The following is a 132,626-nucleotide window of genomic DNA, read 5'->3' on the forward strand; positions in this document are numbered from 1 at the left end:
TTATCCGAAAAACTTTTTGTGCAGCACATTTGATTCTTAACAGCATCACTACTGGCTGAGCAATGTCACTAAGAAGAGCATTAATGCCTGCTAATAACAGCTACTGTCGGTTATGGTGTAGTATACAGTGTACTCATCTTTTTGTTATAATCATGTGATTTGACTGTTTTGTATCTTTCTCCACAGAAGTTACACTTCACTCACTGTATTGTTAAACTAACACTATGAATATCCTTTTGTTTATTACCTCTCCAGTTAACGCTACCTTAATCTCCCTACAAGCCTAGCTTTTTGTAATTAATGCTGACAGCATGTATGTGCAACATATACTGAAAACTAAGATTAGAATCGCAACATTTATATTTTTTGCCTATTTACAAAATGTATTTGAACTACTAGATCAGGGGTTAAGTACATGTTGCTCATCTGTATTGTATTCACACATCAAGCTGTGCTTTAATTCAAGCCAATGTTGTGACTCTTTAGTTTTATGGATAAAAGCTATTGTCACTTTTTGAAAAAGCCAATAAATTCAAGTAAAACCGACTCTATTCTGCCTTTTTAATGGACAGTGCAAGCAGATTTCCTTTGATGCGACAGAGAAAGTGTACAAAAAGTGAGACCATTGACATTTTGTTGGAGCATGAAGTAGAGCTGATGCCTTAGACCTTTGGTTCCCATCTGTTTTGCTCTGAGGTGCCTCCACATCCCTGTCAGATGAACTTTTATAATACTATTCATTATCTAAAAGTGGATTTTTTTTTTTTTTCTTCATACAATTAAAGTGTTAATATTATGGTTGGATTGGTCAGCAGTCATACTACTAAATCTACTGCTACTTGGACTGAAGCTGAACATTTCAACCATTTATCCTGGACTTTTTGCTATTTCAAAACTGTTAAATAGATTAACTATTAAAACCAGCTATTCAGCTAATTATTTGAACGGTCCAACCGATTTTTTCTCCTACAATTTATTCATTAGTTTTAACTACTTGTATAAATATCACTGCTCACTTGCAACATTTATCACACTCTTGCATAACTAACAGTGTTCAGGTGATACAGTTGACTTTTCTAATATGGGGATATATTATTTTATTGTGTATGTATATATTTTTTCAAATTAGTTTCCTAAATGTTAAATTAGTGGCAGATCTGCTGTACTGGATTGTTAATGAAGTGGCCAGGGATATAGAATGTATATATATTAGATTAACACAATCTGAATTTTATTTTAATTGGGATATTTCTATGACAGTTGGACAGGTTTCAGGCTCTGATTGGACACTTCTCAGTCACCTCTGGCCATATTTGGTGACAGATCTCAATGGTAAACCAAAGTTCAAGCACAAAAGGGCATGTGAGTAATAACTTGCATATGAGGGAAAGAATACACTTATTACAAGATCAAGACCAAGATTTTATTACAAGTCAAAACCTGACATGGTTATGTCAACATAATTGACAATTCATAAACCTACAAGGTTTTTATAATGTTTATGGCACAGAATCCAACTCTGAAATCTTAAATTAATTTACTAACAGTCCCCATACAAACACTTCACTATCTGTGTGAATCTTCTCATCGTAGTCACTCGTCTTCCACTGAGCGCCGATTTCTGTCTTGTTGCTGCTCAGGACTCAACAAATCGCAACAATGTCCCTGAAGTTGTAGGTATGCTGGGGAGGAAACAGACTTTATTCAGTACATTAAGTAGCAAACAGTGTGGGATCCCTCAATAGCCTAAGATGAATAATGAGTTGAGATGTGAGCAATCATAGCTGTGTTTTACTGTATCATTTTCTGATTTAAAAAAGGGATCAAGGTGGATGATTCTTAAATGTTTTGACAGGCGTAAGCACATATTTTAACACCTGAGAGCCAGCGCAAAGCCTGAGGGTTAATCAAGCAAGTAAGAAGAAATATCCTGTATTACTGAGAGAATCATAAATGAGCAGAGCAGCAGGAGGAAGTAGCCATCCTTTTCATTTAACAGATGCATAAACCATAAAATGGACCTACTGCAAAACCTCAAATTAAAAATCAACACTTTTCATTAGCATGTCACCTGTTTATAAAAAACAAATATTACCTCTCTACCAGCTCTGCACCAACAATGTCATGGATGTGGTATTTCATGTGGAATTTCACATGTGAGGTTGTCCGCCGCTCCTCTAGCTCTGCCTTTAAGACTTCACTATATTTGGACTTCTTCACCATGCCGAGCACTGCTTTACGACCTAACAGGAAGAGCGGTAAGACGGTTAGAAAACAAATAGTCCTCCAATTAGCAAGGCACTGTCAAAACATCATGCAAAATGAGAAATCTACATGGGACACCGTTAAAGCAGAGTATTGTCGAGAGGCCATGACACCCACCTTGTATTAAGTACTTGGTAAATTTGCCAGAGTTGGGAATGGAGAGCCACCAGCTGCCTGCGTCCCTCACAGTCAGGACCCCTGACTTAACCAGCTGCCTAAAGGGTGAGAAAAGAACTGGCGATATTTGAAAAATGTAATTCACACACAAACAATGATTCATTTGGAAAGTAAACATAACAGGAGTGTTTTTCATACGTTATCTCGGAGTCTGTGAAGAGGAACTCCCTGAGCATCTTATCTTTGCTGAAGCTCAGTTCTGTGCAAGGAGACAACAATTTTTCCAAAAACTTCTCCACTGTTGCTCGTGTCGCTCTGCCCTCCTCTCCCGCCAGCACTTTGGTCTTGTAATCTGAAGCAAAAACTATCCCGAAAGCCTCTGCATCAAACCCGAGCTGAAACATCAGCAGATCTCCTCGTTCCCGCAGTTTATTCTGTGGACCACAAAATTGGCGTTGGGTTGCGTTTTCACATTCAGATAAATACACCTATGACTTTTCTGAATCTGACACTAAAGAGCCTTCTTACCAGTTCCTTGTCCACCAAAGTCTTGTCACTGTGTATGCTGTAGAGTTGGTGCTTAAGAACAATTTGAGGCAAGTCGTCATTGAAGAGCTTCCTGGGGAACAGCGTCATGAGGTACTCAAGGGTGGATCTGATGTCAGTCGGTCCTTTAACATGAAGAAATAAATGGAAAGTAAATTTGAAATGCTTTTGAATGAGATGACAACAATATTGCAAGTAGCTCTTTAGCAGTCCCACTTACCATCTTCATCACTGACAGCACCAAACTTTTGTGTGCCATTTCTTCTTTTCTTCACTTTGAAAGTGTCTGAAATCAGAGCTCGTTTCCTGTTCATACCTGAAAGAAGAAAAATGTAGGTAAAGAAATCATGACTTGCAGAATTAACCCCAGACAGTTGCTTTCTCATGCTGACACAACAGAGATCCACAGACGACACGTGAGATTTTTTATCTGAGCTATCAGGGGGAAAAAATGCTGTACTACACATTACACCCCCTCACTTGCAAACATTTGCTGAATGAAACTGTTATCTTAAAGTTGCCTATAAAAGTAAGTTAGCTAGTTCTCCTTTTGTGAGAAGCGCTTTCATATCAAGGCAAACAAGTGTGAGTCAAATTGTAATCACTGGCATAATCTAATTTTTTTTATTTTGAACATGCAAAAACAAACAAAAACAGAAACTTTCACAGGAAACAATGATGTTTCACAAAATATAAATCATAATTATAGATACACGAATGACAAACATTTGCTAAACAGAAAAAAGCATGTTCGAAAAGGAGTGGGAAGAAGTTTGCTCTTATCTAATCCCACCCCTTCTCCATCATTCATTTTAGTTAAGCTTTCTTATTTATAATAATTACTATTATTTCCATTTATTATAACTTATATATTTGTTTATTTTTACGTATCCAAATATCAAATTTTCTATAAATAAAATGTATTACTTATATGTTCATATCAAATATATACTCTAATAACTCCCTAAAAAAATAAATACAAAAAATAAAGTCCACAATATCATGATCTAATTAAACTAAAGTAATAATCAAGTTAGCAATATAATCTTTTTTATGTAGACTGAAAAGGTGTGTGTAGGGTGAAGCTACAGCTTATTATGCCTACCCTTCTTACATTTAGATTATCGGCATCATTTGAATTTTACTCAGAGCAGAAAAACAATCGTAAACAAACAAAAACATCAACATAAAAAGATATATTTCATTACACTGAAAACACATAAACAACTATTACATGTCACAGATTTGCTTCTTTGTTGTTCATCACCTTATATTTCCATATTTTAGTTTGAACTTGAGAATCGAGTTACACATTTTTAGATCCTCGTCAAGATTATTCCATAAATCCACGTCTTTTACAGACACACATCTATTGTTTCACTAGTTTAACACTAGTTTTCACAACTCCTCTGAGTTGATAAGGACTCTCTCTTGAGTCAAATCGCCGCTGGAGCCATTTTGGGAGTAAATGCTTATAGCTTTAATAATGACTTGTTCTGTATACAACTAAAAAACAGACTGTCACGCTGATTTATGAAACATTTTGAGGGGACACGTGTCTTGGTTTTGTCTCTTGTTACCGAAGCTAATGTAGCTATAGTCAAATGTATCACCAGTCGGACGCCGTTCGCTGCTGTTTGCCCTATCCGGACGGATATGGTCTGCCGCAGTTTCCGGTCTTTTCGTATTGCTTTTACTGGGTGATAGCCACCGAAGTACAAGTAGAATTAATTTACACACTTCTAAGAATCTACAAGTGAAATTCCATACGTGTACATGAGCATTTACATGTCAAATGAGTAAATGAAATGATGTTGATTAGAGAGAGCAGTCAGAACGTATGGGCGTCTGTGGCTCAGGCGGTGGTTTACATTAAAAGGGGAAATTAAGAAGACTTTACGGTATATTTTTGATCTGTCAAAGCATGTCATTTTATAGTGTAGGACTGAAGTATGGTCCCAGGGGTTTTGGCAACGTTGATGTTAATGTGGACGACCAGCAGCTCCCAGTGTTAACCGGGGAGATCTGTGCGTCCGACTAGGGCCGAGAGCAGCACACGGTTAATTCACCGGTGTTAGCGTCTTGTAAACACAAAGCTAAATTAGGGCGTTAAAACGTTAAATGGTTACAGAGATAAGAAGTTAGACTTAATATTAACACCATTGAATTAACTTAAAGCATTAAACCATAATTTATATTTGTAGGTGAAACAATAAGTTTGATAGAATTTAGCCCCAAACTGTCCGACTGGTGACACAGTTCCGCTAGCTAACGCTACTTTGCGTCTCCACTGAACATAATCATATATTAGACCAGATAAACGTGTTTAAACGCTTACCTGAGGGTTACTAATAGCAGTAATACTGCTATTCACATCACTTTGGCTCCATTCAACACCACACAGTTTTTACAGCTCCCAACGGATCATTTCTTCTTTAATTTAAAAAAAAACTTTACCGGAAGTGACGCTACTCCCACCAGCGTTGTGTTTGGTGTTAGCCTCTTGGTGCTAGTTAGCTAGCAAGCTAGCGAGACAAATGCACTTATTGTATTCTTTCTTGTCTTTTTTATTGATTAGAAAATATGATGCAGCATATGATAGTTGTTTTTACACAGAGCCCTGTTTATTATTATGACTGACGGGGGCATGGACAGTAAGGTGACATTAGCTCAACGTTAGCCTAACATTAGCCTAGCTGTTTTTGTTTTTGTGTATGCTGATTGAAGGTACGTTAGGTTTTCCTTTATTTTACAGTCATTAAGTTTTGGTGGCAGTTAAGTAGCAAAGTAAAGCTACAGGCATGCACAAAAACAAATGTATGTATATCAAATGCAGACATACTTCTACAGTAGCACAGCATTTAATACAAACAGCTTTACATTATGGAAATGATGAAGTTATGTCGACATTCACACAAACACACACACAATAGACAGTTATTTACAAAGATTACAATGTGATGTGCTCAACTGTGGTGCATTTAAAGTTCAACAACTTCCACTTTGTTGATCCCATGAAAAAAAGATTCATAATAGAAGACACAAGTAACCTTAAAAAATACTATACTATTATGTTCAGTATTATGAAGTATAAAAAGTACAGTATACATGATACATAACTAGTAGGTAAGGTCACGTAGCAGCATAAAACCATATTGCACTTGTAGCTGCATAAAGATAGGTTTGCACTGTCTTTTTAAGTGATAATACAAGATAATAAGGCAGAACATTTTGGGGAGAGAAAGACAATAAAGAAGACATAAATAATCATCAGTATCATCAGTTTGTTTCATTGCCCTTCCCGCCCCCCACTAGGTAGCAATGGACCAACACAGATCCCACAATCCCAGCTCCCAAAACCGCCAGTTGGCATACAACAGAGAGAGAGATGACAGTGGAAGAAATCATTGTGAGAACAAACGCTTCAGACCAAATCACCACCAGCATCGGTCTGGGCCAGCTCATGAGCAAAATCCAGTCAGCTCTCAGGGTTTGAGCACCAGAAGGGAGCTTTATGAAAGAGACTTTCCAGTGTACAAACAGCCTGTTGAAGTAGGGTGTTTCTCTCTGGACTCTGAGCGTAGATTCTTCAACGACGGCAGGCAGTTGAGATACTATGTGGAACCTGACAGAAAACCTAATTTTGACCTGAGGGATGGATACAAGGACCGCTTTAGAAAGAGAGACGACAGTGTGAAGGAAAAGCTGGACCACATCCTACGCTGGATCTTGGCCAATAGATCAAAGCTCAGCTCAAGGGCGACCACAGCCTCATCATGGTAAGTGTTCTTACCCTTTTTAAAACCTTTTTCAGGGTAGAAGTTCCAGGTCTGATAGATACTCACCTGTCATCTATCGGCTCTGATGCTGCATTCCTAAGCATTGGAACGTGGGATTTATCCTACCTGGAGTTTACTAGCTACTACTTCAAAGCGTTCAAAGTTTCTAACCTCCAACTAGGAAAAGTGCACGGGAATGCCTGTCGAAGTTGAACCTCCTACTAGTTCACAAGATAAGTTCCACGTCCCAGTGCTTAGAAAAGCAGCATAATTCAACCACCTCTTACTGCAGCTTTCCTGTTGGACACGTTGTCTTTGATCAACCTCTGCTCTTCCCAGTGCTTTAGATGTCGACTTTGTGACATGGCGTGGTCATCTGACGAAGCTGCTGACCACTCCCTATGAGACACGGGAGGGCTGGTTGCTGGCGGTCACCAGGTTCAGGGGCACGCTTTACATCAGTGAAGTGGAAACAGAAGCTGCTCGTAGGGATCGAGAGAACCGCACAGAGCGACATGAAGAGATGATGTACTGGGGATACAAATTTGAGCAATACACATGTGCAGGTAGGTAGGTTTATACAATAGAGTATTATATTTACTGCAGAAATGAGCTTCCACACATACCAGTGACAAACAACCCAAATCATGTAAAAGCACGTAGGGTGGTAAGCACAGGTTTAAATGATGATGCATCACCTTTGTCCTTCTCTGTAGATGACGTCCAGAGCTTACCTGACCCAGGCGGCGTCGTTAACACTAATGAGGCCTTCTGCACTGTGGTGCAAACTCGACTCACAGACCACAGACTCTTGTTCTCCGGTGAGGTGGACTGCCGGGATAAAGATCCCAACGCTCCAGCTCCTCCTGCATGCTACGTCGAGCTGAAGACCTCTGCAGAGATCTGCACCCCCAAACAGCGCAGCAACTTCCACAGGTAGACGATTACATATCACCTTATTTACCTTTTCATGTCATATTAGTTGTTTGATTTGACCAACTCTAACCTGTTTAAATCCTCATTTTGGTGGTTCTCAGGTTCAAACTGCTGAAATGGTGGGCGCAGTCTTTTCTCCCCGGAGTCCCCCGTGTTGTGGCCGGTTTTCGGGATCATGAGGGAGTGGTTGTCACTGTGGACACTTTTCCCATCTCTAAGATTTCACATCTCATCAAGGTACAGTGAAGTTGTTCAGTGAACAACATGGTCATCAAAAGCTTATCTAAATATAGAGAAATCGGTTTTGATCTTTTTTTTCAGATAAGAAGTAATTGGGCATGAGTAAATAAAAGATTTTGGGCCTGTCCACACCAGGAAAAATAACAATAACTATAAATATAAAGTTTTTTAATCACTTTAACCCAAGTTAATGGCAGAATACAGCAAACGACAACAGTGAAGAATTGAATGTGACGGATTTGCAGACGTCACATTCAAACTCTATAAAATAATAAAGTGCACCACGGCTGTGTGGCACTGTAGCGACTGCTTTTCAAGTGTTTTCTAATTATCATTATAATTATTGTTAATAAGAATGATGACAATTAAAAGCAAAAATTAAGTGCAACCTTTTTTTTTAAGCTTATTGATGACATTTAGCAAACACAATAATTCAGAAGACGAGGGACATGTGGGGACACAGCTGGAGCGTGCAGCGCGGGCTTGGCGCAGCTGTTTACAGAGCGTTATCGTTCATCAGTGTGGATGTTCACATCGTTGTAGTTATCATAAAATTTGAATTCTTGGTTAGGACAACCCTTAACTCAAAATATTCACACTTTTTCTGACGTCTGTATTTCTTCTCTACAGAATGAACACAACTGCTGGAGGCCAACAGTCTGTATGAACTTTTGCTGTGACTTCCTGTCTTTTGTGAAGCGTACCGTTACTGAAGACAATCCAAGGTAAGTTTCAACGACAGACTACGTTGTTGACATTTAAAAAACAACAAAAAAAAAAACATTTTAAGCCAATATATTTCATCAATCATTGTCGTTTCTCTTCCAGTGTGGTACACCTGTTCTCCTGGGAACCCCACAGAGATGTGACCTACTCCGTCCACAGGGACTCCCACTATTCTTTCCTGCCACACTGGTATGTGGAGGAGATGACCAGTAGTCAAGGATCACTCCATCAGTCCTGATTTACAACCAAGACAGGGTCAACTGGGACTTTTTATCCAGACAGGATTATTTACCATAATAATTGTAATTTCATGTTTATACAGTTTTACAGTCTGAGTGGCTGTGTGAACCCATTGTGTCACTGATCGCCACCACATGATTATTTTTTTATCTTTTATTTGTTCAACAGTAAGAACCAGAGCATGTTTTTTTCATCATGCACACGGTGACTTTCAATAAAACAATGCACGATCTCAATATTGTTTCTCAGACTTTATTAAAACAATAATTTATGTTAATTGAAAAAAATTTAGAAAATGTTAAAAAATCTTGTACATAAATGAAGATAACTTCAAGTAAGTATTGCATCCGTAGTGACAGAGCTTTTTCATGTGAACTGTTAAAAACAAAACCTTTCAAAGACAGTAATGCATACCCATGGTGCAGTCTAGTAACTATTGAGTCACTGCCTTTGCTGTTTTATAACGACACATTCACAAGCTGCGGCCTCCTTAATTATAAAATAAAGCTTATTTTGTCCGTCTGCCTCACCTGCCCTAGTGACATTTTCTTTGCTTAAGAGCTTTCTGCTTGTTCACACACTTTCTAATTTCACATTTTGATTTTTTTTGTCCCGACAGTTGTAATTTTCTGCCTACTGGACATTTATTGCCTCAGTCGTTGTTTTTTTTGTTTTTCACAAACAACTTTGTGTGAAAGCTACATTTTAATTCCCCTATTTGATATTTAAAAAGGAACATTACCATCATAATTCATTTTGTAGCATCAGTTGGCTGATATGTACAGTACATGTTGTACCTGAGAATAGCAGGTGTGAGTTGCATATATCTGATAAATGTCATTTCTATTTTTGGTAAACTGACAGTATCTTTACTACTTGCAACTAGGCACTACCCCACTAGTGCTAATACAACCAGTGCAAAGCCAGTACAAAGTTACTCTTGTCATGATTAAAACTCATGTTAACAGACTGAATAGCCAGCTCAACAGTGGCAAAAGGAGTGAATCCACTTTCAAAATAATTTTAAGGTGAAGGCAACAGAAACTTCCATTCACCAAATCTGAGAATGAGCACTGTGATAAACAAATACTGTAAATTACTGCAAACCTTAAATACCCAACACTACTAACACGGCACTTAGAAAAACAACAGAAGACATTTTGTGACAAAATGTCCATACTGATCATTAGGATAATGAAAACAAGATCAGTGCATTATGAGTTTGTGAAAGTCATCAACAGTCATCACAGCATTTACGTCAGTTCATAGTAGTTTTTCTTTAGATGCACTACTGCAGTATTTATACACATGTAAGTACTCATTCCCATTAATTTTTACTTAATATATTCGTTAAAATCAAAACCTTTCTGAGCTGGAAAAGTCAGTGCAGATTACACACACCTCTATAAATATGATAGGGAGCTCTTCTCCCTTTCATTCTTATTACCGAAAATGTGTGTGTAATGATGACATCTGAGTTAGCATATTAAAAAAAACATTCATCAAACAGGAAATTCATGGAGTTTCTATCAAACTCAGTTAAGACATAAGACAGAGTGTGAAGAATGGTCCAGTAGCTTAGATCAAGGCATTACCTAAGCAGGTAGCTTATGTTATTGCAGCAAAATCCAAAAGTTTGATATTGACAACAGTATTTGCTTTCTAGAAGAAATTTCAAAGAGAAGATTGATACCATTCTTGTGTACTGCAGCCTGGGAACTAGACACAGCTTCCAGAGCAAATTAAACTTGTGCTCTGCAGATTCGTCCACTCTCCAGTTGAGACACATTTGAAAGAGAAATATTTCCTGGTCGGGACTGGTACTTTCCTGGAGTCTTATCTAATGAGTGGTATCAATCTTCTCAGCAATAAAGCAAATGGGTATGTTTTACCATGATGTCAACTTCTCCTATACTGTGATGTTTTCCCAAACTAAATCTCAGCTGGTAAGATCACTTAGAGCCATTTTATCTGTCGGTGGATAAAAACAAGGCCAGTCTGCAAAAATGGAACAAGTTAAAGGTTAAGAAAGAGAGGGTATTGGAGGTATCACACCCAGCTCTGGTTATGTATGTGTATGTTTTTAGTGTGGGAATCTGTGGCCCTAAAAAAGTACCAGTCCCATCTCTTATAACGTTTGTGACAGAAACAATTCCTGGCACCAACATATCATCAATAGGCAGGCATTAATAAAACCTACTGACAACGAGCGTAGCGCAGTTCTGTATTCAAGTAGGTGTGTGTTCACTTCAGTTTCCTGTTCAGGCCCATGATTTTGAAGGTAGCAGCAGTGATCTTCTCGTACACGACAAACATGAGGGCAGCCGTCAGTACCGTCTGGAGCAGCTTGGCCTCCAAGCCTTTGTACAAACCAAGAAAACCGTACCTCCTGTAATAAAGGGATAAGATGTGTGTTAATAAACAGCTCACGGTGTCGGCGAATGTGTTTGTGTGCGCAACTGCACTCACTTGATTCTGTCCATTAGCAGGGAGAAAATGCCCGAGAGGCTTCCGATCACGCCACCTTTACCATCACATTTGTACTGGCCGAACTGACGAGAAAGCATCGAGCAGGTTAGCATAATTCATTTGGATCCGAGATTAAAAACTGATTTTTGTCATGAGATCTTAGAGATATTCTACAACTTTAACATCTAAATGGTCTATAGTGATTATAAAGGGTTTCAATTGAGTTTTTTGTCCAGGTCCTCAAAATATATTGACATTTTATGTATGGATTTTCTATATATTTACATAGAAAAAATACCCTTTTTCAATGAAGTCTGAAAAAAAAAAAAAAAAAACACCAAAAGAGAATGCTTTATTCTTCCCACTCTTTACTGGAGACCTTTTTCTGGGACATTTTCAGTGATGATCTAGCTGGCATGACAGACAGGGATCATGGTATGTTCCTCTTGGTGGAATTTTGACTTAAAAGACTCTCCTCCATGCTTAAAAATTAAGACACATTTCACTCTTTTAGTATGACCAAGTTACAATGACGGTTCGGGCAAATCTTCCATCTCTTTGTTTAAAACATTTTAGAGACAGCAAATAATCTGGCACCTTTCTAAGGAGTCCTCTCCTAAAATAAATTAGTGAATAAAATTTGAAAATGCCTCCCATACGCCCACAAATGCTGGTTTAGGTATTGGTGTGAGTACACAAGTCTACTCACCGATCTGCTATCACGTAATTAAGCCCCAGAAACAATTAACTTTAAAGTACTATCTACCCACTTTCCCAGAAATCAACTCCTCTTTTGCTCCTCTAAAACAGCAGCCTACACAGCAAGTTTACACAACATAACAGCCAATATTCAAAGTACTCCTACTACTTGTCCATAAACTAATATCACCATTTGAACATTAAATGTGACCCTGAACATAACTTAGCCCTTTCAGATGACTATGTTTACCATTTTTGGAAGTTCTGATACATCGCCCAGTAGTTCAATCTCAGCTAGGAAAGGAAAATCAAGAGAAAACAAGATTTCCCAGGACATTTGACTTTTGCTTTCATTTTCCACGTGTTTTCCAGGAAGAGGAAATTAGTCATGTCTTGCCATCAACAAATGTTGTGACAAAATACCACCAGGCTTATCCTGTTAACAGTGGCTAATGTGCGAGACCTCTCAACAAAACGGTGACATGTTCTATCACACTGTATTTACCCTCAGGATGGCCTGCACTGTCTGAAGAGGATATGTCGCAGTTGTAGCAATGGCCTTGGCAACAGCTCCAATGAGAAAGATCTCTGCAGAGGATATCTGTGGTAGGAGACAAAGATTTCACTAGAAATTTTAGAAAACTATTTGAGATTAATTGAAGCTTTTCTACAACTATGATTTGGCTCTCAAAACAAAAAATGAACAGTGGGGTCATTCCTATCCAAAGTGCTAATGACATTCCCATCAGCCTCAGCTGTAGTGGTGTTTTGTGCTAATTAGCAAACGTTAGCATGGTCACACGCTAAACCAAGATAGTGAACACGGTAAACATTATGCCTTCTTAACATCGGCATGCTGGCATTGTCATTGTGAGCATGTTAGCATGCAAACATTAGCATTCAGCTCAAGTTCAGCCTCACAAAGCAGCTAGCATGGCTGTACACTCTTAGTCGTGTTTGATTTCCCACTTTGCTCTGTTCTTCCATGGGAGGATGTTTGTTTTCATGTGGTTGGCATTTAAAGTACACTGATCTGTTTTAGAGTTTGATGTTGAACATTACATTTCACTGCAGCTGTAACAAAAACATGATGATGAAGGAGTCAACGCTGTTACTGTAGATTAGCTTTGCTGACATAGTATTCTACACAGCAGTCGTTCTTGTGTCCTCTCACCTTCTTCCCTCCCTTGCCTGCCCTCCTCTTCATGGCCTCATAAATCATGAACTGCACAGCCGGGTTGAGGACGAGGATGAGAGAGGGCAAAATGCCGTTCCACAGAGTTCCAACACCCTCATTGCTTATGATCTGCGAGAAAGCATCTGAGAGGGATAGCCCCAAGACACACAGAAGGGTTTTTAAAATGGCACAGTAACAAAAAGAAAGCCTGTCTGAACTTTAACACACACACAAATATATATATATATATATATATATATATATATATATATATATACACATCACACACCAAAGATGCCCCTGTACTGGGTCTGATGAATGTCTTCATTCCTGAACTTTGCCCCCTGCAGCTTCAGTCGAGTGTTGACCACCCACATGGGAGTGGTCAGGATCACATTCACCACCCCTGCAGGAACAACAGATTGAACAGCCTTGTTTAAAAATTCTTAAAAAACGTACTACATAGAGTTTTTTTGTTTTGTTTTTAACAATAATGTATATCCCTGCCAATGGTTTCACATTATTCCAGTGATCTTCAAGTGGCATAAATGTACCAACAAAAACAGGAGACTAGCAAGTAAACATGGCTCTAAACTAGAGCTGAAACAAATGGTGAATTAATCAAAATGAATTCTAAGTGATCCATCATTTTAGTCATCTGTCAACTACGGTCACTTTGACAATATTACCTTTGGACTCTAGGAAACCGTGATGGACGTTTGCATTTCACCAACACTGACCAAACACTTCAATGATTACTCAATAAAATAACTGTCAGATAAATCAATAATAAAAATAAGTGTTAAAGTGCTAAAAAATACAGGGTTTTTTTTAATGTTGTGAGGAAGGAACGGCATTCAAAGTGTGAATGTAACTTGTTTTTCAGTCAACACATTAGGTTCTTCCATCAGGTCATGGATAATTATTAGTTTTACTCCACGTGTGTTTAAGGCTGGAGCAGTATATATTGATCTGTATATATTACTATTGTAAATTTTATATTTTATATACATATATATAGTTATATATACATATGGTTTTATATTCTGTTTTAACAAATATGTTATCTGCATTATATTGTTGTTGTTAAATATTTCTGATTCTGATTTACCTGATACGACCCCCATGAGCAGATCTTTTCCAGGTCTGGACTTCCCCGGACCAGACGCCGCCAGCTTCTTCAGCGTGTTGAAGGTGTAGAAGTAGACAAAGTTGGAGCAGCAGAGGCTGGAGATGACTGGTAACCAGCCTCTGTACAACGACAGACTGGGAGAAGTGAGGGAGAGTCAGACAACAGCCAATATCATGTTAAATAATTAATCAATTAACAAAACTGTTGCAGATTACTCTGTTGTTGATGCAGTTGTTCAAATCAAACAAAAAAAGCTTATATTTAAGAACAAAACCAGCCCTGACTTGGTGTCCTTTTAACCCAGCACAAAGCTTTACTTACAGGCCTTCTTCCTTTACTATCTCAGCCAGAATGACGGGGGTAGAGTTAGACTTTCTCTCCTCGTCCACTGAAAACAAACACAAAAAAGGAGGAATGGGAATCGGAATTGTATAACTGTTCATTGGAAAACAATGATGTCAAACTCATGTCATCTACGCTGCTGGAAGCTTGCAACAAGGAGGAGTCAGAGGAGGGAACGGTGCAAAGTGTGGCTTCATTCACAAAGAAAAACAACAACTTGTAACGTCTATAAAATGACAATTTTAAGTAAAGGTATGCTGAAACATCTTTCTACACAACACAGGCTTAAATTCCAGGAATGCCATGTATCTGACACTCACACACACTCGTGCAACTGCTTCCCAACCGAGCAGCACGTGCGTTACTGAGGGTAAATGTCCTCTTAAAAACAACTTTAGCACCATGCAGGCAGGGTTAGCAATATTTTCTTTAACTAAAGAACCTAAATGAAAACAAATGCTGTAAAATTATGACCTCATTTCATCTACACTGTGTGTGTACACCATGTCTGACAAACTCGGATAATAACCTCTTTCAGAAGCTGAAAACCTGTGTAGGCCCACGCAGAGAATTGATCAGGAATTGCTAAAAGAATCGGACCGATATGGAGAAGCAATACCCGCATTGGTATCAATAAAATCTTCTTCTTAACGTCCTATCCTGACACAAATGTGGGCCTAGTCAGTGCTGAACTCCCCTAAGATGAGCTCACCGGTGTTTTCTGTGGCTCTTTTTGAAGAAGCTGTGGTAAAGAACCAAAGTGTTGCCACAAGGGTTACTTCAAATTTACCACAGAAACTCTTGAGTAACTATTAACCACAGGTGCAAAAGGGTGTTTACAAGGTGTCCAGATCTCAAGAAAGTGTGAAGTTAACTAAGACAGACCTCCAACTCACCCTGCAGTCTGCTTTTGGCTGTGTCCAAAGGGAAGAAGACGCTCATAGCTGTCACACTCCCCTGAAAGACAACGCATTTGTAATAAAACAAGGAGAATAAAATGACAAAGAGGCTAAGTTATTCCTCCATTTTTCTGCTCTGCTAACGAACAACAGCCTCACCTACATACTTCACGTTATGACACCTGCTTTTATAGCTCTTTATCTTTGCTCACCATTGCACCTGCCACAGCATGAACCAGCGTCTCGTAAGACAGAAGGCCGACAGCCGAGCCACCGTTGTCAGACATCTCTGCAGCCTCTCCCCGGTCAGACCGAAGACCACACGGACCAAAACACCGGGAAGTAACCGCGGAGCGTTAGAGGTTTGGTCCGGTCTGTTGTTTCTAGCTTCGGAAGTGTTTTGTGGGGGTATTACTGAAAAACATTCACAGCTCCGACTCCATGGTGTTTGCAAGCCAAAGGCGGCCAGAAAAAGAAAGAAATGCAGCGAGAAAAGTGTCGCGCAATGTTTCCTCCCAGTCCCCATTCATTGGTTAAAACCGGGTTAACAACTTCTTCAGTGTCTTCCGCCTCTTCTTCTTCTTTTTCCTCCTCTTCTTCTTCTTCTTCTTCTTCGGTTGGCGTTAAACAAGTATGTGGGGACGCTTTACAGCCACCTAGTGAAAACAAAAAAAAAGATTTGTGGAGGACCAAACTTGACTTAAGTCCTAATTCATTAATAAATAAGTGCATACATAAATAAATACAGGAATAAATAATTACATAAATAAATGCAGATATAAACAACTATGTAAATAAATAAATAAATGCTGATATAAATGTATAAATAAATAAATACAGGAATAAATAAATACAGAAATGAATAAATAAATGCTGAAATAATAAATAAATGCACGAATAAATAGGACCTCCCACACCCTTAACGTATGGACACAGAAATACAGAAATAAATAAATGCAGGCGAACAAAAATGTAGAAATAAATGTAAAGCATTTATTTATTATTTTATTTATTTATTATAACCTACATGCATTTATTTGTTTATTTATTTATACATGCATGCAATTTTTTTTTATTTCTGCATTTATTTATTTATACACACCTGCATTTATTATTTTTTATTTTTTTATTTTAGCATTTAGTCATTTATTTATTTCAGCATTTGTTTCTGTATGCAGTATTTATTTATTTATTCCTGTACTTATTTATACATTTATTTATGCATTTATTTATTGAGACTTAAGTGATGTTTCGTCATCCAGAGAATGTGTTCATGAAAACGTTGATATCGGTTTCCAGTATTTAATTCTAGCGAGAAGCATTATATCAGTGATTTTTTCCAAGACCTTTACATTAAATTTAACGTTAAAATTCTGTTTACTGGATAAGAATGGATAAGAATAACCGGATTAGATCATATATGCTTAATAAGTACTTTTACTCTTGTAAAGTATTGTGTGGATGATACTGCTGTAGCCTACCTTTCCTTGAGTTTAATTCTGAATGCAGAAAAATATTTTATCTCTACACTGTGGTAAAAGCACTCATATGCAAATTAGTTATATTATATATTATACATGATGGTTTATTACTTTCATTTTGTAGCTGATCGTGGTGAGGGTATTTTTATCTTTTACCTGAGCAGTTTAATATGTGACAAAGTTCCATATTTTACAAGGTAATTGTCTTTTGTATGTAAAATCTTAATTTGTAAAATAAATAGTACCAATTTTCTCTCTAGAATTATAAAGTAAAATTAATATACAATAGCAGAAAAGGTTCCTCATAATCATACTTAAAACATAATATCTTGCTGTGATCACACTGAATAATTAAGCTTTAAATAACTCTCAACGATGATCCTGAGCAGTAATGGTGACATTGTGCAGCTGACAGCAATGAAGTGGACTTTGCTTTTGTTTTATGGCTCTGAGCTGCTGATACGTTGACGCCCAGTGATCACTTTGTTTGCTCTGGTCTGCTCGAGTCAGCCAGTGCATCTGACAGGAGTGTGAAGGGGGAAAAAGTGGAAGAAAGGGACAGATTCATTTGGAGCTTTTCTGTTCTTGTGTAGAGATGTCTAGGTACCACAAAGCAGCGATTGATGGGTACTTGGACCTCTTGAAGGAGGCCACAAGGAAGGATCTGAACACTGCGGATGAGGATGGCATGACTCCTACCTTACTGGCTGCTTTCCACGGACACATCGATGCTCTTCAGCTCATTTGCAGCAGAGAGTAAGCATGATACACGCCTCTCTATCACCTGGGCTAGACCTCACCTGTAGCCTGCTCGGACACCAAAGTAACCAGTGTGGCCATAGCCAACTTTACCTCTATCTTAGAGCTCTGACATTATTGAAATGTTTAGATTTTTTTCTGTAATGTTACACTTAGACATACACATTTACATTATTATGCAAATTCAACTAAATTATTTTAAGTATAATCCTCTAAAACTTATCCAAAAGATATAGCTACAATAGAATCACAAAAAGTGTTCATTGAGCAAAGTTTACCTTATTGTCCAATTTAATTTATGGCTGAAAAGAAATGTGTTTTATGCATTTTCGTGCAGTATATACGCTCTTTACTACTTTATCGGGGTTGGTGTTTACATGTTATTCACTGTAATATAATGAGATAAGACTTCGTTCCACTTTTTTGACTACTCTCTCCCATGAGCTGAGCCAAATGTTTAATCAGCCAAAGCCATCTTGTAACAAAAGAGCCCTTCATCTGTCCTCACCGCCCCCACCTCCATCATTCATCACAACAAAAGAAAGGCCTAAATCTAGAACAGCATTCCTACTGATAATGAGGTTCAGAAAATATGTTTGGTGGCTATTTAATAGGGTGAATGCATGCCTCACCTAGCCTACGTGGGCAGAATTGACTGAAGCTTTTCCGCTTTGGTCACTGGAATTTATGAGGAGTCATTGCAGAAATTCAGCAATCAAGGCTTTTATGGCTGTGACAATGAGGCACAGCACTGGAGGACTTTACATCTTAATAGTTTACCAATTAGCCTTACGTGTAGCCATGCTTAGTGTCATTTAGTTATACAGTATGTTGTATGTATTTTTGAAATAATTTATGTTAATTCTCACTTTACATTTAAATAATTACGACAATCAAACTTTCGCTTGGCCAGGAAGAGTTACCAGGCAGCCAGCAGAGGATAGGAAGTTAACCTAACTTACATGGGTCCGATTATTTTGGATTTCTGGATCCACATATATATATATATATATATATATATATATATATATCAAATCAAATCAAAAAATATTTTCTTTCACAAACCCTCATGAACTAGATAGATGAGGAATTATCATTATTATCATACTGTAGCAGCAAAATAATATAATAATACTTTAAATCAAATATTTTTTGTCATACAGAGGCGACCCCAACAGGAGTGACATCTGGGGGAATACACCATTGCACCATGCTGCTGCTAATGGCTACATGCACATCCTCAGCTTTCTGGTCAACTTTGGTGCTAACCTTTTTGCACTGGACAATGAATTCCACACAGCTATGGACGTTGCTGCTTCTCGTGACCGCATGGACTGTGTGCGCTTCCTGGATGCTGCTGCCTCACAGCAGACCAACCAAAATCCCAAGAAAGTCGCCAATGCAAAGAAGGAGGCCATCAAAGAAGCGGAGAAGCGTGTGAAACTCTGTGAGAAGGTGAAGAAGAAACACCAGAGCAAGATGGATAAAATGCAACGTGGAGTGGGCAATACTGGGTCTGTCTCAGAGTCCAGCATGGCATCAGCATTCTCAGACGGTGGTAACATGTCCAGTGTCAATGAGCAGTTCTCCAAGCTTATTGCTGCTGATAAATCTGGCTCCCTTACAGCCAGGGTTAAAGGCACGCTTCAGAAGAAGCTCGGGAAAAAAGATAAAGGCACACTGCAGAGATCAGGAGGGGACGGGAACGTTATTTTCCTCAAACAGGAGAGTGTAGTGTCTGAGCAGCCAGAGTTTCTGGGTGTCTTCACTGAGCAGGATGAGAGCATGTTAGACGAAGAAGGAATGACAGGATTCGAAGATGATGATGACAATGATGAACCGGGCCAAGTGAAACAGTCCATCTTCAACCGGCCAGGCCTTGGAGGGCTGATTTTCATGCATAAGATGGGGTTGGAGTCAGACGACATCCCCAGCGGAAACAATGAAAGTCTCGGCTACCTCGTTCAGAACGACTTGTTTGAGGCGGAGGAAGACGCTGCTGGCCTCGAGGGGAATGGTGAGGCCGATCTGCCCTGGGATCAGGAAGATCTGGGACTGGATGATGAAGAAGATGAGGAAACCTCTCCTTTGGATGCATTCTTGTCTGCCATCTCCTTGCCAGAGTTTGCCCCTGCATTCAGCAGAGAGCACCTAGATCTGGAGGCGCTGATGCTTTGCTCTGATGAAGACCTGAAAGGCATTCGCATCCAGCTTGGACCCAGGAAGAAGATCCTGGAAGCTGTTGCTCGCAGAAAGAACGCACTGGAGACTCCTGGCATCATGAAGGACAGCTGCTTGTGAGCTACAAAACATGAACAGTGATTTATAAGGAGTCTATTTTTGTAAATATAGCAAAGATGATTTTATGTGTAAAATGAAGAAGATTCAACATACTATTTCACTAAACAACAATTCTTACAACTTTATTAAATGTATTTTCCATGGAGATTAAATAACATTGTGCAATACTCTATTTATATAGTGTAATACATGTTAAAAACAATGTATACACAGCATGAGTGTCAGGACCTACAATGTCAACAATGGCCTCCATAAATCTGGTTTAGAAAGACAAGAAAGTTATAATATAATCGACTCTATATTAAATCCACACTATCACTGTATAGACAAAAACAAGATATGTTTTGGTACATAATTGTGTTTCTCTCCATAAATGAGATAAAAGGGTCAGGGGCTGATTTGGTTGTGCTGTTTTATTTTTTATAATAGTTTTGACTGTTGACATAATTGTCAAATCAATAAAACTTAATAGATTAATGTCTTCAATATAACATTCCCTGTAGGCATATGCATATGTTTGTTTATATGTGTAGATTTGTTTTCATCATGTTGCGGGGACTCACTTTCCATCTGACATAATGTTGGTCCCCACAAGGTACAGTCAGTGTGTTTACATGCAGTTAAAAAACCCGATTTTATTCGGGTTAAGGCCATACCCCGGTTTCTTGAACACCATGTAAACACCTACCCCGGGTATGGTACAAATGAAGAAAGATAGCAGATAAAAGAGCTGGTCATTTTTCTTCTGAGGTTCATCAGATGGCCAGAGACACTCAAACGCTCTGCGTCTGTAGAATGTCTAAATAGCCAACTTATATAACGTAAAGTAGGCCTGTGAATATTCTCATTTGTCCAGGTCATCGTTATCCTCCAAGCAATTTCAGTCAAAAACACTGGACTTGGTTGTTTGTCTAGGAAGACATTTCACCTCTCATCCAAGAGGCTTCATCAGTTCATGTACGCATCTGACCAGGCTGGGATTGGTCCAACTAACTGGTGTGGAGATCCAGGTATAATAATAATAATAGTGTAAAGGACTGTAGGATGCATGCCTCTGCTTCCCCTGTCAAGAGTTTTGGGCCACCAATCTTAAAGATGTGTTAACAAAAACTAGGCATAACCAATTAGATTGTATTAGTATAAAATGTAAACATAAGTTTCTGGTAAATTGAGTTTGTGAATAAAGTGCAGATGATGTTGGGGTGAATGGTTCAGTCAAGTCAGAAGTGAGGAACCCATGCTCCTAGAGGGCCACTGTCCAGCCTTGTTTTAGGTTTCTCCCTGCAACATGCAGGACAGCGGCCCTAGGAGCATGGGTTCCCCATCCCTGAGTTAAGTGATAAAAATGTAACATTTATGTCGGCCTTAGTCTGGTATTTAGAGTGGATCGCAGTGAGGAGATTAAATGTACTCAGATTTCATTCAAACATGTGAAGGATTTTCTTTTCTCAAGCACATTCAAGTTTATCGTCACTGAATTTAGATAAAACTATGTATAATCATTAAAACAACAACCACCGTAAAAACTACCGTAAAACAAACAAACAAAAAAACAGTGCATGTCGACTGTAATCACATATATAGATATAGGCCTTAAATAACTCCGACAGAGTAAGGAACATGACTGAGATGACTCTATTTGCACATTTTTGCAAACACTCTCTCCTCTTTTCAACACAAAGTATTTTATTTATTCATCAAACCTTGATTACATATGTTAACATGTATATGAACATTTTCTTTTTTTTATTTGTTTGTGATTCAACGTCATTTCGTTTCAACTATGTACCTGTCTGGTATGGAGTTTGAAATGACAATAAAAAAATCTTGAATCTAAAAAACGTTAAAGGAAGTGAAACGAAGCCGGAAGTACTCAGAGGCGATGTCTCTTGAGCTGTGGGATGGACTTCCGGCGAGACGCTTTAAATGCTGTTTTCTTAACGTTTGACGGTGGACACCCACTCTAGTGGTCACGACTATGTGAGCAGGTAAATATACGTCGCTTTTAACGCACAACTGCTGGCGGTTTATTCTCACCTTTCCGTAACGTTACCTGGTGTGTTTCCTTCTGAAACTACGGGATAGTTTGACCCGAGAGCGATGGGCTCGTGAGCGCCGTTAAGCCTCATTAGTGACACAATCCGAGTCTTTGGTTGCTTTTTTTTTATTTTTACAAATGTGACTCTTAAATTGGAGCTAACTTTCTGAGAACTACTTCACCATGTTCAAATAGTTGGTTTTGACTAAAGTGAGAATTTGTCATCAAAGTGTCAGAACTACCTTGTTTTGCTTTGCCTTCACTGACCTCCCAGGCTTGCCTAGCAACGACCGTGAGACATGGCTGAAATCATCGCCGTCAACGCCTGTTTGCCGTCGTCGTCCACTATTAACCCCACCTTCTCGCTCCATGAGGACGCCAGCGCCGCCGCTGCCGCCCCTGCCGCCCCTCCAGCCTCTCTGAGCAGCGAGGACTACCTGTTTGTGGAGGCCAGGCACCCCAACACTGTCCTGCAGGGTCTCAACAGCCTGCGACTCAACAACGCCTTCTGTGACGTGACCCTGTGCTGTGGAGGACAGGAGTTCCCTTGTCATCGCATTGTGCTGGCCTCCTTCAGCTCGTACTTCCAGGTAAACACAGCTCTCCTCATAGTTCTTGTATCAGGCAAAATTTATCCAGATGTACATGTAAGTGGTTATTAATTGTGTGTTTTCTTTCTTGCATCTCCTCAGGCAATGTTTTCCACTGACTTGATCGAGTCCAAACAGGAGCGGGTTGCCATCAATGGTGTGGAGCCTCAGATGATTGGCATGCTGGTGAGCTATGCCTACACATCAGAGGTCTACATTTCTAAAGCAAATGTGCAGGTACAGTATCACCTCATGTTTTCTTCTTCACGGTAACCCTTCCTAAAAGAACGTGCGTTCTGAAAACAAATTGCATTTGGTCCAGGCCCTGCTGGCAGCAGCCAATCTGCTGGATGTGATGGCAGTTCGAGAGGCCTGTTGTCGGTTTATGGAGCGTCAGATGGATGAGATGAACTGTGTGGGGATTCACTGCTTCGCTGAGGCCCATTCTTGTAAGGCGCTGGAGAAACGCAGCATGGACTACATCCATGAGCACTTCAGCATTGTTTCTCGACAGGTGAGAGGCTGATTGAGATGTTACAATACATTTCATTTAGCTGACGCTTTTGTCCAAAGTGACTTCAAATAAGTGAATTCAACAATTAGGGTACTTTTGCTCCCTCAATTTACATCTATTCTCTCACGGAAGGCTATATACAGATTGGCCTATCGTCCATCCGGACTCCATTTGTCCAGCCAGTTTCCTGTGGACAAATAGGCAACAAACTACAAATCTTTAACACTATCATCAAGTTTAATCAATGCTGCTTTGGCACATGCCACCAGTACCTCACTAGGATAACTGAACCTGGCAGTGTTGTGGGTTTCATCTGTGAAAGGGGCTTAACAAAGATAATCTGTCTCCCTGTCAGCAGGTAAATCAATGCCTAGATGAAATCCTATAAATACCTGCCTCTTACGAAGTATGTTTTCATTTATACTTTTTTCTTTCAATGTATTTTTTCCCACTAGGAGGAGTTCCTGTCTCTGTGTGTGGACAAACTCACAGAAATCATTGCCAGTGATTATCTCAATATACCCAAAGAGGAGAAGGTATTTGAGGCCGCCATGTCGTGGTTAAATAAATGTATGTCTCGCAAACAAAGCTTTGAAAAGGTCAGTTTACCCAAGCTCAGGAATTTTTTAATACACACTAATGAGAAGAAAATATAATAAGTCATAAGATTTCGGTCCTATTTGTTCCTCAAAGGTCCTTGAACATATCCGGCTGCCTCTCATTAGCCCCTACTACCTCCACGATGTGATCGAGTCTATGGATGTGGTGAAGGAGAACGAGGGCTGCCAGAAACTCATCTCTCAGGCCAAGGACTACCTGCTGCTTAAGGACCGCCGTGGAGAGCTCTACTGCTCCAGAACGAGGCCACGCAGGTCCACAGGTGAACACACTCGCATCAAATGCATTTTCATTCTGGGTCATGGCTGTATCTTTGTTCATCTGTCAATCCAGTGTTTTCTTTTACTACACTTGAAAACTGAGAACTTTCTAGTTTTAAATATTTATTATTTTTATTATTATGGGATATGTGACAGCTAATACACCTGCTTTCTGATCTAAACTCTGTTACACAACTACATGACTGTTTTCACACGCCACAAAATGTGACACGATGGATCAGTTAGTCATTTGATAACTAAGCTATAGTAAACAATATCCTGTGGGTTCTTTAATTGTAAAACGGCCAATGTGTTCGTCCTTTTTATTGCTCTCCACACGGACTGTTTACCTGTATACTCAAGACTTAAAACGAAAACCAGACCGCATCCCCGACCAAAATCTTGTGCCGTTGCCTACAGATTTTACCTTCCTGAGCATAAATCTGTTTTTATAGAGATTAATTGGCAACTATTTTAGTAATCAATTAATCATTAAAGGGATATTACCGGAGTTAATATGTCAGCTTGGGTTTTGAGAACTTGTGAGGGACATGTTTTCTTTTATTTTATTTTCTGAACCAAGCAATTAATCAAGAAACAGATTGAGCAATAATAAAAAATAAAAATAAATAAATAGTTGCAGTTCTACAACGAAGACGCTGTGTCCTACAGGGGCTAATTTGTTTTTTTTTAGATGAACATCTATCCAAATGCCAGTGTGCCTCAGCTCACTCCTCTATTCCTCTACTCTTGTTGCCATGGCAACAGGGACAGCTGAAGTAATAGTGACAGTTGGCGGGGAGGATGACAAGGTGGTGCTGCGCAGCGTTGAGAGCTTCGATCCTGTGACAAATCAGTGGAAAAATCTCGCCTGCCTTCCCTTCGCTGTGAGCAAACACGGGCTGGTTCTATCAGGTGAGATTAAAAACTCATTCACGACTGAGTGGATAATGATGCTCCATTTTGTGTCCCCACTCTGAAATGAGCAGCAGCGTAGCCTAGATGTGGCGCTCATTATGGCTGACATGTCTTTCCATCTTCCTCTCTCGTCCCGTAGACTCCACTCTGTATTTGGCAGGAGGAGAGTTTCCTGACGGCTCAGCCAGCAGGGAAATGTGGCGCTACGACCCCTGCTTTGACTCCTGGATGGAGATGGCTCCCATGAATGTAGCTCGCTCTGAGTTAGGTGAGGCAGTCTCAGTACGACGCCCCCTTCTCCTTCTGTCATGTACCTTTTTATATATATATATATGCGTTTTTTGTAATTTTTTATTTTTTTTTTTCAAGGTCCCATATGGTAAAAAGTGAGATTTGCATGTCTTTTTTTGGTCAAAAAGTAGGTTGAGGTGCTCTATAAATACTGTAAAGTATTCCCTAACTGCAATGACAGGGCAGAGACTGAGAGAGTACAGATGCGGAAGACCTGCAAACGCTGACCAAACGGTGCATGTTTTTCATGTTCTAGCTGCACTCAGAGCTTTTGAATTCCTCATCTTTGGTATTTTTATTTTTTTTCACCCTATAGGAGGGAAACCTACTCTACTCCCCTGGCTACGCATAACCGTGTGTTTTTGAAAGGTCTTACAGTTGACAGGGGCATTTAGAATTAAAAAGGTTTTTTTTAATAATCAGTGACATGATTCATCGTTGTTACTCTTCTAAGGCCTGGTGATGCTGGACGGTTTCGTGTATGCAGTGGGAGGGTGGGAGGGACGCTCTCGTCTGGACTCGGTTGAGTGCTACAACCCGCACACCAACTCCTGGCAGTTCACAGAGTCTGTCAAGATGGCTGTCACGAGTCCCGCTGTGGTGGCTCTGGATGGACTGCTCTACGTCACTGGTATGAAACACAAGCTATGCACATGCACATTCTTCTTGAGGTTGTGCTTTTCATTGAAAATATTTGGATTCACAGTTTTTCGTGTGTCACTCTCTCTTGGTAGGCGGTGCAGTCCTAGAGGATGGTGACGGCACAGACCTCGCTCAGGTGTACAACCCAAAAACCTCTGTATGGACAGAGGTTTCCCCTATGCAGATCGCTCGGTCTGGTTCAGCTGCTTGCACACTCAAAGGAAAGATTTATGTTATAGGTATGTAACTGTACAGCACTCAACAACAATGCAGCAACTACTTTAATGAAACCAAGCAAGATGATTACATTGACTTTTTCATCTTCCGTTCGTTCTCCCCAGGTGGATGGCATGCCTCGACGGAGAACACAGATAAAGTGGAGTGTTACAATCCCAAGACCAATCAGTGGACGATGTGCGCCCCCATGAAAGAACGACGCTACAGGCCCGGTGTTGCTGTCGTGGATGGAAAGATCTATGTCCTGGGAGGAGAAGAAGGCTGGGACAGGTGAGGGGCTAATCTGGGGAAAAGTTGCTTGTGAATCTAATGTTCATCTGATCCAAACAAGAACCTTTGCAGGAGCCCAAGAACCCTTTTAGGAATTAAGTGGCCATCCTCTTTTGCATCCATTCAAACATCAACAGACAACAAATTGCGGGGGGCTTTTGGTTCCCGATTTTTAAATCCTGTGGATTAACTTTATGACAGACACACTTAAAGAGTTTCTTCCTCTAACGCTGATCAACCTTTACATGCAGATATCATGACACTATCGAGAGGTACTGTGACGAGACGGACACGTGGGAGATCATCGGGGAGATGACCACCAGTCGCAGCTGGCTCAGCTGTGTGTCTCTCCAGCTGAGGAAGGACCTCCACATGAGCAGCTTTCCCGGGATGCCCAATGACAACGGCTGCGATGGTGTCTGAAGAAATCTTTCTTGGTTAATCTTTGCAACCACAGTATGGGAATGTGCGCTACAAAGCTCAGAGCTGCGGAGAACAGCCAACTGAGAAGGGATGCCTGGATTTGGCACCGCTGTTTGAGCTGTTACTGGCGGCAAGGAGTAGTCGGTTTTTAATTGGTGACTGCTTGTTGAATGAGTCTCACTTGGGTCCCGTCTTTTGGTGTAGTGACAAAGGAAACATTGTACATGAATCTAAAGTAACTGACCCCCTCAGTCAGCAGTCTAAGCTCTCTGTACGATGCCTGTTTAGGGTCCTGGTAATGTCTGAGCACCTTGGACCCATAAAGGTTTCTCAGCCACCATATTGTATTAATTGGGGTGTGACTAGCTGTGAGAGAATTAAAAAAGATGGTAAACATTTTGCCCTATAAAAAGATGCTCTATGGGCAAAAGAATACTTTCAATATTTTGAAGGTCACCTGTGAAATTCTTTTGAAACGTGAGCAGTGTTTTTGTAATTAAACGGTGTAAGTTCTGAATGATTGTCTTTGCTACCTGTGATATGTTCAAGTATATTTTTTTAATGTGTCATGCATTTTAGTGATTTAAAATGGAGTGGGTTCTAATAAAGACTTTAAATTATTTACTTTGAGTGCTAGTGTATTTATTTATTTATTTATTTTATTTCAAAATTAGCGTTAAAGCAACAAACACAGGAGTGAACAGAAAGGTAGATTGGGATGTAGCTCCTTTCAGATTATTACACTAATGTACAGGTGGCGGTAACAGCCAAGGTTGCAGCGAATGGCCAGTCAAGGCAAGTAAGAAGTATAAAATAGAATAAATATGGAAATGCATTCAACACTTCTAATAGAGCTCAAGGATACGCATGAGTTTTGTTGAGAAACAATGTATGTACACATGTGGCACCTTTGATCTCAAGGCATTTTCATACATACTCTCATATTGACTAAGTCAAAGAGTATTTCATAATTTTACCCACTACTTAATAGATTACCTCATAAGTTGGTTCAAAGTCAGAATTTTTACATTTAATATTAGCCTGATATCAGACATTGTCAACAACTCTGGAGTGGGTGGATCCAAAGGTCTGAACCCAGGCAAATTTCTTATCTCATCACTGTGACGGATAATGTCCTTTTTTTCTTCTTTGCTCTTATTTGGCTTCTGCTATAAACCAGTTATGGTGAGGAAAAAAGCTCATATATATACAGTATGTATGGATATATATACGTTGTCTTCTGTGAAATTGTTAATGGACGATACTAGACATAATAGTTTGACAAAGATGAATGAAAAAAATAATACAATAAAAGCTACAAGAAACAAAAACGTCCTAAAAAGAATAGTACGAAGCAAAAAGCTTATTTAATCCTACACCCTTTTCACTACTATATAATAATAATAATAATAATAATTTAGTTACAATCTGCTACATGTGTATAAACGCACACACCACAGAAAAAAAAACATATATATTTACATTTGTATATATTGACCGTATATAAAACACATAAGATAACTCTGAACCGGTTGTTTATTTTGAAATCCTGTATCATCTTTGATGGCTGCGCGGTGCAGTGGATTGTGGGTAATACGTCAGCCCGCCGCCATATCTGTCTTTCTGTACCCGCTGAAGGAGAGACGCCGGTGTCATGAGGGGTATCCGGGCTTTGAACAGTCTCCCCGTGAGTCCCGTCTTTTTCTCGGTGTGGTCTGAGTCGTGTAACCGAGCGGAGGAACCGACCTCTGCTTGTTGTGGCTCTCGGTCTGCTTTAAAAGTGAAACCGTATTCAGCTACAGTTAGCCTCCTGGCTTGTTAGCTAGCTCGGTGGTTAACTTAGCTACTGCATGTTTATCTAACGTTAAGGCTTGCGTGGTTTTAGTAGCACACCCCGGATCGTTCACATGTACTCTGTGACAGGTATAGTGTGAGGTACGTGAGCTGTAAAACAGTTTGTTGGCTCGGTTAAGCTCTGCCGCTTGGTGTAGCTTATTGTGGTTCAGCTGGATGCAACCTGAAGGTCATCCCCGAACTCAATCCCAACTATTTTGTAGCGCACAACACTCCTTATTTGGTTATAGTGTAGTGACAATGTGATATCTAGATATTCTACTGATACACTGTCCCCAAGCTTTGTTTACAGGACACATGTAGCTAACGTGTGGTCTTAATGTACTAAAGTTACACGGGTCGTTTTGGGACACCCTACTCTGACGCACCTGATTACTTTATGACAGGCTGTCAGTGTCTGACATGCCAAAGATGGAAATTATCATAAACTTTATTATTCGTGTGGTGGATTAACAAAAAAAACTCCATGTTGACAAGCAAAACTATTAGACATAATCAGCTTCAGAGACTCAGAAAGTTGTTGGCTTTTCCTTTTGTATCACAAGTCATCACATGTTTTTGTTTTTTGTACTCCACTACTCAATACTCAATTATGTAAGCAAAGTTGATACATTCATTGATAATCCAGATAATAGACTAGATCACAGGCTATTGGTTGAGACCCCATGTCTACAGTTGCATCATGTGTGTGGATGTCACCAGGCTAGAAACTGATTTCTTCGTCCCCCCCTCATCTGGTGACTCTGTTGTGACCCCTTGGAGGAGGGTATGTGACATAGGCGTCTCTAAGCACTGCGTTGAGTTGAGTTGCTGTAATGAAACAATTCAAGGTCATGTCACTTTTCAGATGGTTATGACAGGGTTTTGTCTAATGTCAGCCTGCTTTTGTGAAACACTTTCACCTGAGCCTGTTAGAGAAAGCAGCATATCCTTTAACTGGACCGTAATGTTTGCACTACATAAAACTACTGCACTACTTTCATCCAGAAACCCTGTTGGGTTAAGTCAAAGACAGTGGAAGTACTCTAGCCCGTTCATGGTGCCCGTTGCCACCAAAGACGATGCTCTCGGAGGAAAAATTTGCTAAATAAGTCACTTGTCTTAAATTTGGTGTAACCGCTTCCCACAGAAACGTTGCTATGCTGCTGCCAGGAGGAGTGAAGCTCTCACTGAACCCCTCGCAGCCCGCGCACCGTCCTCGGCTGCACCTGTCCCTCCCCAAAATGTCCAGGTAGGTGCTGCTCTTGTCTACGCATGAGTAACTGTTGCAGGCTATGACTGAACTGAACATATATATTTGTTTACAGTTTGATGACAGGTTTTCAATAGCAATTTATCAATGTTTTTATGCTTCAGGTGTCCAAGCTTCCAAACGGTCTGGTGATCGCATCTTTAGAGAACAACTCCCCCATGTCCAGTGTTGGCGTGTTTGTGAAATCTGGGAGTCGCTACGAGACTATGGAAAACCAGGGCGTCTCGCATGTGCTACGACTGGCAGCAAACCTGGTAATTTGTGAATGTGTCTTCTCGTAGCTGCTTAATGTGGGGGACTCTCATTCTCCTTTCACAATAGCCTTTTTAAAGCTGTATCCCAGCCCTCAATCTGTTGTTTCTAAAATGGTATATCTCCGACATGCCGTAGGATCTTATCAAAACACATTTTGTTGTTTGGTAGACTACTAAGGGTGCATCTGCCTTCAAGATCTGTCGCAGTGTGGAAGCAGTGGGGGGCAGCCTGAGGTCAGTGCGGGTACTCTCTGCACATGCACACACTTACTGTCCCTGCATTTCCTGCTATAAATAAACACCAGTGTAACCATAGCCCACCACATTGAACCAACTGTGTTGTCTGTTTACCTGCAGTGTGACATCATCAAGAGAAAGCACCTGCTACGCCTTAGCCTGCTTGAGAGACGACCTGTAAGCCTGGCCATCATTATGTCAAGTCTGTAATGTTGTTCAAACTTTTATGTTGATGGCTTCAGTGTGTGTGTTAACATTACTGTATCTTTATGTGTGCAGAGATTCATTATTTGAGTTTTTGGTCGATGTGACCGCAGCTCAGGTCTTCCGGCCATGGGAGGTGGACGCGCTGACGTCCAGGGTGAAGATCGACAAGACTATGGCTGAGCAGTGTCCTCAAATAGGTTAGTACCAGGATCAACAACTCACTAAGGACCGCTTTTTTATTGAGGAAATTATTTCAGGTTTGTTAAGTGATTTTGATCTCTTGGGTCAAAGCAAACGTCAACATAACCAGTAGAACAGAGCTTTGACTCACGGTTGTGATTGGCGGGCCAGCAAATGGCGATCAACTTGACGGACATACTTTTTTAGTGGCCCTTGGTCATCGGGCCATTGCTTATGATGTACCCTGTATTGAATTTAAATAATTTTCTGCTTATTTCTTATTCGGCCTCTTAATTTTGGAGGAAACAAAACCGTGAGCTAGAAGCTACGAGCAGATGCATAGTGATTCTCAGTGGGATTGGCACATCAGAGGGACTCATATGATTCAACAATGATGCTTAAAGACACTGTAAAAATGTTCTTAGTAAAAAAAAAATAGTATGTTGGTTGTTCATTCATCTGTTGTTGAATGCATATGTGCCAAAATCCTTTTTTTTTTTTTTTTTTAAACTGTGACATTAATGGAAATTTAAAGATGTAATTAAGGGTGCATGCTTTTTATCTTCTCCTGCAGGTGTAATTGAGAAGTTGCATGAAGCAGCATACAAAAATGCCCTGTCCAACTCTCTGTACTGCCCTAACCACATGGTCGGTCGTATCAGCTCGACACAGGTATGGATCTTTGTTAGCAAGACGTATGAATATACCTTACATATCCTTTCATTCTTTGTTAGTTTTTACGTAGCTGTTACACACCTCTCCTCCTCCTTATCGTCCCCTTGTAGCTGCAGTCATTTGTTGAGGATAATTTCACCACTGGCAGAACGGCTCTTGTAGGACTAGGTGAGTACCTGCTAGTGCTGTCTGTTCGGACTGCGTTGTTTTGTCACAGCTGTTTTCTTTTTCATCGTGCTTTGCTTACCAAGGCTCCATTTTTACTAATGTCATAGAAGTAACATTTATGTAAATTAACTGGCCAGCAGGCCAACATTGCTGCTAATGTGGATTTTTGAACATGTCATAAGGCTGACTTTGCCTGCAAGCAAACGCAGCAAGTGTCAGCACGCCTGAATGATGACACATCACGCTCTTATGATTGTTTCTCTCTTGGAATGTGCAGTATTTTTTTAGTTCATGAAGGTGCGTTGTGTTCCACTTCAGTTGCATGTTAATATTAGTTTTTCTGACTCCTGCGTCCAGGTGTAAAGCACTCTGTCCTGAGGCAGATGGCCGAGGGGCTCATAAGTGCCCGCAGTGGAGCTGGAGCACCTGTGGCTAAGGCTGAGTACCGTGGAGGTAAAGCTCTTATTTAAAGATCCCATATTATAAAAAGTGAGATTTACATTTTTTTAAATTATAAAGCAGGTTGAGGTCAATGCTCAATACACAGAGAAGACACACACTTTGACCAATCAGAGCAGACTTCTCCTTTTTGTCCTCATGCCATTGTGCGTGTTTATGTGTGTGTAGGTGAACTGCGGGTGAGAAACAATGACGACTTAGTCCACGCCCTTATTACCAGTGAGGGAGGTGTGACAGGTAGCGCAGAGGCTAATGCCTTCACTGTGCTGCAAAGGCTCCTGGGAGCTGGGCCACATGTAAAGAGGGGCTCCAACATCACCTGCAAACTGAGCCAGGGTATTGCCAAAGCTACCACACAGCCCTTTGATGTAAGAGAAATGATTTTATTTGTCATTGCTTATTTATTGTGGGATTGTGTGTTGCATTAGTCATAAACAAAGAAAGTTTGTCTCCTAATGTCAGACGACCTCTGGCTGTCTTTCAGGCCACAGCCTTCAATGCCTCGTACTCCGACTCTGGCCTGTTTGGCGTCTATACCATTGCACAAGCTGACTCTGCAGGAGAGGTGATTGCCAAGTTCACTACTTCCAAGACTAATGAAACGGCATCTCAAAAGTTCAAAGATGCCAGACTGAACTCTTTTTTTTTTTTCTTCTTTTTTATTAACCGTCCTCTGTGTAGGTCATCAGAGCTGCTGTTGCTCAAGTGAGAGGTGTGGCTGAGGGAAATGTGTCGGAGGCTGACGTGACCAGAGCAAAGTGAGTCCAGTGATTGCCGTTGGGCATGAAGGTGGAACGCAGCTGTGTACCATATTAATTATTATGATGTTGACTCTGGTCTGTGTTTGACCTCTCTGCGTAGGCACCAGGTGAAAGCAGAATACTTGATGTCAATAGAGAGCTCTGAGGGCCTGATGGAGGAGATCGGTGCTCAGGCTCTGACCACCGCGGCGTACCAGCTCCCTGACGCAGTTCTCCAGGCTATAGATGCTGTCACCCACGAAGATGTGGTCAAGGTGAGTGTCTCTAATGTAGAGGTGGTGATACTGTATGTAAATCTTGAATCAGTTTCAAGTTTTTGTCACACCTTTACATCAGTGGTGTTTTGCAATGTATTATTTACGTGGAAGGAAGGAGGGGGTGGGAGCGTGTTTGGTCTGAAAGGCCCATCAGCTGTGTAAAAATATTGCTGAGCCGTGCGGTGCTGTGTGAGGCTTCCGTGGGCAATATAGCCGCTTCAGTTGGTTATAATCGAGCCGTATCTCTCATTATATGTATTTGTTAGTTTGTTCAAACTTTTAATCTAATGTTTTTAATAACAGTAAATAGAGTTGTGCACTGTTTGAGTTGTGATTTGCCACACAAGGAACTTACTAAGCAGTAAATTAAAAGGTTTTTTATGGAATTTATTAATAACCTTCAGCCCTTTTCTTTACAGGCTGCAGAATCATTTGTGAATGGCAAGAAGACCATGGCAGCTAGTGGACAACTGATGAATACACCTTTTGTTGATGAAGTATGAAGATAAAAGATGAGAACGGTTGATTTTAACTTTTGTCTGGGTGTCTAGGACCTCACAACCGCAGCCTCCTGCAACAATTCATTTGATGTCACCAATCATTTGTAGTCGGTCAGTAAGTGAAAGCACCAACGGAAAGCTGGAGAATCATAATGCAATTTCTCTTTTGTGTGTTTGTCAATTTAACTGTATATCTATGTAAATTAAAGACCGTAATAACCGTTGGTTGTTGCTAGAATTTGTATCTTTAAATGAACCCAGACTGATTTAAGGTTTTTAGTGCTGTCTCAGGAGTAAGAGAGTTATCAAGTGGTCAAAAAAAGCTGTTCGGGCATCAGGTATTTTTAGCACTCAGATGTTGTTCCATTCATCAACCAATAGGGGGACCTAAAACCACAAACTGCAGAGGCTGCAATGTTGCATCCTAAATTTAGGTTTAACCATTCCTGTTTTTGCTTGTGGAGATTGTGGAATAAGTATTAAGTATAATTTACTTAAATGAGAGTTGCAATGCCAGGAAAAAATGTACATAAAGAATCAAAAGTACTTAGAATACATTATATTTTATAAGAATATATATTTTTTGTATGGAAATATTAATCTGAGTGTCACTTAAGCCGTCAGATAAGTACATTTGGAGTTAAAAGTAACACATTCCCTCTGAAATAAAGCTGAGTATAACACAAGTGGAAAGTAGGCTACAAGTACATACTATTTGTAGGTACATACGTAAGTAAGGTGTACCATAAGTCTGGTCATGGTCAAATTAATGTTATGTGGCCTGAGGCAAAAACTTGCTCCCTCTTAATCAGAATTACAAAGAACTCCTGTGATGGAATAATATTACTATGTCTCAGTTAATTTTAGGGTAAAGTGAGCCCAGGATAAATATTTAAATTGCTTACCCACATTTTTTTTTTTTTTATATGCAGTCAGACAAAACAGAAAATGTGATACTGACACCAGTGATAGTTTGTGATACAAATGTATGTAAAACATGAATTGGTTATCAAAATTGGATTATGTAATTTACAGTGCATCCGGAAAGTATTCACAGCGTTTCACTTTTTCCACATTTTATTACGTTACTGCCTTATTCCAAATTGTATTAAATTAATCTCTGTCCTCAAAATTCTACACATAATGCCCCATTATGACCACGTGAAAAAAGTTTTCTTGAGAGTTTTGAAAATGTATTAAAATTAAAAAACAGAAATCAAAAACAAAGAAATCTATCTCAATCCATGGAGTAAATGCTTGGCCTATACTGACTCTGGTTTTTGCCCTTCTCCTCAAAAATCAGATTAATTTTTATAAACTGAGTACTCACTTTTTCCTATTAGCGCACTGAGGTTTACGTGACGTAGGGTTACTCTCTTCTATTGTCAGACCCTAAATTCTAAAATGTTAATTCAGACTAAATCTATTTTTTATGGGAAAGCAATACTTTCATTCTATACCCCTCAAAACGCCCCGTTGGGGTACGATTATATTTTTTCAATATAGCTTTTAATAAAGATTCTACATTTTCAACCTTTAATGATCAGTGACCCCAATTAAACAATTAAATGCCACAAACAGGGCGACTCAGGACAACATAAACCTAGTTTTCGCATAGTATCGCGAGAAAATGACCCAGAATCCCCCCCAACGTGAAGACACCGAGCTCTATGTGTGTGTTTGTGTGCGTGCGCGTGTGTACGTGTATCTGTGTGTGGGTGTTCGCCTGATGTCATTTGGCAGAAAGGGAGGCTGAGCTAACGGGTGGAAAGCATAACAATAACGTTGCCGCTTTAAACGCCTTTGTAACGTCCCTTTTAGGATTTAAATCCGCAGCGTTAAATACCCTCTACTCGCCGTGGTCAGAAGAAGGAGAAGAAGAAAAGAGGAGGAGGAGGAGGTGAAGCTAACGGACTGAAAGTACCAGATGCTATTCCAGCGAAGAAGAAGAAGAACGGACTCGAATAAGCACGAGAGTGTGATGGGTTCTCGTTGTCCTGACGACTAACGTTAGTCCTCCGCTAGGAAACACGGATACTGCAAAGTGAGGGGAACTTGCTTTTGCTTCATATCCACCTCCGTCTGTGTGACATTGTGTCTAAAATGCCGTCGAGCAGCCTTTGGGCCGCAGCTCGGCACCCCGAGCCCGAATCTGGGAAATAGCTACCGAGGCTAGCTCTCTGCTAGCCGCAGCTGTACCCGATGCTGCTGCTGCGACTGTTGCTAAACGGATCTGAGAGACAACACACGCGGTTCAGTGAGCTATTGTTTTACCTTACTGGACTACAACGGGACATTTGAGATGTGATGCTTTTTGTGCGTCGTTTTTTGTAGCTGGAGGCTCTCGCTTTGCTTTGACGCTAAAGAGCTAACGTTGCTGCAAAATGGACAGCAGAACCACAACAGCAGCAGGCTCCTGTTGAAGGGGGCGAGGTTAGACTGATAACAAGCCCACCCTGTGTGTCTCAAACACTCGGGGTCACATTTTGAGACCACCATATTTTTTCCCACGTCATTTACCCGCTTCATCAGCTGGCGATATGGATAAACTAACGATCATTTCGGGGTGCCTGTTTCTGGCAGCAGATATCTTTGCAATAGCCAGCATTGCAAATCCAGACTGGATCAACACTGGTGAATCAGCAGGTAAATCAAACGGGCCACAATTATGTTTTGTGTGATTTATTTATTTTTAGCAGGATGTCTTGCCACTTCCCCCCCACACACCGCGGGAGCATTTGCCATCAGATAATCTGAACAACAAAGATAATGCTCCATTGTGAGGAGGCTTTGATCTTTTGTCCTCCACGGCAGTGTGCTCTGTGCATATTTATAGTGCTTCTTATTGACTAAATATCAAGACCAATAATTACAATTTCATACCTGATTGATCAGCACCATGGACCTCTGCTGCTAGGGCAGCAACTGATTATTATTTCCACGACTTTTCAGTAGATGAATTGTTAGTCTCTAGACTATATAAATGTATGCAAATAGCGAACATTGCACATCTTAATTTCCTGGATTCCAAGGAGATGTCTTCATATTACTTATTTCTGATCAACAACAGTAAGACCAATTACATAACATTTGCAGTGATATATAAAAAGTAAAACAGCCCATTGTGAAGCTGGAACCAAAAAATGTTTGACTTTTTTGCTGCAAAATATTCGGTTGATTGATTTGCAGACTACATCATTGATTAATGGGGAGACAATTATCGTAAGTGGCTCTCTTAGTTAGTTTTTCTCTTAGTTAGTTTCATTTTAACTAAAAATAATTGCTGTCGTGTCCTCTTGTGACTTGACATTTGAAGTGACCTCCATATGATCAATCTAATCAGCCATTGCTTGAGGAACCAAAGCAGGTGCTCATTTGTGCCTTCCCTGCTGATTTCGGACCGAAGCACACATGCTGTTAGTCCTCTGCTTTATTTGTGTCCTGAAAACACATCGAGGCTATTGATAGACAGTTGCTCCTCTTTGTTCCCTCTGCAGGATGACAGCTTAGTAACTGAATCAGGGAGGGTCCATCATCCACCAAGACACATCTAGGCTCTATAACCTTAAAAGTAATAATAGGATGCAAATTAAATAAAGAAGCTATTCCCATCTGGAGTGTACTACAGCCAAAAAGTGGACACTAACTTCTCATTACCTGCATGTACAGAAAGTTCAACCGTTGCTTCATTTAAACTGCTGTGTTGTGGTGAGTAGGTGTTGTTATAGAGCAGGCTTCGTACAGAGACCTACAGTACTTCAACCTCACTGTCATACATCTCCATCACAATCTTCCTCACTGTCATACATCTCCATCACAATCTTTTTCTCATCATTTTGAGCATGCCATTCTGGAATATATTACAGTGAACTACTGCAGTTTAGGTATTTGATCTAGCAATTATTCTGTAACATTGGCCTAGAAAGCCAATTAGTTTGCTTGCAAATCCTCCCCTTGGGCAGCATGTTACGGTTTCTGGCCATCATGGCATCAGTAGCAAGGTAGTCCTATAACAGCCTCTTTAGATGATTTAGTTAAAGGAAAATAAATTTAACATAAGCTCATAATAAGCTGCACATACACACAACTAAATATTTAGCCTACTAGATGTTCAATAATTTATAGGTGACAACTCTTAAAATGTCAAAATATAACTGATTATTTATTTATGGGACAAGTGTGCAGCTTGTGACACATTTGTGATTAGTTTTGCATTACCACTTTTCTTAATTCTAAATATCAAGTAAATAAATTATTAACGCTATAATGTAGTTGTAAGCAGATATAAATGTTTATGAATATTTGCCGAAAGCTGTAAGTTCTTCTGTGGGCACCTAAAAGTGGAGGCTGGGGATGCAATGACTGTGAAATTCTTGGCAGACACCAATGTTTAAAATAAGAATTTGACCAAAAGCTGATACCTATTATTTGGTTATTTATCCCCCCTTTTGTGACAGGGAAACAAAGAAATATTCATTATAAAAAATAACAGTTACAAAGTCATCATCCTTTCATCACAATATCTTTGAATGAGCAAATTCAATCATACAAATATATGAAACAACCTTTAACAAATCCTTCTAAATAAAAAATGACTGCTTACAACTTGCAAAAGCCCTTTTAGCTGCTATACAGCTAACATTACCATATCTTTGACAATACGTTTTCAGTAGACAGACTCTTTTCCCTGTTCATGTACTGTATACATATACCTCTATACATATTGTGCGGTCAAATACATTTTTGAATTACTTATATACTTAATACTTGAAATATTCACTTACCAACACAGTTAGTGTGTGTCTTGTCCACACAGGTAGGCAAAACAAACTTGTTAGTACAGCCTGTCTATTTTTGGCCTGTTTTATCTTGACTTTTAGGATAGTCTAGGCATATTTAAATAAATTTCGACTTTGGGGCTCTGTTTTACACTTTTGTTTGGTTCTTAGGCCTCAGTAGAGGTGACATTCTGTTAAACTGGATTCAACCTCATGAGAGCCACATTTCTTGCAGTGTTTGATCAAGTTATTTCAGAGTTAAACTATGTGTTTGTCTACTCAATTCCACAGATAAGTGTATTTTTTGAAGTAAGAGCCCCTGGTGACTCTCCACTTTGTGTTCAACAGCTGACCTCTGGTTCCAAACTCTGTCTTGTCAGAGGGGCTCAGTGCTTGATAAGATGGCCTTGTAGTACCATAGGGCGCACTCACACTAGGCCCAGATGATCCGTGCCGTGCTTTAGGGTGATCACCCCCCACCCTCCCTCTTCCCCTGCGGCCCAGGCCCGCTTGTACGCACATTGCTTGAAATTATCTGGGCCTCAGCTCGACTGCTTCTTGATTATACGTCATCACACCTCAGAGACTGAGTTTTGTCAGACTGTTTTTGAACATTTTATCTGACCAAATCTGCAGTAAACACTCCACCTCTGCATTAGACCACCGCAAAAATGTTCTACGGCATCTTTTTAAATATCCGGCGCGGGGAATAGTTGTATATAAATAGACATCAGGACCGCCGTCAATGCTCCGTACACGTGTGCACGCTCGTGCCTGTACATGTGCATCCGTGCTTTACAAAAGTCCACTTCTCTCAACCAGGCTGTGGCTGGCAAGCGTGCCGTGCCCAGGCACGGAACACTTTTACTCACTGTTCAAACAAACTAGACTTTAGCCGTAAAGTGTGCTTGGGCACGGTACGAATGGACAGTGTGAGTGCGCCCTAAGTATGTTGTCTTTGTTCCCAAAGCATGGAGCAACAGACACGTTCTTCTGGGTAGCTGGCATTAATAAAAGCGGACTTTGATGATCAGTGAGTATCATTTGCCTCCTGTTTTGGTCAGTTGATTTGGTCAAATATTTTTTGTTAAGTCATTAAGAATTATTAAACAAATGGTGAGATTTGTGCATGGAAATAAACTTATAAGTCTAGATTTGACACACACCAAAAGCCTGGTAGATACTGCATATATGAGGAAGGAGAAGTAGCACTTCTGTAACTCAACACAAAAGACACTGTCCTCACTTCAGTGCGATATCCTCAGGCTATAACAGCTGAAGTTGATTTCCTGTGCTGAGTTTCAAGACAAAGCCATTGTTGCTGTAGTGTCAAGCCCCTTTCACACATGGACTACAACTTTGAACTTATCTAGATGTTAGCTGGAGGATCTGTATGTGAGAACTCAAATGCCCGAATGCAGTTGGCCATTAAAAAGACTTCACCCTGCCAGCTCCTTTGTACAAAGTTTGTGCAATGTCCAATTGAGCCCATATGTGACGAGAGCAGGTTATTGAACGCAGAATTCACAGCGGGCAAGTGGGCGCGTTTATGTTGATTCTATCATGCAGCTCACATGAAACAAGGAGAATACAAACATCAGAGGGTAAACAAGAACGGTTATTTGGATGGAAATAAATTAGATTTTATTGATCCCAATGCCGGTATCGACTCTGCTTCTTAGTCCAATTCTTAATCTATTCCCTTATTGGTTCCTGATCAAGTCTGTACAGAAAAAAGACCTTCAAAGGTTTTCAGCATCAACGTATAATGCTTTGTACATAATTAGTTTTCATTCATAGTAAAAAAAATAATAATAATCAAGAATCTTCTGTACCCAAGATGTAGGTTTCCTAGAAAGTCTCAAACCTTGAAGGTGACCATTTCACCAAATCTCTTTTTTGACACCATTGTTTTGCCTCTACTTCTTTACTGTTGTGCAGGTAAAGTAAAAACCTGTATTGTTGAAAAGAGAACATCTTGCAGCTTATAGGAAACATGGACACAACACGTGAAAAAGACTGGCGAAACATATGTCAAAATTGCAGCAAATAATCACTTGTGCTCAGGATTTGCTGTAATAGTCTGACATCCAAAATAGAGGAAATGGGAGAATATTCAATATTGTTATTTATGTATCCCTTTTTCAAAGCACAAGGACATAGCGTCATATATGCAGAGCAACTGAAGCCAGGCCCAGAGCTGCTGAGTCAGGAGTTCAGTCCAGCAGCACCGGTTCAGAGCTGCAGATGTAAACATGACAATTTGAATTACAGGCACCAACGTAAGCCTATGTGTTGAATGTAAAGCCTTATACTCGCACACAGAAAACCGCTGCTTTGAAAAGGACAGAAAGAGCAGCTGTAACGCTCACTGCCTGCAGGTGGCCCAAGTGTTTACTTTCAATGCCTGTAGGTGGAGCCATTTCAACAGCGACCTACATATTTATTTTGCTTTCACATGGGCGCTGCGCTTTGTAGATAAGATTAGATTTATCATTAACACTTAGGTTGGAAGAATACAATACTCTTGTGTGATTGTCTACCATGTTTTGTGTGCAAGTTTTGGCCGTGCAGAGCAGTTGTGCTCCAGTGCCCCAGCAATGCAAGTGGGCGCTGTAAAAGCCTCCAGCATCAGCATCAGGAGATGCAGCTGTTGGCTGCTTTAGCTTGCCTACTTGCCGCCCACCACAGTTCAGAGGCCTGTTTGACTCATCCCTCCAGAGCTTTTAAACAGCCCCCCAGTACTCCACTAATGTCAGCGTATGACGGCGTCATCATGCTGGAGATGAGCAGACACAGACCTCATTTCCTCTCATTTGGACTGAGACATGGTGAGAACGATATTTTGATCATTGTGTGCACGATGGGGGTGTGAAAATGAGCAGGGCCCCCAAAGTGCAGAATTGGACAATTATTTTCTGTATGTGAAAGATAGAGGAACCAGAAGAGATTTGTTTGTAAAATAACGAGAATCCATTTTGGCTATTTCTGGTGTGGTCATTCTGGCTCTGACTCCCATTTACTTGCTTGCGCAAGGAGCTTGTGCAACAGATGAGTGCTTGTGTCTGTGGGCTCGTAAATCAGCGTTCACCTTTGTTTAATGTTGAGCCTGCGGATGTGCATGGTCAGCCAATAGAAACACTGATTCCCCTGTGTTTGGATAATGGTCATTATTATACAGATGTGACATTACCTTAAGAACAGTATGACTCTACCAGACTGCAAACTGCAGCATTGCTCTCACAGATTGTTTTTGATCTCTCTGCTCATTATGTATTTATTACCAACAATAGACTGAGCAGTGACCTTACCTGTATAAAGCAAGGTGCTCCCCTCACTCCCCACTCTAACCTTTCCCCCTCATCTCTGCCAGAGGGTGAAAATGAGGCATTGCTTGCTTGGTTGTACCTTTCAGTGTCTTCCCTCAGTTAAAGAAATAATACTATGTTTTGGGATATTGGCTTAGTCGCTGTCTGTTACATGAGAAGATTGATACCACTCTCATAATTGTCTGTTAATTATGACGCTACAGCTGCAGCTGGTTATCTTAGCTATAGCACAAAGACTGGAAACAGTCTGGCTCTGTCTGATACTAACAAGATCTACATATTAGCATTTCTAAAGCTTACTCGTTAGCAGGTATCTTGTTTGTTTAATCCTTACAAAAAAGACCTTTATGCCTTTTGAACAGGTGTATTGATACAGTATTGGCTTTTTACCCACAAAGGCTTTAGTGCACTGACAACAACGAGTGTAGTTGGAACAGCTCAGTCCCAACAGAGACAGAGGAGATGCTACAGCGTGATGATTAATTACACCAAAGCAATAAAAAGTACAGTTAAAAGAAGACTATAGCGCCTTGGCTTATCAATTCTACAGTGTTATGTAGTGCAACTTCACCCCCAGGTCTGAGCCTAACCCCATTGCATCATTTTGAAAAATTCAACAAAGTGCAAGTGGCTCAGAGTGGGCCATGGGTGGGGTGTATCTACCTACCTCAGATTAGAGGGTGTTAACCGTTTTTGATTTGATGACATAGAGAAGTCCCAGCTGATCCACCACCACATTGGACTTGCAAGGTTAGGGCTGATTTAAAACAGTAGGTTGTGTGCTTTGGTTGTGCGTGGAGACATTTTCAACCCATGAAATGCAGGTTTTTAATAAATTTAGTGATTAATGTCAATGTCAACTTTTCTTTTAATGTAAACTTATGCTTATTCTTGCATTGCAAAGCCAAGTTTGTAGGGTTGTGGGTTTGAAAATTAAGACAGTTGAAGTGGAGTTTCCCATGTTAGAATGAAAAATCTGCATCATGAGCACACAGTTACTGTACAGACGAACTTTAATGAGAACTGTTTGTGTGCAGGCCTGCTTGTTGAGTTGTTTACCTGTATCCGTGTACCATAGCGTGCCTGCCTGTTGTAAGGAAGGAATTCCAATGAAACAGCAGGAGGCCAGAGGATCCAGGGGAAATGGTCATAAACCAATGCCATTTACTGCAGCTTTCAAACTGTTGCTTTATATTCTCCTGTTCCCAGCACCAGTCCTTTGTTTCTTTACCTTGCTCACCTCCTTTACTTTAATTTGTTCAAGGTTACTCGGCACCCGACTTCGAGTAAGCCTGTGAGCTATTCAGGTGCCACTCTTGTCGTGATCCATGGCTTCCTTTTCTGTTTTTTACTTTTACTGTTATTGCATAAGTGTTCTGCACCACAAGAATTGAATTGCTAAAGCAATAATGCAAATGATCAGGTCAAAAAAACGAAGACAGAGAACCTTGTTTTTATTTTTTTTTAAAGGTAGGGGTTTTGCCTGTATCAGTAGATGTAAAGTCCTTGCTTCTGCAGCTCCGTATATAGCTTACTTTAACATCTACAGACCTTTTGAACCACTTGAATTATTTGTGTGGGCTGTTACTGAAAAAGCAGTGCATTCTCTGGGTGTTATAAAGGGGACAGGATTTCCTCTGGACTGCCTGCAGCACCCACCACACCCCTGGGGCAACAAGAATATTTTTCTCGCACAGGCCTTATGTATCGGTTTGTATTTAAGGGCATTGGCTCAACAGTGTTATTAGCAACATCATATATTAAATGTGTAAATATAAAAAGGGTTATAGCAGACAGGTTATAAAATGTCTGGATTTGATGACAGACAGCGGAAGTAACACTTGACCTTCAGCCCACATATTATTTATGCACACGTACACCCACCTGCTGAGCCAGTATTGAACCTTTTATGATGTCGCCCACACAGGCTTGCCTTTTTAATGTATTAGTTATTTTGTGGTCAGTAGAGTTACCACTCATTAGGTTTTCTTTTAGAGTTTTCTTTTTTGCCTCAAATGTAGTGGAATTTATGACCTTATATTACTCTGACATGACACTGTGCCATACTGCTGTATATGCTCAGAACTTTTACATAGATGGACAATTTTATTCAAAGGTTCCCTTTGGCGTTTTGACCTCTAGTAGTGTTATGTAGTTGTTCTATCCATGTTTGGGTTCCTCTTTTGTTCATCTCGTGCATGCACACAAGGCCTGATCAACAGGTGGTTATAATGAGCCATGATATATAGCCCAAGCAGGGAAGGAGAAGACTGCTTGCAAGTTAACAGCAAGGATTCAAAATACTTAAAATATTGGCTATGCAAATGTTTTATGAGGAAGGAAATGCACTTAACATATTTATTAGAGATCAAGGATATGCACAAAAGGTATAGATGAATAAGACTGAATGTACACATAACTTTTGTTTGTTTAAAAAAAACTACCCCCATCAATATCCAATCCAATAATTGTGGCCAGTATCAGACTGATACTGAGTATGGGATTGGCACATACCTAATCTAGGAAGGTCAGTTTGGCTTATCAAACACTAGAACACTATACAACAGTTTGTGTCATTAGCGGTTAACTTGCATTTGAGACAAACCGGACTTTGTACAACTCCTGGAGACATAGCACAGTAGCAATGTTCTCAACCTCTGAGGCAATTGACCAGGTAAACTGCAGAATGACCTTCCCTGTCGATGCCTTGTGTGCCAGCCTAGTGGCCTCATTGAAATGAAGGAGAGTACTGCATTTTTCATACATTACTGTTGTCTCTCTGAACACAGTGTAACAGCATCCTTTCATCTGTCTACATATGCAAAGTGTCAAAGGATGCGGCGTAGGACTGCTCATCCACCATTCTAAAAGAACACTATACATCATCCCAGGGTACTAAAACTTCAATTTTTCAAAAAACCATCCCACATCCCCCGCAGCCTATCACTTATAGTCCACCGTTCTTTGCCAGAGACCTGTGATCAGCAGAGTCCTGAGTGATGCAACGCTGTTCTGCTTACTCAGGTAGAAATTCCCCTTGAGGACGTGCTCTAATTGAATGGCGTCTCTCTGAGTGGCTGCACCACTGGAGCATGTTTCTGCTCAGGGTACTGGCAATCACACTCAAGCTTTTGTAGAGCTCTGTTCATGACTCAGAGTGAGTCCGTTTCACTCCCTGTCTGATCAGTGATGGATGGGTGCAGTGGAATGTCAATATGCATACTCAGACATTCGAAGATTTTAACCATACAGTAGAGACTGAGGAAGGAGATGGTTATAGCTGAGTATGGAAGGCTTGGGCATATATTTACAGAGATACTAGGTCTCAGTGTCCTTAACACTTGCATACCTGTGTAGGATAGATTCGGTTTTTAGCAGGATAGATTTAATCCTCACTTTCTCTTCTTGAGTGTGAAGGCGTTAGAAAAAATATTGGCGGGCATAATTGGGCCCACCAGTGTGAAGAAAGCAGCCCTCCAGCTTCTTGCCAGCACTGAATTGGTGACAAATTAAAAGAGCTTCTCTCTCGTTTCTCCTCCTTTACCCTTTTCTCTTTCACTTTGACATCAGCTGAGCTGCTACACTTTGGTCTCCCCTCCCCGGACCTTGTCGTTGATCAAGGCTCCAATTTGTCACCGCTTTCCTGTTGAGCAAGAAACAATTATTGTTTTTAGCTCTTGTAGTTTTTTCCAGTTGCAGTTTTTCTCATTTTTTATTCAGGCCTCAAAAGATCTAGTCTATGAAATTGGGACCACATTCACAGATGTTGACCTTTTTTATCTAGGAAGTGTGTGTGCAGTAGGTCAGTTTGACTGTCTTTCCATACTTTGATGTTTGCCCTATGGAGCATGGATAACGGTATATAGTGTAGACAGGGCTGCTTCTCTTGTGTTTCAGGGGCCAAAAAAAAGATGAATTGGGAGTTCACTTTCTGCTGCTAATGCACCATATTACCAGTAATATTGGGACATTTTAGAATTACGTTCTGAGCATGTGTTTATGATGTTTTGTTTGTCTGCTTTTTGTTGTTGTTGTTGTTGCATTACATTATTATAGATGATAGATATAGACTTATAGATGATTCCCAACCTGTGTGACAGACCAGTGATACCAGATTGTGAGGAATCAAATGATATTTTAGCAGCGATCACCTTGAAAGTCTGACCTCTGCTCAGTCACTCGATCTTGATCTATTACAGCTAATATGTAACATTTAGTATTAACGAGAGATCAACAGTTTCTTCAGAGGAGGTGGAAGAGATAAAAGACCCAATATATGTTAAACTATCCAAACAGCAAGAACAGGTTGGGATCCTGTCATAGATCAGCTGATAACCCCAATAGTCAGTGTTTTTGTTTTGGTGACTGAAAAATGAAAATGAACACTTCAACTTCCTCAACCTCTTTCTGCAGGTGCACTCACAGTCGGTTTAGTCCGGCAATGTCAGACCATCCATGGACGGGACCGGACCTGTATTCCGCCTCGGCTGCCCCCAGAGTGGGTCACCACACTTTTCTTCATCATCATGGGCATCATCTCCCTCACAGTCACCTGTGGACTGCTCGTGGCATCACATTGGCGTAGAGAAGCCACCAAATACGCCCGCTGGATCGCCTTTACCGGCAGTAAGTGAATGACAAAGCTGAATGAAATGGTTTTGCTTTTAATAGACTTGCTTACCACATCTTCCCCTGGAGCTCTCCCACCTTCTTCTCTGTCTCAATGCTCTCCGTCTATTAACCTTTTAGAAAGTCCCATTTGCAACATTAGTGTTTTTATGAACAGTTCCTTTAGGGCAGGAAAATAATAAAAGGAGAAGTGATGAGGTTGAATCAATGTGAAATATTGGCCCAGTTAGATACTGATAAGATAGAGTGCAACATGTTTAGTTTTGTGTGTTTGTGTTTCTCAGTGTGACATGAAAACCTGTGCGTAGGTGCATCAGTGTGCTTGGTTGCGTTTGCACATTCATGAGTGTTTTTTCCTGCATGCGCAACGACTCCTCTGCTCCCTGAAGCTGATTTATTGAGTAATGCAGCTCCTCTGATATCCCGAGTGGGTGGCTTATGTGCCACAGCATTTCCCTAGTGTTTTCTCTTATTCTTTGCCTTGAACATCGCCACTCTTTTTTTTTTTCTGTGTATATGCACTCGATAATAACCCAGCATCCCTCTCGTGCACCACGGCTCAGTTTCCTTCGTAAGGCTGCGTGGGAGGACGGCGTTTGATTGACCAGTTAGTTAAGAGAAGCGACGCCCTCAAGCACACTCGTACAGATGGAGCAGTGGCCTGTGAAGCCACAATGCTCTGTATTATTGTTTGAAAGCTGGGTGCATTTTTCAGGACACTGGCTTTTCTGTTCTGCAGACTTGAACAAAGACCCAGTGCTCTCTTCTTTCTTCTTTTTTGTTTTTGCCTGCCAGGCCCAATGCAGATTCATAATCTGGTTTTGTAACGCTTCCTGATCACTTTCAAATTCCAGATGAATCACCACTTTCTCCACAAACTTGTCTGTCTGGTAAGCACAAATCTGTGTCGCAAGCCAAATTGGATGGTGTTGTAGAGTCATTGTTTAACCATCACACTTGAAGGAAAGTAAGGCGGTTGCCTTGGAAACAGTGAGCAATTGTCACCCCTTGTCCCCTTGTTATGCTTCTGTTGGCCATATTAGAGGTACATTGTTGTTATTCTTTTTAACAGGTTTGAAGCTGATGATGATTATCACTTTAAGTCAGGAAATGAGTCTGAGGGGTGGGGGGGCTCTTGTGATGTATTTTAGGTACAAGAGGTTGTTGTAAGAGAGAAAATATTGTAAATCATGACTTTCTATTTTAGGACCTCCATTAGCTGACCCTTTAGCGACTGATGTCTTCCTACAATCCTCTTCTATCTCAAGAGCTGGTTTTGAAGTGTAGGAGAGGGACGAAAAAGCAAGATTTGAAATTGAAATTAGCTTTTCCCCCCTTTGATGTTGCTGAACTTGCACTAACTCTGCTGTCCGCCGAGCGGGGGAGAGGTTAAGTAAGGAAATGGGTGGGGTCTTAGGAAACTGAAAAATCATGTTTGCACAGGTCAAGAGCCAATGTAAAGACACAAATGGACACGGAGAGACGAAAAATAAAATGAAGTTGGTTGTAAAGAGACGGGGGAGGTGCATTCAGGGCAACCAGGTGATGAAGGTTCAGAGAGGGTGGGCAGTCTGAAGTGTAACTGGCTCCAGGCCTCTGGCACCTGAATGGACAGCTTTGTATGACCAGCACAGACCCACCTCTGTGTCGCTATACACACACCAGCAGTGTTTCCCCAAGGTGTGGAGGTGGGGTATAGAAATAATAAATATAATCCCTACAATACATTACCGGGCAACTAGAAAACATGGTAATTAATAATAAAATTACAAAATAAAAATAATTCATAATTTCATTGATTAAATACCTGTATGGCTGGTTCACCAATAACAGAGAACATAGCTACAATATAATTGTGGCTTCCATAAGCATAAACATGCAACAATATGTAGTTCACTATCATGTAGCTGGAAATCCTAATTTTTCACACACACACACACACACACACACACACACACACACACACACACACACACACACACACACACACACACACACACACACACACACACACACACACACACACACACACACACACACACAGAGACTCACAAGGTGAAAACACTACCTGTTGTGGCTGGTAATCAATTATCAAAATAGTTGGAGGTTAATTTCCTGTCGTTTTACTAATTGGTTAATAGTCTCATTGCTTTAGGTCTATTATTCAAGTGCAAAGGTAACTTCTATACTATACATAACTAACTATGAGTCATTAAATTATCAGCTTAGACGCTGTAGTTTCACCAGCAGCAGGTGGGCAAGTCTCTGTGTGTCGTCAGTTCAGGCCCTTAAGAGAAGCAGTGGACTGCAAAGTGTACTTTAATTAACTCACCGGTGAAGTTTTGAGGAATAATGCTGAGCCACGTATTTCTGGCTCCACTTTCCCCATTATCCTTTTACAATCATAGATAAACACATGGCCGGAGCAATGAGCCGGGAAAATGACATAATATTAGCTTTTGTGTGCTTTGTGATGCAGGAAAGATGGCGCTGCGTGAGTGGCAGCCTGTTACAGCAGCTCTCGCTCACTTTTGAGCTTTTTCCTCTTTTTATATTTCTTTTGCACTTTTTTATTTATACACTATTCTTTCTGCCTGTACTATGGGCACTTCTGTTTTTTGCACTATTTTGTCATATTTGATCATATTTATTCACTCCATATTACATTATTACAAACAAACAAAACAAGAACAACTGCACTATATCATGTGAATATGTATATATGTCTGTTTCCATTTCTTCCTTTTTTAAATTTAACTTTATTGCTTATATTTGCTATTTTTTATCTTTTTTTGTCATATTCTGTTGCTGCTGTGACAAAAGAATTTCCCCGTCTGCGGGACATTCAAGGTTTTCTGATTCTGATTCATTGCTCATTTATGCTCACTAGCAGACAGGAGACGTTTGACCTTTTATGCATCTGATTGGCTGTATTATTTTAAACATATCGCCAACTCCTAATTAGATATTTTAATCTCTGGGGTGAATTGTAGATATTGATTGCCAAATTGACATCCCCAAAATGTCTTTTAATCACAATACCCAGGTATCTGTACTAACTTCAGACTCTCTAGCTGCATAAAATGACAAAACTATTAAAGCCCTCATGTACTGAACAGTTCTGTTAATTGGAAAGAGAGTGAAAAGGTGAAAGCTAAAATGGTTTAATGTGCTGTCACCTTATGGGTCACAAGTTGTTGAGCTGCTCAGAATAATTCAACACAACTTCAGGTAGAGCTGTCATACCTTGTGATGTGGTACTTGTAATTCTGCTTCAAAAATAGTTGAAAGTTTTTGAAGCACACACAAATATTGCCTTTCCCCACCCCCTCCATGCTACCACGGACAATCTGTTAAGGGAGAAATTCTAGTCGAAAACATCCCACTGTACTCTTTGAATGCAACAGTAAAGAGTTATTTTTAAATACATGAAGCTATTTCACAAATTCTGCACAGCCATTGATCTGTGTATCACAAATGTCACACAGTTTGCTTTGTTCTCTAACATCACTGGATGTTATTTAAGCAGACCCAAAACTTCAACAACAAAAAATCTGCAATGTAAACAAAAGAATAAGGGAGATATTCCAGTTAGTAACAACTTTGTTATCCAATCGCAGACACCTACTTCCTGGACTTTGCGATAAGACTTGGTAATGACTGAACTCCTGACCTCTGCTTTGCTCTGCAGCTGTGAACATGCTGTGCAGAACATCAAACATGCTTACAGTTAGAGTTAAATTCCTCTGTGAAGTTTTTATCATGCACATGCATACTTGTAAAAAGCCAATTTAAAAATCTGGTCACATTAAACTCTGTTTTCAGGTCCTGGGGAGTCCTGGGGAGCACTGCTTCATACGTAAAACAAAAACTGTTAAATTGCCTCAAGTGATGTCACTTGACTCAGCGTGTCACTAAGGGCTAAAGATTACAATTTAAAAAATGAAAAAAGCCTTAATTTTCATCTCTATTATACACCTGTAAAGTTTTGTGACAATCTTTCACGGTTACGACGCTATTGCAACAACAAAATCTGTCAGACAGACATATAAACTGATTTGCATCATGATTAAGCATTAAGAGAAATGATAAAAACCATGTTAATCCGCCCAAGGTTGTTATAAAGAGCTTATTCATGGTCAGAAATGCTGCCGTCAGGTACTATCAGTCTGCGATGACGGAGAAACAACAGAAATGTTACATGTCCTGAAGTCACCGGTGTAACAACATTTAGGGTTATTTTCTATAGAGAGCTTAAGTCATGTGGTCCCTTCCTGTCTCGCCTCGGCTCCCCTTTCTTCTGTTACTCAGTGTTTTCTGTAAAGTTAAATGTGATGTTGCTCAGTTTTACTTTCCATACAAATTGACAAGCATGTACATTTTTTTCTCCGTAACCATAAAGTTACATATCAGAAGCTCTCGACTAAAATAATTTTTGATTGTTTTTGCTTCTCTTCGTCCTGCTGTTATTTTAAATGTGTCTGGGTCAACTGCAGGCCCTCAGGCTCGGCCACAGACTTGAGACAATGAGCCCCTTTAGTGCTTATGGGAAATTGTGTTTGTTAAAGGCGGCTAAAATCAGAAACTAAACAATGGTATACCGTCCTTTCCTCGACATATCAAGCAAGCCAGATGACGTACTGTAGCTTGTATATTCTGTTCCAAGGCTGTTATTTCAGTTCTTAAAGTAATTACAAATGTCAATTGAATTTTGAATGAGGTTTTATTACCTCTGAAACAGTCTCTATGGGGTAATTACACCTGCCAGTGCTGGTAGAAAGCACATCTCAGCTAAAGCACTGATTTAAATGATCTTGGTGTAAAACATTTTAATTTTGAGTTTCCCCAAATGCTAGCATGGTGATTAAAGTGTTCATTTACGCAACTGCTCTTTTTGTCCCCACCTCTAATGAAGACTCGGAGAGAGTGAGTGAGAGAGAGAGAGAGAGAGAGAGAGAGAGAGTGAGTGAGATGAGCAACGAGTCTGTCATTTCAGGCCGAAAAAACAATGTACTGCCAGAATTTGGTTTGGCTGAGCAACTTGGATTTGTTGTGTGACATTCTGTTACTGTACATTTATCTATGATCGGTAACAAATAAATGCTGAAACATTAAAGTTACATAAATGCCATTTAACAGAAACAGTTTGTGTCAGAGAGGACTGAGTCTCCCTCATCTTTGATAATCACGAGACAGTGTCACGCTGATCCCGGTGTATACTGTGAGTCTGCCCTGTGTAATTGCTCCTTCAAAGCCATTTGAAAGTCACTATTGCATGTCCCTAATGAACTTGAATGAATTCAAGTTGAGCAGCCTGTGCTTCCTGCTCAAGTTGAGTGAGTTCATGCTTAATCTTTTGCATCTTGTGTGGAGAACGAAGGCCAAAACAATGACTTTATGTTCCAACTTTTATTTTATTTTTTTATGTCCCATAAGTATATATTTAGTAATGAGTCTGCCCCTGAAATACTAATTAATTTAACATGTAAGAGAAATTAGTGAGTAAAAGTGGGTACAGATTGGTACAGATATTATATATTATATATTTTAGTGTACACTAAACTAACATTTTCTATCTTGTTCCTTCCTTCCAGTGATCCTGTTCTGCATGGCGGCGCTCATCTTCCCCATAGGCTTCTATATTAACGAGGTGGGAGGCCAGCCGTACAAGCTGCCCAACAACACAGTGGTCGGCTCCTCGTACGTACTGTTTGTACTCTCCATCTTCTTCACCATAGTGGGACTTCTGTTTGCAGGCAAAGTTTGCCTCCCAGGCTGAGGGCTTGACCGCGCCCGCCTCTGGACTGACACAAGAGGCTCTGAAAATGTTATGGGATTTACAAAAACACACTATGACTGAAAATCAAAAAAAACTCTGGACAGAAGCCTGAAACAGGGAAGTCTTTGATCATGTGTCAAGGGACCCCAGCACCACGGAGTACCCAACGACTAAAAAATGAAAACGAACAAAACACTAAAAGAGGGGACATGGGCACAAAGGAGTGAGAGAGAGTGCAGGCGAGGCTGTTGCGGCACCCTGCCACTGTTGATTTAAAATATGGCCGTCTCTGTTAGGTTGGAAAAGGGTGCTTAATGTGCTGCTGTCATGGCAACTGCGGCCACAATGCTGGCGCACATTTCTTGAGGACCACTGCGGCCACTCCTCCACTTGTCCCCCGGCCGCCCGCTGCACCACCCTCAGCACACATCTGCGCTGTCACGACTGCTCCTGTTGCTATTTTTGGCTTCTCCTAGCTATTTCAGTTGTGTGTTTTTCAGTTGTTGTACATTTAGTTTTTTCTCCTACCCCTCGCCGCCTTTTCACTGAAGTAGCTTGAGTGTAATTGAGATTCACTGAACTGAATCTTGAGGGGAACTGTTTTTTTTTTCCTGACAACCTGGCTTTAGAATACAGTTTATTCTCGCCTGTCACTTCACGAAGCCCCAGGTGTGTGGCTCTGTTGAGCAGCTGTGAGCACAGCTGTCTGGGCCGGCTCACAGGCTGCTGTGGGCGAGAGGAAGGTGCAGGTGTGCCGTCTCTCAGTCTCCAACCAGCTGCAACTCAGGAACAGGTAGCAACGAGGGGTGACCTCCCTGGGCAGCTGAACTGGAGGTCAAGTACCATAAAGGAGAATGCCACTCAATGTAAGACCTAGCATTATGTTATTTATAGACAGCAACAGAGTATTAGTGAGCTTCTGCTAAGCTAAACCCATAACAAAGATAACACATGTTTTGCCAATAGCTAAAAGACTGTGAATTTAGAGAATAATAATCACTTTGTATTTGTAGGAATAATTCAGTTGAGTACAGCCACAAGCACAGTGGACTTTTCAAGGTATTTTTCAAAGGTGTTACTTCACTGTGGTGTTACATTATCGAGAAGTTAAGATGAACTCATACATCTCTAATTATAGCAGACAGTATTGACTTTTTATAAATAGTTGCTGAAGTTACATTACGGGGTGAAAATAACGAGTGAATGCTAAAAATTGGTGGTGTTCTCCTTTAATGTTGACAGGAAAGAAAGCAGCCAGGATTCTTTTCTTTGTCTTTTTTTGTACAACAGTAGAGGCACAAGGACTGCAGGTCAGGTCCATGCATGGGGCTGTGCCTCAGTGTGCTGCTCTTGAGGCCCGTGAATGTAAAACACACACACACACACACACACATACACATAAAGCCACCACACCGTCCGTATTGGTGTTAATCCACGTTTTAGGGCTGCACCCAACCATTATTTTTATTTATATTGCATATTTTGTCACAAGCTTTTAACTTGGAGAACACACAGCCTGATTAAAACACGTCACATAAGTCTTCCCTTGTACACCATTCAACGCACCAAACGTTTTCAGCTACCTTGCCTCATTCAGGTGGTGTCTATTTCTGGTTTGGCGTTTGTACGATCAGTTTTGGAGGACATGTTCCACATATGGGCAGTTGCCCGTTCGCTTTTTTGGGCTGTTATAATTTCGTTTGAATCATTCTCCTCTTTTGAACTACAAATCCCATAATTCTGTGGCGTTTCTCAGGGGGTGCTGCAGAGGGTATGTGAGAAACTGAAAAAAATATCAGTCATTCATAACTCAAGTAATTATACTATAATAAGTTAGGTAAAATATAAATGTTATCTCGATAAACCATATTTTAGTTTCAATATTCGCTAACACTTTATAATACAGCCTGTGACTAATGGTGTAATTACCCAACACTACACAGTGTAATATTGTGGTATGAATCAGTTAATATAAATACTTACTGGGGAGTAACAATTGTGACTTTTAGCGGAAATGAAAAATGACTTATACTGTAAATATCATAGTATTTACAAGCTATCTAGAGGGTATTTTAGAGGAAATAAGAAATAACTTACACTGTAAGTATTGTAAGTACTGAGTACTTAGAGATATTTTAGAGGAAAGAAATTACTTATTTCACAGTTGTGTGATGGCCTAACGGTAATATACTAGATGATACAATAAAAACATGTTTTTTGTCCTTTGCTCATGGAAGTTATGACAGTTTCTTACAGAGATTTATGTCGTCAATGAAGTCTGAATCTCTACTGTCAGTACAGAGTACCAACAGGGGACGAGCTGGATTATGAAGTTTACACAGTTCTCCTGTTTGTACTCTGTAATTACAGAGCACTTACTCTATAAATACAGCCGAAGACACACCTGCAAGAAATTGTCACAACTGCCATGAGCAAAGAACAAAAAACATGTTTTTATCGTACTTCATTACCATTTTAGCAGCAGATCATACAACTGACAGAAGTCATTTCTTCTTTCTTCTAAAAAACGCTGTAGGTATAAATATTCACAGTACAAGTCAAACTAATTCAAAATACGGTATATTCAAATCTCTTCAATCTCTAAAAATTACTTTCACTAAATGAATAGGTGTTTACAAACTATAAGTACGTATGTTTACACTTTGAGGAGCATACAGCCTACACTCAGATTTCTCCTGAAATGTGTGTGTGTTTGTGTGTGTGCTTGTGTGTGTGTGTGTGTGTGTGTGTTGAATCAATCACGGAGCTCAGTCGCTATAAGTCTTAGAGTTGTGTTTTGTATTTCTTTCCTGCTCAGCTTTTCTTCCCCTCCGTCCAACGATGTATACTGCTAACTCTACACTCTGCAGTGCCCTCCCTGTTTTGGTTGGTTCAGTATTGTGCCATGACCTGTTTTTGTTTAATAATGTACAGACTCACAAAAGGCAGGATCTCTGTATTAGAAAGCACTGTGCATTCAACAGTATAGGTAACAGAAATAGAAGCACCATAAATGTATAAAAAAAAAAGAACTTCTTACCTCATTGTTTTTGTTTCTGCTATTATTTTCTAATGGTGGCAATGTGTGCCCTCTAATTTGTCTCTTGCCTTGATCGGATGTCTTCACATAAAGCCTATGATCATAGGAAATTATTTATCACTGAATAAAAAGAAAAGAAATGGGTGTGTGTGACTCTGACAGTCTTTTTGATTTGTTGTGTTTATTTAAGGAGATGTGAAGTATGGATCTAATCTGTACCCAAGATGATGGACAAAACAGAGCAAATAATTGAATCAGAGGAGTTCTCTGGAATCTTTAAATCTTAAAATCAATATGCTACTTCTGCAGGATGTAATCTAAATGTCCTGCTACTCCTACTTCATTAAATCAGAAAAAAACAGACTCAACCTTACTTCAAGGGCAGCCACACCGGATGCATCAGTGGAAGGGCTATCTGTGTTCCCAGAGTACATCTGTTAAATGCTGTTAAGTGGCCTTCAAATCTATTTTTAGAATATTGTCTGTGCCAGTCATTTTGAGGCTTTTCATTTGCACATTAACATTTTCCTTCAGAAAAAAACATCTTAGTTTCCACGACAACTGATAATATGCATCACCATCATACCTTTGAGCCCATTAGAGTGACTTTGAGGGCTGGAAACGTTTCCAGTAGTTGCACCCTCTATGTTGACCCTGTTAGATTACCAAAATGAAAGAATTTGTAGATGACTGAGTCTTGGTCTTGCATTGCCAGACCCTCCATATCTCCACAACGGCCTACCAGTGCTGGAGTATGGTCTGGCTACACCAGCTTATTATTCTGGGATAGAGGGGAAAAGTCTGTCTTGTTTGTATTTCTTCAAGCAAATCATAATAGTCTTTCCTGGCGCTAAGCCAACGGTGCCCTTGCAAAAAGGTAACATCTGTCAACTGACACCTTTAAAGCCCAATAATTAACGCTTGTGTGTTTAATCAGTCTCTTTCATGACTATGCAGTTTATTCCTGGAGTCACCACTGGTTGCCTGGCAACCTCAAGGTGGCAACAAAACAAGGTGGACTTTGTGACTTTTGGACAAAGCCAGCCTGGTTATTTCCCCATTTCCAATCTTAGTACTAAGCTAACTGTAGCTTTATATTTATCTAGGCCTATTAATCTAATCATATAACTTTTTTTAGCAAGAAAGCAAATAAACACATTTACCCAAATCTGTTCCTTAAAGACCCATGCCTTGTGCTCTACTCCTCCAGTTGAAGAGTAATCATGAAAATCTTTAAAGGTGGAATCTGCAGCATTAGCTCTTCAGTTTATGGGTTCTCTTAATTAACATTTACCCCCTTCATTCCTTCACTTATAATTAATTATTCCAGTTCAAACTCTCACTTTACACAAATAGGCAAAGAGATCTGAGGGACGAGCGTTCGATTCTAAGCACGTCTACCATAAATAGCTCTTTATATTCACACTTGAGTCAGTTTCATTTACTTGTCGTTTTCTCAGTGTGCAGCTGAAGATAAGACAGCTCCACTCCTCTCAGGACTGCACCTCCATTAGCCTCTCAGTGACCTGCAGCGCAGAGTTCAGCCTGAGTAGTGTTTCCATTTAGGTTTACAGAAGGTCACAGTATTTTGGCTCAGCCGATCGCATCAGTCCAAACAACTCTCTGCTCAAGACTGCTGTGTAACTTCAGCAGAACTACAGAAAATTGCACTTGTGAATATTTGATCTTTTATTAAAAAAAAAGGCTCCTTACCCAGGATTTTCTTTAATATTACTTTTTATTCTCTTTAATGCTCATTTTCAGGTTCATACTTGTATTTTGGGTTTCTACTAGGAAATGTTTACATGCTTTAATGTTCAAAAAATACAATATTTTTCTCATAATGTCTGTCTGAATATACCTGTTTTCACCCTCTGTCTGAAACCCACGTTTTAGCGCCTGTCTCTTTAAGCCCCCCTCCATAAAAAGCCCAGTCTGCTCCGATTGGTAAGTCTTTCCAGGTTGTCTGCATCTGCACTGCATCTCTGCACTGTCATTGCAGCAGTCAGGTTCAGTTAAGTTTGTTCAGTTATTTTTGCTGGTACCAATAGAACCGTTCTGTTCCACTCACACTTGCCTCTCTGTTGCGGTACCTATAGCACACCGATCCGATGGCTCCCTGGGTATGTATCGTATGTACTGAGGGGACAAATCACAGTAAAGGAGGCCTCGCAGATGTGACTGCTAGACTTGATTTAGTCGGCCCCCCTTGATCAGCAGCAGATGCTTAATAGTGAGTTATTGGAGGAGAGATCAACACTGACGGATCCCAGAACTGTTCTCTCAGCCCAGATGGAGGTGAGACGTTTCTTTGGCTGAAAAGAAAGCTCAGTTATAACTCACCAGTCAGTTTGCTTAGAAAGTAACAGGCACTCTGCTCTGCAATAGATGATTAGCAAAAACCTCCAGAGTCAGTTTCCATATTTTAATATGAATTAAAAAGACCATCTGCAAGCCTGGGCACACATATAATAATATAATACAACATGTTGGATGACACTACTCAGGCCTCAGTTAAGTTTAATTAAGAAAGCTCTGAGTTTTATGAGGATTATCAAACTGCAGTGAATAATGATTATTGTTACTATACGCCTTCTATTAGCTGTTGTTTCTCCTGGGAGCTCAATATGTTTAATGAGACATCATCAAGCAATGATCCATTTCTAATATTGTGGAAATGTCGGTCATTTAACAAGAGTCTGCCATCTGCTGAACCGTCATGCCTCTCTGCTGTAGTTTGTATCATTTTATTTCCCATTCACAGAGACAATAGAATAGATTCAAGAAGAAGAACTGGAGGATTGAGCCAAGAGACAAATTCAGATTTTGTGCATTTCCAAACAAGGAACTTTTTCTCTCAAGCAGATTTACCCAAATACACCATATAATACAAGCTGATATGTTGTCATTTGCTGTGTCACCACATGTGGAAGACAGACAATAATATCTCACTAAATAAAAGCTGTGCAAAATTCACTCCTTTTTGGTGTTCATTTTGCAAATTTGTGTACAGTGCTCCTTCCATGAACTCTGCTGTGTACATGGTTTACAGTGTTGTGTTTTTCTACCCGCAAAGGTAGATAACTGTGTCAGCATGCTGCCAAATGCACTTAGATGGAAATATGGCTGCCATCTGTTCTCATAAGAGGATGCTCCAGCTTTCTGTGCTCCACCTGGGGACCTATCTATCTACCTATCTATCTATCTATCTATCTATCTATCTATCTATCTATCTATCTATCTATCTATCTATCTATCTATCTATCTATCTATCTATCTATCTATCTATCTATCTATCTATCTATCTATCTGTCTGTCTGTCTGTCTGTCTGTCTGTTTATCTATCTATCTATCTATCTATCTATCTATCTATCTATCTATCTATCTATCTATCTATCTATCTATCTATCTATCTATCTATCTATCTATCTATCTATCTATCTATCTATCTATCTATCTATCTGTCTATCTGTCTGTCTGTCTGTCTGTCTGTCTGTCTGTTTATCTATCTATCTATCTATCTATCTATCCATCTATCAATCATCTATCTATCTATCTATCTATCTATCTATCTATCTATCTATCTATCTATCTATCTATCTATCTATCTATCTATCTATCTATCTATCTATCTGTCTGTCTGTCTGTCTGTCTGTCTGTCTGTCTGTCTGTTTATCTATCTATCTATCTATCTATCCATCTATCAATCATCTATCTATCTATCTATCTATCTATCTATCTATCTATCTATCTATCTATCTATCTATCTATCTATCTATCTATTATTAAAAAATAAGCATTCTTTATAGTTGCAAACATTGTTTTTAATTTTTTTATCACGTGGATATTGTTTACTGTAAGTGCCATCTTCCACACCCATCATTGTGATATATATATGTATTATAGTAAAAAAAAAGTGCTCTGTACGCAGTAAAAGTGCATTTAAAGTAATGTGAGACACACTGTGTGTCTAAGGCCTCTGAGATGCTTTGTTGGTGCTGCTAACTTTAGCTGCCTTCAGTACCGATCAGTCAGTAGGTGGGTGATAGAGTCTCAGCAGAGGATGCAGTGAGGTTTCCTCTCAGACGGATATCTGTCGGTCGGTCTGTCTGTCTGTCTGTCTATCTGTCTGTCTGTCTGTCTGTCTGTCTGTCTGTCTGTCTTCAGCATCGGTCACAAAGGGGATCTCCTGCTGAGGCGAGAAAAACAGAAACAAGACAGGAAAGTGATGATGAGGAAAATAATCACGATATTACAAAAAAAATGAATGCAATTGAAAGTTAAAATATTTGAACTTTTCTAGCTCTAGTGTTGAATCTGCTCTGTCTCTTTCTCCATGTTGTTGTCATGTTGAGGATAGTAAACAGGCAAACAGCTGGACTTCCTGCTTTGCCACGGTGTATTTCTGACAATAACAGGAGTCTGCACGGATAAACACAAATGCATGTTTCCCACCGCACGAACAACACTGGTATGCAAAGGACATCTGCTGTCACTTAGGTGTACCCGAGTGTTCTCACACACACACACACACACACACACACACACACACACACACACACACACACACACACACACACACACACACACACACACACACACACACACACACACACACACACACACACACACACACACACACATCTGCTGTCATATGAAGCTAACAAAGCTGCCAGAGGAAAGAGGTGATTGGTGTGTTTGCTGTAATCACATCACATCCTGACTGTTTACAGCGAACTGTGACAGAACAACAGACAAATGTGACTAAACTAACAGAGCAAGACAGTGTGTGTAATTATATATAGCTTTAGGAAATTATTGAAAATATTATATCTTAGCTGTAGCATTAAAATGAGCATTATTAAGCGTTGAGGACACGTCTGACCAAAGTCAATTCCCAGTTCTTTATATTTCCTGGTTATCAGTAAGTGTAATGTCAAAGGTCAAAGAGTCAGCTTGTCCACATACTTCACTAATTGCAAGCTCCAGTTAATCACTAGGGTTTTCAACATAGAAAATTAGATTTTCTCTTCCTACATCATTGGCATACATCATTGGCATACTGAAGCTGTTATGTAGTTTTCTGGGTTTGTGTCTGTGCCAGAAAAACATGAAAGTGAATCACAAACAACACCTCATAATGTTATATCATATTTTGAGTGATAGTAGCTTTAACAGAGCCAGAAAAACAAACAAACAAATAATATCATACTGCCATGAGTTAGATTTTAAATTTCAGTTCAGTTAAATATTGTATGTGGACATGATAGACCCAAGGAACCTACTGTAGCAGCTTTCTACACACTGACTGATATCAGCTGCCTCTAAACATGATCACATCTGCTGTGTATGTCCAATACTGTCTCAATATAAGTATAAGCATGGCACTGACACAGTCAGTTTTGGAATAAAAAAAATCTTGACCCAAGGTTGGATTGAGTTCCCTACGACCGACCACGGAGGCGGGTCTAGAATCTGTTGGGGCCCGGGCAAAAAATCACAGGGGGCCCCTAACTGTTATGTTATAAATAATATGACAACAACAAAAAATGTGAAATTTAAACATCTTTTATTTCACAAGTGCAGATCTTATTTGTTTTCAAAGTTTTTTTCAAAATATGAATATATATACACACTAAAAAACGTGTAATTAAATCAAGCAGAACAATAAAACATAGGTGGAGTCAGTCACTGCTTGGGGCCCCAGGCCAGTAGGGCCCCCTTAGGTCAGGTTTCCTACTGTCATTGTCACTTTGCACATTGTCACTGCAGTAGTTTAAAGTTTGTCAGCCCTCGGGGGGCCCTACTGGCCTGGGGCCCCAAGCAGTTGCCTGCAGCTCATTCTGCTGAGGAAGATTGTGACATGGTGGAAAGTTTTGGACTAGTTCCAGTTAGTAAAGGGGGTGGCCATAGGGGGTCCACAGCCACCCAGATACAATGGCTTGTAAGCTGCATATGCACAATATGAAATATTTAAATTAAAGCTAGAGCCAAATCGATATATCAACCAGACGATATTATTGGCTAATATCGTCTGGTTGATATATTGGTTAATTACAAAGATATCAGTATCTATTGGTATCAGTGTTAAGGTTTTCTTATATGAACCAATATGAAAACTTTTGTATTTTTTATAAATGTTTTACATATGCAGAAAACAATGCTTGAGGTGATTTAGAAATGCTGTCATATAGGCTTTTTTTAAAAATAATAAAATTCTGTATATAAATGGTCAACTATTGACTGATAATGAATATTATGCTCATATAGATAAGTTTTTTTTTTTATTAATTATTTATTTTCTCAGTGTTCATGACTGTACCACAGGGCTTAAAGTTATCAGGCACCATGCCTGATATCAGGAATAATAATGTGATTCAAGTTAACATTTGTTTTGTCAAATCTACTACAGTATATGTCATGATGATTTAAATATTGAAGCTAAAATAATACAGTGACAGCTGACTCACTGAACAAAATATACACCTGTTAGTCCAGGCCAGGGGTGGGCAATGCCGGTCCTGGAGAGCCACTGTCCTGCATGTTTTAGGTTTCTCCCTAACCTAACACACCTGAGTCTAACAATAATCAAACTGTGACAAGCATCAGCTGCTTGATAACGAGGAAATCATTAGAATCAGGTGTGTTAGAGCAGAGAGGAATCTAAAACATGCAGGACAGTGGCCCTCCAGGAGCAGAATTGCCTACCCCTGGTCCAGGCTATAGAATCAAACATACATTGTATATCTGTCATTGTACTTTAAATATTCTGTATAGTACAAGATAGATACATCTTCCTATTAGTTCACCTTTACCCAACATGAGTCAAATGACACATATCTTCTCTGTCAGTCTTCATGCCCCTTAGATTACAGCTGAGACATATCCCTCAAGTGTTTCGCTTCGGTGAAAGTACCCATTATTCATCAGACAACGTTGTGGTATCCTCAAAAGCTGCTCAGTCACTTCGGCCTGGGCTCCCTGTGGACGTGGATGTGTTTGGTATGTTGTTGTAACAGCAGGAGCTGGAGGAGAGGCTGCAGGCGTTGCAGTCTCACGGCCCACAGACCGAGCTCGCTGACCAGTGTTTATTTCTGCTGGGCCTCACCGTTTATTTTCATGAGAGTATTAATGTCTATTTTGATATGCCTCTTGTGTTATTTTAGATGAGTCATTGGGGAATGTGTGGGTACATGTGAGAACAGTCTGTGCCTGTGCGAGGACGGGCGAGACGCATGCACGACGGAGTGGACTGCATGTGTGTGTGTGCATGTGCAAACACACACATATGATAATGTAGGCTTCTGTATACTGTTGAGCAGAGGAGCTTTTTTCTTTATCTGTCGTCAACAAAGAGAATATGTGAATAGTTCAGTGTTAATTGTTTTCTGTCTAGTTAGACAGACATAACATGGACAGTAGGTTTGTCAGTAGCCTAACTGTCCTCTGTTTGTCCCCGAGGCTCCAACAGTGTCAGGCCCGGGGTTGGATGTGGGGGAGTCCCAGGGGGGAAAGAGTAACCTCTTTACGGCCCCAAAGAGAGGTCTTGAGCTGTCATCATTCTCGGTCATCCTGGCCATTGAAAAGACTTAAAGAGCTGGAGATAACTCACATCATTTCACAGTATCTTGCTACCGGCAGCAAAATAATATTCATCTCATAAAAAAATAATTTTATACTGTAAAAAGCCAGTAAATCACGAAGTGTCCCAGTCTTATACACTTAGTAATACAGCATTATTTCTGCAACATAGCACAATGCATGCCATTTTGCAATCCAGCAGAGACTTAATTTATTGATATATTTCAATATCATCCAGTCTACTACAAGTTAAATGCTATGTGTAAGAAAAGTGGCCCATGCTAGCCCTCAAGGTAATGCGTACCATACAACAATGTTCAACATGGTTATACTGTAAAGCTAGCATGATTGTTTTGACCACGGATAAGATGACTTTGCCACATAACGTTAAGGGGAGCATATTTATGTTCTCCTGGTCCCCGCTTTTCACAGAAATGGTCCTATGTTCCCCGCTTTGTTATTTTTTCCACAGTGAGTGCCGAATTCCATGGCAAAAAAAGCTTATGTAGACCCTAACACTACCCCCTAACCCTGACCCTAATCCTGACTCTAATCCTGACCCTAACCGTAACCCCTATCCCTAACAAAATGCTTAACTAAATCAGCGAAGGCTTAGGCTTATGCAACCAGAGAACATAGGACCCTTGCCAGGACAAAGGGGGGAACATAGGGATGATCCCACGTTAGCTACAGTAGCTGTATGGGTAGTCATCTTGTCTAATGGTTATAGTTAGCTATTAGCTATTATTTAACATGGGCCACGCACAACGCAAACACTGAGCCATGGTTAGTTATAGCTTTCCCCCTCTTGTTATCCTCTCCTCTTCAGTCCTCAGAAACACTCCACACACTGGCCAACTGCAGCAGCAGTTATCCCGAATAGACCTCTGTGTCACAAACAATAACTACTGAACACACAAAGATAACATTGTTGGGTTTTTTTTTTCTAACCAGTGGATATGAATGATTTATGTGGTCTTGATTTGAATAGAACCCTGTGAAAAGACTGTCACATCATTTCTGTGTCTCCTTAGACTACAGAGAAACTCCAACTGATAAGATCTTTGTAGTATTCAATCATGTGTAGCCATGTGTGTGTGGTATGTAACAGAAAAGAGATGCCACTGTGTCATGGAGGGAGATCAGAGCCGAGTCAGGCTGACGTTCTCTGTCAGGGACGACTGGAGGACGTTGCAGTCGCAATTATAAAACATGTACATTTATCTCTTTAAGTAGTCCATATGTTGTTTTTCAGCCGCAGACAAATACAGATTTGAAAGTAGGAAGTGGTTCACCTCTCTATCCTCCTTTCCCTGTTCTTTGCTTCGAGCCATCAGGTGCATCAGGACAGCTGCTCGGGGATGATTGGGCTCTGGAGCGGCGGATTGAAAGGTAACTGCCAAATATTGATTGCCTGCAAGCATCTGACCTTAACAAGAGCGGGCTTGGAGTAAAAGCTGTTTGTCAGATTCCACAAAAATATCTGTTCTGCTGCTCAGCCTCAGTTGTTTTTTTGCAAAAATATTGACTCGGAGAGAAATGTATTCTGACAACAACATCACACTAAATACCAGAAATAAGCTGAATTAATACTGTACATTAAAGTAACAGAACTTTATTGATTTCTCACAAAATATCTATCATATTCTTTGTTACGGAGCTACAGTACTAAGCCAATTTTTGTGCCTAAAAAAAGTCAGTTGATGGTACACCAGCAGCTTTACCTCCCCTCCCCTTGTTTTTCTATTTTTTTTTATCTGTCCTTGAGGCAGCAGTTCCGCCGCCATCATTTTTGTCCCAAGCTTCCCGTTTAGTCCTCTAAGAATTATGGGCTTGTCTGTCACCTTCTTGATTGCTTTCTCCTTTATCGCTCAGAGCGAGACAGTGAGCAAGCAAGCTTTATTCACATGCCAGATCAGCTGAAATTCATACTGACATTTTAACAGTCATCTTACATCAAAAGTTAATTGCAGTCAAGAAAAACGTGCTGCTGATTTGTGGAAAAACTTCCCTGGTTTAGTTAAAGTAAGGTCATTCCCCTGCATTTCTACCCCCCACTTCCTATTTCTCTCCACTGTGCTGTCTAATAAAGGACAACTGCCAAATTAATAATAGAGCTGAAAAAGAAGAATGGCCCAATATCAATGAGAGCTGAAACCAAATATAGGCCTACTGTTTTTATGTTATATTCGGTATACTTGGTTATATATATATCTTTTCAACAGAATTCCCTTGCTAGGCAGCAGCCTTGGTCCTTGTTAACTTCCTGTCAGCTGATGTCATCCACATTCACTGCAGCAGGAATCAAACTTGGACACATTTAGAATATTTATGTTTACTACAGGACATTTTTAGATCTTAAACTACACTGAACAAAAATATAGCACTTTTGTTTTTGCTCCAAAGATCTAAGACCTTTTCTTTGTAAAAAGGCTTAACTCTCTTAAATTCTGTTGTGCAACTTATTTGTGCAAAGCCCCATTCACACAGCCTGTTCGTCGCGGAGCTGTTGCACCTTTATGACGCCCCGCGGCCCGTGTGAGAGGCACAGATACGGAATGGGGGACAGATCTGCTACGCCCCTGAGCCGGCAGTGGAGGTAGTCACAAGAAGATGCAGTTGTGATGCATGAGTCGACCCACGGGCAGGTCAAAAAGTGTGAATTCAAATTGAAAAAAAACATTACCTTGGTTAGGTTTAGGAAGAGATTGTGGTTGGGTTAAAATAGTTTAAATTTGTAAGTATATTGGAAGATGTATCTTATCGGAATATTGGTGCTCGGCCAGTCTGCGTGCCAAAGTGTCCTTGGGAAAGACACGGGACCCCAAATTGTTCCTAGAGGCTTTGCCATCAATGTGTGAATGTGCATCTGAATGATTACAGTAGATCCTGATGAGCAGGTGGCACCTTGCACGGCAGCCTCTGCCAGAGTGTGAATGTAGCAAGTAGTGTAAAAGCACCTTGAGTGGTTGGAAGACTAGAAAGGCGCAAAATAAATCCAATACCATTTACAATTTACCGTAACGGCCTACTGCACCAACTGAGAGGGCCGCACCACCTTATATCCATGGTAGATGTTTACAACAGATAACGCCCATCAAATCAGATGACAATATTCGAAACAGGTGCACTCAAATCAGCTGAGGCAGTTTATCAGACTTCAACTTAACTTTTAATACAGTATTTAAAACTGGAGTGGTTTCAAGTTAATGCAACTTTAGTGTGCTAGAATTTAGTATTGAGTATGCTTTCAGAGTATTCTCAGAAAATGTGCTACAATTTTTGGCTGGCTGCCAGTTATCAAAGGTCAAGAGTTTGGCTGGTGGCTGATTGTAATTTCCTTTTCTATGTTTGAGGTTGACTGAAGGTCACTGAGGAAAATTTCCTTGTCTGTTCTCTATTTTCTCTCGTCTCATTTCTGCAGTGCAGACAGCCCTTATGCTGCACTTTTTTACTTGTGAAATGTGTGGGCCAACACTGAAGCTCTTTTTTTCTTTACTTTGGAAAGGGTTTAATTAACCTTTTTCAGTAAACCAGTGCTCCTGAAAAACTATTAATGGATTGTCATGCAGTGTTGTACATTAAATACATGTTCCCAGAGTTAGGAGCTGATATCCAATTCTGTCTGACTCTTAATGATTATTGTGACCTTTTGTCTTTTCCTCTGGTGCCACATGGAGTTGACATTTGTGGTTTTGAGTTAAATTTCTCAACAACTATCGGGTTGATTGCCATGAAATTGAGACACCACACACGACTTCAGTTTGTCCAATACTTTGGTTTATGACTGCAAAACTAATTCCATCCTCATCAGCCCCGACTGCAGCTTACTTTATGCTAACTGCTAATCAGCAAATGTTAAAAGGCTAACATGCTAAACTAAAATGGTATACATTACCTTCTTAACATCAGCATGTTCATTGTCATTGCACATGTAGCGTTAGCATTTAGCTTAGGTTCAGCTTCACAGAGCCTGCAGACTCTTCATTCATTCATTCATCTTCAACCGCTTATCCCGGGGTCGGGGTCGCGGGGGGGCTGGAGCCGATCCCAGCTGACATCGGGCGTGAGGCGGAGTACACCCTGGACAGGACGCCAGTCTATCGCAGGGCACTTAGAGACTCTTGCTTCTGTATATTCTATTATTTAGGATGAGACACTTGCTGATGAGGCTCAAACACAGCATGTGCATCGACACACTCTGCAACACAAACTACTTCTTAAAGTCTAATCATAGCTCAAGTCTCTGTAAAGCAGTTAAAACATAAATGTAGGCAATAAATAAGACATCTCTCATCCACCTCACTGTTTCAGTTCCTCTCTGTGTCCCACTTTATGACACAACTGATTCCAGGAAGGTTGTACATTAGTCAAGCTAATTGATTTAGCCTGAAATCCTCCTCTCGGGCTGCCTTTTTTTCAGGAGTGTGACCTCAGAACTCCCTCTTCTTAAAATGAGCATGAAATGAGATGAATAATCCACTTCAATTATTCATTTCAACAAAAAATACAGGTCTACCTGTCAATGTCAAATTCATTTTTTGCTATGACTTTCACTGAAGGGTGTTAGAAGCGTTAATGTTAGATAATTTCTCTAAGTTGTAACTTGACAGGTTTTAACAAGAATAATAACACTTAAAGACCTAATTATGTGTCATTTTTTCACTGCTGTGACAGCGGGTGTTAGACCATATATTTGTAATGTGCAAAGGTTTTTTTTTTTTCTTGCTCCCTAGCTAGCTTTCAAGAACAAATTTTATAGTTTTTTCTTCTGTATCTATTAGCTATCTGTCAGTGTTTTTCTCTCTTTGACAGGCTGGATTTCAGAACGAATGAACATGGCTTTTTATCAATCTAATATATTTTTTTTTAAAAGTGAGCCTCTGCCTTTTGCCCATTTGTTTTATGAAAGTACGTAGAAGCCCTCTCTGCATTTTGTCCATACTTTTGTCTAAATGGTTCAGAAACATCCAGAATCTGAGCATTAAAAGCCTCTGCACCCTCAGAGGACTACAGACGACCGGGAGCAACTGATCAACCTTCTATTTTTAAACTCTAGTTAGTATACTGACTGTAGATTAGCTGAGCTGGAATTAAGGAGAACAAAACACTTTTGACGTTTAAGTTAATCTGCAGTTTTGAGACTCATGGTGTATTCAAATGCGGTTGTTTGGCGCCCCCTGCTGCCCATTGCTAATTTCTGTTGGATCTTAATTCTTAGTTATTCTTATGTCTTTTGATCTAGAGTCAAAGTGCACTGAGGTCTTGGGACCAGGACTGAAGGTCAAGATATTTTCTAGAGCAGTATTGCAGCTCAAGACTTTCATTTTTCAGGATTTTGTGATGTTGAAACACATCTCAGTCCTGAAGAAGCAATTCTGTGTTCATCAGAGAGACAACTGTCCACTTGTCCAAATATTAGTGAATACTGTTATTGATATTATATTTGTGATTATTCTATAATGAGACATGGAGCTGGGCTAGCACAAGGTGGTGGGCAATGCTTTCATTGAAGCACTGAGAAGGAGGGAATATTGATGCACTGCACAGCAATATTTACTTGAATAAAAATAATATAATCAAAAGTTTCATCAAACTGAAACTCAAACACATTTAAATAGATTTAATTTTATTTTTCACTGCTGCACAGGAGGCTGTTAGATTGTCTTACTGCTTTACATTTGAGCTGATTTTCAAATTCAACTTTTGCACTCTGTTATTATACATAAAACACACACGCACACACAGGACCTATGCCTATACATTAAACGGAGACATGCAAGACAGAGGGGGCTGCCGAGGAAATGCGTCCCGAGGAGTTGGGGATTCAGTGGCTTGCTCAAGGGCACATCTGCAGTGCCCAGAAGGTTCATACATGTGTTTGAACCGTTTCCCAAGCCGAGTCCCCAAGAACTGAGCTAAAGCCAGGATCCAATTAATTGGTAAACGTTTTGATAAGCAAAAATGCAAAACAAGTAAAACCCTTCCAGTTTCTCGATTGTGAAGATTTGCTGCTTTTATTCGTCTTCCATGAATGTGAATTCAATATCTCTGGGTGTGGAGTTACTGGCCGAACAAAACAAGACATTTGGAGACTTTACATCAGGCTTTCGAAACTTCAACTGATAACTGATATTTTCTACAACGGCCAGTTAATTAATTTATCAATTAATTGAGAAAATAATAATCAGATCACTTGATGGTTGAAATATTCATTAGAGGCTGGTGGCCCTATTTTACACTGTGACTTGCACATTTCTCCGCCTTCCATATCTCTCCTTGTATTTTTGATCAATGCAGCCACCCTCCACTCTGCACTGGGAGTCAGCAACTAATCACGGCGAGCTGCCCATCCTATTTCCAGTCCTCAGGGTAATGTTCACCTCAGGGGGGGTTGTAGACAAGGGAGGTCTGCCCTGTTACCACAGCACTCCTTCCCCTCATTGCTGAAGTAGGTCAGACAAAGTGACAGCTCCCTGCTGACTGGGATTGGTGAGGGTGCTTGACTTCTTTTTCAATGATATTCCACTGCTAGGCAACAGTCTGGGTCCTTGTTAACAGGAGATAAAATAAAATGTTTATGTTTGCATCTATGAAATGGGCTATATGCAGTAAATACGTTGAAAGCATCAAAATGCACTCCTGACATATTCAGAAACTGTCCCAAACGAGCCGTCAGTACGGTTGTTATGTAACAACTTTACTATAGAAAGTACATATAAAGTGCTGCTACAGTGCCGTTACAGTCATTCTCCGGTCAGAGCAGAATGGGCTTTTTCAGGAGGGGGGCATGAAGAGAAGGGCACTAAAAAGGAGCGTTTCAGACAGATGGTGAATACATATTCAGACGACGGAATGAGAAAAATAAACTGTGTTTTAGCCTCTCGCTGTGCCTCTATGTTAGCATCCAATCCTCCAAAACAGAAGAGCTCTTCTTTGTCCACTCTTATTGCTAAGGCTGTAATTGCTAATTTAACAATTGTACAACATGTGTTTGTCCATGGAGTCAGAATGGATAGAAGGAAATAAAAATGTAACTGTTTGCATGACAGGGTGTTTCATGTGAACACAGGAGATTTTACCCGAGAAGATCGTGCCAAAGGTCTTGCCAAACTTGTGTGTGGTGTTTTGAAAGAAAAAGAAAAAAAGGCGTGGTTTAGAACTGCAAAGTGTAAAGCAGGAAATGTGCTTGCACGTTAGCAAAACTCCCTCAAACATTAATAAAGATAAATCCTCAGAACGCTATGGTGATCATTTTCTTGCCGGAGTCATCACAAAGGATCAATGAAGTCTAAGTGTCAACAAAGTCATTGAATGAGTAGCTCAGTCTGTGTTTATAGAAACATCTAAATAAGAAAATATTACCTTTGTGCACAGGATATCTTAGAATACTGGCATATATTTCAAAGCTCTTACATGAAAAAAAAACATTGGATTTGTTGTTACCTTCATCAACCGTTTCCTTTTGCCCCAAATATAAACTTTGGATTTTTGGACTGATACTGTAATTAAAAGACTTCAGTATCTTTTTAACTCTGCGTTACAGGTTTATATTGCCTTTGGGTGAGAATCAACAGCACCTTGTTAAAACACCTCTTTGGGTCTCTATCAGGAGCTAGGCCATGGGGGAAGGAAGTCGGCTTTTTTGTATCAGAACCTCTGTTAGCATTGACTGGTGTCAAGTCAAACAACGCAACGTGATCACAAGTCTGGGTCTCTTTCTCCCATGTAGGGGACCTTCTTTATCCAGGGGCCTGTGGGCTGTGGGCTATTTGGAGTTACAAGCAGCTATTTATTGATATAGTTTCATATCAAAATATTTAAAGTTGGCTAGTTTGTTTGCCATTAAGTTATTACTCTGAATAAACAATGAATGCCAAATGCCAAAAAGTGACAAAAACTGCAGTTCTCTCAATGGCCACTAGGAGTAGTAGTAGTAGTTTGCACAAAAGAGCAATTTCTCAATGACCCCCATGTTAAACGGACCGTTTTCACAGCATAATTAAACCTATTTAAGGCTTGTTTACAAAAACAACTCCATGATGACACTGAGGGGGGTGCATTTTTTTGTACCAGAGCCAGCCTACAGCAGCTGCACCGAACATCAGACTACCTTGGCAACCCGCAATGCCGGCTACTATTGGCTTTACTATGTAAACAGAACGTGACAGAAAGTCATTGTCCAACCTTAAAGAAAAAATGTAAATAATAATTGAGACTAAATATATATTTTTATGGAAAACCAATACTTTCATTCTGTACCCCTCAAAACGCCCCGTGTGTGTATTATTTCTTTTTTATATTAAAAAAAATATACATATAGCTTTTAATGAAGATTCTACATATTCATCCTTTAACGTTAGGTCTCGTTTCTTCACTTTAACTGTAAAACTAAAGCAAGGCCACGTCCCCTATGCCCTTGCTGGCGTTTAATAAAGCAGCCTACAGTTTATTATTTCCAAGAACCACGGCTTTAAAAACACTTTCGAAACACTTTGACTCTCAAAAAGGGGCAGGAGAAGTTGCTGCTAGTGCTGCTTGTCCACCTGCTGCTCCTGAGAACGTGATCCTCTCCGCCCCGGGGCTGCGCGCTGCATCCAGACTTTACGGTAGGAGAGTCCTCAGGTGAAGGAGCAGCCGGGGATGAACAGGTGAGAAATGTGACGCATCGGGCACCTGCACCAGCAGAAAGGGAGGGCATGGTCTGGATTATTTCATGAGCCAACCGGCACAGGAATGATTGTGAGAGATCGAAAGGGATATTAAGGTAAATTAATATTTAAGTATTAAGAAAGGCTAAATGCCTCTTTAGCAGACAGTAGAGGTTTGCTTATCTTGACATTTAGTTCAAAAGTTATAGGATTTATATATTACTGACTTATAGTGACGTTAAAATGGGGTAATACACTTTTAGTTTAAACTGTGATTCGATCTTAATTTCTTTGTGAGGGTTTCATGGAATATAAATTAAAGTAGACAAAGTGTCCATCAGGTTATTATCATAACATTTATAGTGTTTGTGTGTTTTTATATATAACAAGAAAGGTCTAATAGACGCTTGCCTACTGTTATTTAGTGATTTAGGTTTTTATTCTAAATTGAAATTAATAACCACATTAACTCAAATATCTTAATCTAATCACTCTTTATTTGTGTGAATTGATGTAAAAGTCAGTGTTTAGCTAGAAAAAAAACTGAATTTGTTCTCTGTAATTTCACTTGAAACTGTTATGTTCATTTTGCACAAAAGTTCTTAATAAAATGAGAAAATACTTACACCGGCGTATACAAAAATCGGCTTTACCATGTGATTATTTCATATTGACTTTTTATTGAACTTATGAACTTATATTGTACTTTATATCCTTAACCAGATATGTAAAGAACTATTTAGGGATAGATGACTTGAGCCATATTGGCCAGTCCTAATATGCAGTAGACTATTCTTTCCATGTCAAAAATGAATGCCACTAAAGCAATAAGTAAATTATATTTTCCCTCCTTTACCCATCAGGACTTCGATGGAGCTGTGCAGTCCCAACATGGGGGAGAGTGGAGGCTCTCTCTGCAGTCTGAAGCAGCTTCCTTGCCACAGTGTCCCCCTCTGTCGCCTGCAGACCAGTGGACACCACATGCGCAACCTTCCCCACCAGCCGTGGGTCAACCACCCAGCCCCGGCAGTCGCCTCCAGCCCGGCCGAGGCCATACGCCACAGGGTAAATGGAGCTATGGCGGCCAGCTTCAGCAGCCCGGAGTGTGCGGCCTCCAAACTGGGAGAGGAGGCAGCACTGGGAAGAAACGTCTCCACAGGGAAGGTGGTGGTGACAGGAGGAGGGGGATACTTTGGTTTCAGGCTTGGGAGAGAACTGGCCAGTCAGGGGATGTCGGTGATTCTTCTGGACATGAACCAGCCTCCCTGTGACATCCCTGATGGAGCGATCTTCTATCAGGTATGGGACAGTGGAGATGGAGCTGATCCTGTGAAGCAGTTATTTGTTTGAAATCCTGCTATTATACAATTTAAATATGTCTCAGTTGTTTTCAGTTTCTCCTGCATTTTACCCTGAATATGACAATTTAGTCCTAGACACAAGTGGCAATGATTGTTCAGCCATACAGTTGAGGTTACTTTGGATTTTTTTCTGGCATTTTGCTCCATAACATTGTCCCTTCGCTATTTCTTTCAAATGTTTAGCATAGACAATATTTGGACCTTCGCTGCACTGTGACAAGGAGCAGTCAATAACAAGACCTCATACCAAAGGCCCAATACGTCTTTCATCACAAAAATGCTTTACGATAGCATCTATTAATATAGATTCCTAGATTTGTTAGGTCATCAAAACGCCCTTGTTTTTTGTTGTCTCTCTCTGCGCATTAATTATCATGGTTATCATTTGTTTTAACCTGTGGAAATAAACTAGACCAACTCTAAGCTCATTCACTTTGTCTGTTCTCCGGTGCAGTCCTGCTAGCAGATGTCTTAGTTACATTGCTTTTGTATGGGTTCTACATTAAACAAAGGTTTTTTATAACTATGCAAAGACTTGAAAATCAACTCTCGCTCCTTGCTTCAGCCAGCTTAAGTGTTTCTCTGCTGTTAGTCTGCATGCTGGCTGGAAACAGACACAGGTGAGTGATCCGTCTCAGAGTGCCAGCTGCTGACTGGGTCAGACAGGGCGAGACATGATTCAGGTTTCACCTGCAAGCCTCATGGCACACTTACTTTAATTACAACTGTCCTTTAATAGAAGAGATATTAACTCACACATCTAAACCTACAAAGCTGCCAACTTCTCAAACTGCTTATGTTGAGAATACATATGTGTAGGGATGGGTATCATACTTGAATACTTAAAGGTATTGACAGAAATTAACCAGTATCAAGCAGGTTTGTAGCACAACATTCTAGATCCATTCTCTATGGGCACTCCCCACGGAAGCAACACTTCCTCAGACAAACGATACCTGTATACATTTTTTACCCAGATTTATAAAATAATGTGTATGTATTTGTATGATTTTGCTCGCAGCCAATCACCTCAAGCATTCTTCGATTTAATTCAACACATGATTGGCCCGCTACAGCAGCAGCTACGACCCATACAGTCTGTGTTGGCAGTTCAGTATGCTAAGATGTTTCCATGAAGTAGTAATAAAAGGTATTAAATTAAGCAATCTATTGGCGTCATTGGCACTTCACTTTGGCAAGAGGTTGAAACTGAAAAATAGTAAAGCGCTCTTTAAATGCAGTCCATTACCACAGTAAATGTGATAACATCAAAGGGAACTAACTGAGACAAGTGTCCCCAGAGTTGGTGTTCATTTTTTTCTTCCTTCTTTCTTACAGAGTGACATCCGGGACTATTCCTCCCTCTATAAGGTGTGTGAAGGAGTCGAGTGTATATTCCACACAGCGTCTTACGGCATGTCAGGACCAGAACAGGTGACTTCCTTTCATATCCTTTGTAGCGTCTTACCACCATTCAAACAAAGGTCAGAGGACCAGAGACTGTATGTAGATTAGGTCAGAGCCACAGCGAATTACAGAAGCATTGTATAACATCAGCACTTTTATTCGATTCCATATTGGTTGGTTTTCAACCAACACTTCTCCTATTATCCATATAAGGCCCTATATCATTGCTTTTGCAGCCAGTGTGTTCCTTCAACATCCTCCTTTCCTAGATTGCCTAATTCTTTTCTTTTCTCTGTGATCTCAAAACACCTGATGTTGTTTTCTACAAGGATTCAGTTCAAACAGAGTTCGTAACCTCTTTTCTCAGATACAGACTATACAGTATACCTTTTAATAACCTTTTTTTTTATAATCTATAGCGCCTACATTTCCAACAATGCAACTTGTACATAGATAATTCGTTCAGAGATTTAGATGTGTTAGACTAGTATTGGCTAATGTATCCTCGAACCTCGAATCTCAAGCAGAGATGAGAAGTGTGCTACAAAGGTCTCACTTCTTTCTTACTCACCAACCCCAGTTTTAATACATTTTCAACCGATGCTGCCTCAAGCGACATCGCTGGAGGAATTTTATCATATTAGATCCTGTAGATGGAGAAACACCTGTAAACGGACTGACTTTTGTCACTGACTTTGTTTTTATTACAAACAAGTAGAAATACGAAAACCAGGACAAGCGCCCCTGCTAGCCCTCAGTGCTCCACCAATGGAGAAATTAGTCTCTGCTTTGGTTTCTGGCTCCTTTGTTCGTGTATGAGAGAGCAAGTATCTGTGATGTGATGTGTCGTGAAGTGTGTACTGACAGGTTTTGTAATATCTGTCAGGAGCTGTCAACCATGATGACACAACAGTCCTGATTAGGATTTGCATTCTCATCAAGCCTGGGGTGGGCATAAGCTGTTTACAGCGCAGAAAAGAAAGACACTTTGGGTGAAAATAAAGGATGTATCATCCTAATTATTATTATTATTCTGTCTGCCAGCTGAGGAAAGAGCAGGTGGAGTCAGTCAATGTTGGAGGGACCATTAATGTCATAAACGGTAAGAATTCATGTACTAATGATCTTATTTTTCATATAGTCCCTCTGTAATTTGATGAGTTCTGAATATGATTTGAAATCTGTAGAGACTTTTAAATAATGATATTCTTCACTGTCATTTGAAAAGGAATTTGTCTATTGTGATTTTAAGATCTCCAATCAAATTAACGTTTGCTACAGAGTGCTGCAGGGATGACGCATATTTTTAGGCCGACCACAAAGACAAAAGGCAAATGGGATTTTTCAATCTGATTTTGGATAACGGCAGAAAATAAACTCTGTGGCAAACAGAAGTGTATGACATGTACATGTCTTGTTCATAATCCTCACAAATTAACTCCACTTTCATAAAAAGCTGATTAGGAACGACACCATGGCCTACATTGATTACAATGCCGCCAACACAACTAGCTGCAACTGTTCGACAACCTGTGAAGTCTCATTTAGCCACTTTGTTTACAAGCCTCAAAATTCTGGGTATTTACTGACATATTTCATATTGTTGAACAAAGTGTGAAAATCTCTTGTGTTGCCTTGTGTTAAGCACTTATTTAAGGCATCTAATCAAAAACCCATTGACTTGGAGACGAGGGAACCAGTAGTGCGGAAATGCTAATTCATTTAATCAAGGACTAATTCCTGCAGCACCTTATAGGGAAGCTTTATTTGATATTCTGAAGTCAGAAAAAGATTTATTTTCAATCTACACACCCCCATATACATCCTGTTAATGTTTGATGAAGTGACGTGTGTTTGATGTGTGTGATCTGCTCTTTTCAGTGTGTAAGGAGAGGAGCATCCCCAGGCTGGTGTACACCAGTACCATCAACGTGGTGTTTGGTGGGAAACCAATTCAGGAGGGGGATGAGGCTTCAGTGCCGTATGTGCCCCCCGACGTAGTGAGTGAAAATAAAGAATATATATATGTAATTATTGTTAATTTAATTAAAAACTGACTGCAGTGGTGAAATGTAACTAATTTTGTGGAGCTTGTACTTTACTTGACTGTTTCCATCTTGGAATGAAGAACCCAACAAAAGACCAACATTTTTAAATGTTATCAACAATAATATATTTTCAGAATGTTTCTATTGTTTTTTCCAGCACATCGACCACTACTCCAGAACCAAAGCGATTGCAGAGCAGACGGTCCTCTCTGCGAACGGATGCTCCCTGAAAGGTGTGAAATGAAAGTGCGATCGCTCAACTACTCTCAAAGAGTGCAATCACAGGAGATTGCCAACGTTGCTCTTGGTTTCTGTGTAAAAAATGTTTGTGTGAAAGAGAAACACAGAAGCAACTGAATGGTTGCTATGGAAACTCAGTGTGAAAGACCATACAACATCAGTGACACCAGTTTAGATTTAGAGCTGGATGTGACTATTGTAGGAATTCCTAATACATTTTTATAATTGGTGTAAAGTCCCTCTACATTCTTTACATGAACACGTGTGAATTGTCCCATTTCCTCCTTCAGGGTAACACCCCATCACTGAGCATCATTCAGTTAAACTTAGAGCTATGAGCCGTCCATTGCCTCCGCACCTCAGCAGTGGTGAAAAGTAACACAATACATTTACTCAAGTACTGCACTTAAGTTCAATCTTGAGGTACGTGTACAGGTAGATTTATTTGAAAAGTAGAGTTACTAGTTTACTTCTCAGACTAAGATTTTATGTAAAAAAAACAAAACATGATACATTATAAAATACAATGCATTGTTAAAAGAGTAAACAAGTGCTTTCCTATCTTTTTTGGCTTGTAACCACTTACAAAAAAATACGGATTTCCCCGTTTAAGTTTTTCAGACATTTGCACGGAAATAACGGCCCACAGAGCTATAATTATCCAATATTATCACATACACTTATGTATTTGATACACAGTGGTAAAAGAAACACAACAGCATTGGTGAGGAGTGCACTGATCGTTTGCAAAGTTTGCTCCTAATTTGGCTTTACCCATTACGTAGCATCATGTTTAAAAGATCACACATATGCATACGTTCAGTGAAGGTTTAAATCCTGTCTTGTGAAGGTGGAGGTCTGCTTCGGACCTGCGTCTTGCGGCCCTGCGGCATCTACGGACCAGGGGAGAGGAGGCACCTCCACAGGGTGATGGTGAGAGACTAACACGTGAAACATATTGCCATATGATAAAGATGATTTTTGTGTGTGAGTGTGTGTAAGCATTGGAAAAATATACAACTTGCAGTATCTGAAGTTTCCCTGGAGGAATGTGTTTCTGCCTGAAGAGTTTACATTATTGATAGAGCCCTCCGGGCCTCCGGTTACAGCCGCCTTTTCTTCCAGTTTGTCCTCTACGAGGCAGCAGTACGGTCTGCTGAAAGGCCGGATGGTTGCTTATATTCTGGGTTCACTGTCGCCCCAGGGGCCAAGATGCTGTGGTTGCCTTCGACCTTACCCACTAGTCTGGAGTTCATTTGACATGTTTTGACCCAAAGCTTACACATGTGCATCATTATGACACCAAATCACAAACACACAATAAGTTATGATATATAAACAAAAGGCTATTAGTGTCAGTTTATTACAGTGCTGTAAAAAACAGTTTGTTGATTTTTGCCAACTTTCAGCGCATTCATTTTTGTTTTTGTTTAGCACCATTTAAAGTGTCCGTACGCCACACGCATGGTATCCTTTTTTAGATAAAGATACCAGAAACCCAAAGTACACATGAAAAATGTATATAAAAATGTCAGGCAACAGTTCTGAGTTGTTAAAAAACACAAATACAGCAGGAAAGTGTAAGAAACAAAACTATGAAACAGTCTCTTTACATGTGAAGAAGTTTTATTCCAACTTGTTTTTGTGGCTTTTTTGTTGAAAGAAATTAAATATTGTTAATGTTTCAAAAAAGGTTTTAGTGTCTACAGACATGAAAAAATTTACATCAACACTTTCTCAGTTTTCTCTAAGTTACGTTACTCAAGGAGCTTACACACTACTTGTCACATTCACCCATTGACACGGACATGGCAGTGGACATCTACATACCATCTAATCTTACCATTCAAACCACATTCACACAGCCATGCAGACCGGGGGAACTGGGGAGCGAACCTCCGATCTCTCAAATGGAGGACGACCCACTCTGACACTGATCTACAGCCATGATGCATTCAGAGAAGTTCCATCATCCTAATTTGAGTCAGGTTGCTGTTTGGAAGCCACTTCCACAATACCTACCCTATATTTAGTCATTTTCTCCCCATTTTTACTTGACTTTGTTTGACTTTGACTTGTTTTTCCGATAATTTACCTCTCCTGTTAGAGAACGCGAATGAGTAAAAGGTTATCCATGTAATACTAAACCACAAAACATTGTCCCTCATCTCTCTTCCTCTCTCTCTCTCCCTCTCCCCCTCTCTCCCTCCCTCTTTCTCTCTCTCTCCCTCCCTCTCTCTCTCTCTCTCCCTTTCTCTCCCTCTCTCTCTCTCTCTCTCTTCCTCTCTCTCTCTCCCTCTCTCTCTGCCCCCCCCCCCTCTCTTGCTCCCCCCCCCCCCCCTCTCTCTCTCCCCCTCAGGTGAATGTGGAGCGCCGGTTGTTCAGTTTCAGGTTCGGTGACCCACGGGCCAGGATGAACTGGGTGCATGTGGATAACCTGGTGCTGGCCCACACGCTGGCAGCTGAGGCTCTCACGCTGCAGAGGAGCTGTGTCGCTGTAAGTCAGGACAAACAGACAACACCCAACAGATCCATGGGATTCGACTTATACAACCACGTAGAATAAATCAAAGCTCAAGATGATTTCATTTACGAACCCTTAAAGACGGGTACGACATGACAAGAGCCAAACCTTACTGATTTTTAGCATCAGTAACAGATTTATGACTTAAATATTGGTTATATTTGAAGATAATTAGCCCATCTCTCCTGCTATAGTCAACCTTTCTGTTCTGCACATTACAGTTAAGACCACAAATACATACAGTCAAATGTGTATGGTAGTGCTAACTGCTATTACCACTAGTTTTGTTAATTTAGTTTGTTTTTTTTTGCGAACATGGGAAAGGAATTACAACAAAAAAGAAATAATGAAAAGAAAAGAAAAAATTCAGAATAAAAACAGTTTAACATGTCCGAAAAGGAGTAGTAAGAACAATAAACTTATTTAATACTACCCCCTCTCTATTCTCAAACTTTATCACCTATTGCCCTCTATCTACTTCATAATATAAAGTTTGGACATTTTTAAGTAATATAGTGTCAATAACCCAGTGATTGACAGGACGTAGCTTGTCTCTGGCCCAATGTCAGCTTGGACTCCAACGGTTACAGATAATTGTTGAATGAATGAATAGTACAAAAATAAAGCGTTTTCTGTTCTTTGCAGAGTGGACAAGCCTATTTCATTAATGACGGAGTTTCAGTCAATCTGTTTGAGTGGTTGACACCTCTGGTGAGTTAAATGATAAAGCTTGTGTTTTTCTTATTTTCAACAAATCTCATGAAAACACAAAAACCACTGATGACTTGATCCTACTAAGAAGACTTGTCTATGAAGCCACAGCTTGATAATACTTATTCATGGTTTATGGAGGTTATGTTTTAGGCTTGGTTTGTCTGTTTGTCGGTTTGTTTGTCCGTCAGCACAGAAAAACTACTGATGACTTAGTTTAAGGACGCATTGAATTTTGGAGTGGATACACAAATTATTTTGGCAATTGTTGAAATAATAAAAAAACGAGTTCCCGACTGGGGAAATGATTAATTCAGATTAGTTCCCTTTGAGTTCCTCTGTGCCAGGGCTCCATTGTTGTCTGTTCTGATATGTTCCTTCATAATAACGAACATGGACACTAAAGTTTTTATCACTCAATCACACATCCCACAAAGTCCTGCTGCTGTAAACACTCAGTGTCCAGCTGTTTTAGATAAAAAATGACTGAACCTTTAAGGAATTAAGTTATATATTTGTGACCCATTTTTTAAATAGATTTGCATCCACAAATGGGCGTGAACGGGCTTTAGGCTGAGTGCTACGGACAGGAAAAGGAAACTAGAAAGTCGTTAATTTTTCATGGGATAAATAAAAAGGAAAATAGAATAGAATAACTCCGGCCTTGTCTTTTAAACTTTCAAAGATATTTATAATTAAAAATTTATTTCATGTTTGTTTTCAGTTTGAAAAGCTGGGCTACCACCAACCGTTGATAAACCTGCCTGTTTCACTTGTCTATTCTGCAGGTACCTCAACTCTCCTTCTTTAAAATATTTACTCCTGTTAGATATCCCTTATATTCTTTGTTTTTTATTTCAGTTATTTTTGCTAACTAACTGTCTGTTGCATATTTTCTTCTATTTTCAGCCATCCTGGTAGAATACTTGCATCTAGTTCTGAGACCTGTCATAGACGTGCCTCTCCTCTTTACCAGAAGTGAGGTAATTATTCTTTTTTAAAACGTGCGTGAGGTGCATTTTGGATCATGTGACACAGTGTTGAAAGTAACAACACTGTGGAGCACCTCCCTAATTGAAAGTTTGTGTCTCGTGTGTTGGAGATAGGTTACTTGCGCTCTCATGAGTAGATTCTTGTTTAAGTCTCCTGAAACAGTGACGACACACGTCATTAAGGCGGGTATTTTCCTATCTCCCCCTCCCTCGTCTGATGCTATCTCTTGTTCTTAAAATTGATGGAAAACCCAAGTGAGCGTTTAATAGTTCAAAATAATGAAATCCCCAAGTTCTCATAGGACAAATAGTTGCATTTTATTTCCATCTGCTGGTGTGTAACACTATTTAAAAAAGCACAAGCGTTACAATGTATCAGGAGGAGGGCAGTTTGCAGTAATTCTGGCTGGGGGACTCTACGATGCATCTTAAGGAGCCTCTGACGTGGCCTGTAAGGTCCTCATGAATGTGTGATGAGACAGAAACCAAAGCTGAGCCTGTGGGCCTGCACCTGGAGCTCATTCTGTCAGACAGCTGCTGGCCCGGGGATCGATGGTTGTCCTGTGAATAAAACATAAACCGCTGTGGGTCAGAAGAGGAAGTTCAAGATGAAGACTGCAGGAAGTGACCTCAGTACAGTGGATGTTGCTATGGTGAGTGGAGTCAGCTGGGCTCAAATGATCCTGCCAACTCTCAGGTTAAGCCATCGCGTGAGGAGTTTTTCCTCTCGCACATAAATTTCAGATCTTTAAACTCATTCGATATTTTTCTCGTTATCAACAAATCCAATATAAAGACAAAAAAACAACAATGAGCTGATCCTGCTAACAAGTATTGTCTGTGTAGCCAGAGCCACAGAGCTCCATTGTTGTCCAAAAAGTCATAAAAACCACTGTATTAAAAAATGGATGTTGCATCTCCGTCGAGGTCTGTTCTCTCATCTTGATCCAATCGTACTCGCCTACAGGAGTCGCCATCTTGTCAGACTTTGACTCTGCCTCATTACCATCCATCTTCAACCACTTGTCCCTATTGGGGTCGCGGGGGGCTGGAGCCAATCCCAGCTGACATTGGGCGTGAGGCGGGGTACACCCTGGACAGGACGCCAGTCTATCGCAGGGCACATAGAGAGTAACAGAGACAGACAACCATTCACACTCACATTCACACCTACGGACAATTCAGAGTCATCAATGAACCTGACACCTGCATGTGTTTGGACTGTGGGAGGAAGCCGGAGAACCCGGAGAAAACCCACGCAGACACGGGAAGAACATGGAAACTCTACACAGAACCTCTTGCTGTGAGGCGACAGTGCTAACCACCACATCACCGTGTCGCCCTCCACCTCATTTCCTCTTACCAAAAAAGTCCATTGATGTGATGTTGAGGGGAGGGAGATACGTCCGTCTGGCTGACGTATTCCTCCGAGGAGAAGTGAGGGCCAGAGGCTAGCTGTCACTCAAGAGGTTGCACCCCTAATTATTCATAAACTTTAACCTCCAATAAAATAAAAACTATCCTGGTACAAAAAAATTCACCCCCCTCAGTGTTGTCATGGAGATATAACCTAAACCACATCATTGAGGCAAGCCGTTGCACTGGGTGACATGTCCTTCAAAATAATGAACATGGGCGTTGTAGTTTATTTTGATTTCATCACACATTCTTCTGCTTTAAATATCTACCTACTAGAGCTCCAAATGTGTATTAATTCTGAAAATCCCCCAGCAAATGCATAAATTAGTCCTGTTAAAATAACATTTGCAAAAACTAGAGTGCCTAGCTATTTTAGGAAACTATTTATCCTATTTTAAAAATCAAACTTTATATGTATGACCTGTTTTTAAAGATTTGTGTCTTCCATAAGAATGTAGGGGTTTGAATTCCTTCCATCACTACCACATCAACAACATCCTAAACTACCTACTTTGTCCTGAGAAATTACTTTCTAACGCTGGCAGTAAACAGGCACAGGTACCAGAGGAAGATAAATATAGTCCGGATGACGGTCAGGTCAGACAGGACGAGCAGGACTCAGCGGTCTGTGGTTGCAGACAAAGTTTCCAACAATGATGACATACAGGTACATCAAGACACAACAACCTGGCATGAGTCATACGGAGGAGATGTTTTTTAAAAGGCAGTTTTACGTCATGACTGAAGAAAAACTGGCTCATGTGGGAGGAGGAAAAGATGGAGGATGAAAACAAGCTTTTTAGGAGCTCTTCTTCCCTCACTGGTGTCTGTTTAAACTCTTTCATCACTTCACTCGCAGACACCTTATCCCCCAACCGGTAAGAAGATTAAGTAACCGGAGGCATCCATCAGTCGCAGGCTATCAGAATATAAAACCGAGTTTGCCAACCCGGGGTTAATCTGAACCATTAGCCTGACATTATGACCTTTAGGTTGGTCTTTAGGCCTGGACTTCTCTGCAGCAGCTTTACGGGCTTCTAGAGATGAAACACATATACATTTAAAGTGTCTTTCCTCTGCAGGTGAGGAGCATAGCTGTGAGTCACACCTTTAAGATCGACAAGGCTCGTCGAGAGCTGGGTTACTGTCCCAAGTCCTACAGTCTGGCAGACTCTGTGGAGCAGTACCTGCAGTCCAGACGGCCTCACTCCAGCTCGGCTCTTTTCAGCCTCTCCTGGACCTCGCAGCTGCCTCAACAACTCCTCCTGCTGCTGCTGACAGGCCTCAGTCTGCTACTACTGATGCTATCCTGCATACTCTGTCAGAGCTGAATGATTTTCACTGGAAAGTACTGGATGGTTCAGTAGCACAATAAGCTATATCAAGTTTATTAGGAAATTAAATGCCCATGTAAATTTGCCCTACAAATAAGTCCTCAGAATGTCAGGGTACATGGCCTAATCATCTTTTTTTGCACCATGATGTTGCTTTATGTGTGTCTGATTTCCAAATGATGAAACTAGACTGCCGAAAAGTATTAAACCTGAGTTGTGTGAATGTTACTGATTTCTTTACAGTTTGAAGTTACTTCATTAAAATTAATAAAATATCAAACTTTCTACTACAAATATTTAAAGATAAAGATAAAGATTAGCTGCGATTTACAAATCTTTGGGGTTTAATCAGTGTTTAATTAGTAATTTTGTACACTTTTAGAAATAAAAACATTACGAAACGAATGCCTACAACAAGTGCTTTGATTTATAGGTTCCTTCTTTCCTCTTCTTAAATGAAAAGCATAATCTTTAGTTGACAATCCAGATCTATGTTATCCAACATACCATGTCACATTTATGGACTTAGCTGGTATATGTATGCACTTAAAGACTGCCACAAGAGTGCGCCCTTGTACTGCCAAAGATTTTTTTCCAGTGACGGGTAGTGGTAATCCGTAGCAGCCAAGGGAGCAATACAGGGGCATTGTACACTGCGTGTTCTGAGACCTCACGTAGCTTTATATTCAATTGTCGGCTGAGCCATTTAGTGCTGATGTATTTTGTGCTCTTTCAGAAAAAGATTGCTGGCAGCGGTGGGATTCGAACCCACGCCATCGAAATGACTGGAGCCTAAATCCAGCGCCTTAGACCACTCGGCCACGCTACCATAGCTTCAATTGAGAGCGGAATACAACTATATCATAACAGCAACATCACTAACTTTGCTTAAGTGCGTCAGAGCTATGGTCAGACAAATACTGACAGATACATTTTACGGAGAAAAAGCCCTTTTGAAGAATTATCTGTCGGCACTCTTATTACAGCTGTTTTATAATTGTTGATTTAAGAGAGTTTTTCCTGCGTTAGTTCAGGCTGTACTGCTAACCAAGCTGGACTCTTTGTGTATGTCTATTCCTTATGATTTGATCATTTTGTGAATCCAGTTTGTTTCCTTGTAAATGTACATATTAGTTATTACAATATGTTTGGGCTGACTCTTGACCAGCGGCGGAAGAAGTACTCCAAAACCAGGTAAAAGTCCTGCATTCAAAAAGTAAGAGTACAAAAGTATTAGCATTAAAATGAACTTTAAGAACAAGAAAGTAAAAGCACTCATTATGCAGAATGCCCCTTTTCAGAGTAATATATTATCAGATTTTTATTATTCATAGACAAATGTTAATTTTTAATTTATACACGTTTTTGATGCAACTAATAAAAGTAGGGCTATAGTTTCATTTACTTTATATACCGCTGTGTAGCCTCATCTATAAGAGTAAATGTTATTTCATGTGTTGATAATATATTTTTTTAATAATCTGAATCTCTAAAGTAACTAGTAACTGAAGTTACCAAATAAATGTGGGGTAAAAAGTAGTAGTGGCGTAGGAGTATAAAGTAGTATAAAATAGAAGTAAAAGACCTAAAAAATTGTACTCAAGTGCAGTACTTGAGTAAATGTACTTAGTTTCTTTCCACTACTGCTCTTGAAACTTTGTAAGATTTCTGTGTGTACACTTACCGTCTTGCCAAGCCCTGTCCCCTTTAAGCAAACTGGAATGCAATCCCCTTGTTTGGAGGTTTATTGGATTTGAAGCATGGTGAGGAAATCTCAGTTATGCAAACCTAACCTAATTATGAAAAGAGACAAAGCCCCATTAATTGTTTGCTGGACGGTGAACACAGAGTGAACACGCTGGGGGATGGAGGTCTTGGTGAGGAGTCCTCTGGGTTTCTGTAGGAGAGAAAATGCTTCACTGCTTTTGAGTGTTTTTGGTTTGATTGTTTCTCCAACACTGGAGGGAGGAAAGGTTGAAACATCTACCAGGTTGCTTTCTCTTTTGCTACAATGTCCACAATTCAGTTGTTAAGATGAATGCACTGTTGATGCCAAAGGTGGTATTTTTTAGACATTAGGGCTGTTTTTGCACTGCATTCTGGGCCCTGGGCTAACAGTTCAGCTTGAGCACAAACTTTAACCTCCGATAAAATAAAAACTAGCCTGGTATAAAAAAATGCACCCCCCTCAGTGTTGTCATGGAGATATAACCTAGACATACAGACTAAAATGTTTAAAAATAAATAGGTTTAATCATGCTGTGAAAACGCTAATTAACATGGGGGTCAATGAGAAATTGCTCTATTATCAAACATGCCCATAGTGGCCACTCAGTGAACTGCAATATTTGGCACTTCTTTATTGGATCAACCAGGAAATCACTGTGGTCCGGGCTTTTTAAAAACACATCATTGAGTACCTACCTACCTACCTACCTATTGGCAAAATTACATCAAATATTTCATAATCACTCATGTCCACCATATGCGGTTGCAATAGCACAAAGCGTTCAGGTCATATGACATTTTTGACATTATTCGGCAACAGCTTTTGAGCAGAATTCAAAGGTCCAGCGATAACAGAACTATATGGAACATCAGAAAATCAACACTTCTGACACTTTACAGTTACAGGCCAAAATGTAATGTTCGTGTTAAAGTGACACCATCGGACCAAACATCATTGGGCCCACTTGCCCCAGAATATGTTGATTTGCAGGGGATAACCCTGAACACTGGAGGCTTACCCTGCATGGCCATAAACCTCTTCGCTAAAGTCGCGGTTAGTCCTCTTGAAATATGATTGTGTCAGTGTGAATGCTTTCTGAGCCCCACACTAACAGCTCCCTTAGCCTGGGGCTAAGTGTGGTGTGAAAAGCCCTGAAAGGACACAGTGAAAACTCTACAAGCTCTGGCGTCAATGTTTTTAATAATTAGTAAGAAGAGTTTCACAGCTTCAAAACAGCATATCACCAAATGTCTTAGTTTACTGTATTTTAATATCAGTATTGTCATAAGAACCTTCTTTCACATGATCAACACAGATCAAGTGAAAGTAAAATGAAAACATCATATGACACCAAATATAAACTGTTATTGAAGTCTTTTTCCTAGTTTCCGGTAACCTGATCAACACAATTTCAGCTCTGTATGAAGAGCAGGAAATGTCCAAGCCAGAAGAAATATTCCAACAATTTTAGGCGAAAGGAACATTTCTTTTGTTTTTCTTCATTTCCCTTTTGTTTTTTTCAATCGACTGTGCCAGACAGAATATTTACAACCACAAAATAAGCCCCTCAGTGTACGATTAGCTGAACAATCTGCGCCGAATATTTAACAAGAAAGAAAATAAATATGATTTCATTTTCATAAATGTCAAAAAGAATAAATAAAAAGTGTGATTCAGTCATAAAAAGTGCAGAGCTGTTCTGTGTCCTGGAGACACTCGTCAGAAGCCGTACAGTCATGATAACAGAAAGCACAAACCAGTAAGAACAGTTTTCCAGTGTCCATTAATATTTCTCTGTGACATGCCAACGGCCCTCAACTGGTCAACCAACTATGGCCAACTTACAAAAACCAACTTGTGTTAGCTGTTAAGCTAATCATCATAAACTCCTGAGTCTTTAGTTATTGCATAGCTACAGTTTTCATCCTATTACAACATTCCAACATTTCTGTTTACATAAGTCAAACATGAATCTACATCTCCAACGTAAAGAACAAACAATATTCTACTGTATGTGTGCATTTCGCTTTCAAGCAACACATGCTTAACATTAGGCTTAACAGGGTTAACGTTACATAAACGCTGAATACTGTTGAAGGTGGATAAAATACTACACACTGAAACCACTTTTTAATGCGCTGAGGATTTGATATTATATATTAATCAAACTATAAATATCTCCCCATGCAATCGTTATTTACCATCTATCATTTTTTGTACTTTTGGATCGATTCTTAGTTCAAATCACACAGCTGCTCCATATAACAAGTTTTATGACACTCAATTTTTGATAAGGACGAATAAAAAGGGAACAGGGCTGGCTAACATAAGCATAGGTGTCTCAAAATGACAGGAGATAAGAGGAGAGCAGCACGTCAAAGATATTGCAAATGCATCCGCACCCTCAGGATATTTTTAACCTCCAAGTTTCTCCTTTGTCAAAAACTTTGACAGACACAAACGAGTGAAAGTCCCAGGATATGGAATAATACAATCATCTTGCAGAGGCCCCTGCACCACTGTCCGACCTCGACTGGACTCGACTGTTGTCGCTGAGGTCCTCTTTGGTCTTTTGGATACACGTGAAGATCTCCTTGAAGAGAGCCTTGTACTCGGGCTGTTGGCCATCCTCAAGTACCACTTTCAGATCAGACAGAGCTGCTGAGGACCGGCGGCGGCTGGCTCCTTTACAGGGACTGTTGGATGTCTGGATGGCTTTATGGCTGGGCCCATCTGCCTGCTGGCACCGCCGCAATAACTCGTCATATTTCACCTAAAACAAACAAAATATTTTATGGAAGTGCACACTACTGTTTGCGGTCTACATTGCCAGTCAAGGAAAGCATTGTTAGAAAAAATATTAAAGGTCCCATATTATTATTATAAGTTTATACTTATTATTATTTTGGGTTTCTAGAACACTCTTTAATGTTGATATATGAATAAATAAACAAAAAGGAATTTATCAAAATGACTATTGCAATTTTTTCACTGCTCTCTTTTACACATTCATACCTGGAAGCTGCCCAATACAACCACAGTCTGATCTGCTGGCCACTGAGCCACAGAGGAACAAACGAGTGAAAGTCCCAGGATTATGAATAATCCAGTAATCTAACCCCATCAAACAATAATACAGTCATTAAACTGCATCTGCCCCACTCCTGCAAAAGCCCCAATCTGCTCTGATTGGTCAGACTTTCCATTCCTTTCCCTTCCATCATTGCAGCCGGGGAATGACTGCAGCAGCACTTTCTACCTATAGTGAGTATAGTTGTGACATCACAGTCCTGACGGCTCGTTTGAAGGCACAGTTTGTGAATACGGGCTGTGTGCTTTTCTCTGTGTTTTGATACTCTTCACAAATAGCACCTCGACCTGCTTTATAGTAAAAAGACATGGAAATATAAAATAATAATAAAAAAAATATGGGACCTTTAAGATTGAAATTTTGCTAAAAACCCTCTCATTGACAAAGAAAACATTTTTTTCTGGATATTTATCATGCATAAATTGTAGCGGACGTGCTATAAATACGCCACCTGCAGTGCACTGTACTGAGCATCCACCTCGTTGAGCAGAGAGATGCCCCTCTGTTTCACCGCCTCTGTTCGCCTTATACAAAGCTGCTCGTGACCACGCCGAATTTCTTCTGGGTCCGTTGCTTTCAAAACGCTGTCACTGTTACTCCTCTGCCGGATGTATCTCCTCTGCTCCTCATCTTTTTCTACCTTCTCCTTTACCTCATCCTGCCCTGGTCTTTCTTCTGAGGCAAAGAATACTGTATCAGGCAACACCAGCTGGTCTGGTCTTCTGACACTGGTGAAGGTGGAGGGGACAGAAAGTCGTAAGTCTCAAGTATTTTGAGAAATGACACCTGGTATAGGTCTGTACTTGTACTCTATGTCAAATGTTGTATCACTAAGTCTCAGTCATAAAAACGTAGCCAAAGTAAATCAAAAGTTTGAACCTAGTTTGTATAAAAGTCAGGCCTACCTGTTGGCACAGTCAGCGCGCCACAGAAGTCGCAGCTGCTCCACTTCGGCCTCCAGCTCCTTTTGCCTGACTCGGCAGCCGGCCAGCAGGTCCAGCTGCTGCTCCAGGCCTCTGTTCTCCCTGGATGTGAACTCTATCTCATGCTCTGCAGCTTCCCTGCGGCTTCGCTCCACAGCTATCTGGGTCTGAAGGGTCTGGACGGAGCGCTGGAGAGCCGTGTTCTCCTCCTCTGGGTCTTGGCGTCTGTCTCGGTTATAGAAAGAGCCCTGCGGTGACCAGTGTCCATGCACATGCAGACCATCGTGGGCTGGATGCCTGAGCCAGGACAGGGAAATGTCAGTCAAAGTCTGGAAAAAGCACTTTCAGAATAAAACCAACTGAGGTTACAATACATATATACACACATAGTTGCATTTAAATGTACAAAGAGGTGTAGCTAAGCGTTTCTTTGCCCATGGTGACTTTCAGGTAACTTAGATGTCGCCTTCTCTTCTTGTTGGAGGTTTAACAGACTCCTCAGGACTGAAAACACTAATTATCCTCCTCCACGGTTTTTATTTGGGGTATAAAGTCTTTTAATTTTTCCTTTTAATCTTGTTAAGGAGAATTTTATTAGTGTCAGGTCTCTGTCAAGGAAACTAAATGCGATGATACTGTTAATGCAATTATAATGCAGAAGTTTAAACAGCATTTGAAATTTTGGTCATAATTATTATAGAACATACTAAACACATAACATGCTATTTACTAGACCACTTCATTTTTTCCACTACTGAAACGAACCTACGTCCTTCTGGGCTGGCATGATACATTTTCTGTATTCATGAACATAGGAGGCGTACTTCACCAAATTTTTTGACAATTGCTTTGTTGACCCTAAAATAGTTACACTTCTGCTATCCAACCAGTGGCATGTAACTTAGCGAGCTAAGGTGACAGTTGTGTGTATGAATTAGTACACTGCTGACAACACAAGAGGATTAACTTCTTCCTCCCCCTTCTTTGGATTATGTTTCGATAGGGAGGTCTGGTCTGGCTCTGGGTGACCTGTAGATGTCCAGTCAGCATACAAGGGGCTGAGGCAGCAGGGTGAGAGATAATCAGACAACAGACGGGAGCTCTTACTATTCAGATGAACTACCCTCCATTTCTCTGACTTGTGCAAAGGTGCAGGAAAGACAAGCATCTAATTACATTGGCTTGGGTAGAACAGGCAGATATGTTCTGCTCTAGGTTTTTAGTAAATCTCTGTTAAAGTTCCCACTGTCTGGATCTAACATGCATTTTACCCTCCAAAAATAGTCCCTCTATCTCATCCTGTGGTTCTGCTATTAGCACTGTACATGTGCAATGACAAAACACACAAAAACAGGCATGAAATACCTGTCATGGTGTAAGTCATACAGCTCTTTGAGACAGGACACACTCTGTGCTCCCAGGTTGCGTCGCTGCTCTGCCAGCTCTCTTTTGTTTCGCTCTGCCTGCGCGGTCTTTAACTCCTCCACTTGAGTCTGCAGGTCCTCCATGTAGGTCTGAAGTCCTTCAATGGTCTCTGTTAGACTGAAGACAAGAAAGGAGAAAGAAGAACGTAGCTCTGTGTTATGTTTAATAATGCAAAATAGCATTTAAAAGTCAAATTTACTGATAACGTGTAGAGGGACCTGCGGATCTTCTGCTGGGCCAGGCGACTGTCCTGCACTAGTCTCTGGTTGCCTTGCTCCAGATCTCTGGCGGCCACGTCTAGCTGCTCATACACTTTGGCGTGCTGGTCGTTCATTTGACGCAGTAGGTCCACCTGCTTTGTCAGGTACTAGTGAACAAGAGAGGGAAATGACAAAGATTTAGTTTGATTCACGTTTTTGAGTTTTGTTTTTACTGTATTTTAAATAAATGGCGTGTGCATAAATCAATTAGTCTGCAAAAGTCAGGTAAAACTGTTGCATTCACCATCTTTTTCAAACTTATTCAATTTGCAATATTGGGACAAAAAAAGACATTTGAAGATGTTACCTTGGGCCCTGGAAAATTGTGTTGAACGTATAGGAGATACCAAGTGCCGATCACATACCAGTGCGTTAAAACTAAAGCCTAGCACACTGTAGACATCACTGTTTTACTGGTGGGATCCAGTGTAAAATATAACCTAATTGCTGACATTTTGCTACATATGACTAACGTTACACTCTCCGCTTGCACCACACGTGTTGTTGATTGTCTGTGAAACGTAAATGAGCAATCATCACGTGATAAAATGCCAAAAAATCTATTCTTCTTTGCTGCTCTAAAACAGAAGTTGTCAGTGGCAGCACAGCACAACTTGCTGTGTAGGCTAAAGCCTGGGGAAATGTGTGAAAATGAACTGAACTTTAAAGTGTGGAACTACTTTAAAGTTCATTTTAATAAGTTGTGTGATATTGGATCGGTGCGTAGACTGCATTTTTTTAAAGTACTGGAGGCATTTCCGTATCCGGACAACTCTAAACTGATCTCGAAAGTAATTGATAGCTGTAGCTCTAAACGTGGGTTTATATATTTCTTTATGATTCACATTCATAAGGGGAGCAAAGAGCTGGTGTTTAAAGGGAAATTTAAATGACTCTTAACTTTGTGGCAGGGAAATATAACATGGCTCTGTGAGTCATATTACATGGTGGTCAAGAAGGATGGTTCTGCAATAGCACGCACGCACGCACACATGCACACGCACACGCACACGCACACGCACACTAGTGTAGTGGGTAGTGGGCCCTGAATGAGGATGAGGGTCAGGGAGACGTATAGGGATTACCATATCAACCTCAATAAGCCCTGAAGCCACCGTCCCTCTAACTGCCCTAAACAAATTAAGGCTCTTATCTTCGTCGGCCTGCTGAACACTGTGTCCTCAAATAGATCAGCCTGTCTGCCCATGCCAAAATTAAATGTCTGAGCACTGAAACATAAAGCCTAATTATGTTTATTTATAACTTTTGCCTGAAAACTCACACAGGAAAACCTATGATTTGTATTCACATAAAAGCATAACACATTAAAGCCAGAGAGTTTGATTGATTTATCGATTAAGGGAATATATGAATAACAAATACATACTTTTTTAGCAGCAGCAAAACCTTAATTAAGATATCGATTACTACAAGTAAAAGGTGATAGCTGGCATAATATGGAATATAGTATGATTATATCATAGTGACGTTAGTTTGGCTACGGTATACAGTGATTTTTATCATAATTTGTGATGAAATGATAACATGGTTTATAGTATAATATACTGTATAACATAATCAGGGTTCCTACACCTTTTCAAAAGTCAAATTCAAGCACTTTTCAAACATTTCAAGGCGCCTTTTCATGCTTTTCCTGCACATTACAGCTGTGGTAAATTACATATTTGTATAAACTACATACAGTGTATTCAGTGTATTATTATTGCGCTTGCTCATAACAATAAATTAGATTTTATTGTGCTATACACAACCAAAAATACGTTTCGAGACAGCTTTCAACAGAGGGGGTACAAATTAAAGGAAACCAGCGTTGCGTGTTTGTAAATAGACTTGCCGTTAGAGCTGCAACGATTAGTCGACTAATAGCTAAACAGAAATATAATCACCAATTATTTTGATAATCTGTTAATCGTCAAACGTCATAGTTCATGCAAAAATGTCAGAAAATGCTGAGTTCAGTCTCTCAGATATGGAGATTTTCTCTTTTGTTTTACATCATATATGCCATATATTATATATGCCCATAAAACACAACATGTCAAGCACTTTTTAAGCACTTTATTCAAAATCTAAGCACTTCTCAAACCTTGAAAACACCACACTAAAATTAAAGTGTTTTCAAGAATTTCCAGCACCTGTACTAACCCTGCATCATTTATTATCAAAAAAATAATTTATTTAAATGCTGATGCAAGACTGAAAAATCTATAATTTTGAAATGTGTTGGTGACTGAAGGGCCATTGAAACATGTACATTATGAGAATAACTGTACTGTGTGTGTAGTGTGTTTCGCTTTACAAGGTTTTTGTTTGATGTTTTAATTTAATTCTTTTTGTCATAATGATGCATCATTATGTTTTGTATAAATGTATGCATGTGTCGCACCCCAGGAAGAATAGCGTCAGTGTTTGCTGCAGATAATGGGATCCTGATAAACTAACCTAACTAAATTAGGTAGATGAACATCCTGCCAAGAGGGAACCATATTCAAAGTTTAGACAAATTCACAATGACACTTTTCTCAGTGAATCTCCCATTGAAGGATAAAATGTGTGTAAACACATGCTTTGCATGGTGAAAGTGGATATGCCTGGCTTATACACTGTCCTCAGAAGAGTTTAGTGCAGCTGGAGCCCAAAGAACTGTGATTAATATCTTCCTTAAACATTTATCACCTCTATCTCCTGCAGCTGCTCCTGGTTGGTGGAGTACATCTGCTGCAGGGCCTGCTCCAGCTCATGGTTCCTGTCGAGGAGGGTTTTCCCCAGCTCCGCCGCCAAGTGCAGATCTGTCAAAACAAGAGGGAAATATGTAAACACAAGATACAAGATAGTTTCAATGCCCAAACGCAGGCAACACACTTCATTGTCTCACACTAGGAGTCATCTGGTGAATCACAGAGTAATCTAAGGCATACCTTGGGAACTTCTTTCTCCCATTAAACTCTCTTACAGTCGGGTTCTCGTCCATGCAATGAAACCAAACATGTTTCACACAATAAGCAGCGTGGTGGTGATTTTTTTTTTTACTCAAACGTGTCACGTGGCAAACAAATAATAACCTTGAGGCCTACTCTGAAGTCCTTAAGAGTTGATGCGGAGAAGGAGGATGCCGCACAACTGTTAGGTCTACAAACAGTAAATCGGTTTTATTCAGCTCCACTGTGGAATGCAACAGGAAGTCTTTCCTTCCTGCTGACATCGCTCCGCAGAACGAGCGGCCTCTGTAGAAACTGAGGCTCTTATGTCCATGTGGCCGAAGACTTTTTTAACTCAGACATTTACTTGTACATTTGTCACTTTAATTTTAATAGTAATAATCCACCAGGGCTGCACCTATAAGAATTATTTGATTAATCAGCCCCAGTTTATTTCATATATCCCAAACAGAAGGATGAAACCTCACACTAACCAACTTATTTTTTTTTTATATAATGAACTTATCCAGAGTCAGTTATTACATACAGTATATGGCGGTCGGCACGCCCCCAGTTGGAAGAAGCAAGGAGTAATTTTACCTTGTAGAACTTCGAGGTAACATTTTTTATCTATGGAGTCTGGTGGCTTTGATGAGAGCATAGAACAGCTTCAGTTCCTCCTGCGTAAACTTAAAACAGGACTGTCTGATGGCAAGGAAAAGCTGTGAAATATCCTAGATATAGTTTATAGTATAGTTGTTGTTAATATTTACAATACATGTTCATCGTTCTCTCTTATACCTCGGCCCATATCTCTTTATAATCTCATATTCCTGAATTATATATACAATATAAAGTTGGAATCATTTAGTTTTCAGACATTTTCCTCTTTTTATTTTATGTATATGAGGTTGAATTTTCACTGTGATGTTTGGAAAAGATTGATCAATGAAGTTTTAGAAATATATACACTTTATCAAGAATAAATCACATTTCATGAGAAAGGGTAATATTTTATTCCAACTTTATGGACAACAGTGTATAATAGCCTACTTTATTCAATATAATATACAGTGTGCAATCCAAGACCTTGCCATACAGATAATATAACCATGCACAGTACTCTACTGCTTATCAATAATGGTCATATGTATTTCTTAATTCCAGTGACTTCCCAGCTCTAACTGCTCTAGTGGTTCCTGTGCAAGTACTCCATTACTATATCTTTTTTCTTTATCTCAAACCCAACTTTGAGGACTTGTCAGCAGCACAAACAGCATGCACGACCAGCAAAAACATCAGAAAATAACCAGCACAAGACCTGTGACAGCCTCGGGAAAGCAGCTTTCACCGCATGACTAGTGTGATGATTTAAGTCACAAGAGTAGACGATATAGACCTCAATCTCATTTCATCTGTGAGCTCATTTGTTAAGGATGCGTCTTCATTACCAGTGATGAGAAGCGTGTTAATGAACAAGCTTGTATCCCATCTAGAGGTGATAATAACTCATGTTTGTGCCGTCTGTGGAGTAACACATGAGCCCACACACTCAGACACAGTTTTAGGGTGCGACCACAGAGCCGAGCAGCTCTTACCGTGTTCAAGGTCCTGCGGGTCGTACCAAGTCTCTCCATTCTTGTCAAACTCTTCCTCCAAAATCACGTCAGTTAACATCTTCGAGTCTGTCAGCGGCTCCACCTGACACAAACCCGCCACACAGGTGTCTAAGTAACGGCTTCAAGCTGTCCGCCCTCCACCACCGTGTGTGGACAAATGTCAACTACATCCTCCAGTCAGAGAGAGTGTGAGCGTGTGTGTGTGTGTGTGTGAGAGAGAGGCGTTAAGTCTGTTGTCTACAGCAACGTGGCAAATACGCGTTATTACCCCAGCAACCGACAGGTGGCAGGTCTAATGGTTATCTACCACAGCTGATGGAAAGAGGCTGGGACACAAAAAAACAAGACAAAAAAAACTGTGCTAAATGCTGAAATAAATAAGTAAATGTGTAAATAAATAAAATAAAAATAATAAATAAATAAATGTATACATAAGTAAATGCTGAAATAAATAAATAAATACATAAATAAATGTAAAAATAAACAAAATAAAAGATAATGCATAAATAAAGGTAAAAATAAAATAAATAAAGTCATGAATAAATCTATAAATAAATAAATACAGGAATAAATAAATGCAGAAATAAATAAATGAACAAATAAATATATACATGAATAAATGGGACAGCCTACCTCATTAACATATGGACACAGAAATATATATAAAAAAAATTTAGGTGAACAAAAATGTATAAATGTGAAGCATTTATTTATTATTTTTTTTATTAATACATTTATTTATGCACGTATTTATTTATTATTTTATTAATGCATTTATCTATTTATTTCAGTATTTTTTTAGTGTCCCAGCCTCCTTCCATTAGCCTTGTTATCTACGATATATATATATATATATATATATATATTAAAATTACTTTTAAAAAATCTCTTTATTTTAACCGACTATTCAAATCAACTTTGAATCCTATTAATTATCTAGACTCTATAAAGAATAACTGTTAAATATGTTTTAAAAATGTATTCGTTGTTGTTACTTCCTGCTTCCGTTGACAAACATTTTATTGACGAATCACAAAGCAGAAAAGTAAATCGAGGAACTCTTCTGACCAATCAGATGTTTTTAAGCTATCTAGAAGCCCCGCCTCGCTCCACAGTCACAAAAACAATTCAGTTTAACAGGATATTTGTTTTTGTGTGACACAGCTTCAGTTGAATTTAGAAAGTAACATCTGGATACGTGGAATAAATAGATAGCATCGAAATGAGACATCTGGAATAAGAACAAGCTCATTATGGACGCTTTCTTGCATTTTTAGCAATGCTACACAACAGCGTAACATAGTTTTTGCAAACGCCAACATTTCCTCGCTGCAGCAGGTTAGACCAACAGGTAACTTGGTTAACTTGTTACCTGAAGTTACCTGAGCTGTCATGTCCGTGGAAGAGAAACCTGCCTCCGAGAGAATGAAAGTAGTCCGATACCTCCTCCACTTTGGGCTCAATCCTGCAGCTGTGGCTTATGCCATGACCACACTGGGATCTGGCATGATAAACAACATATTCAGCTTCTACTATGTCAAACTCTTTCTCAATAAGTACAAGATATCAGAGGGAGCCTTCCACCAATCACAAGTGAGTATCTGAACATATTGCTGTTTTTTACTTTTGTTTTTATTTTTTACTAATTGTTTAGTTCATAAAATATCTGGCAGTAAAAAATGCTTATTACAATTTCCCAGAGTGTGGGGTGATGTCTTCATATTACTAATTACTAACTAATCATCCGGCCAACTGTACAAAACCCAAAGATACTCAATTTACAATCATGTAAATTGGTGAAAAGCAGCAAATCCTCACATTTGAGAAGCTAGAACAAGCTTCAGTAACAATATTCTGTCGATTGACTAATCAATGAATTATTGTTTGAGCACTATTTGAAACATTTTAATCAATAACCCTTTCTCTGCAGGTGGTGTACATGGTGTGGAATGCGTTCAATGACCCTCTCTTTGGCTACATGCAAGATAATTCCAGGGTTCCCTGCTGCTCTCAGCGGCGTCTCTCCATCCTTTATGGCGCTCCCCTTTACTCGCTGGCATTTCTTCTACCCTGGTTCCCGTGGCAGACCTACGCCCCTGGTGACTGGTTGAGCGGCATACACTTGATGGTGGCGCTGTGTGCTTTTGACGCCATGCTGACTTTTGTGCTGCTGGCACAATGTGCGTTGTTTGCAGAGATTTCCAGCCACCATCAGAACCGACTAAGACTTGTAAAGTACAGCCAGGTAAGGACTTGACTTTGTCACCCGAACACTTCCGCCTTCTTCCTTCTGCATGCCCCTCAGCCTCAGTAACTGTCCGTCCGTCTCATTTCCCCTACACTTTAATTCCCAGGTGGCTTCTCTTATTGGTTCCTCCAGTGTCCTCTTCTGTGGGGTGCTGTCCAGAAACATGGAGGACTTTGCATCCTTCCAGGCCTTCACAGTGCTCACTGCTGTCCTGAGCTGTGGCTGCATGATCTACACGGGCCTCTTCAGCGAGAGCCGCTTTGACAACAAAGGATCTGCATCAGACGCACTGGGGTCTGCTGACCAGACCTCCCATCAATCATCATTTTCCTTCTCCACATTGAAATCTTTGACCTGGCAAATAATAAGCAACAGGGACTTCCAGCTTTTTGTGTTCATGAACTTCTTCCAGGTTTTCGTGTTAGCTTTCTTTAATAATTTTACCATGATATTTGCGGAGCATCTGATTCCTCCGGACATGCTCCCGTCACTGGCCAAGAGCATCATGTACGGAGCGGGATTCATCTGTCCACAGGTATTGTCCCTCAGTTGCTTGTGTACTTTTGTCCTCCCATTACGTCAAAGGACCATTCTGACTGTCATCATCATCAACATCATCATAAACATCATAAATACATTCCTTTTTGGCGTCTCTTTCTCACAACTCGCTGAGATGTCAGAGCTCTGTACAAGCACCTGAATCCACCAACAAGTAAACGTTTGATGTCTGACTACATTGTATTTTTGTTCATGACCCCTTGTCTCCATTCCAGCTGTTAGTATTGAGCTGTCAGAGTCTACTCCACAGTCTTGGCTACTACAGGATCATCCTCTTCACGTTCTACACGGAGGCTGCAATGGCGGCCATCATGCTCGCACTCGGCCCTCAGCACTACTATATCCTGGCATTTTTCCTCACCGTTAACATGTAAGAGGCTAAAGGAGATGTATTATGCTCATTTTTTAGGTTCATACTTGCATTGTTGTTTTCTGCTAGAACATGTTTTCATGACCATATTTAATGGTCTGAATATACCTGTGTTCACTCTCTGTCTGAAATGCTCCATTTTAGCATCTGTCTCTTTTAAGCTCCCCTCCTGAAAAAGCCTAGTCTGCTCTGATTGGTCAGCAGTTCCGGGTCTTCCACACCTGCGCTCTCAATGTCTCTGCACCGTCATTGCAACGGGAATCATAGTCAAGTCCTGACGGCACGTTTTAAAGGCACAGTTTCTGAATACGGGCTGTGCGCATTTCTCTGGATTGAGAGTTTTGATACACAGTATCTTTATAGCGCCTCGACCTGCTTTATAAAAGACATGAAAATCTATTTTTTTACTTCATGAGACCTTTAAACTAAATTTCTAAGATTCTTTCACATATTTATAATTACTCTATATTTACTTCTCTTTGTTTGAATTATACCTTCACTCTCTTCTGTCTCTTCTATTTAGGGTCATAATTCAAGCAGCCTTCAGTCTTTTTGGCTTGCCTTTGGCCGACATCATTGACATGGACCTGCAGAAGTACAAGCGCAGGTAAAACAAATATGATATAAGCACACTTCCACAAACTCAGTTATTCCACACACACAAATAAACAGCACATCATCTGGTGTGTTTGATCTTTGATGCAGTATTGTGTCTAAATCTTTGTGTTTTAATGGTACTACGGAGAAAAGTGAAATTAGGCAATATCCCACTTTTGTAACCAGTGCCAAACGTGTCTAATGAAGCCAATGTATTAGTTTTTTAATCATTTATAATCAAACTTGTGATATAATATTGTACCATGTTTTCCCTTTGTACAGTTCCCCTCTCTCCTCCATGGTGTTTGGGACAAATGCTCTGTTTACTAAGCCTGCTCAGTCTCTGGCCCCGATGATAGTGATCTACATCCTCAACCAGTATGGATATGAACAGCTGAAGGACGCTGGAAGGGATTCCAATGCAAGGTACAGAAAGTTTCTTGCTTCTTTGTGATTGTAAGGTCAAAACTTTAGCAGAAATAGCCCAAATAAGTCTAAAACTGATGTTGGGATGTTGCCATTTGATTTACAGTAATTTTAATTCATCAACTAATATTTGTTTGCCACACTAGACTTTTGGATTGAAATAGAACTAGCAAAATGTCATATAGATGAATTTTAGCTCAGGAACTTTAACATAACCCCCAGCCCTTTCCAATTTAATAAATGTAGAGTCAGTTATATATTTGCTTTTGAGTCAGAAGTGAAATGGTAAATCACTGCGGTTCTAAATAAATGTAAACATACAAACACTTTGTGTCCAAACAAAAATTCCTCCTTGTCTGCAGCGCGGTGGAGAGCCTCCAAACTGTCATGTTCTACTTGGTGTGTCTGGTGCCCATGTGTGTCGCTGCTCTGCAAGCGTTCGCTTGGAGGTCGTTTTCCATATCCAGCAGTCACACAATTGACGTAAAGTACGTTGACGGCTAGCTTCAATATTTTCAGCATTCAAAGGAAGCTGGTTGAGTTCTTCAGCTTTTTTGAATTTATTTTTATTGCTAATTATGAGATTATGTTGAAAATAATATGTACATGTCTGTATATTTGAGAGAATCCAGGGTTATACTGATGTAGTTTTTTACATATATATATATACACATATATATATATATATATATATATATATATACTGCAAAATACAACTCAACTGTAAAATATCTTGTTTCAACAAGTGACACCAAAACATAAAAATCCAAATATTTAAAGTATGTAAATGTTTATCATACTGTAGAGATAATAACATATTATAAGAATAGTTATAGATTATAGATTATGTATGACTTATTACTGTGCTTCGCAAATAAAGCCCATTTCAGACCAAAGATTCGCAACGAGACAGATCATTTTACACCGCTGCAACTCTCACCTACGATGTTCTAAAACAGTTGCGTTGCGTTGCGAATCTTTGGTCTGAACTGGGCTTAAGGACCAATTTCTCAGAAGGCGTGTGAAAAACACTGTTTTGTTCTTGAAAGAGGAAGAAGAAGAATTCCTTTATTTGTCCCGCAATGGGGAAATGTACTTGTTTAAAAATGGAAACTGAATGTAAATTACAAAGTTGCTACAGAAATTGAGCGGCGTCCTGAAACAGTCAGCTGAATCAGAAGTGATACATACTAGCCGTGAAAATTAGAACTGGGTGTCTACTCTTAATAATAAGAGTAACATCCAGTTAAAAAAAATAGCTTTAGCAGCTTAAGGTTGTGTCTCTTGAACCAAGACAGAAGCTGGACATTTAATAGCTACTTACTGTAGACTGACTACTGACTATCTCCTCATTAGGAGCATGTTTCCACCAGTGGTATCAGGAGGCTATAGGTAAAAAAATGTGAAGGCCTCTCCCATTCCAGGGTTGATCTCTGGTTGTATGATTAAGGCCATTGATGTAATGTCATACACACAATAGAGACATTACAGCTGAAATCTGTAATGATGAGTGAAATGTGTTGATATGAGCGAGAGGTCGTATTGCAGGTTGCCAATTTGGTGAAATGATCCCCAGGTTGTTTGAGTGGCACCTAATTGAAATTTAATTCCATAATTTAAGTTATTAATAGGCTCACCTTCATTTTACCTGAAGAAACAAGCCGAAAAAATGTCAAACATTTGATTTGATTTGATTGTCACAATGTATTTCTGATTTTTTTTCTTGCATCACTGTTTCACATACATTACAAAACACAACATTTAATCAAACAATAAAAAACATCAAACATTACGCAGTGCAATAAATGCCATCCTCTTTGCTGTTAACTTGGGCAAAATGATCAGTTACAACTTTAACTCCAGCCATGCTCCAGAATACAGTAATCCAACTTGGTGCTCTCACATGCATTCACTTTTGTGGGGCCTAATAAAGACCTGTGCTTCACTGTAAATCACAACCTGTACATGAGTTACATTAGGGCCTAAATGTTTTGAGTCAAAACATGGTTCACATCTTTTAAGCTTAGAGGAGATAGGCGGCGGAAAGGGAAGAATTCACAAAGAGTTTGAACAAAGAATGTTTGAGAAAATTGTATAAGTCCGAAAGTTCATATCACAGCGTTTCATTTGTAAAAAGATGCAGAGAAACATGTAAACATCCACTTTGACTTCATAAAGTAGTTATAATATTAAATACCTGGGCTCTTTCTCTGGATAATATGCACATTTGAACAAATATATAAATAGAGAGAGAGATTATTGTGCAGAATATGACACTGCAAGACCTCTCAAACATATCTGGTTGTTGAAGTATTGCCTTACTGTAAGTTTGTTTTTTTTCAGAGCAAATATGCCACAGTTAGATCATCTCTAATGTGCCTTTTATGTCATTACATAGTTTATAACAATCAACTTATAATCAAATTACATCTGAATGTAAAATGCTGTTTCATTTCCAAAATGTTTGATTAAAAGTTTATTTTTAATGCCCAGAATGTTGAAGTTTGTGCTTTCCTTATTTATTGAGAAATGTGTCGGTCGTTATTTAGATCATGTTGATATCATGTGATCAAAATATCTTGAATCTTATCAGGGGAATTGTTGTCTAACAGCCTATTTTGCACTTTCCCACTTCTGTTTGTGAATGGTTTGTGTTTCCTGATAATGCCCATTACATGACTCATTTCTCTTCTCTGTTTCTAAAAGTACAATTCACGGGTTATTTTTCTATCAAATGGCTGAAACTGAAAACTCAGGACCTTGTTGTGGTTTGTTGTGTCTCACTTCATGAGAAAAGGTGAGCAAGCGCACGGTTATCTTGCAGGATTTCGATTTTCTCATTTCCTCCGACACAACAGCGTCCTCCGTCTGGTGTTTGATGACCTGACATTTTCCGGTCCGAATCTGTCATTTAATTCCCTTGAACGACGTTCTGATAGATGTCATCAGGGCCGTTGATCTCAGGGCTTGCAGGCTGAAACGACATTCAATTCTAAATGAAAATGATGGTAAAATGAAATGCATGCTGTAATATGCAGAAGTTTCATGCTTACTCAATTTGTCTGTTGACTAAATCTAACCATAACATGCTGCAACAAGATTTACCTCAGCTTGAGAACGGTTTCTGCTCACAGTTTTCTTGCCTCTGTCCATGTTCCTTTTGTTGTACATTTCTTGCAGCACGTCACGGAAATGAGCTTTTTTGGTTGATGTTTTCTGTTCGGAAAGTTTAAGAAGAAATGTTATTAAAAAATGTGTGTGTGTGTGTGTGTGTGTGTGTGTGTGTGTGTGTGTGTGTGTGTGTGTGTGTGTGTGTGTGTGTGTGTGTGTGTGTGTGTGTGTGTGTGTGTGTGTGTGTGTGTGTGTGTGTGTGTGTGTGTGTGTGTGTGTGTGTGTGTGTGTGTGTGTGTGTGTGTGTGTGTGTGTGTGTGTGTGTGTGTGTGTGTGTGTGTGTGTGTGTGTGTGTGTGTGTGTGTGTGTGTGTGTGTGTGTGCGTGCGTGCGTGCGTGCGTGCGTGCGTGCGTGCGTGCGTGCGTGCGTGCGTGCGTGCGTGCGTGCGCGTTTAAGAAAAGCTGGCAAACAATTTGTAGTGTTGTAAGAGTCTTTTCTGACCAGTAATTTACAAAAGAGTTGGTTCCTGTTCCTCTTTTTGCTTCTGTTGGCTTTTCCGCGTTTAGGAAACACATCAAACACAAATTAACAGAGAGAATCGGACGCTTATTTACCACCTTGTCAGTTTTCCTCATCCTTCTGCAGGCACTCATATGGCAGCCATACTAAAAACAGACAGGAACACGTTTCACATCATTTTCAGTTGTCAGTCTTGTACGTATGAACACTGAAAGATGTTAAAGGGGAACACCACCTGAAGTAAGATTTCAAATATGTTTTTTCAAGTTCAATCAGTATGTGTGAACATGAGCTACTCTCTCTTAAAGCCAGAAACCAGAGAAATAAGGCTCAAACTTATGTATAAAGTCTGGAGCTACCCCAGAGACAATGGATTGTTTGTTTTCTTTTTTCTATTTTTATACCCAAATAAGCTTTATTCTCTTTTAGTGTTCTCAGATCTGAAACAGAAGAAATAACTCTGAACATTCCCTTGGGTGCTCATTTATTTTTCTGAATTCAGTCTATGGAGCAGCTCCACACATTATACATGATGACAGGACACATTTGAGTTTTAGCACTGTAGTTTCAGTTCATGGTTATATTCAATATTTTTAACTGTCTTAGACCACAGGAATAACATGTATGGTTTATAAAAAATGGGTATAGTTGCTCGTTAACAATACATAACATTTAATGTTACATTTAACACGTAATTTACCTTCTTAAGAATAAGTATCACGACTGCCAAGCTGTAGATGGCCAAGAGGACAAATGATAACCACAGAAGAATGGGCCTCGCTGTAGTTTTAATTTGTTCTAAAGAAAAAATAAAATAAAAGCTGTCCCAAATGATCTTAACACAGACAAAAATAGATGCCTTGCCTTCAAAATTAGACTCTTACCCTTCACTATAAGAGTTGTACCCGACCCTACGTGCTGGGCGCCGGGTGCTGGGTCTCCACTCGTTGCTGCAGCACAGTGGTAGATCCCGCTGTCATTAGCTCCAAGTGACTTGATTTTTAAAGACGCTCCATCCAGGATGTACTTAGGAGAATTGCTACTCAGGCTGAGACGAAAATGGGAGTATTCCTTGAAAGTAAACCACTCATAACGTATGTCTTTGGCGAAACAATGTGAACTGACAATACAGTTGAGGACAACGGTTAGTCCTGTTTTCCTCCAGATCACCTTTGGCTGTGATAAGCAGCCGTCATTGTTTTCCACGCTCTCTGGAATGAACAGACAGAGACATTTAACATGTAAAACATTCAGTATCTTCCAGACCAAAATGCTTCAGAGAAAACACGTGAACTCCCTGAAAACGTTATTCCCTAATGGACTTCTGTTAGAAAGACACAACAAAGACATCTTACCTGTTACAGGCAGGTAGGTGAGCAGGAGAGAAAACCAAAACAACCGTTCCATGTCTGAGGCTTGACGGCTTGTGAATGATCTCATTCTTCATCTCATGAGGCTGTCTAAAGGGGTGACAACATGGGAAGTGGGTATATTGCACTTCCTCAGCACTCAGTTCCTCCTTATTCCTCTGAAGCTGAACGGTGACGCTATGGATTTTCTTAAACATCGGGTGCTTTCGTGTGTTTATAGCAACATGATGGCATTCATAATATCAAGTGCAAATAGATTTAACGGATGAGGTTATGGTAAGAATGCTGAAAGATTTAGATATGAAACGAAACTGCCTGTTATTGCCTAATATGAACAACATTTTATGTAGTAAGGGGCATCACCTCTGTGCGTATAAGTGATGGAGCAATCGTGGAAATGAGGACAATGTCTGATGTGTGTGAAATGCTCAGAAAGCAAAATGCAATGTATAGAAACTGAGACTGTATGCTGTTTACTAAAAAGACTTTCAGCAAGCGCATCAAAGGGCTACAATACAGATGCATATAGTTATACATATATATACATAATACAGACAAATGTTAATGAGTGTTTTTGTATCTGTTTATCACGGCCATGTTAACCTGCTGGGGGGGGGGGGCAAAAATAAGCTTATTATAATGGGGTTGCTCTTGTTGTGGGAGAAATGACACCTTTTTCATTTTTATTGGTTTGTGTAGTTTGGTGACCTCACATGATCCCAGCAAACCTCAGCCCAACTGAAGTTTTAACAGCCTGAAAAAACAAAAACACTGGTCAAACGCAATTATATGAGATCCTTGTAATTTCCTTATGCAGAAGGCTACTTTATACAAGTTCTCAACTAAAATTCAGATGTGAATAATGCACCTTTTACTCCATCATATTAACTGTATCTGACCACATTAATTCATAGTTACATATTATCATTTACACACAAAAACGATAATGATACGATCATGTTAGAAAATATGGGAATTTGTTTCAGATTAAACAATACAAAGTTGCTCGAATTCGCTCAACCTCGACCAACTTCAATGAAATAGCTGCTTATATTCTTTATCAACTCCAACTCCAGACAGGCTGGGACTGGTCCCGGCCTGGACCAGTCCCAGCCTGGTCAGTTGCATAAATGAACTGATGAAGCCTCTTGGATGAGAGGTGAAACGTCTTCCTAGACAAATAACCAAGTCCAGTAGCTTTTGACAGAAATTGCTTTGGGGATATGATGTGTTATATGTGTAATATAACACATCGACCTCTCCTGGTAGCTACATTAGCTAACTATGCTAAGTGTATATGTGCAATAAAATGTTTGATTCAAATACTAAACAAAAGAATGGTTTTGCAACAGAATAATTGCACAAAATCAGGTAATCATAAGGCTTCTGATGCAGGCACTGAACATGAAAGGGTTTTCAACACACAAACCATTTTATTTTGCAAATCTATGGTAAAATAAAGGCCTACAAAAAAATCCTACATTAAGAGCCATTCAGGAGTCGGAAGAGCCGAACTTCCCATCACTAATGCAGTGCTAAAACTAAATGCTGCTGCTGAAGAAACTGGTCCCACCCAATGTAATGTCCCTCCCTGCTTTAATACGTGCATGGTTCCTCCTCATTGAGCCCGTAGTGGGCGGATCCCTTCGTCCTGTCGGTCAGATCTTTAGTCCAATCAAAATCTCTCTGTGTGCTTTCTCACGCCCCCTTCCACGTCGACCTGCACTCTCGCCATATTTTCAATCCTGTGAAGGCTGCTGCCCGGTTTACCGCTAAACTGAGGAGTGGAAGGTGCAAGCTACCCCATCTTCTTCTGCAGTGTTGAGTGTGAAACCTACACCTGGGTTCGTCTCTGTAGCGTAGTGTCTGTTCATTCAATTCTGCTACCATGAACGTCTTCAGACTGACAGGGGACCTCTCTCATCTGGCTGCTATCATCATTCTGCTGCTCAAAATATGGAAAACCAGGTCGTGTGCAGGTGAGCCACAGCTTTAAATTGTATCACATAATGCTACGTTATTGTTTTCCTAACGTTGATGATCAACTTTGCCTTCCTTTTAATCGCTAAAATAGCCTTTTTTTTAGCTTCCTATCTTCTAACACAGCAAGCTCCAAGCTAGCTAGCACGTTAGCTCCATGCTAGTCCCACCCATTCATTTGAGTGTAGGATGCTAGCGTTGATGTTCGATTTGTTTGGTCTGGCTTCTGACGTGGCGTTCTGTAAGACGCTACGGAAGTGGCTAACACTTTATGTTGCTTTTTATTTCACCGTGTGTAATTTGTAAAGCTTTTATGACACGCGTTATGCATTAATAGACAAACCGCACCTTGAGCCACACAGGTATGAGTCGTTCCCTGGTGTGCAGTCAACTTTTGGTTTTGTTTGTTTGTTTATTCAGTCATTATAAAACAATCATGTGTCCACATATCAAACATCACTGTGTACACTTAAACAGGATGAATGATTTAAATTACATAGTGACTGATAAAGCTTAGGCTGAAGCGTTTATATTCCTATCCTATTTTCTTATGGACTAAATCTACCCACCTCAAAGAAAAAGAAAATAATAAACAAGATATAGGTAAAGAAACAAGTACATTTTTTTATTATTTTTTTAACATTTGTAGCCCTCACAAAAAGCACCTTGAAAACCAAAAAATGAAAGACAACAAACAAACCAAGAAAAAGTAAACAAGTAATTAAATTATTCACATTTGTAACACATCACAACCTATTTTCTTGAAAACCAAAGGAGATTTGCACATTTTAAAATTTAAATTATTATTATTATTCCATAATTTAATCCCACAATAGGAATATATCTCCTTTTTAATCTTTTTTTGAAGAGCAAACTTAAAAATACCTCTTAAATCATATGTACTTCCCAGTATTGAAAATAAACTTTTGGGCACAGTCTGGAAGTGACCTGAACATTATCTGCATTATTTTATGATAAAACAAATCATTTAATTTAATTAAAAACTATGGAATTTATAAACAGTGGTTTTGCGTGACATAGTAACCAGCTTTATTAATAATACATTATAAGATTATTGAAATTAAATTTGTTTAATAGGTCGCTTCCCTAACTTTGGTTATAACAACATCCTCATTCTTGGAAAAGTTCATGTACACAAATCAAAGTATATTAAAAGTGAAAACCTCCCATTAATATATTTCACCATGATCATCATTCTATAATAATTTTGCACCATTGTAAGCACCTGATCTTTCATAATACTGTAAAGAATTTTGAGCCATATTGTTTGTATATTCATTTTATTTAGTAGAAAATCCACTTTGGTTATGAGGAGATGCTCTGTGATTGGCCCTCCGTGCTGGAGGAGGATGGACTCAAAATTGGCTGGCTCAAAGTTAATGGAGCTTATGTTTGGTTACAAAAGCTGGTCGTTTCATGTATAATTAGAGCTTACGTTGTTAAATATTACATAGTTGTACATACAGCCTAAGTTATTTATCTTACTTTTAAAATATAAAATAACTATAGTATAAGTAATAGTATAAGTACAAATGGAGAAACAGAATGACAATTTTATGTAGGCTAAAAGAAGTACATGAAGTATTTGATCAGAGCAGATATTTGACAACATCAAAGTGCTTCCAAGTAATGGAGGACCACAAAACCTCCTCTGGGCCATGAAGACCTGGAAAGAGGACAGACATACACTGCAGAGGCCAAACTCACAGATGCTGTCAACAGGGAAGAACAAAAGAGACAGGTGCTAAGTGTTGTGATTAAAGGTATTGGCTAACCATAGATTTAGAGAAGTAGGAAACCAGAGCACCTGAGGAAACCTGCACAGACTCAAAGAATATTCAACTCCACACAAGAAAGCCGGCAGGTTCGAACCAAGAACCTCACTCTGCCGTCCAGTGTGGATCTGGTTGCATCTTAAAGCACATTAAGCTTATTTGGCAGTCAAAAATTGTAATGTTTAGGTGCGGTAAAGCTCAAGAAAAGGTGTGTGAGGGATGTCTAACTCTGCCTATAATGGTCCTTGGAACCAAAATAGTGTTGGGCTCTGTTTGGCTGTGATCAGATCAGAGATGCATACAGACGCAGAGAGAAACCTGTACGCACCTCTTGTTTTTTTTTACGATGACTGCCAACCTAAGAGGTCATCATCCGTTGGTGCATTTTCACTAAGATAGCATTTGTGAGTGAAAGTAAGTAAAATTTGCTGTAAATGTGAGACACTATACATGCAATTACATTATTTATGCCTGTGAAACGCTTCCAAATGGACAGAGATTGCTGATGTTACAGACAAATATTCATCATGTTTCCAGTAGATGTCACCGTTCAACAAGGAAAAGCCTTTATCAGTCATGTTTAAAAAAAAGTTGCTGATGGCTCAACATGAATGTTAAATCTGCTTGATATTTCTGTTAAAGGTATCTCTGGAAAGAGCCAAATCCTGTTCGCTATAGTGTTCACCACGCGCTACTTGGATCTGCTCACCGCCTTCATCTCCCTCTATAACACGTCCATGAAGGTAAGACACACGTCAAGTCTCAGCTCCACCCCATATGTCCCATATTTCTCCCCCAGGTACCTTCAGTAAAAAGCTGTTCTGCTTTGTTTACCAGGTCATCTACATCGGTTGTGCGTACGCCACAGTCTATCTGATCTACATGAAGTTCAGGGCCACCTATGATGGCAACCATGACAGTTTCAGAGTGGAGTTCCTGGTTGTTCCTGTTGGAGGTCTCGCTGTTCTCGTCAACCACAACTTCTCTCTAATGGAGGTGGGTTCGACCTCCTGCGTTGATGTCAAAGAGTGACACGGTTCATAGAATATAAATTGACCGCTATGAGATTATGCTGCTGTAAACGTCAAGACACGCGAACGATGCTCGTGGTCTAAAAAAAAATATTTGTATAGCTGCTCATTTAAATGTATCTGTCATCAGATCCTGTGGACGTTCTCCATCTACCTGGAGTCGGTGGCGATCCTGCCTCAGCTCTTCATGATCAGCAAGACCGGTGAGGCAGAGACGATCACCACCCACTACCTGTTCTGCCTGGGCATGTACCGGGCCCTCTATCTCCTCAACTGGATCTGGCGTTACTACTTTGAAGGATTCTTAGACTTGATCGCCATTGTCTCCGGTTTGGTCCAGACTGTCCTCTACTGTGACTTCTTCTACCTTTATGTCACTAAAGGTGAGTTTCCTGATTATATCATCTGTTAGGCCATTATACAGATAAAACGTAGGAAACAAGAGAGTATTATAAGGTAATATGTGGGGAACAAATTGATTTTTTTAAATCACTGGTCATTTAACACCATATTTTATGTGTGTCCTAATACAGTTCTTTATTATTCAGCTACAATTAAAAGCTTAACGATCTGGTGTGTAGGATTTAGGACAATCTATAGGCAGAAACACAATATAATATTAATACCACTGCATTTGAATCAGTATATAATCACCTGAAAAGTTGTGCTTTCGTTACCTTAGAATGAGCCATTTAGATCTAATTGTGGCACGGGTCCTCTTCCTCTGACTCTGCAATGTTGCACCGCCATGTTTCTACGGTAGCCCAGAATGGACAAATCAAACTCTGGCTCTAGATAGGGCCATTAGCATTTTCACGTCGGCCACTGTAGTTCTCCTGCATGCTTGGCACACAGGAGAAGTTTCAGTTGGTCGTAATTTGCAACCTCACCGCAAGATGCTACTAAATCCTACACTCTGAGCCTTTAAAGGACTGGTTGCCCTTTTCTTCAAATCTCTCTCGAGCAACACTCACATGCCTATGTCTATGTTGAAAGAGATATTAGTTCATGTATTTATTCCTCTGTCCTCACTGGCCCTGAAGTGAGAGTAGCTGCCATGGGGATTCTTTTCCCCGTAAAACCTCATTTTAAAGTTCAGCTGAAGCTAATATGAGGCTTTTGCAGTACACAGTAGCTCAGCAAATCCCAGGAAACAAACAAAGGGGATTTTGTGCTAAAAAGGGTGTTAGTTGGGAAGTACGTTCTGGATTGGGTTAACCCAGAGTGCTGAAGCATCATGTTAGCATCGGTTAAATTTCAGAGAGTTTTTGTCATAAAGCCAGGAGTGTGGATTTTACCCCCCATTTCTTACAGTCACATTACAAAGAAATTACTTGTGAGTAAAGTCTTCACTAATAAAACTCTCTACAATCAAATCACAGTGCTTCAGAAACGGCAACTATTTAAAAGACTGCCCTGTTTGTTTTAAAAAAAGAAAGATGTAGCTTCAGGGGCTTTCTTGGGCTTTCTAGAAACTTCGTTCAGTTCCTCCCAACTCCCCAAAAGTCTCTGGTCATTACTTTCTGATGGCCCTGGGAAAAAAATAGTAAATGTCAGTAACAAAAGTTATGTTGCCATTTGTTTTGTGTCGTGAAGCAGAAATAAAAATGCGTAATACACTCAGCAGATGGTCTATTTTGGAGACAGACATCCAGGAGTTTTCAGCCAGAAAAACGCTTCTCTGTGTCGTTGCTTCAATGTGAAATTGTGCCTCAAACACGCTGTTGTTTGTTAAAATCTCTTATTGGTCTAAATTTCCTCAGTTTCACGGTTCTTGAATCCCTGAAAGTTTTTAATTGAAAAGGGCTTCTGGTTTGCAACCACAAGGGTTTACTTCTGAATACAAACCTCAAAGGAACTGTTAACAGCTCCTTGAAACGGGACACTTTCACACTATTGTAATATTCATCATGAATATAAACCTCCCCGGTAATGGTTTTTCCGCTGTCTGTCTTTGTAACTCTCCCCTCAGTGTTGAAAGGCAAGAAGCTCAGCCTGCCGGCCTAAAATGTGCAGAAGGAGACGGAGACTCCCAGCAGACTCAGGGGGGTGTGGAGATGACATCATGTAATCTCGTCGCCTACAGCAAAAGATGCCTGAGACAGAGAGCCAACTATCGGGGAAAAACACTAGTCTCCTTGATGATTGCTGATGGAACTGGTAAATGCCACCAAACACCAGAGCTGAACAAAAATCATACTAGGATTTGGATTTCTGTGTTCAGCATCTTGCCTTAAACTTCTTTTCATTGCTGTTCAAATAGGAGAAAAGGCTCTTTTTTTTTTCTACATGTGAGGTGTATACGCTTGTTTTTTAATTTTTTTTTATAATGTCACAAATAGGGGTCGGCTCCAGGAGGTACCTTGTTTGACTTGGTAAAGAATAGACGATGTACATTATCAAAGAGTGAGATAAAAGAGGTAACGTATCCGAGTGCCTGATGAGGTTTATGTCCACTTTCTCACAGTATTTCTTTTTCTTTTTTTACTTTTGGATTTTTTTTTGTCTGCATATATTGTAATACATGAAAATATTTAAAGATGCCAACAGCAACAGTTTGACGCCAACGCACATATGCATTTTGTAGAAACATTGCCTTCTAAAATTGCTCAAAACAACATTTTAACTCTTTGTAAGCATAACTCATAAGAGGATTTGTAGTTAAATCTTATTAAGTTTAAGAAATAACCCATGATACAAATTAATTTTAATACCAGCAATCTTTTGGACATATATGTCAGTATTTTCAGATGCTGGCCCTCTCATTTGGAATTCAACTTTTCATGTTTATTGTTTATTTTTATTTTCCTGAGCTTACTGTATAGAAGAAAATATAATGCATCAGTTGTTCTACAGCTTTAATATAGATTCTACACAATCTTCAAACAACGCTACATCACATTTTAGATGTAGATAGAGCACAAACTTTGTTTCTGCTAGCACTGCACCCCAGTAACAAACTCATGAGCACCTTCAAACAGTGACTTGTTGGTCCCATCAAGGTTGGAATCACTGAAGTCAAGAGTAAAGCAATAAGGGACGACTGATTTTGGCATAAGCATCCTTCACTGCTTTGACTGTATGGGTTTGACATTTCACTTGTTAACTGTGTGTCTGGAGTGTGAACAATTAAACAAATTTGTCACATCGCTGGTCTGTTATTGAGCAGAGGCGATCATGGCCTCTTGTTAACTTTTTTTGTTTTTTAATTAGTCATTCATAAAGAATTACTTCATCTTTTCATGTCTTTTTTTCTGCATGATATCACCCCCATTAAAGGTTTTATGAGAATCACCGGTGTCGCAGTTTGATTATGGAAATCATGCAAGCACAACTGTACAAGTACATCATGGTGTTTTTGAACACAGGTACTTCTACAGTGGTAGGGGAGGAATTCAGATCATGTTAAAAGGTGAGCTCTTTTATTATTATTATCATTAGAAAGCAGGTAATTTTGCTTTATTAATACTGTGAAAGCATCAAAATGCTCAATCTACAGAGAAATGTGAACAGCCCGTATTCAGAACCTGCCTCTAAATGAGCTGTCAGGACTTCTGTATGGTCGTGATATCACAACTATATATAAAAAGAAAGTGGTACAGTCATTCCCCGGCTGCAGTGTAGGTTTAGGCGCTAAGAGTGCAGATGTGGGACACATAAATGTTGACCAACTAAAGCAGACTGGGCTTTTTAGGGGGAAAAATAGACAAAATACGCTAAAAATGGAGCGTTTCGGACAGAGTGAATACAGGTAAACCTAAACACAATAATAAAATAATGTATTTTTTGAACATTATGAGATAGAGAATACACTTGCTTTCCATTACATTTTAAAGCCTAGGAATGTGTTTGGACAGAAGACCAGCAGAAAATGTGAATCCTGATGAGCATTTATTCAAAGCTACATTAAGAACATAGTGCTCTTTTAAAAGGTAACAGCAAACATTAACATGTAACAGTTATTTTGTAGTGCTTTTGTTGCATAATAGACATTTGCATCAGATATCTGCAGACATACACAACATACACAGGCATTTTCAGACTGAAAATAATATAGAAAATTGAATAATGCATGGATTAAATAAACTGTTCGCCCATAAATCAACATTTTTCTCTTTTTCTCTACTGCATTTTCAAGATATGTGCATAGTTCAATAGTGCATCATAGAATATGTATGGATGGATCAAAACACATCTTCTGTATTTTATTATTGAGGCAGTTAAAAGATTAGTTATTGCATGCTTTGGCTGTTGTAGACATAGGTGAATTAGCCTAATGTTGGACCTTTTTTTGCATTCCAGACTTCTGGCATATATTGCGATATGACAGCAATACGTTAAATCCACACCTAGTACCACTCTTAGATCCCCAGGACGTGTCCTAATCACACCAAAAAAAGAGAAGGATATACAGATCTCACACGGGTACAAAAATGGTAGACATATCAGTACTCGTAGTGCAAAGTGTTTCAAACAATCTGTCTGAGACAACCTTAATTAATGTAATAAAAACGCCTCAGTTCACTAATAATGAAGAGGAAATGTGCGATCTGATGGAGAGTGGATTCAGGAACATTCTAGGCCCTGACCCCCCCGTCCTCAATGATCTGTCTTCTCTGGAAGGCCCCCTTCGTTCGGTCCTGCCTCCACTGATTCAGTTTCCTTCACTGATTCTCTACCTCTCTCTCTCGGTCTGTCCTATTTTTCTTCCAATTTAGTTTGAAATACATTCCATTGAGTTCATAAATAATATGCATATGATTGAGTGGAATGATTTGATTAAACTGCTATGAATATTTGAATATGTGTGTTTTTGAAATTCATTGCCATCTTCTAGACATTAAAAAGTCACAGCTACTCCCTTCACACATGCATGCATACATGCATACATGCAACCACACACAAATGCAACTCATACCATTTTAACAGAGATATAGCCATCCCCAGGTATTGAATATAATCTGTCCTTTGCCTTAAATATCTAAAACAATTCAAACTCTCTAAATCACAATCTCGCTGTTTGACTTTCCAAACCGTATTTCTCACAGACTGTATGAGTATTTCCTAAGGTGGGACAATAGGAAATTTGATTGAACAAACATATCCTGATATAAAACTAGTAGGATTATTATTTATTTATGAGAAATTCACCCTCAGGTGGTCTTCACACAGGGCGCCTCCTTTTGAAGATCCCACCCTAATCTATGATCAGACATTTGAGAAGTCATGTGATTTTGATCACATGACACCACAGCTTGTGTTAACGCATAGTTTTTTTTTACTGTTCCACATTAGGCAGTCCAACATTATGGCAATCCCCCTAAATAACATGTCTACGTATATAGAGCTAATGACAGTCAGGCATTTTTAGACATATAGGCTTTAGACATATAGAAATCATCAGGGAGCTTTTGTGCGTACAGAAAATCTGCTACCTACAATACATTCAAGGGTCTGAATCCTCTGAATCTCACCCACCGAGGTTCAGCAGTGCTGAGTTATGGCGCCCGTACACTCAGCAAGAATCAAGCTACTGCATTTCCTTCTGTGTTGAAGATTTACATTGACTCTCCTCCTCCTCCTTCTCCTGGACTCTCCCTTGCTGGGAGGAATAAAAGCACAGCAGAGGATATATAAATAATTTCCCCCTGGGAATATTAAATTATTTCTGATTCTGAAAATACACGAGGAAACAACATCAGAGATTAAAAATGTGTGTAAAATATGTTATCATTTCAGAGGAGAGAATGACTGACCTCCATTGATTTTATTGTATCACCTACCTTCAAAAGCTTTAAATATAATGTCCATTTGAACTTGAATTAAAGACATCATACCTTATTGTTGATGACTATAGATTATTATCAGGTGGTGTATAGGCTGTATCTTTAAAGTTTCCATATTATCCTCATTTTTAGGCATATACTTTCATAAATACATTAGTTTTTCTCACACTGTCTCTGTGAATATACTTGTATTCACTCTGTTTGAATGACTGTAACGTCGCTGCAGCTGCACTTTCTACCTATATTTAGTATATATGTGACATCACAACTGTACAGAAGTCTAACTGGCCTGTTTAAAGGCACAGTTTCTGAATACAGGCTGTGTGCATTTCTCTGTGAATTGAGCGTTATGATATTTTCACAGTATTTATATAGCACCATGAACTGTTTTATAATAAAAAAAAGACATGAAAATCTTAGTTTTAACAACATGGGGCCTTCAAGGCTGAATTTTCCTTGAAAAAAAAAGGTTTTAACAGTGATACAATAAAATCATGTGCGTCTTCTTTTGTTCAAAATACACTCCCGATTATTGGTGGGCATTTACCAAAACACCTCTCGTTGATTCCTCAGTGCATTACCTCAGTCAGATGCGGTTGATAACGCTTGAGGATGTTGAGGATGGTGATATAAAGCACACTATAGATGAATGAAACCATGACAGAGAAGAAGGCGATACCAGAGAGCACACACAGCAGTGTCAACCCTCCTACACACAACAGGAACCCTGACAGACACACAGAGAAATAACAAGTTTGTGGTTAATAAAAAATACTGTCAGTACATGAGTACATTTTAACTTGTAGAAGATGGAAAATTGATTTTGACATGATTACACATACCTTCAAAGAAAACAAAACCCACTGCAGACATTATAAAGGTCACAAGAGCAAAACAGAGGAAAAGTCCAACAGGCACGGCAGCTATGGCGCCAAAGAGCATCACCGAGAGAGCTAAGAGAGGGTGGCTGCTCAAGTACTGCCCGATTCTCGTGCTCATCAGCTGCACCACCTGTTAAAAGAGACAAAGACACGATGCAGCTATCATTTTCAATCAGCTGGGAGGAAACACAGTCCCCTCTGATGTGCTGATGGCAAAGCAACATGTGAACAAGAATAAGGAAAGTGTGTTCAGTTTTGTGCTACCTTGGGGTCATCATAAAAGCCGTTCAACTTGGTGGTCCAACCTTCCCACAGCTGCTGAACCTCAGTCACACTGCTGCTGCTGCTGCTGCTGCTGCTGCTTCTGCTGCTGCTGTGCTGCATCTTCACAGACATCTGACCAGACTGAGGACACAAGGAAAACTGAGCCAGCCTGACAGCAAGTCGCTCAGGCTTCAGTTTGGATACAGACTCAAGGATTGAAGTGAGCAACAGTGACTGTAACATACTAACATGAACCTACTGTACACCATTAATTACTTTAAGACGTGAAAAACATAACAAAGTTAAGTTAACAAGTACAAACCTGAACAATGTAGTAAACCTGGTTTGGTTCTCAGCTCACAACATATGGAACCAGAGTTGCCTCAGATACTTAAACAGTGGCAACACACCCTGGTTTCTTTTAAACACACCTTCTTCTTCTTCCTCCTCCCTTTTCTTCTTCCTCTTCTGGATTCCTGGAACAGACCGTCAAAGGCTTGTTGGTAGTGCCACTGCCATCTACTGGAGGCTTTACTTTTCTAAAGAATTGCTTCAGTGTTATTTGATATAGATATCGTATCATGAAGTATTGTCTAATTGCATCTGAATTCCATCTGAAATATCTGGTTTCACCCATATAATTTTCAAGATCAGTTTGCCATAGGCTCAAACCCCATAGCTCATTAGGGGATAGATAGTGATTTAACATTTATTCAAATGAAAATCTTTGAGAATATTACTTTAAAACTAAACTAAATATCAAAATAGGAGAAAATAAATGTGAGCAAACTTTAGCCGAAACCCCAACGATAATAGAATAAATAACATCAGACTGTATATAGTGACCCATTAGCCAGTAGCGCAGGACATATTGTGTTTGAGATGGAGTCATCGGTTCTGTTTCATTATTCTTTATTATTTTCTTCTGTGTATTGAAGTAAGGGGTTAATGTTTATAGAATTCCATCAAGGTGGGAGCTAAGGCTTTGAAATGAAATAGTACATTTTTCAAGAATGCAAAAGCGTCCCATTTTAACAATGCTAACCCTACTTGTGGAAATAATATGGAATGAATTCAGTGGAAATAACACAGAAATGTTGCTCTTATTACTGTGATGAGGTGTATTTTGATTTATGACCGCCCTCCAGTGCTCACAGTGAGAAACTGCAACCCTTCATTGTATAATGGCTCACACACAGCATTGACATCATTATAATTGTTAATTTATATGACAGTGTCAACTCATTGTTAGTGTGATTATAACAGTTGAGTTAACAATTATAATAAACTGTTTTCTGATGCCGAGGCTTCCTGCCACAGATCATAACAATGACAGCATGCTGCATTAAGAAAAGACAGTTGCTGTGATGATTTAATCTGCTCTTTGCAATATTAAAAGGCACTCAGCCTGGAGGCTTTTGAGTTTATTCTTGCTTCTCTTTGTTGCCTTTTAGTTGGAGCATCTCCCATCTACATTTCTCAATCTCCTCCCTCCCTGGCATATTACTCATTGTCATTAAAGGACCACACTGTCACTAATTATGATGGATGCCATGACTAGCCTTCTCTGCTTCTGCTTAATCACGCCATAAACCACCAATCGTCTTTCTTGGACAGGTGATGAATATGATTATCAAATGATTTGTTTGTGAGGGAATGGAAGTTCTCTTTCTCTTTTAATTAAGGCGACTCAAGACATCAATCAAGGACACGTTTCTGACTTGTCTGTATGAAATAAGAAGCAATCCAGTGCACACTATTCAAAATGCAGACATAAGGGAAATCACTACAGCATGTCTGCTGAGATCCAGTAGAGGGGGGTTCCCAGTTTACTTCACTGCTGTCAGACTGAAACGGCTTCTTAAAAATAATGACCACACTTTCTCCCCTTCTGCTCTGTGCTTCTATTATATTAGATTCTCTGTGAGACTGTTCAGAATATTAAAAGACTTAACTTCTCTACCGCAGCTGATTTCTTCTTCAATCAAAATATATGAGTTGCCACGTCCGCCCACAAATTAAGTTTAGCCCCTTGAGTTTTGGATTGCATTTAATATATGTGGGCACATAGGGAAATGGCAGTGTGATCTGTTTTTGAAATACACTAAAGACACCCCCGGGGCTGGTGATAACAACTTATTTGGACCCTTTGTACCTGCTGGCCATACTAATGAATCACTCTCTTTTTCTTATTGAGTACAGGGGAATGATGTGAAAGAGTAACTGCATGAACCTCTCCAGACTGCTAAACACAATGAACTCAATGAACCAAGGTAAGTGAGTGAGTGTGTACAGTTTGTGCATTTGTGCACACAGAATAAGGATTTCCCCATAAGCAACTATAATAAATTACTTTTTTTGCTGTTTTTTTTTTTTTTTACTCCAGGCTTTCGTTTTTCTGACTCTTTCAATTTCAATTTTCACTTTATTTCCCGACTTTTCTTTTCAGTATTCAGGATTGCTGCCATGCTTCACAACACATTGGCCCACTGCTTCAGTTGATAACAAGGCCTGGCTGGCAGTTGGATGTTCAAGAGCAGACCGCCGGTTTTGGGGAAATGCTTCATCTTCTTGTTTGGCAGTCCGTAGTTGTATAGACCTGCTCCATAATACTAGTATTTAAAGGTCTAATATTGTACAATGGAGGATTTCCATGTCTTTTTTGATTATAAAAGAAGGTTGAGGTACTTTATAAATACTTTAAAAGTATAAAAATTCTCGATCCACAGAGAAATGCACACAGCCCGTATTCAGAAAATGTACCTTTAAACGAGTCATCAGGACTTCAGTACAGTTTTGATGTTACAACTATACCACATACTGTAGGTAGAAAGTGCAGCTACAGTACCGTTACAGCTGCAATGACGAAAAGCATGCAGAAGACTAGGAAGACCCATAAGACTTGGAAACCCTGACCAATCAGGGCAGACTGGGCTTTTTTGGGAGGGGAACTTAAAGAGACGTGTGCTAAAATGGAAGTTTTCAGAATGAAAGGAAAATACAGGTATATTCAGACAGACTGTATGAGAAAAATAATACGTTTTTGAACATTATGGCATGGAAACATGTTGGAGTAGAAACCCAAAATACAAGTATGAACAAGTAAATTAGCATAATGGGCTCTTTTGAGAGTATTGTACTGGCAGTGATTCCCAACCTTTTTGGCTTGTGACCATTAAAAACAAATCAATGTCTACTCCTCATCATTGGCTGCATAAGTCTTGCAGTTTCAAGTACTTCCCTCATGTATAGTTTTCCAGTAATTTACAAGAAAAAAAAGCAGTGTAAAATAATCATAACTGGGTTTAACATTGATATGTTTTTGTGGTTTCCTCCTCTATTAATCATCTTGATATCTCAAATTAATTTTGTGACCCCTTGTGGGCTCATTACACCAGTATATCATACATACTTTACTGTTTGTACCAGCAAGAGATGTTTTACTTATATTTTATGATTTCCCAAGTGTTTTTCCTAGCTGTCTACTCACCGCCATTTCCTTTTATTATTCTTTTGGCAGCTGCGACTGGCTTCACTATTTTCCTCTGTGCATTGTGTTGTTGAACAGTAATGTACAACAAAAATCATTATTTGTATGAAGTATCGATTTGGGACATCACTTTTGTTCAGAAACATAAAGACTAGCAGTTTAAAAAAAAAATCTTTACTGCTATTCTCCTTTTATAATAAATTCAATGTTCATAGTTCTTCCAAAACTAAACATCATTAATGATTTCATTTAAATTACATCATGGCATCCATAAATTCAAAATCTATAACGATATTGCTTGTTTTATTCTGAAACAGCAGTTATTTGTAGTTCACCTATTAAACCAGAAAATGTGAATGAATATAAAAAAGGTTTTTGTATTGGTCTGTTTTTTTTTGCCACAAACTCACTTTAGAAATACATTTTAATCATTTTTAAAATGCCACATAATAGTTTAAACTTGTTTTCCTGTTGAACCAAAGAAGACAGATGAAAATAACTGAGGTGCTCCACGGCTCCTGAGACAAATTACTCTTGTGACAAAGCAGCCTGCTCCTCTGCTAGAGGGTGGATTAAAATTGAATGTTCTTAATGTGCCGCATATACCTGTGGTGCAGAGATATATCTGAGTGTCTGAGAGCAAATTGACTGTGCAATATGTCTACTGGCACGTGCTGAGACGCTCAACATATTGCAGCCAGGAAGTGATTGATGGGCTGTCAGAAATTTCCAATTTGCATCCGCTGATTATAAAAAACTAATCACTGCAGGAGGAGGAGCGTAAAGAAGTCGGAAATCTCCTGTGGTTCCATGTTAACTGGTGCCTGTCCACCTACTGTGTGGCCTACAAAATTATATTGCGCCACATTATTGACGTCTGTGCCTCATTGACATGCTGCAGTCAAGCCTGTTGTGTTTCATGAGGAAATGAGAGGGACCTGGTGCTTTTTCCCCCCTTGTCACACTCCACAGCCACACCTTTCAATCACACTGCCCGTCTCTATCTACCTCCCCTCTCTGCCAGACCCAACTTTGTTCACCTCTGTTTGAAGTCACACAGCAGTGATCGGCCAACAACTGGCCACAGGAGAACAAAATGTATTTGGAGTCTGCCCTGTGTCAAATAGCACAGTCCTTATTGTCAGAGGTTGTCATTTTGCCAGATGAAGGGGGGGCTACGTTTGGTTCCTGTCCTCTGACTGGGGAGAGCGAGAGGCTCAAAGGAAGCTCCCTGGAGGGAGGTAAAGGGCGCTGTGGAAGTGTGAACACACAGTAGTACACACAGGATGTACGTTGTTAAACATAAAAATACTGAGAAATGTCCTCTGTGTGTGTATTAGATGAGAGGATTACTACTCAAATTGAAGTTCAAATAAGCTTTATTGGCATGACAGATCAAAAATCTGTCTGTGTAACATGAAGCTAGGGCTAGCAGCTAACTTAGCTTAGCAGAGTGAAACAGTTAGCCTGGAAGCCTATCTAACAAAATCCACCTACGTGCAAATCTAAAGCACACAAATTCACAAATTATAATTTGTTTAATTTAGTTTGACGCCGTTGTTGAGAAGGTCCAGTGCACTAAATGTAAAATAATGAAAGTGAAAGTGTCAAAATGGACTGCATATGACTAAAAATATAATGCATGCTTTTCATGGTCAAGCGCCACACAAAATATTTCTGAAGGCCGCCATTGGGAGCAGTGGAGGAAGAACTCAGACCTTTTACTTAAGTAAAAGTAATAATACCACACTGTAGAAATACTCTGTAAAATTAATGCATTCAAAATGTTACTCAAGTAAGAGTACAACAGTATCAGCATCAAAATGTACTTTAAGTACAAAAAGTAAAAGCACTCATTATGCAGACTGCTCCTTAGATTATCAGATTATAATTATTAATAGATAAATGTAAATATCACTTTAATGTTGCAGCTGATAAAGGTGGGGCTAGTTTTATTTACTATTTACAAATCTAAAACAGTATGTTATTTTATTTGTTGATAACATTTTGTATTACTAATCTGTAAAGTAACTAGTGACTGAAGTTACAAAATAGATATAATGGAGTGGAGAAGCAGTGCAAAGTATCATAAGATGGAATTACCCGAGTAAAGTAAAAGTACCTCAAATTGTACTGAGTAATTGTACTTCACTTGTCACTTTACGCCGCTGATTGGGAGTCACATGTTGCTTCCATCAGCACATGTATACATGTCTGTTGATTCAGCCCAACATCAGCCTTATCATCCACATCATTATGGACAGTGATTGAATTTGCAATGTTTAATCAGTTTCCCACATTCAATAATAATGAATCAACACCTCCGCTGCAATCACAAACCAAACATTTTCATCAATTAGATGCAAAATAGATGAGGTGCCGTGCCGGTGAAGTAGTTTGGGAATTTTGGGTCAGTGGGTTTACAATTTGAAAAAAACAGTACCTCAAAGAAAAATGGACTTGATCAGCAAAAATGTTGTTGCATTGTATTTTTTTCTACTGTACTCCTCATCACATATGCATGCGGCTCCAGTGTTTGATGGATTGCTGTTGCTGCCCTTTGTTCTTGCATTTTGATACACTGTTTGAGTTATGGCTAAAGATGGGAGGCAGCTAAAAGCCGAAGCAGTATTAGTGACAGCTCTTGAGAGACAATAGAAAAAGGAGGAGGAGGGAGAGGTCATCGTTAAAGAAAGTAGAGTGAAACACCCTCATCCATTATTTTCTACACCTCTGTGTCTGACCTGGAGGAGACCTTTTGATTAGAGGAAGAGGAGGAGAGTAAAGAGAGAGGATGAATAGGGGTGTTAACATTGGGCTGTCCCTAAGAGGAGTTCCTCTGTCTCATTAAACCTGTGGCCATCCTTCTGTATTTTCCATGACTTCATGTGTCCCTGAGGAAGGCAGGGAGAGCCTCATCTGTCCATGTGACAGCCTAAATGTCAGTTGTTAGAGTCACTTATTAAACCTTGCTTGATTATTTCGAGCCAAAGGGAGGAAGTCATGCAGCAGCGTGTTTTGTGCTTTGGATCTGTGCTATTTTATGTGGTTTTAATGCAGCGCACCACATGGTAGAATATCCTCTGATCAAACTGTCCAGTGGTCTTTCACTGAACAAATCTTTTATGATGAAAACATTAAAAAATGTGTTAGGTGCGTGTGCATAATATCTCACCCATAAAATACTGCCAGCGACAACTTCACAGGTGACCTTTTGTTTCTGTAGTTGTTTGGACTTGCAGATTGTTTGATGCTCTAACCACCCTGAATTAAGCATTACTCCAACATCAAGGTGCTGTGGTTAGCTAGATGAAAGCAGAGGGGTCTGCACAGCGGGCAATACATAAAACAGACAGGTATTCAGAGCCACAGGCGTGGCAGCTGGGGAGGACTCTGTGTAATGAAAGGGGGATTAGCATGGATTCATCATCTCTCTCTATCACAGGGAAGCCCTGAGTGCTACATGAAGCAACTCTGCGATTGTCAGGAGAGGAGTTCAGCGGGTTTGTTTCGTTGAAGTAGCACAAAGTGGCAATAAGCATCAATGCCTTCTCAAATGATCAGCAATGTACTTATTTTATGTCATGTTTCACTTATTTTCCAAAGTTTGAATATGATGCAATACAGCAAAGTAAATGATTGGACTGGCTCACGTGCCAAAATCAGGCTTTATGCTTCCCTTCCATCTCCGCTATCTATTCTGCAAGGGCTATTCTATGCCAGAATGATAACTTGTGCAGCCACACCATACTGCAGAGCTGACAGTGCTGTGGAGACAGGTGTGGCGATGCAAGACTGGAATTGATGTATTAAGTACCAACCCATTGGGAAGATCCCCTTAAAGAGATACTTTACCCATTTTAATCCAGGTCTGTGTCATGGTAATGTGGACATTGTGTTCAGTTGAACAGTGCTTGGCCTGTCTCCGTGGCAGATATCTGATGCTCTGTTCGTTGGGGACTTCTGCCACAGGGACAGAGACATTACCATGACACAGACCTGGATTAAAATGGGTAAAATATCTCTGTAATAGTTTTCCCTTTAAGCCTAAGTCATTAAAAGATCTTACTTGAAGGGGCTTTAGGGGTGTATTTCTAAAATATATTGCGTTGGTTGCTGATTCAAACCCGGGCTGGGGCCCTTCTGTGTGGAGTTTGCACGTTCTCACCGTTTCTGCGCGGGTTCTCCACGGGTTCTCTGGCTTCTTCCCACAGTCCAAAGATGTGCATGTTTTAGGTTAATTGATGACTCTAAATTGCCCATAGGCGTAAGTGTGAATGGTTGTCTGTCTCTATGTGACCTGCGATAGACTGGCGTCCTGTCCAGGGTGTACCCCGCCTCAAGCCCGATGTCAGCTGGGATCGGCTCCTGTCCCCAGTGACCCCGATAGGGACAAGCGGTTGAATATGGATATACAACAATCAAACTAAGTTTTAGCAAAATAAAACTTCCTTATAGGCACCGTGAATTGTGCACATACATAAAGACGTGGAGTTGCAATACAGATATGCCGGTTTTGTGCTATTCAGCTGATCGAAAATTGGTGGCAGTATTGCACAAAAAAACCTTGCACCAACAAAAGCAGGAGGGAAGAAGACGGCAAACTAGCAAACATGGATGTTAACGATTAAGGTGTTTTAAAAAAAAAACCTGCTTTGTGAAAATGTTTTATGAGGTAGAGATACATTTGACATGTTCGTTAGACCTCAGAGATGTGTTTTGATGAGAGACACTCACTGTAAATATATTACTTTTGTTTGTTTACCACAAAACCTCACAATGCACCTTTAATTAAAAACAATTTAATTGCTATCGTTTAGGAATAAAAAAACAATTATTTTGCCTGGGAAGTGTGGCTGCCATCACATTTAAATTACAATATTGCAAAGTCGCTGAGACGAAACAGCACAGACATAAATCTCTCGTGTGAAATAACCAAAACCATTTAGGATCCTGATTGATTGAGGGGCCTTTAAGGTTGGAAGAAGTTCATTATTTCACACTGTTTGACATCTTCACACAAACACTATATTCTGACCATGTGATGTTTACATTGAGTGAAATGTTCAAACGCAAATAGACATTTTGAGATCCAATTCTAAATTAAAATAGAGTTCTGTGGATTTCAACTGTGTTAGACTGCCCAGCATGAGTTTGGGTTTAATAAGTTAAAAAAAACTATTTCAGGTAATTTTACTGACTTTAACAATCTTGAGCCATGAATGTTTGCCTGTCACCCCAACCCACAGTTAGACCTCCAGTTAAAGATCTATCATCACCCCAGAGTATAATTGTGTCACTCTGAAGGTGTCATTTTCCAACAGCTGCAGTCAGAGGCAGAAAGAGGCTCAGGTGTGACTGTAATTCGGCAGATCCAAATTGTTACCGATGTCTTTTGCCGTGACAGTCAATTATCTGTGCATGGTGAGACTTGTCTGAAAATCAATTGCTGGTGATCGTTCTGCGTTTTTCTGCGTGAAGAACTTAAACCTCATCAGTTGAATGACAAGAAGGGTTCTGCCGTCCCTCCTCACTGTTTCTTTTTTTAATTTATTTTCCATTTTCAAACACTTGGTCCGACTAAAGATGATAGCAGTTATTGCTCAGTAAAGAAGATTAATTCAATATTTTAAAGAGAGCCTGAGGTGGTCACACACACACACACACACACACACACACACACACACACACACACACACACACACACACACACACACACACACACACACACACACACACACACACACACACACCTATCACAAACAGATACAGGGCAGAAGCAATAACAATATAATGTGAAATGCTTGGACAGCTTTGTGTAGAAGTCCAATACAACAGCACAAAATGTGAACATTACTATGCAGCTAGTAGTAGCTGTTATAGCGTTATTTTATTGGATTGCTGTTATTTTGTACAACCTCTTGTACATAAACCGTATTTTACATCTGGAGTTTATGATTTAAACACTGAAAAAACTCCTCATAGTGCCTCCTCAAGGTTATGTGGATGTGCAAGCACCATTAAAAGACTGAAGTGGGGAAAGCACAGTTTAATCTAAAACTGAAGGATCTGGTGATGCAGTAAAGACTGCAAGAGCAAACTATTTTTTATAAATGATAATCATAATAATCCTTGAACTTTATTTGAATCCATAACTTGTCTTAAAAACCTGAAGCCCTCTGCTCAGATTTAATGTGTTACAGCTCCATTAAGCAATTCAATTCAATTTTATTTACAGTGCCAGTAGGTAAAGACCACACTCTATGAGTTATTCAGGATTTACAGAGACCCAACAATTCCCCCATGAGCAGCAACAAGTCACACAATCTTTACTAATAAATAGTATAATTATTATAGTTATTATACTGTATTAATCCAGCAATCATCTGCACACAGTGGCAACGACAACCTTCCCTTTAACAGGCAAGAATGTTGAACAGACCCAGTTCTATGGAGGACGGCCATCTGTCTTGACCGGTTGGGGAGGAAAAAAAGGAGAGAGAAAGAGAGATAACACAGACAGACAGACGGACAGACACGGACAGTTCCAGATCTAGCAGATCTATGGCATTGTAGCAGGCCTACTCACAAAATGGAAGAAAGTCACTGTCCCTACTGTTAAAACTTAGTTAGATAACTTAAGTCCCATATTGTAAAAAGTGAGATTTTCACGTCTTTTTATTGGTCTGCTGGTCGAGGTGCTGTATAAAAACTGCACAAAGCCCATAATCAGAAACTGTACCATTGTTACGCCACAACTATAATATACATATAAAGGTAGAAAGTGCAGCTGCAGTGCCTCTTACAGTCACTCCCTGGCTGCAATGGCGGTCCAGAGACGCAGAGAGCGCAGAAGATCAGGAAACACTGACCAATCAAAGTAGACTGGGCTTCTCCTGAAAAGGGGGTCTTAAAAAGCCAGGCGCTAAAACGGAGCGTTTCAGAGTGAATACATGTATATTCAGACAGACATTATGAGAAAATAATGTTTTTTTAAACATTAAAGCATGAAAAGATGTTCTATTAGAAACCCACCCTCAAAGCATGAAAGCTGAGCATAATATGGGATCTTTAACTAATACTCTACATTTAGAGAAGATATTATATTTTCTTTAAAACAAGCTCTTTTTTGCAGCAGACAATGGGATTTTTCATAGTAGGAAAAAAACAAGCGTTGCTACTGACATTAATGATGGATATGGAACAGAGTGACGGACAGAGCGCCAGCATGAACAATACCAGGACCCTAAAACTGAAGCAGCTAAATGGAATTCAGCCATTCTCATTTTGACAACCCCTTATTAAGAACCTTGCAGTTAGAAGACCATTATATGTATATTGAATGCCTTTGCAATATTTCACAGTATCATATGAATATTTCAATATGAGATGGAGAGATGGACGGGGTGTGATTATTTTTTATTTTATTGTCACTTACTTATTGAATGTCATTTAAAAGACATCCTTTATATGTTAAATTTAGCAGCAACTGTAGTGGAAATATATGCTGCACAAAGAACAGTTGGGTATCAGTAAAGCTGTTGTTCCTACATGATTCATATCGCCTGCTTTGGATATCGACAGACACATAATAAAAAGCCTGGACGCTGATTTAGAAAGGTCCTTCTCTTGCAATGATGCTCAGAGGATGTATTGTTTTTCTAACATTTTTTCACTCTTATTTTCTGCTTTTCTTTTGCCTAAGGTCCAGATAAATATAGGAATAAATACATCTTTGCATGTGCACACACTCACAATCAGCAGCAGCCCAATCACAGCAGCAGCAGACGGACTCATCCATCTTTATCACTACAGCCACACACTCGTAAGACTTGGCAGTTAGTGTGTGCGCGCATACACACACAGAAACACACGCACACAATCACGCACATGCACACGCACACGCACACGCACACGCACACGCACACGCACACGCACACGCACACGCACACGCACACACTTTTTTCTTCCATCTTTCTGTGTTCATTCTCTAATTTTCTCCTTTTCTTTTCTCATCTGTAGCACACGCTTGGAATGAAAGATGGTTCAGGGTTGACGGGACATTTATTATACACACCTGCTTTATATATTACAGTATAGATGAAAAGTGCGGTGACCTCAGCTTATACAATGTGATGATTTATTGAAAGAGGTGAGGTTGAATCAACGGAGCACACACTGTGATCCCTTTTGTTGCAGCTGCTGGAGACTGAACTGTGTATGCAGGGAAATGTCAATTAACAGTGAGCCATATTTGGCAAGAGTGTTTTAGGTGTTAATTGTCTTGTCGTGAGTACTTAAGATTGGTAAACTGGGAATATGAGCAAGATTGGCGATTGGCTGACTATGGATGTAACCAGGGCGAGTTTGAAAGCTGACAGTTGTGTTGCTTTAACTTCAGCCAGAGGTGATTATAGGAGAATACAATCTGCGTGTGTTTGTTCTCATGTAGGCTCACACTATGCTTTTTTTCTCGCTTATCCTGACGTTGACAGGAACAAAGTGTTGAATGAGTCAGCTCTGCTGTCAAGACTTTAATTGGTCTCTCTCACATACACACACACACACACACACATACACACACACACACACACACACACACACACACACACACACACACACACACACACACACACACACACACACACACACACACACACACACACACACACACACACACACACACTGAATCCCTCACTTCTCTCCAAGCTTGTGATCATCACCTGCGTTGTTACAGTTGAGCTGGCGCTGTGTAAAACCACCATAATAAACACACACTGTGACACACAGCAGGAAATGAATGATGGGCGTAAGCGCTCTGCTGTGTGTTTGGGATGCTTAAAAGTCAGGTTACAGTGACCTGACTGTTCATTATCAGTGACCATCCATCCACGTTCATCTTCTGTTAGAAAACTCACGGATGGAGGCAGATTCCCTGGCGTGTAGCTCACATAACTTTAACGCTGAACGCTGGATTTGGATCCGTTTCTGAAACACCAATAAGCAAGAGAGAAGTTATGTCCCAAGATTTAAGGTCATAGGAATATTTAGTTCAGCTTAGTTTGGAATGGATTACTATAATCAATATAAAGGGTTTTATTCGAGACTGGAAAACAGAAGAGGAATTTTACTGGAAATCACTAGTGAATTAGTCATTTTTATACTGAAAATGTGAATTTCCTTTAAAGAAAACATCATTTTGTCAACCCAAGTAACTATTAATTTATTACATATGTTGAATTTTATGTTTTCTTGTAGTCACAAATACACATTTTACGTGTTCAGCTAACCTGTTGTACACTAGCTAAAATACGCCGTAGTTTAGCAGTTCATTGGAGTTGACTGATTGTAAGAGCATTAACATTGCCTCTTTGATTTTCTGTATTTAGCACCAAATTACACAGTGATTTTTTATCAAAATAGACTATTAGGAATTTGTTCAGAAGTGATTGGTCCCCTATATCATAACATTTTACCAGAAAGTGTGATTTAACATGAATTAGTCTATGTGTGTGAGTGTGTGTGTGTGTGTGTGTGTGTGTGTGTGTGTGTGTGTGTATTTATAAATGACTGATTAAGCGAAATCTAAAAAAAGAATAATAAAAATGTTGTTAAAACACTATTTGTCTTTTCTTTGAGTTTATGTGTGATCTCACATGCAGAAAAACAAACACAGATCATCAGCAAGATTACAGTACAGCGCAATTCTAGAGATACTGTTCTTTATTTCTTTAATCAAAAATATTGATATTAATGCTTTTCTGCATACATTCTAACAGCACAGAAATACATACTCTTAATACAAACAATACATTCATTAGGAGGAAAATTAATTATGCAAGCCGATAATTACTTCAGTACTATCAAAAAACACAGTTCTGAAACACTGCCATGGAGAAAGGTAAAATACTCAAAAAAGGTTGTTGTGTAGAAAATCACAATCTGAAAAATACCAACAAAAATGCCAGAAGCGTCAGTTCATGGTACATTCATGGATATATCGTTATAATACTGTGCTGTATGTAATTATATTCATCATGACTGAGTATAAATACATATTTATATATTACAGGTCCTATGGCACAAACTTTTTTTAAACAACAACACACACACACACACACACACACACACTGGGAGAGACAGAGAGGAAACAGAGGAGATGGGAGAGAGAAAATACAATTTCACCCTGTCGTTGATTTATGTTTACTTATCTTTTTGATGTCTGGCTGAAAATGTAGATCTTCAGCATTTTTTTTCACAAGAAGGAGGATTACCCCCCCTTCATCCCACAAACACACACACACACACTCACACACACGCTCCCGCCTGCTCCTGAGTGCCTCACGTGGAGACAAACACCTGCATGTGACACTCTCATCACCCCCCACTCCTCTATTTGCTTCGGTTTCCCAGCATTCCTGCTTCATTCCCAGGAGGCCACGGGACTGAGGAGAGCTGGTTCTCCCACAAATATTCACATTAACATCGACGCCTGGAATACTGGATGGGGTTAACACGTCAAAATAAATGTCATGGCAACATTGATCTGGCATGAGTTTCTCAGTCTGAAGCCCAAATCATTTTTTTGTGATCTCACTTTCTTAATGATCATAGTCGGCTCATTAGGAAATATTGATTAAAGCTCAAAGCCCACATTGTAGTGCCTTTACACTAAATGATTTATAATGTCTTGCTGAGGATGGCCTTGATGGTCTTGGAGTCAAGGAACTCGCTGAGTGATTACGAGTTATCGACCTTTAGGTCATTCATCTCCATCAAATAATGTTCGACTTCCACCAACTTCATCTCAAGATCCCTAACCGCATGGATCCATATTCTGCAGTATGCACATGTAACACAAAAGACTTCAAGGTAATCAGTAGACAAGTGAAAAGGACACTTGTGAAATTAAATTTGAGTGCCTTTGACATGAAGTCAGAGAAAAGAGGGATGTGTGGGTGAGAGCAGAGTAAAGGAGGAGAGTAGAGAGAGTGTGTTCTTTCATTCACATCGCAATTTTGAAAAAGAAAATCAATTTGTGAGGAACAAAGAAATGGGAATTTAAAGTGGCGGAGCCTTCACGGTTTAAGTGCACAACAGAAGTGAAAATGGGCCACTTTGGAAGTTGAAATAAGTTGACTCCAGTTAAAGTAATCTTTGATGGGAAAAGAAATTGGAAAGACTATCTCTTAAGCAAGAACAGTTGGAATCAGTAAATACATAATTTTTCATGTGGGTCTGAGTCTTTTTAGTTTTGGCCATAATTCCTATTTGATTGGATTTTTCACTTTATAGAATTTACCTTCTTAAATATTTTTTCAAATCTATCACTTTTGTGCTTTTACTTTGACCTTCTCTAATACCAGTTAGTACTCTTCCTTTTTATGGAAAGATATTTTATCATCTACATCCATCGTGAGACCTCCCCAGCCTATCTTATAATTCATTGATTTGATAAATCTAAACCTATAACTGTTGAATATTACGTTGAATGCAGACTTTGGCCGACATAAAGCACCAAGGATATGGCTTCATCCAGCTCTTATTCGTTTGACAGCCAAAAATTGGCACAGAACGTTGCTGCAACACACGTATACTTTGATATGAAGTGTATTTGGCAACCCACTTTCAACAAACCAATGTAAATATTATATATATATAATATATAAATATTATAGTCAATATTAGACACTCAGAGCAATACAGACACCGGACTAGCACCCAGGGGACTGCTGTTTGTGTCCCATCACGTGTGAAAGTGGAACTACACTTAACACTTAATGGTCTTACACTTAATCACAATCTTTTCCTAAACCTAAGTGCCCAGTTTTGTTTGAATTAACAATGTTAATCACATGTTTAAATCTGTGACCGTGCAGCGTTTCTACCCATTGCGACAAAAAGTGACGCCAAGGTGTCAAGCACTGGTATGTGACTAATAGTTCTAACAGGTTGCAGCAGTTCAGAAATGTTGAGATTTAACATGTGGCTTGCAGAAACGTACAATGGAAACATTTGTTCCTGCCAACTGGGGTGAAGATAATGATAGAATAGTTACCTTGTGGTGTGATAAAATCCTATTTAACTCTATTACAAAACCAGGAAACACAGACAAATATACCAAATGCCTGCAATAATAATATAATGCATTTCAAATATTCAAAAACTTGTTTAGATATCACTCAACTAAGATGTTTAAACAGGCTGATCCCTGAACAGACTTGTCTTGTTGAGTCGACATGTTTCCCACATCTGAGCAAAGAAGCTGGTAGGTCATGTCCAAAAACTATGAAATCCTTGCCCTGATTTCCAGCTGCAGCCAGTTATTTGTTGTTGTTGCTATGGTGAGACAAAGAACAATGGCACACCTGCAGTCACCCCCTAAAATGTCTCAGATGTTTAAGTGTCGAGCAAGTGTTTGGAAGGCATGACTATAACAGCTGTGACAGACGCACCTGTAACATTCATCAAATTTAAAGCCTTATTCATTTAAACAAGGCCTGTTATGTCTGATTTCTCCAGGCAGGTATTAGCCAACATCTGCCGCTCTTTGGTGCAGCTCCATTCTTGTTAGATAGATGAACACTGTTAATGCCTAAAGGTGTCTGCGGGATGGATGTGTGGATTGATCTCAATGTGCTCTTTCTGTGGACAATACGGAGCACAATGTGTGTGTG

At 39.7% G+C, this 132,626-nt stretch overlaps 14 protein-coding genes across 15 annotated transcripts in view; 9 read left to right on the forward strand and 5 right to left on the reverse strand.

The window, feature by feature from the left end:
• The window catches only part of rac1b (Rac family small GTPase 1b), a 6,584-nt gene extending 6,038 nt beyond the window's left edge, over positions 1-546 (forward strand). Inside the window, exon 6 of the mRNA XM_083930696.1 lies at positions 1-546. This exon is cut by the window's left edge and continues 1,124 nt beyond it. The gene's annotated coding sequence lies outside the window, so the exon portion shown is untranslated.
• A 1,001-nt stretch (positions 547-1,547) lies between these two features.
• LOC310960329 (inactive serine/threonine-protein kinase 19-like) lies at positions 1,548-5,338 on the reverse strand. Its single transcript, XM_083932003.1, has 7 exons — positions 5,267-5,338; positions 3,149-3,244; positions 2,911-3,053; positions 2,581-2,816; positions 2,383-2,480; positions 2,096-2,243; positions 1,548-1,682 (listed from the first exon to the last, which is right to left on the reverse strand). Exons 2-7 carry the CDS (start codon positions 3,240-3,242, stop codon positions 1,637-1,639), a joined length of 765 nt encoding a protein of 254 aa, XP_083788129.1. The 5' UTR covers positions 3,243-3,244; positions 5,267-5,338; the 3' UTR covers positions 1,548-1,636.
• An 89-nt stretch (positions 5,339-5,427) lies between these two features.
• dxo (decapping exoribonuclease) lies at positions 5,428-9,023 on the forward strand. Of its 2 annotated transcripts, XM_083930537.1 has the most exons (7): positions 5,428-5,655; positions 6,244-6,707; positions 7,047-7,273; positions 7,424-7,643; positions 7,745-7,880; positions 8,514-8,608; positions 8,712-9,023. In XM_083930537.1, the coding sequence occupies exons 2-7, from the start codon at positions 6,250-6,252 to the stop codon at positions 8,845-8,847; spliced, it is 1,272 nt and encodes a 423-aa protein (XP_083786663.1). In that variant the 5' UTR covers positions 5,428-5,655; positions 6,244-6,249; the 3' UTR covers positions 8,848-9,023. The 2 variants fall into 2 exon arrangements, with proteins under 2 accessions (XP_083786663.1, XP_083786664.1); XM_083930538.1 differs by having other exon boundaries at positions 5,428-6,707.
• Positions 9,024-9,750: 727 nt separating this feature from the next.
• On the reverse strand, positions 9,751-15,976 carry slc25a17l (solute carrier family 25 member 17-like). Its single transcript, XM_083932038.1, has 9 exons — positions 15,780-15,976; positions 15,565-15,625; positions 14,648-14,714; positions 14,306-14,460; positions 13,484-13,600; positions 13,192-13,337; positions 12,523-12,618; positions 11,319-11,401; positions 9,751-11,238 (listed from the first exon to the last, which is right to left on the reverse strand). The coding sequence occupies exons 1-9, from the start codon at positions 15,852-15,854 to the stop codon at positions 11,094-11,096; spliced, it is 945 nt and encodes a 314-aa protein (XP_083788164.1). The 5' UTR covers positions 15,855-15,976; the 3' UTR covers positions 9,751-11,093.
• A 1,667-nt stretch (positions 15,977-17,643) lies between these two features.
• Positions 17,644-20,108, forward strand: anks4b (ankyrin repeat and sterile alpha motif domain containing 4B; the record flags this gene model as incomplete). Its single annotated transcript, XM_083931164.1, has 2 exons — positions 17,644-17,804; positions 18,971-20,108. 2 exons carry the CDS (start codon positions 17,644-17,646, stop codon positions 20,106-20,108), a joined length of 1,299 nt encoding a protein of 432 aa, XP_083787290.1.
• Positions 20,109-22,055: 1,947 nt separating this feature from the next.
• LOC310960369 (kelch-like protein 24) lies at positions 22,056-27,533 on the forward strand. The gene is made up of 12 exons (XM_083932057.1): positions 22,056-22,096; positions 22,421-22,736; positions 22,839-22,973; positions 23,059-23,250; positions 23,706-23,849; positions 23,944-24,130; positions 24,897-25,043; positions 25,186-25,314; positions 25,792-25,968; positions 26,072-26,218; positions 26,321-26,486; positions 26,738-27,533. Exons 2-12 carry the CDS (start codon positions 22,446-22,448, stop codon positions 26,907-26,909), a joined length of 1,887 nt encoding a protein of 628 aa, XP_083788183.1. The 5' UTR covers positions 22,056-22,096; positions 22,421-22,445; the 3' UTR covers positions 26,910-27,533.
• A 972-nt stretch (positions 27,534-28,505) lies between these two features.
• uqcrc2a (ubiquinol-cytochrome c reductase core protein 2a) lies at positions 28,506-33,934 on the forward strand. Its single transcript, XM_083931506.1, has 14 exons — positions 28,506-28,596; positions 29,893-29,994; positions 30,120-30,269; positions 30,439-30,503; positions 30,627-30,683; positions 30,786-30,910; positions 31,468-31,565; positions 31,679-31,736; positions 32,094-32,189; positions 32,364-32,563; positions 32,680-32,760; positions 32,877-32,953; positions 33,057-33,210; positions 33,633-33,934. The coding sequence occupies exons 1-14, from the start codon at positions 28,564-28,566 to the stop codon at positions 33,714-33,716; spliced, it is 1,380 nt and encodes a 459-aa protein (XP_083787632.1). The 5' UTR covers positions 28,506-28,563; the 3' UTR covers positions 33,717-33,934.
• Positions 33,935-35,483: 1,549 nt separating this feature from the next.
• Positions 35,484-55,340, forward strand: mosmoa (modulator of smoothened a). Its single transcript, XM_083930545.1, has 3 exons — positions 35,484-36,359; positions 46,234-46,446; positions 52,044-55,340. The coding sequence occupies exons 1-3, from the start codon at positions 36,254-36,256 to the stop codon at positions 52,226-52,228; spliced, it is 504 nt and encodes a 167-aa protein (XP_083786671.1). The 5' UTR covers positions 35,484-36,253; the 3' UTR covers positions 52,229-55,340.
• Positions 55,341-72,367: 17,027 nt separating this feature from the next.
• sdr42e2 (short chain dehydrogenase/reductase family 42E, member 2) lies at positions 72,368-83,533 on the forward strand (the record flags this gene model as incomplete). Its single annotated transcript, XM_083931567.1, has 11 exons — positions 72,368-72,799; positions 74,200-74,295; positions 75,313-75,370; positions 76,150-76,268; positions 76,474-76,549; positions 77,407-77,489; positions 78,916-79,053; positions 79,726-79,791; positions 80,516-80,579; positions 80,701-80,774; positions 83,285-83,533. The coding sequence occupies exons 1-11, from the start codon at positions 72,371-72,373 to the stop codon at positions 83,531-83,533; spliced, it is 1,452 nt and encodes a 483-aa protein (XP_083787693.1). The 5' UTR covers positions 72,368-72,370.
• A 3,800-nt stretch (positions 83,534-87,333) lies between these two features.
• On the reverse strand, positions 87,334-95,612 carry cdr2a (cerebellar degeneration-related protein 2a). The gene is made up of 7 exons (XM_083931892.1): positions 95,502-95,612; positions 93,662-93,774; positions 90,923-91,071; positions 90,645-90,821; positions 89,262-89,576; positions 88,808-89,084; positions 87,334-88,038 (listed from the first exon to the last, which is right to left on the reverse strand). Exons 1-7 carry the CDS (start codon positions 95,578-95,580, stop codon positions 87,760-87,762), a joined length of 1,389 nt encoding a protein of 462 aa, XP_083788018.1. The 5' UTR covers positions 95,581-95,612; the 3' UTR covers positions 87,334-87,759.
• A 1,073-nt stretch (positions 95,613-96,685) lies between these two features.
• Positions 96,686-102,622, forward strand: mfsd13al (major facilitator superfamily domain containing 13a-like). The gene is made up of 7 exons (XM_083931871.1): positions 96,686-97,115; positions 97,453-97,767; positions 97,877-98,305; positions 98,544-98,698; positions 99,222-99,305; positions 99,578-99,721; positions 100,084-102,622. The coding sequence occupies exons 1-7, from the start codon at positions 96,915-96,917 to the stop codon at positions 100,223-100,225; spliced, it is 1,470 nt and encodes a 489-aa protein (XP_083787997.1). The 5' UTR covers positions 96,686-96,914; the 3' UTR covers positions 100,226-102,622.
• Positions 102,561-104,791, reverse strand: LOC310960241 (uncharacterized protein; the record flags this gene model as incomplete). Its single annotated transcript, XM_083931872.1, has 6 exons — positions 102,561-102,695; positions 102,827-102,937; positions 103,447-103,497; positions 104,052-104,149; positions 104,236-104,562; positions 104,707-104,791. The coding sequence occupies 6 exons, from the start codon at positions 104,789-104,791 to the stop codon at positions 102,633-102,635; spliced, it is 735 nt and encodes a 244-aa protein (XP_083787998.1). The 3' UTR covers positions 102,561-102,632.
• Positions 104,792-106,479: 1,688 nt separating this feature from the next.
• On the forward strand, positions 106,480-112,810 carry LOC310960305 (ER lumen protein-retaining receptor 2-like). The gene is made up of 5 exons (XM_083931976.1): positions 106,480-106,700; positions 109,140-109,240; positions 109,335-109,493; positions 109,659-109,911; positions 111,501-112,810. The coding sequence occupies exons 1-5, from the start codon at positions 106,610-106,612 to the stop codon at positions 111,533-111,535; spliced, it is 639 nt and encodes a 212-aa protein (XP_083788102.1). The 5' UTR covers positions 106,480-106,609; the 3' UTR covers positions 111,536-112,810.
• A 643-nt stretch (positions 112,811-113,453) lies between these two features.
• Positions 113,454-116,911, reverse strand: LOC310960152 (lipid droplet assembly factor 1-like). Its single transcript, XM_083931772.1, has 5 exons — positions 116,782-116,911; positions 116,460-116,600; positions 116,157-116,325; positions 115,896-116,041; positions 113,454-115,130 (listed from the first exon to the last, which is right to left on the reverse strand). The coding sequence occupies exons 2-5, from the start codon at positions 116,589-116,591 to the stop codon at positions 115,059-115,061; spliced, it is 519 nt and encodes a 172-aa protein (XP_083787898.1). The 5' UTR covers positions 116,592-116,600; positions 116,782-116,911; the 3' UTR covers positions 113,454-115,058.
• Between the last annotated feature and the right edge of the window lie 15,715 nt (positions 116,912-132,626).

The sequence above is a fragment of the Echiichthys vipera genome (genome assembly GCF_963691815.1).
Source record: "Echiichthys vipera genome assembly, chromosome: 17".
NCBI classification, from domain to species: domain Eukaryota; kingdom Metazoa; phylum Chordata; class Actinopteri; order Perciformes; family Trachinidae; genus Echiichthys; species Echiichthys vipera.

Bases quoted from the DNA above. Each gene is read 5' to 3' on its own strand.
- LOC310960329 (XM_083932003.1), bottom strand. From the start codon at position 3,242: ATGAACAGGAAACGAGCTCTGATTTCAGACACTTTCAAAGTGAAGAAA. The intron at 2,817-2,910 runs GTAAGAAGGCTC...TGTGGTCCACAG, and splicing joins CTTTGGTGGACAAGGAACTG to AATAAACTGCGGGAACGAGG. The intron at 2,481-2,580 runs GTATGAAAAACA...CTCACCCTTTAG, and splicing joins TTCACAGACTCCGAGATAAC to GCAGCTGGTTAAGTCAGGGG.
- dxo (XM_083930538.1), top strand. From the start codon at position 6,250: ATGGACCAACACAGATCCCACAATCCCAGCTCCCAAAACCGCCAGTTG. The intron at 7,881-8,513 runs GTACAGTGAAGT...TCTTCTCTACAG, and splicing joins AGATTTCACATCTCATCAAG to AATGAACACAACTGCTGGAG. The intron at 8,609-8,711 runs GTAAGTTTCAAC...TTTCTCTTCCAG, and splicing joins GTTACTGAAGACAATCCAAG to TGTGGTACACCTGTTCTCCT.
- slc25a17l (XM_083932038.1), bottom strand. From the start codon at position 15,854: ATGTCTGACAACGGTGGCTCGGCTGTCGGCCTTCTGTCTTACGAGACG. The intron at 15,626-15,779 runs GTGAGCAAAGAT...GTTGTCTTTCAG, and splicing joins ATGCTGTGGCAGGTGCAATG to GGGAGTGTGACAGCTATGAG. The intron at 13,338-13,483 runs GTGTGTGATGTG...TATCCCTCTCAG, and splicing joins CCAGTACAGGGGCATCTTTG to ATGCTTTCTCGCAGATCATA.
- LOC310960369 (XM_083932057.1), top strand. From the start codon at position 22,446: ATGGCTGAAATCATCGCCGTCAACGCCTGTTTGCCGTCGTCGTCCACT. The intron at 23,251-23,705 runs GTGAGAGGCTGA...TTTTCCCACTAG, and splicing joins TCAGCATTGTTTCTCGACAG to GAGGAGTTCCTGTCTCTGTG. The intron at 25,969-26,071 runs GTATGAAACACA...CTCTCTTGGTAG, and splicing joins TGGACTGCTCTACGTCACTG to GCGGTGCAGTCCTAGAGGAT.
- uqcrc2a (XM_083931506.1), top strand. From the start codon at position 28,564: ATGAGGGGTATCCGGGCTTTGAACAGTCTCCCC. The intron at 30,684-30,785 runs GTAAGCCTGGCC...TTATGTGTGCAG, and splicing joins GCCTGCTTGAGAGACGACCT to AGATTCATTATTTGAGTTTT. The intron at 32,564-32,679 runs GTAAGAGAAATG...GCTGTCTTTCAG, and splicing joins CTACCACACAGCCCTTTGAT to GCCACAGCCTTCAATGCCTC.
- mosmoa (XM_083930545.1), top strand. From the start codon at position 36,254: ATGGATAAACTAACGATCATTTCGGGGTGCCTGTTTCTGGCAGCAGAT. The intron at 36,360-46,233 runs GTAAATCAAACG...CTCTTTCTGCAG, and splicing joins CAACACTGGTGAATCAGCAG to GTGCACTCACAGTCGGTTTA. The intron at 46,447-52,043 runs GTAAGTGAATGA...CCTTCCTTCCAG, and splicing joins CTGGATCGCCTTTACCGGCA to TGATCCTGTTCTGCATGGCG.
- cdr2a (XM_083931892.1), bottom strand. From the start codon at position 95,580: ATGTTAACTGACGTGATTTTGGAGGAAGAGTTTGACAAGAATGGAGAG. The intron at 90,822-90,922 runs GTCCCTCTACAC...TCTTGTCTTCAG, and splicing joins GCCCAGCAGAAGATCCGCAG to TCTAACAGAGACCATTGAAG. The intron at 88,039-88,807 runs GTGGCGTATTTA...TGTTTGTTTTAG, and splicing joins CTCAGTACAGTGCACTGCAG to GTGAAATATGACGAGTTATT.
- mfsd13al (XM_083931871.1), top strand. From the start codon at position 96,915: ATGTCCGTGGAAGAGAAACCTGCCTCCGAGAGAATGAAAGTAGTCCGA. The intron at 98,306-98,543 runs GTATTGTCCCTC...TCTCCATTCCAG, and splicing joins CGGGATTCATCTGTCCACAG to CTGTTAGTATTGAGCTGTCA. The intron at 98,699-99,221 runs GTAAGAGGCTAA...TCTTCTATTTAG, and splicing joins TTTTTCCTCACCGTTAACAT to GGTCATAATTCAAGCAGCCT.
- LOC310960305 (XM_083931976.1), top strand. From the start codon at position 106,610: ATGAACGTCTTCAGACTGACAGGGGACCTCTCTCATCTGGCTGCTATC. The intron at 106,701-109,139 runs GTGAGCCACAGC...TTTCTGTTAAAG, and splicing joins GAAAACCAGGTCGTGTGCAG to GTATCTCTGGAAAGAGCCAA. The intron at 109,494-109,658 runs GTGGGTTCGACC...ATCTGTCATCAG, and splicing joins ACAACTTCTCTCTAATGGAG to ATCCTGTGGACGTTCTCCAT.
- LOC310960152 (XM_083931772.1), bottom strand. From the start codon at position 116,591: ATGTCTGTGAAGATGCAGCACAGCAGCAGCAGAAGCAGCAGCAGCAGC. The intron at 116,042-116,156 runs GTATGTGTAATC...TGTGTCTGTCAG, and splicing joins GGGTTTTGTTTTCTTTGAAG to GGTTCCTGTTGTGTGTAGGA. The intron at 115,131-115,895 runs GTAATGCACTGA...TATTCCTCCCAG, and splicing joins ATCAACCGCATCTGACTGAG to CAAGGGAGAGTCCAGGAGAA.